Here is a 103,945-nt window from a genome sequence, read left to right as displayed (position 1 = left end):
GCTATTTTTAAAAAGGTGATGACAGGAGGCTGTTAATGAGTAAACACAAGGTTTAAATTGGACAGCATAAATAATTATTACCCCTAAGCAGTGATCTTTGAAATCTGGGGTTATACTGTAGAGTCATTGTTACACCACAGAATGTGTAGAGATTATATATTGATAACAGAGGTACTAGTAAAGGCAAATCATGGCAGAGCATGCATTAAAGTAAACCTGCCATGGGAGAAGTATGGAGGGCTCCAGGTTTTCCTTAATAAATGCCTAACACCTGCAACAGAGCTGTATCGTTCGTACAGTTTTTCCTTCATAATGACGATTAATGCACATAGTTCATGTAACTCTTTATTAGTGGACACAAATGATACTACATTTGTATCTAAGTACCCATAGGCTTAAAATGATCTTCACCCAAACCAAATTATTTTGGTAAATAATACTTTACGTCTAAAAGCTAGTCACTGAGGGTGATCATATTTGCAGATACGTCTTTTGTAACTGATAGCTGTTTTGTAAACGTGCATGCTTGGTTTACCTGGTTTTTTTTTTAAATATTCAAAGTTTTATCGAGATGTCAGAAACTACAAAAGCATATCATGAATATCAGACATGAGAAAACCCATTATGTGTGTTATAAAAATGTAAGCTATGCTTCACTCCTGGGTAAGTAGTAGTTATCTGGATTCTTACTTTGTGGGAGTGGTCTGGTCAGGTGTGAGCAAGAGGAGTTATCTTTCAAGTTTCTAAAAGAGACAGGTTATGGGTTGCCCTCCAAAAGCATAATGCATGAAGCAAGAAAATCGTGAGAGGGTTGGGATTGGGGTAGTGGAGGTATCCATGGGGAGGGCTCTCTTGGGCCTCCAGAGCCCCACTGCAGTGTGTTCAAGAATGGGCCATCCAAGAAGTTCTTTAACCTCCCTATCGGTATGATTATTTCAGTTTTTTGGTGCTGAAAGCGGTACCATTATTTTGCATGGAAGTTTTTGTATTGTAGGCTGTAATTTTTAGGAATAACTCACTGAAATCTGTCCGAACAAGAGTCTATTAAACATCCCGGGTATGATAAAATTTGAAACACGAAATCATAAATTATAATTTAATAAATAATCTTAAAAAATAATATAATAATAATACATTTAATTCAATAATATAATCAAACCCAAAACACTGAAATTTGAAATAGAGCGCCAAGTTCGCACATCGCTGAGCAAAGTCGCAAAATCGTTTTCAGTGTCTGATGACGAATTTCCCCACGAATCATCACTCAATTCTGCAAGTGGTTCTGATTTACTATCGCTGTTCTCTAGCTGGTCTAAAACCACTTTTGACCTAAAGGGACGCTTTTTGGACGCCATGGACTTTTCTCAGTTTCCAGGCAGAAAGAACAGACAAAATGCAGGCAGGGCACAGGACAAAGCACTAGGGACAAAATGTATGTGAAATGGGTTGAAACAGCAATGTTTTACTATGTAAAATTTGGAAAAAAATGAATTTTTTTTAAATTTTCAAATTTCCCGCCGCCGCCGGCGCCCGTACGTCCCGACATCACAGGGACCGGAACACAGAAGCCGGATGCCGACATCGGCCAGAGGAGATGGTCGGGGACGCTGCAGGGGACACATCGTGGGAGCGCAGGACAAGGTAAGCTCTGCAGGGAATCCCTATGCAGCGCCGCATGGTAAGCCCGAGTGTAGCTCGGGGTTACTGCTTTTGATACTGACATTTTACCCCGAGCTACACTCGGGAATACCGCTAGGGAGGTTAAGTAGCACAGAGCTTTTCATGAGTTCATATCTGTCACGAGATTTTTGTATTGGTCTGAGTAGTGAAAAAGCAGCCAAGGGTATCAGGGTGTGTTATTATTGTGAGGTGGGAAGGGGAGCCAGGCACCTCCAGTATTGGCTTATCAATGGGAAAACAGTAGCAACTGTTCCAACTACAGTTGTGGCCAAAATTATTCAACCCCCACTGAAATTGAGTGTTTTGGCCAGTTTGACATTGCTTTTGATCATTCAGTCATCTTGCTTACATTTACATTAAAGAGGCACTTGTAGGTCAGACAAATATAACATAACAGTTATAATGAAATAACCACAAATGTCTTTTCTGTGCTCACAGCATTATCAGTTTTATTCAACCCCCAAGTGACATTCAATCTTAGTACTTAGTACAGCATCCTTTTACAGTTATAACAGCTTTTAAACGTGAAGCATAGCTTGACACAAGTGTCTTGCAGCGATCTACGGGTATCTTCGCCCATTCTTCATGGGCAAAGGCCTCCAGTTCAGTCACATTCTTAGGCTTGCGCACTGCAACTGCTTTCTTTAAGTCCCACCAGAGGTTCTCAATCGGATTTAAGTCTGGTGACTGCGATGGCCACTCCAAAATGTTCCAGCCTTTCCTCTGCAACCATGCTCTAGTGGACTTGGAGGTATGCTTGGGATCATTGTCCTGTTGAAAGGTCCAACGTCTCCCAAGCCTCAGGTGTGTGACGGACTGCATCACGTTTCCATCCAATATCTCCTGGTACTGAAGAGAATTCATGGTACCTTGCACACGCTGAAGCTTCCCTGTACCTGCAGAAGCAAAACAGCCCCAAAGCATGATTGACCCTCCACCATGCTTCACAGTAGGCAAGGTGTTCTTTTCATCATAGGCCTTGTTCTTCCTCCTCCAAACATAGCGTTGATCCATGGGCCCAAACAGTTCTAATTTTGTTTCATCAGTCCACAGAACACTATCCCACAACTTTTGTGGTTTGTCCACATGGCTTTTGGCATACTGCAGTCGACTCTTCTTATTCTTTGGAGACAGCAAGGGGGTACGCCTGGGAGTTCTGGCACGGAGGCCTTCATTACGCAGTGTGCGTCTTATTGTCTGGGCTGAAACTTCTGTACCCACATCTGACAAATCTTTTCTCAGTTCCTCAGCAGTCACACGGGGACTTCTCTCCACTCTACGCTTCAGGTAGCGCACAGCAGTCGAAGTCAGCATCTTCTTTCTGCCACGACCAGGTAGCGTTTCAACAGTGCCCTTTGCCTTGAATTTGCGAATGATGCTTCCTAAGGTGTCTCTTGGTATGTTTAACATCTTTGCAATCTTCTTATAGCCATTGCCCTTCCTGTGAAGAGAAATCACCTCTTCTCTTGTCTTCCTGGACCATTCTCTTGCCTTCACCATGTTTGTAACCACACCAGTAAATGTCTAGAAGGAGCTGAGTATCACAGTCATTTTAAAGCTGCCTAATTGGTGCTTATTATGCTTGATTGCTGCTCGGTGACATCCACAGGTGTTTTCAATACCTGATGGAAAGCACCTGTATGAACCTCTGTTCTTCAGAGTGGTAGTCTTTAAGGGGTTGAATAATTGTGGCAATGAAGAAACCACATAAGAACCATTTACTACTGTATTACATAAACAATTGATGTCATTTTAGTTGCATTTGGGTAGTTACAACGTCCTTGTAGGATTTGATTCTGAATACAATTCCAAATGTACACTATAGTCCCTAAACCCCTTTACAGCATTGGGGGTTGAATAATTTTGGCCACAACTGTAAATTATGGCTATTTCCCCTGAGTTTTGCTGTTATGGTTGAATTATTTTAACCTTTAGACCACAGTTTCCTTACATTCCAACATTCGGCTGTCCTTAAGGCTTCATTCACACTGAGCTGAACGTTCTTCAGGTGTTTTTTCAAGCGTTTTTTTTTCCAGGTGTCTTTGAGCGTTTTTTTAAGCAGATATGCAAATATTATAGGCATTTTTTTTCAGGCGTTTTTCATTTAGCCGTTTTTGCTGTGGCCAATAGAAATAGCTGCTGTTTAAACTGAAAACGCCTGAAAAAACACTTGAAAAAAAGCTGATTCTCACTGTTCAGATGTCTTCCATTCAAGTCTATGGGGACAAAACGCCCAGATCTGCCTGAAAAGTAGCGCAAGTACTTTTTTGAGCAACAGGTGTTTTGCTATAGGTGACGAAGCGCTCATATGTGAACAAGGGCCATAGAAATTAATTGGATTTTGCTTTCTGCGCATTAGACATCGAGCAGAAAAATGCCCTAGTGTGAATGGAGCCTTAGTGTTTACAAATAACTTAATTGCTGCTATTTTGGAGTACAAGAAATGTACAGGTGACTGCACCAAACCTAACTATGGTCATATACAGCCATCTGTGGTCTAGAAATGATCTCATTCTCTTTTTGGTTGTATTCTGCATACATAAATCTGCACCATAAGAACCACAATGAGCTGCTGGGCTGGATTAATAGCAACAAGAGACAATAAGGATTCTGATAAAAATGTCCAGTATTATCAATAGCCTTTTCCTAGTCACCTTTCTGTTACTGAAAAATGGGCTGTATTGTCTGATTCTTGTCAAACCTTACCTGATGATGATTTATCATATCTACTGGTACCTTTGGGAAAACATGTCTGCCAAATCGAATAAATTGATAAACCAAACATCTGAAATTTACAATTAAACCAATTGCAGAGAAATTCTTTTTTAAAGTGCAAAACAAAATGCAAGCCTATGTCAATGTGTATTCTTATACATATTGCAGGCACATTCACCAACCTTACTACTTTGGGGAACTAGTCTTTAGGGTGAAAAATCCAACCTTGTAAATATGCTTTTCCTTGAGATCTATTGCCTGATGTCCATCAAGTATTGAGATCAAAGATGACCCATATAAATCACAGTCCAATCCTTTCAAAATCTAAGGCTACCTTTAAGTGGGCCACAGTTCTCCAAAATCAGGCAGCAGTGATACAGATGTGAATGAAGGTCTAATCATTCCTGACAATGGCCAGGAAGGAGGAGAGTAGCAACCAGGGCAAAGAGGAACATAAGTCCTCACCACAACCTTTTCCACCTCGGCTGCTCATTTCTTTTTCTTCATGATTGTTCAGCTTCATGAGAGGGCCCTCAGACATGATAATATTGCCTGATCTAATTTCGGAGGCTAGATTTCATGCTACATTTTGGTGCTAAAAGATTAAGATGGTCGGTATTAATAACCCAGTTTGGCAGCCACAATAAATCAGTTTTGTTAATATATATATTATCATTGTGAATCCTAACTATATGATGGGTTTTATATGTGTTTCGAAATTACAAGACTTCCCTGGCTCTTATGGCCATGACACTCACCGTAAAGTATAGAGAAAGCCACCTCATTACATCCTCATTTTGCTTTTTCTAAGGCGCCAATTGGTTAGTGTCAGTCTTTGCCGATATTACACCTACAGGTTCTTTTTGTGATCAGAACTACAGTATACAAAGCTCTTTCTAAGCAAAGCTTCCTTATTAAGCTATGCATGAAAGGTGCTGACATCAATCACACCAACAGGGCCTATAGTATATCTGCTGAACAGGTTATTATATTAGCACTGTTCCTCAAAGTCCTCTAACAGGGGCCATTATTCACTTTTCACATATTTGCAGGTGAGATAATGAGTATTATTTTATTGCTTTTGCTGCTAATGAACACACCAGCACCCTTACCTGTTCATGGGGAAGGTATTGACTACTATTGGACATTGTGACGAGTAGCTGAGCCCAGTTTTTTTTGTTTTTTGTTTTTGGAATGAGAACAGAACCAGAGGATTAAATAATAGTAGCCCCCTTCCTACTGTGAACCAATCTGGCCATTTGTGGCCATTCAATGTACGCACCCTCTTGTTCCTGTAAATTGTAAACATGTATCATATCTCTCATTGCATAAAAGTACAGACCTAGCATTGGCCAGGGTACACTGGCACTCTTAGTTCTCCGACAGCTGAAACACCACAGGTTGCTTAATCCTGGCCTAACTCGCCACTTGATTCAGAGTCGTGCATCTGCATCTGCTTTTGTTGTATTTGGCAAGTATACAGCACATGCTGCAAGCAACAACAATACATTAAAAACCTTTTTATATAGGAGGGCTGAAAACCGTGATAATTTTGTTACCAAACTTTGTTTATATACTGTTAGAAATTTAGCACTATGTTAGAATTATGTTTTGCCAATTAATTAGAATACCTGACTGCAGGAATTGGTGAGTAACTGGTTAATGGGATGTTTGGTTGCTGTTCTGGGTTTGGTTTTAATTTGGCTTTATGAAAAGCTGCCAATTGAAACTCCTTTGAATGGAGCAGCCACTCATGTGTTGGCAGCTCTGCATATTTGTCTCGGTGACTGTGTGGGCCTGTGTGTGTGACAAAGTGTGTTTTGACTACTAGTGATGCCACCAGCTTGGAAGAGAGCTGCTACAAAAAGTGCGTGGCTTTTTTCAGTATGTCAGTATTGCAGCTTGGTTTTGTTGTAAGACTGATTAATTAATTGTGGCTCCTTCATATAGAAAATAAAAGCCAAATACAAGTATTTCTTCTATTAGGTGCTATCTATTGTGACTGGAACTCTGTATCTCAGCACTCCATGTTACTGGCCTATCAATACCTCTTTCACCTTGTATTTATATGTAGATCAATGCAAAGAAAACATGATAGCTCAAATACTAGGGAGGATTCCTAAATGACAAACTCCAAGTCTATAGGAGAAACAGAGATTTCATATTTAAGTGATGCAATTGTGTTGATCTGCTAGAGCTGGCCAAAGACATAAGAAGAGGTTGAAGGTGCAGGCTCAAGAATTGGACCCCCAAGGCAATATCTAGACATTAAGGTGCTCTAGGCACATGTATAAAGACTGCTTTTGTACAGGCTATGTCCCTTATGAATGTGTTTAACAAATAAAAAAAAAAAGAGTGCACCATTTGAGCCAATATTTAGTCTACTATATATGCAAGTCTAATAGAAAAAAACAACAAAAGTGAGCGCTAATCCTGTAAGCGGCTAAGCACTCTAAGCAACCAATATATACTTAAATGAAATAACATAAAATTAGTGCAGCGCTAAAAGTAGTGATAATAAGACAGATATAAGTCCACTGAAAGTCTTGGTCATATGGACGTGTCCAGTGACAAATGAGGATTCAGAATTGGTGATCTGTGTGGAAGCGGCTGAAAAACGCACGCACCAGAAGTAAGACACATAAACGCAGTGTGCATCTAGAGCTCATGGATCCTCAATCCAGAGGGGGGTAAAGCTGGTCCGGTTACAGGAATGGTGGATCCCTCCTCTGTGGATGCAGCAACAGATCCTCCTTTTCCCGATTAGGTGTAGGATTCCAAGATCAAGATTCTGCAAGCAAAAGCTCCTCAGGGGAGTTTTAGGGAAGGACACCCATAGTGTAGTAGGTTATAAAAAGCAGCTTTATTAAAATAATAATATCCAATTCAAAGTAGGCAGGTATCATAAAGATGTGTCAGCAAGACAAACTAACCCTGACACTCTGAATAATGGCCGCCGGGCCTCCACGTGGCTCCGGCGGCGTAGCGTCTCGACGTCCAGGCTCCTCCTTACGCGTTACGTGCGCACGCACATCTTCAGAGGTATGGAACCATTCAATGTAAATACAGCCTATAAGTAATGTTGCTTCACATTGCAGGCATGCCCACAATGCCCTTATGGTAAATCCAGACTGGTTGACCCCTGGAATATAGTTTTTTTTAGGCCGTTAAGAAATCCAGTAAAGTAATTTGTCAAAAATCATTATGTTTTTTAAGAGCATCTAGTATGACTACATCAATTATTTCTTTATATTAGGGATCTGTAATCCACTGCGTGATAAAATTCGAATTGAGAAAGGAAGGACAGTCATTTTCAGGCATTCTGGTTCTATTGCATTGTACTCTGCTGGCATACTAAAGCTGGGTATACACTAGTATAATCTTGTTCAATATTTTTTGTTGTAAGAACGTTTGTTCATTTTTCTAATCAACAATGTGGTCAAATTGACATTCATTTTTTACCACATTGATGAGAAAATTTGAAAAAGCAAGATGGAAAATTTTTCTTGAATGTACAAATTTGTTTTGCATTCAGTAAACGCCATTCAATCCAAAATTGAATGTTAAATGTAAATCAAATCTTGAGCTACTTTCGAACAACATTCGAATGTACTGAGAATTTTCATACAAATTGTCCTAAGAATTTTTGTTTGAAATTCTACTAGTGTACTCCCAGCTTACAGAAGGTGGAAAAAACTTAATCAAAGTGATGCAGTGACTTTATTTTCTACAGCAGGTTGGTGGTGGGGAGGTATTTTAACAGAAAAATGCAGGTCACCCCAAGTACAGTATATTGTGCCCAGGGTATACGAATCACTAAAGTGGTAAAGTAAGGTCACAAATATTTTGTCAAGTAAATCTGTTGTGATGTATGCCGGGCTGTATTTAGTTACCATGTGAATGTGATACCCCTTGCAAAAACTCCACCCTCTGAGTCATGTTATTACTGCAGTAAAAACTAATTATACTGATGTTATGATTTTGGTTTGAAACTTTGGTGGAAGTCCTAAGCGTTTTCATTTTTAAATAGTAAGGAAAGGTTAAACCCCCTTATTGGTTATTTTTTTGCTACTTGTGTCCTGATAGGGGGTTTTCCCTTTCCTTCCTGTCTTAGAGTTGCAGTAGAAAAATCAGAGCAAAGCTTTCCAACATGAATGGAATTCCCATTTTATAAATTTGTAAAAGCAACTGGTGTCCCCTTGAAGAATTTTTCCCTCATGTCCTAAGCCTAGTACACACGATCAGTAAATTGTATGAAAAATACCGCTTTTGAAACAATCGTATGATAATCTGATCGTTAATACACAGCTTTCGGCCGAAATTATTTGAAGGGACAAGCATGAAAATTTTTCTTGTACAATACCAGATCGTTTGATTTTTGTTTATTAGCACAGTTTTTGTCCGAAAATAGCATACAAATGCATTACAGGATCTTAATTTCTGTTGTACAAACATTTTAGTAACCTCTTCACTTTCAATATGAGACATATCAGTATGAGGTGATATGTGCAGACACTGTGAGCAGGGTGAGCTCAGTACTCCAGAGAGATGTGAAGCAGTTTAGCAAACAGTTCCTTTTCAACCACAGAGATGAGACTTGTTAGAACTCTGATCAGGGGTCATGTCAGTGGATCGTACTAGAATTCCCTCAAAAAGTCAGTGTGTCTGAAATCCACATCCAGTTTTAAGGTGCCTTTTCCAGTAGAAACTGCATTTTAGAAGAGCCTACCACCCACAGAGCCATATAAGGAGGAGATGAGAGGTGCTGCATTCTACTGATGATCCAGAGGGGAGTCCATACCAAGGTGTAGATGTCCATAAGAGGATCCAGCTGACCTACTGAGAAATTGTGTTCTCAAATGCGTAATGTTATTGCGCATCTGGTGAGTGTGCAATTTTATTATTTATATATCACCAAAATATAGAAAAAGGATCACCTCTATCTGAGATCTCATATTGGAACTTCACGTTTGTTATCATTTATACATACGGACTGACTTTGTCACTTTATCATCACTTTAAAGAGGAATATTCACACTGGGTCACTTTATATATTTGTCAGTATTGATTTACCTGTCACTTCAATTAGCACTATCTTCACAAAAGTTGAAGAGTAACATTATTATTGTTTCTCGTTGGTTTTTTGGATGTATTGCACTTTATAGCATTATTGAGTTCATATTGATTTCAGCTCTGCACCTTTGTTCTGTTATATTTGTCCAATATTCTCATCATATATATGGAGCTATACTCTAGTGGCATCTCAACAGTTTTGAATTTCCCTCTACTTTCAGTCTCGGTGACAGTGATCAACAGGACTAATAGAGAGGTGAATCTCCTGAGTGGAGACATAGACAGCAAAAAGAGTTTGTGAAACAGTCTAACCATTCCCTACTCAAAATAAAATTGTCCACAAAAATTGCCTTTTCATAAATTTTCTTAAAAACAAATGTTGCACTTGTTACTTTCTGCTCTGATTTGCCATTAGTGTCAGGAGCATGCATACCAATAGCTGATTGATTCCTTTCTGTTTATATAGGGAAGTCAAGGAGCAGCCAGATGATGATCATGGTAGCTGTCTGCGGTGTAACTCTGCACGTCTTGAATGGCAGGGAGTGGGCTTCTGAACAGGGTGATGATCTGGTGTGAGATACAGGGAGCAATGAATCTAGGGTGGATCAAATCTCAACAGGGCTGGCGCAGAGTGCCAGGGCAGGCACATTCATATTTAAAGGGGGTAGCTTCTCTGGCTGTCAACTTAAAATCCTTGCCGCTACAGAAGCCTTCTGCTTTTAGTGGACAATGCAGGTCTTGGAGGATGAGAGCTGAAGTGCTTACCCATATCAGCCAATCACCACTTTTGCCATTATGGTGTTTAAAAAACAAGCAGGAAGCACAGGTAGTGCATAGGAGGGGAACACTATCTTGCTAGCTCTGGAGACCTAGGTATAAGGACCACAAGTTCCAGCTGGTCAACTACAAAATGACAGCACTAGAAGACAGCTCCTTGGAGATTTGAAGCAATCTCTGCAGTAACATACAAACACAAAAAAGGGCACCACTCTGGGTGCAGCATAAAACTAAACAAAGTATTTATTAGTGACAATTAGCAACTCGCATATAAGAGAAGAACAAGCACTTATCACACACAATGCCCATGTGCCTCTGCATCCATAAGATGTAACACATACATGGGATCCACTGCTCCAGCTCGGTGCAGGACCCCTGGAAGATGCTATGTTCCTGGTGACAGAGGGCCGATTCAGAGGGATGCAGAGGCTTATCAGCATTGTGTGTGATAAGCACTTGTTCTTATCTTATATGTGAGTTGCTAATTGTCACTAATAAATACCTGGTTTAGTTTTATGCTGCAACCAGAGTGGCACCCTTTTTGTGTTTGTATGCCATTATGATGTTTGCATATTTGCACATTTGCCATTTATTACCAGTCTCATGCCCTGGTACCATGAGTGAGATCAAGTCAGTGTTGTTTATTTAGAGCAGGGGTCTCCAAACTGCAGCCCACGGGCTGGATGTGGCCCTTTGCTTTTCCTTTATCTGGCCCTTGGGGCACTATTCCTTCCACTGACATCAAAGACAGAATACTATTCCTCCCATTAACATCAACAATGGGGTCTATTCCTTTCACTGATACCAATGATAGGGCACTCTTCCTCCCACTGACACCAATGATGGGACACTATTCCTTCCACTGACACCAGAGATGGGGAACTAGATTGTAAGCTTGAAAGAGCAGGGCCCTCAATCCCCTCATGTTTTGCATTGTATTGGTATTGTTCTGTCACATGTTCTGTCGTCCTTTGTAATGTACAGCGCTGAGCGAAGTATTGGCGCTTTATAAATACTGTATAACAATAATAATAATTCATCCCACTGATACCAATGATGGGGCACTATTCTTGCCACTGATACCAATGATGGGGCACTATTCCTCCCACTGATACCAATGATGGGGCACTATTCCTCCCACTGACACCAATGATGGGGCACTTTTCCTCCCATTGACACAAAGGATGGGACACTATTCCTCCCACTGATGGCAATGATGGGGAACTATTCATTCTACTGACACCAATAATGGGGTACTATTCATCCCACTGATACCAATGATGGGGCACTATTCCTCTCACTGACACCAATGATGGACCCTTTTCCTTCCACTGACACCAGAGATGTGGCACTATTTCTCCCACTGACACCAATGATGAGAAACTATTCCTCCCACTGACACCAATCATGTAAATGTTTTACTCCCACTGACCACCAAGTCTATGGTGTTTTCTCCCACTGGCCATAGTCCGGCCCCACTAAAGTTTGAAGAGCAGTAAACTGTCCCTTTGTTTAGGAAATTGAAGACCCCTGGTTTAGAGGACCATATTAGCATCATTTACCACTCTGCAGACCTGTCACTATTAAGCTACAATAGGGTTAGGCCCACAATTGAAAACCATGCAGTGCATGCATTGTTATTAAACAACTGTTTAGAGGTCTGCATGGCACATTCTGCACACTACTATTAGTCCTCACTACACCCATGTTTCAGGTCCCCCAACTTTGGAAAGTTCCCACGTATGTTCCTTCCACTCTGGATGTTGGGGAAACCAGGATGCTCCACAATGATATTTGCCCTGGCAAAGACTTGTCATGATAACATTACTTATGAATGCAGGTTTCCCCTAAATCACGTGATGCATGGATTACTGATTAGTACAGCTTTTTAAATATGTACTCATCTGTAGCATTTAAATGTGAATTTATTTCATTAGTGAATTGGCAAATAACTTTTTTTTTTATTTAGAATTTCTCTATTACTCCTTGACATAGTTACATCACTCTTATACAACGTATTTGTGTATTTATCTTTTGTTTAATACTTCCCCCCACCCTCCTCTTACAACATTCTAAAATCTTCAGAGCACCGAGTCCAAATATGTGTTTTGCGATGGCCGCCAAAATTCCTAAAACCAGCTCTGCTTATGGAAAAGCAATTCCTGATAATGTTGTCCATTGTTCTCTATGCGCTTCAAGTATGCAGGGATCCAGCTGCCACATTAGGAAGCTGTGTAAGGCTTTCACAATGTTTTGTTGTCTGACAAAAACATTTTAGATGTTAGAAGTACACTGGCTGTATTTCAGACACAGTGTAAATACCAAAATAAAAAAAAGAGGGGGATTAGGCTTGTTGGCACATATACTTAAGTTTCAATCAGGAAAAAAATGACCTTGAGTGAACCATGCCTACTCTAAAATTAATATCTCTGGATAATGAATTTGAAAGCAGAGCTGAACAGCTCCAATCTGATATCTCAAGACTGTAATACTTTTATCAGGGTGGTTTCCTATTTTATAAGTACAACTTACAATGTGATACAATTTCAGAGAATTCGCCTGGCTAGAATGATAAATGAATGCTACAAGTACCAATGACGGGCTGCAAAATATAAAGTTAACTTGCCAAAAGTCTTGAAGTTCAGCTACAGCCTCTGTCCATTTCAGATAAACTGCCAGCTTGCAGGGTCAGGCTGTAACAGCTCCTCCCCCTATCATCTGTGCTGACTTTGGCGTTTGATATTTCCTAAGTAACTAAAGCTACACTGAGCCCAGTGTTTTCAAGCCTGTGTCAGTTCGCCAAGCTATAATGTTTTATCTCCGAATTTGCAAGGAAATGTGCAAAAGCAGCTTTGGAGAAATAACATTTCACATGTTCTCTATTTGTCATGTTTACTATGGCTGGTTTCATGTTGTTGTATCATTTAGTTGGGAAATTCATATGGTTGACATATGCACCTGTCAAGCTATATATTACATAAATGAGTCCAGTAAAGAATTATCTATTAACTATGCCAGTTAAATACCATTTCTGAAAGAGTCATGCTAAGATATTTGCATGATGCTATATTCACCATTAATACTTACCTGTCATAGTCAGCTGGAAAAAAATGTGTGATAAAATACACAAATTAAAATTTACATTTTATTGTTAAGACTACTGCAGATAAAGTTTGGACAACTTGAAAAATGGCAAACAAAGAGAAAAAGAGCAGAAAGGGGTTGCCAAGAGATTCAACAAGACTTACAGCAGCTCAGGTGATTTTTCTCTTTCTTTGCAGGTACCACAATTTTAGATCATACAGCCTAATATAAAATGAAGAAAAATTGTTAGAAAGTTTGTTCTAAAATATGGAACTTTAGAGAATTAAATCCTGCTAGATCAGTTCATGCTGGACCCTTTTGTGGGTATAGATACTGTATGTAAAACATAAAAAATTAGTCCCTATACTGTTTAAAAAACAGTAATACACTGCTCTGCACATAAATTATAGAGACCGGTTACTCAGTATGGTTAGTGAAAGCACTCCATGTAGACAAGAGATAATGGTTGCTAGGTCAGGTGATTTTTAGTGGAAACAGTAGACTGGACAGGTTAGGAAATTTTATTGTTCTTCCTTGATAAACCTTTCTGCTCAGTCCAGCTCTCCTTTCATCTTCAATAATATATTGGAAGGTCAGCAACCTTTACAGTTATGTAGATTGTTGCTGCATTCCATAGATGGCAGACATGAATAACCCATCTTTCGAAGGCAGCCCATAGATCCTATGATGGCAATGGGACATTTATGCATGATAAAACTAGCACAAACAGAAAGATAGGCCTGGAATTTAATGAATAAGAAAGTTCTGCTTGGCAGATCATTTTTGGAATGTGAATGGAAAGGGAAAGAGAAGATCGCCAGTGGAGCTGAGAGATGTTTCTAGCACTGCATATCTCATGGGAGAATAATAGTAAATTATTACTATATTTTCTAACATGCTCTTTTGGTGTTTTCCTTTACAATTATCAGCTGGGAGCATCAGGGCTGAGCCAAAAATGGCAAAATCAGGCAACTTTAATCTCATCTGTACCTTAATTAGCACTTTTAGGCAGCCACATAGTACTCAAGATTTCATTTGTTGCATTCAACTAACAGAATTGAGTTGACATGGTCCTAACATTTTATGCAGATGACCAAATGAGAGATTTGCAAGAGCTGCTTGTTTAACAGCAAAGTGAAGATAGGGCAGACCTGAAATATCTTAAAGTTTATTTCTACAGGCTGTCCTTCTAGCCATTTAGAACTTCAACAGGGATTGCCCCAGTATGATTTCTACATGGATTATCTAGCTGAAAATAATGTCACTGCATCCAAAATGTACATGTCCAGGTGAAATCTAATCTAAAGTGAGGATTCGATCAATCTGGAGAATATGGTGCACACTGAATACATTTTCTTGAATAGGAGAAAATATTGTGTTATTAATAGGACCTTTTAGCAGTAGGATATTACATTGCAGTGTGTTGAAAAAAGGTCTTATGTACTGCCTTTTCGAGCACTGTCCTGCATTTTGTTATTCAATTCAAACTAAATTTTTCAAAAACAGTGCATTGTGTCTCAGACACATAGAAGTCAATGCAATGAATGGAAATGTATGCATTTTGGTGTAAATGTAACTTTAATCTTTAAATAAATAAACATTGACAGCCTCATGTGGTCAAATGCTTGCATGAAGACATCAAGGCTTTATGAAAAAGAGTTTCTGAAGGAAGAACATTTCTTGTTGTCCACTGAAAAAAAAATACTTATCTATAAAACAGTCTGTTATTATTGAAATAATAAAGTTGCCATTCTTGGTTGTTTTGGATGAACAAGTATATCAGGTGTCTCAGCACTACATTGGCTGCATGCTCGTTTTGGGTCAGTGACGAGGTAGTAAAGCAAGATTAAGGATAACAGTTCCAGAGTCTACACCTAAAAAATATGTCACCAGTGGGAGCTCTCATGTTTCTAACCTGACAAGTTTCCTTTAATGTCTTGAGTGTGGTAAAGGAGAATGAAAGAAAGAATCTGATTGATTGCTATGAGCAAGTGTCTTCCTTTAAACACTGCATGAATCCCTTTGTTGTCCTGTGATCAAATAAACAGGCCTACAACCAGAGCCATTGTTTCCCAAACCTGCTTTCAGATACCACTACCACAGTTAAAGTGTATGTAAACCCTAACAATGGACTTCACTTATTTGCTCCCATTTGGTCTGTTAAATGCCATTGAAGGTGTTTTGTTATATCTTGTGCACAAAAAACGGTTGATTCTGTTGGAAATCTTGTCTGCTGATACTTTCCTGTGCTCTCTGTCTATGCTGATTGTTATCTGTTCTGTAGTCCTAACTCATTTCCTGTACTAGGGTGACAACACTGTTTCTACATTGACACTGTATAGTGAGTGAACGTTGTCACCTGTGACAGTATGAGGCTCTGTCACTGTGGAAATGGGTTTGAGAAGGACACAGTACTCTCAAACAGTCAGTTTGAGAGGCTCCAGCAAATGTTTTGCAAGCAGAGAAAGCTATGTTTTAAGCTTTCTCTGGATTTGGTAAGTCTTGATCTTTGGCCTGTAAGCTTGAAAGCTCCAAAGAGTATTTGGTGGGACGGAGGCTTCAGTTTTGTGTCCAGGTTTTTCAGAAGTTCTGCAGGGTGTGTGTGTGTCCAGGTGCACACACTCGTTATAAGGCAGATCTGAGCATAGCTCAAAAGTGGTGGAGGTGGAATAACAGTTGCCATTGCTGCAAGTCTGAAGACAGAGCCCTGTCAGGAGAGCTGGAAGCTTCTGATGGAGACTACAACCCTTGTGAGGGGGATTCTGGGCCCAAGGACTGGGAAAGTCTGGCCAGCTACGAGAGTCTGGGAGACCAAGAGAGGGTCTGGGAGGCTGAGGAAGCTGCAGAGGCCAGTGAGTCCAAGGGACTAGAGGAAATCTGAGTCTCTGGAGGAAGCAAGCTGAGGTACAGGGAAAACTCTTTCAAGAGGCCACGTAGGGCCTGAACAGCAAGGAGCTGTCACCTAGGCTGAGTGAGCCTGAATTGTCAGTGGTCTGGTAGACCAAGCTAAGCAGAGGTACTGGTAACCAGAGAGCCTGGTGGCTTGGCATTTTCATTGTGTATTATTTTGAGTGAAGTTGAAACCCCCTGCATGGGAAACCTTGTGTTGAAAGGACTTTTCAGTTATTGTTTAATAAAAGTGGGCTAGCAGGTCCTTAAGTTTAGTTCCTGTCTGGTGTGAACTGTGAACTCACTAAAAAACGCATCTACCATTGAGCTAAGAATCCCCTATATCACACAACGTAATAGAGGAAGTGTGTTACTGGCAGGATAACTAGGTGAAAAAAGTAAAAATCCTGAAAAAAGAAAAGAACAAAAAAGCCCAAAAAAGGTAAACTAGTAAACTGCAATACAGTGATACCTTGGTTCACAAACCCTTCTGTTCACGAACAATTCGATTCGCGAACAGAAGAGTTCGCAAAACTTTGCTTTGGTTTGCAAATTCCATTTCAGTTGATGAACATGAGCCGTAGCCATCTTCCCTGCTCTGACATGTGCTTCTGACTTCCTGTAGGTGAGATCGCGATTACAGACAGACAATGAAAGTGTACTGTGAAGACACGTACAGTACTGAGAAGCTTTTTGGTATGCTTTTTAGCACATACTGAACAGTACTGTGCTGTACATCCCTGTGCACACTTACTGTAAAGCTTTTTTGTGTGCTTTTTAGCACATACTGTACCAGACATCCAGTATGGCTCTAAAGAAAATTCAGAGCAAGCATGGTGGTAAGAAGAAAGTGCGGAGCGGTCATGAAGGTGACAAGAATGTGCAGAGCAAGCATGTTGTTGAAAAAAAAGTGCAGAGTGGTAATGAAGATGACCAGAACGTGCAGAGCGGTAATGAAGGTGACAAGAATGTGCAGAGTAAGCATGTTGTTAAAAGGAAAGTGCAGAGTGGTAATGAAGGTGACCAGAAGCACCATCCCAACATAACTATAATGAACAGAGTGTTGAATCGGATGAACGATAGCGTGGTCTCTCTTTTCTGGAGGGTTATACAGAGCAGGAAAAGACAAGTGACATTGGACAGATTGTTCACCAAAAATGATCCTGCAGCTAAGAGACAAAGAAGAGAGGAAACCCCTAAAGGAGATCTCCCCAATTTCCTTATTAATGGGGACTCACCCTCCGAACAATAACCATTTTAGCAGAAAGACAAGTGGTCAAATTGAATGTAATGTGTTGCTTAATAATGAGATTAAACATGCTGAGCCACTGAAGCCACTGATCTTGGGATGAATATGGTCTCTTGTCTCTAGGCCTTATGCTCACATCTGGGGACACATTACAATGTTTTGACCTGCAAATACCATCCTATCATTCATCTGTTACATCTTGCTGTCTGCTAAAATCAAGCTACATTCAATAAAGACCTTCACAGATCAGAAGTTGATTTCTGGATCATTATACCTGAGTGCAGAGTATTCAGGAGAAGGAGTTATACCTCTATGCTACCCTAAGTGCCTCCATATTAGGAATCCATTATTATATGAAATTATTGCCAGCTATTTTGGGGAAAGGCGATTTTGGAGATTGGAGGAGAGGAAGCAGATTGATACTAATTGACTCTTTATCCCACCGAGAGATATCCATTGAGTGTTTTTTGCCAACCATGAGAGTGGGGGGCAACACCATTTGGTGAGTGTATACCTGAAAAGGGGGGGGGGGGCACTGGTTTCTTTCACACGTGGTGATTTATTTTGAAGAAATTGAAGAATTATTTGGTGGATAAAAATTGTCTTTGGACTTTCTTTTTCACTTATGCTGTTTTTTACGTCCACATTTTATTCACTTACAATTTTGCGCTACTGAATCACTTTGAGCGTTCATTTATGTGTAATAACTGCCTCCCACCCGCCTTCCTGTCCTCCACGCCAGAAGTTGTCTCAAGCAAGGTTAGTGTTCTCTCTCTTCATACTGTACTGTACTGTACTTTTTCATATTTTTGTGGTTCAAAAACAAAAAAAAGTTCAGAACGGATTAACCTTATTTACATTGAACCCTATGGGAAAATTTGCCTCGGTTCATGACCAATTCGGTTCGCGACCAGAGTCGTGGAACGAACTAAGTTCATGAATTAAGGTATTACTGTATATTACCTTTTTATTCTTGGGTTTAGATAGTCTTTAGTCTAGGTTTACATTTGTGGGGGTGCAAGAGCATGTGTAACGTGTAAATTGTACATGTTCCAGCACCCGCATGCAGCTGCACTAAAAATGTGCTGCTTTAGAGATACACATAGGCCCCTTTCATATGTCAGATTTTCAGGCGGACCTGATCGGATCGTCCATTCACCCCTATGGACTGCAGGTGTAAACGGACTCTTCTCTGACTTTGAAGTCAGGATCTTTCCCCAGCCTGGACCGCCTGAGTGACATCAGTCCACTGTCAGCTGAAAATGGGTCACAGAAGTGCAGAAAAAACTGCACTCCTGTGATCCACAGGAGAAGTACAGCCATAAAAAAGCTCTTCTCCTTTAAGCTTTTCTTCCTTTATGTTCCCCTTGTAATCCTGCCAGTAACATGCTTTCTGTTCCAGAATGACAACACTCAGTCATCGTACTGTATCTACGGAGAAGCAGTGTTGCCTCTGTAGGCCACTCTCCTTATTTAGACTACAAATACCTCTTCCTCCTCTCCATTACATGAGAAAACTGGGAATGTTGATAACTCTGTTAGAGAGTTCAAGTTCAGAATGCAGGAAGTTATAAGGACTCAAACTTTCTGGCAGGATTAACAAGTCATTTCCTGTAGTAACAAAAAATTTACTTAGCCTGAAGAAAAAAAAGAAAACTAATGCTGACACCACATCTAAGGAATAGTAAGCTGAAATATATTATATTTTTGTTCTAGCGCTAAGACATACTTTAAAGTGTAACTAAAGGCAACATTTTTTTTTGTGTGTGTGTTGGATAGAGTGGAGAAGGATTAGAACACCTGTCATATTTTTATTGCTGTCTGTGCCCCCATTAGGGAGACTCACCCTCTATGCTTGTCCTGTTTACCATTGTCATCAACAGTGAAAGTAAAAGGAAATCCCAAACTTTGGGTTGACACCTTAACAATAATGGTAAATTCTTCCAAAAGGGGACACTGGTTCTGATGACCCTGGTGACACCCTGGAATTTCTTCTCACTTCCTATTTTGGCAGTGGGACAGGAAGTGAAAGGAAATCCTATAGGTCACTAATGGCAAAAAAGGGGTTATAACCCTCCATAACTCTATCCAAAATGAAAAAAAAAAGTTTTGCCTTTGAGTTCCTCTTTAAGGCACTCATAAAAGAAAGCTCCTGCTCCTGATTCTTCTTGGAAGACCATGCTCAGTTGACATGCACATCTAGAACATGTCAGGTGGTTGCTCCATAGGTTGTAGTTTTTGGTTTAATTTTATCTCTACTCTTTTATCACAGAACAATAATAAACTGGTCAAAAAATGTCAACCCTAAAAGTTATGAAACTCAGATATCTGCTGATACTATCCTCATGTCAAATATGACCAAATTGTTACCAGGTCTGCATCAGTTATATTTTGTATCATAAGATAATTGAAGTCTTAGTATAGGTAACTTTAAGTTAACCTAAACAATGTCCTAGTATGATGCAGACGTCAATAATATAGGCTACACACCAACAATACATAATCTTTGTTTCTTTATTCCAGCTCACTGCAAAGCCGGTTCTTCCAACAGGATTGATAAAATAAAATAGCTGCCAATGACGCCGCCAACAAGATGCCAACAATAACCATCCTCCCGGTTATGTTGGGATTTAGAGACGGAAGCAGTTATGAATCCTGTGTTTTTGCTGGTAAGCATAAGTAAGAGGAATGTTTATTTTCAGTGTTGTTCTAATGATCATAACCTTTACTTAATGAATATTATTTGCGGAAAATTGTGTTGATCCGTACAAATTACGTGAAATAAAGAATTATGAATTGATGCTTAGTATAGAGGGTCAGAATGACATCCAAGACAACTAGGCTGCATATAGTGTGGCCAGTCATCTGAATATTAGGTTTAAGGGAGTCTGGCAGGATAGATATAAGGAAGTTGCTATTCCTGACTTGTTTTTGAAGATACAAGCTTCAAGGTTGTCATCCTGATCCCGGTCTCACAAGATAGTGTGTCTCTAACCTACAAGAAAAATGGAGCCAGCAAAGTATTGAGGACACTGCATGAACAAAGTTTACATGTTGAATCCCTGTGAATGGGTTTACTTCAGGTACTCCAGTTATCTCCAACACATGTCGGTAGGTTATTGGAATCCCGTCTAAATTGGCTTCCTAAGAGCAGGGACTGATGTGAATGTACAATATGTAAAGTGCTGCATAAATTGCTGGTGCTATATAAATACCTGTAATAAATAATATGTGATATGAAGCCAGGATCGGGATGACAGCCCCAAACATACACTTTAGGAAACCAGTCAACAATGGCAGTTTGACAGTTTTTTGTCCTGACAAACTACTTTAAAAGATAGTCAGACAAAACACATTTGTAATAAGACTTTTGACGGAAGTGTAATTGCAAGGTTCCTGGGCAGCTGGGCAAACATCACACGTCTGCTTCCTATCACTATGACCATGATTGGTGCCCTCTGAGAAAGGAATGACTTACAGGCAGCAGCTTTAGCAGAGTAGATCTTTACTGATTCAACATGCCCTTTAAGAGCAGAATCAATGACCGAGTGTTCACCTATACACAGCTTTCCAACAATGCCAATTCCAAGTTCGAAGTTCAGGAAGACTGTGTGGACTGCTCTAGTGTCTATCCCCAGTATAACAGTCCTTAAGCTATAGGGTATGTTTATCAGCAAAAGACAATTAGAAACAAATGCTTAGTACCCTGACTGGAAAATGAATGAATGTCACTGGAACACAGTTATATCACAACTCTTGGGGATTCTCTAGTCCAGGGGTCCCCAAATGGCCCTTTACCTGCTTTTATCTGTCCCTTGGTGCACTATTCCCTCCACTGATAAGAGGAAATATTCCTCCCACTGACACCAACAAAGGGGTAATATCCCTCCCACCTACACCAGAGATGGGGAACTAATTCTCCCACTGACACCATTGATGGGACACTATTTTTTGTCAAAAGAGCTCTTTATTAAAAGAGGTAGCCAAACATAATACACAGAGGAGCAATACAAATAACTTCATACCGTGACAAATTTCTAATGACAAAAGTATTTGTTTACATAGTTAGCAAAATCATGAAGCAATGCTATACATGAAAATAAACAGGAAGTATATCAATTATGCATCTTCAGATTCATCCATATTGCATGTGAAGGATTGCTCTAACCATCTATCCCAAATCGTATCGTATTTTGCATGACATCTTGACATGATTAATGGCGGCTATCCAATGCCGAATTGTCAGAGGCATGGCCTTAAGCCAAATCCTTGCTATCATCATTCTGGCAATGAAAACTATTTCTTGAAGAAAAACATGAAAATGTTTATTGCTGTCCCTATTGGACATTGTTTTGGGCATGGGGTTATTGGGGAGCCCATATGATCATATAGGAACTGGACCACCTGAGACCAATAACGTTGAATAATCGGGTAAGACCAAATTACGTGATAAAAAGAACCTCCAGGGTCACCACATCTAGGGCAGGAAGGGTCGTATTGAGGCCTATACTTGGTTAAATGAGTGGGAGTCAGGTAAGCTCTATGTAGAATATATAGGTATGTAAGGTGGTCAAAAAGTTTTGGGGAGACCAATTTATCAGACTCTAAGATTTCTTCCTAGTCGTCATCCTCCAGCTTCCATATATCAACCACCCATTTGGTTTTTAGATGAGAAGGTAGATCAACAGCAGTCGGCTGAAAAAAGGAATTATAAAAGGTGGATGTCAGCTTTTTGGGGTCATCACCTAGACATACATTTAATAAATGGAGAGCCTCAAGGGATGGAAGTGACCCCCCAAATTGGGTTTGTAATGAGTGAGGGAGCTGGAAATAACAAAAGAACATGGAGTTGGGCAGCAAAAAATCAGACTTGAGATCCTGGAATGATTTAAATCCACTAGATGTAATTATGTGGGATAGATATATAACACCCCTATCAATCCACAACTCATAATCCGGGATTGTGAGCAGTTCTGGAAAACTGACATTATCCCAAATAGGTGTGTGAGCATGTAGGGACAGAAATCTTATCTTACGATGAGCCAATTCCCATATTTTACAGTGATGATAAACCAGACCCTTGCGGCCACCAAAGAGGGTTGGAGCATGCGTAAGAGGATCTGATAGGGATGGATCACCACCCCAGTAGTGCATGAGCAGGCCAAGGAGATGTAACGTAACAATCTTTCTCCTCTTTGTGAAGATGGAAAAAGAGGAACAGTTGAGCAGCTAGGTAGTATAAATTGAGATCCGGTAAGACAGCACCACCACCCAGATCTGTGGGGTTCTTTAGGGTCCACATAGATAACTTGATGGGACACTATTACTCTCACCAACACCACTGATATAATTTTTTTTACTCCCACTGACCACCAAGCTTATGGCAGTTTACTCCCATCATTGCCAGGGCATTTTGTACTCCCACTGGCCACAGTCCAGCTCCCCTAAAGTTTTAAGGGCAGTAAATTGACACTTTGTTTTGAATGTCTGGAGACCCCTGTTCTAGCCAATCCAAACAGGCACACTACAGTACCACTAGTAATTTTTTTCTCTCTCTGACCACCACCACCTGTTCTTATTTTGAATACATTTATCCAGGCTGATGATAACTTTATTTTCAGGGTTCTTGGAGGCACAATCTAACCACCCCCAGACATGAGAAACTGACTTTCTGGGCCTACTGCTGGAAGTTCAACTGAGCTGAATGGCACTATGGAGAGAGGAGGGGGTGGCTCAGGCAGTAGGATCTGATGCTGGGTTGTTTTGCGTTCCCCAAGATACTATAGTCACTAGATCTGGCTGCAAATGCCTAAGGCATCATGCATCATCTCTACCTTTAGGCTTAAAATGTTTTTAATCAAGCCAAGTCAATCAAACTCAGTCAGTCATCTTTATAGAAGCTTCAAAGGTATAAGGGACCAACAAAACCTGCTTCATTCCATAAGAAATGCAAATTAGTTCTTTTAATTGTTGATGTCTATTCAAGTTGTTCCCAGCTCACATAGAGAAAAAAAACACCTTGATCAGTACATTCAGGTTACCAATTAGCATATACCAATGATCCACAAAGGCAGTCTATTAGAGATCAAATGTGTAGGACAAACAAAAGTCCTGTTGACTGTATGATAGTATGAGCTTGGAAGAGTATTGGGTTTCAACAATTTACATAAGTTTACAAGTCTAGCACCTGAATTCTAATGCACTCAACCAACACAATGGAACGACTGTGCAGCCTGGCAATGCAGTTCTGTCAAGTATTTTTTATTTTTAATGAATACTGTAGCAAGGCTTTCCATAGACAGACACATATTGTGGGAGGATACGTGAACTGGCCATGCTCAAAACAATAGCCAAGATGCTGCTGTAAAATTCATTGACGGTTCAAGCAACATTGCACTCAGTGTATCTGCAGCAAAATAATGGGTTCTTCTTATTATGGTAAGGTTTTGGCAGAACAACTGACTGTAGGGATTATCTTCCTGAATTGGTCTCCCAACTTCACCTATACTGCCCAATTATACAGTCAAATTTTTGCAATAGAAGTGAAATGCCAGTAGCAAAAAACATTGTGCATGGCCAGCATTGTTTGTTCTAATCCTTCTGAAGTATCTTTTTTTAGTAATACTGGATCCTGACTGGACTGGACAGCGCATACGTAAATTTATTGTTATAATTTATTTATAAAGCATCAACATGTTATTCTGCCCTAGACAAAAGAATATACTCTAGGCAAAACAACTACAAAGAAATGACACAGGAGAATGTATCATGCTTTAGTGCTTCCGTCTACCTGTCAAGTCTATACAGTTTTTTCTCTACTAATGCTATTACTTCATCTACTATGAATAATAAATGGTTTGCATTAAAGCCACATCACCCCCCCCCCCCTTCCCCAGCAGCACATGTTCACCTTCTCTTCATTCCCCTGCCACTCCAATAGGCTGCTGGGATCAAAGAGAAAAACACAATATGTCTCTGCATGGCGAGAATATGACTCATCCCATCCCTGTTCTTGTTCCTAAACATGGATAACAGTGAAAAACAACTGCACATATTTATATACAATCATTTGTAAAATGATAATTTGGTAGTTGGATCATGCACCTACATTCAACCAACATCAGTTGCCTATTACCAGCTTTAGAGGTCAACATCATTGGTGTGAGGAGCATGTGACTTACTCCTTTTCCTATGACAGTCACCATTGCAGTGAGTTCCAACAGACATTCCCATCCAATTTTTTTCAAGAAATAGTGTATATTCTCTGATTGTAATTGTAACTGTACTGTCTGCCCCCTCGTTGTAAAGCGTTCTGCAAACTGTTGGTGCTATGTATATTCTGTATAAGATTAAAAATAATACCCAAGATTTATTCTAAGTCTTGTGTTGGGTATGTCTGCATAAATATGCATACAGCTGGATAGCGTAGAAATACAACTAAAACAAATACAATTTGTAAAAATGGTAATTTGGTAGTAGGATCACACTCAACCAACATCTGTCACCTATGACCAGCTTTAGAGGTCAACATCATACAAATTAATGAAGTGGTTTTTGGTGGAAAAAGATGAGTGAGCACATCACTGTCCCATGTTGGGTTCTTAGATGTCCAATTTGAAATTTTTTATTTTTAAATGTCCTTGAAATTAATAGCAAGACTATATTCAGTAAATTATACGTTATAGTAAACTGTGACAGTTTTGTTTTTGTATTGGAGCAGTCATCTTTCTTACACCTTTACAGATGGTGACCCCCACTGATCAAGGTCATGGGTGTGTTAATTAGACAATGTCCTCTATCATCCACAGGAACTGTTGGTGTGCTGAGTTGTCCATTGCTTTTGTAACTGACCACACACAGTTAGGTAGGACTGTTTTCCGAACAGCCAGATTGGTTAATCAACTACAAAAATCAAATAGTTAAAACAGCTGCAACATTCTAATAGCATGATTCAAACTTTGCAACGATTTGACCCTATTTAAGGCTGGGATATGATTATTGGTTTTAAAATAACTATATGCTTGAAAATCTTGTATTCATTCAGTATGCACATCCGACAGTGCACGTCAAGTGATGAGCAAACTGATTTGCAATTAATGAAACTGAATATTTTGAATGGCCTACAGTACATGCATATTTGTAAGAATTAAACCAGACTATAATGAATTAATAAATCACAATTGGTTGCTTTCGAGAACGTCAAATTTCTTTGCAGACCAGGTAGCTACAGTTTATGTCCATAATTCTAGTCAAAACTTTTAAAATCTGTTATTTTCCTGATGTTAAAGTCAGCACATTACTGAGCTATGTGGAGAATTCCTAACCTGCATGTACTTAATAAAAAGACTGTTCTTGGGGTCTGCTCATTGAGTGTTGATTAAAAATGACCCTTTTTGTTTATCCAGCTTTACTACTGTTGGGACGCAGGAGTCCATCTTTATTGTAAAGTAGAGAAGTCCTTTAAAAATATAAAAATGGTTGGGTGACATTATACAGTGCCTTTCGAGAGTGAATTACCGTGCGTCCAAGCCTAACTGAGCAACCCTTTCAGTTTTCAGCACAAGACTGTGAGTTCAGCATTGCCAGATAAAAAAAAACGAAGTTAGAAGAGGAAGGTAGATTTTCCTATAATCCCCTTAGCAGTTTAAACTTTCCTTCTGGTTTAACCTCCCCTCCCCGCGCATATTTATCCCTTTCTCACTTCAAACAGCCCCTTCTGTCTCATTGTTTGCACCTTAGAGATTTTTCTTTTTTCCCTTCATATCACACTGTTTTTTGTTGACAAAGCTTTCCCCTCTCAGGGGGGATGGAAGAGGAAAGGCAATTGGTGAAAGAGATTTGGAAGGCTTCTCTTTTATCCTCTGAACACCTCCCTCCCCCATCTTCCCCCATTCCTGCATATGTATATCACCTCATCTCTTTGTCACTAATTTAAGGTCACATTACACCCTCACTGTATGAGCTATCAGCATGGAAGACTTGCAAGTGATACGTGACACTGTGTGCCACCCAAGGCTATCCCAGCAGTTGAATTCCACAATGAAAGACCCACTCAATCATGCACCTTTTAATCACAAAACCTTACATATCTGCCAGAGTAACAAAACTGTTTACAACTATTTACTCTACAACAGTAGAAAAAAAAAGCAGTAAATAAATAACCATTTGTACTTCGGAACTCAGTGTGAATCCTATTAGATTTTCCAAGGCAGAAATAGAGTCTGTATAGAGACCTACAGGGGAGGTCAGATGTCCACGCACAATGTGACCACTTTCACAACATCAGATGAGGTACACACTATGAGAAAATCAGACGGTTTTCATATAGTTTGTACACAAGTTTGAATTTAGATTTTCCAACCAAAAATTTCCAAAGGGACAAACTTCAAAATTTTTCTCATATGTTAACAGGACTAATGATTTTCGTTTAATGTGCACTGTTTTCGTACTAGAAAAATTGGAATACGACAGACTGCGCATGATTAGAAAGAATAAACAACAATAATCCACGTTACAATGTTTCTACGTCAAACAAAAAAAAAGCCTTTGGCGTTCGTGAAATTTTGTACAATTAGTACCATCCTCAGGTTCAATTTGCTGTGAAACATCGAGGAAAAGTGGACAATTGTTTGCCTGATTTTCTTAAAATATGAATTCGGCCTTGGGCTTTGTTTCCATGAACATGAACTTTTCACTCATTTTTGCATTTCTGTTTATGTCAGCGACATAGAGAGGAGATGAGTGGTGATGACAAATCATTTTATTGCTTATTTCTAAAAGGTATCAAACTGCCCAGTTATTTGTTCCCTTAGATTAGCCTTTCTCAACCATGTAATATAGAGGAGCCCTTGAAATAACATTCAATGTCATTACTATGATTGTCACTAGGAAGACTGCTCCTTACATTTTTTGTCATTTGGAAGAGCCCCCCCCCCCCTTACTGAGATGTAAAAAGATCCTTGTTTCAGTGTTACTTATCTAGGAGACAGACATTGCTCATTGTTCAATGAACCCCTAACAACCTCTGCAACCCTGGTTGAGAAAGCCTGCCCTAGACAGAGGTTAGCTGTCCTGGTCAGGGATCTCCCATGATAATAGTTGGATTTGGATGGACCATAAATGGGAAACTTTTTTACCAAGTGTGATGAAAGGTGATATAGCTGTCCATTCCTATTCAGCTTTACAATTTATTTATTTATTTATTACAGGTGCTTATATAGCACTGTCAATTTTACTCAGCATTAGTTTGCGATGTGATCTTTCCCACTCTTTTGTTGTATAACACACATAGATCAGGGCATGGTTACACAGAGTTTTTAAACTTGCTCAAGCAATTTTGTATGTGATGTGAGTGCTGCTGAAACTTAGAAGTGCTCATTACTGCCCTCTAGTGAAGTTTTGCACTGCACAATACTTGCTTGATGGTGATGCTCAAACTGTTATTGGCTATCCTAATGCTGATTATTTATAGTCCTGGTATTAACAAGAGACAATTGATTTGATTATTCTTTGAGACATTAAGACAATGTAGCAGTCGAAAGTGGTGCTTCTGTGGGTGAAAAGAATAACTCAGGATTATACTTTTAATGGCATTAACATATTTACTCATTCATGGCTTAAAGCCCCAATTCAACATGGGGGTTAAAACCACCTACAGACATGATAGAACAACTACTTGTGGCCATTATGAGCGATCTGTTACGTATGGTCTCTCACCATACTGCCAAACAACAGATCTTGGGATGACCAATTGATCAGACAGATTGGGAAACCTATTTTGAACTCTACTGTACCCCACCCAAGAGAGGTGCGTGCAGCAACATCAGCCAACATTTCTCAGTTCCTCCATCTGCACTCTTCATAAAAACAAAAAATGGCACTTAGCCAAGCCAGGCTGTCATGTCTGTGCATGCAGCAGGTAAGTGTGGCACCTAAAAGTAGTTTATTCATGTATGCCCACCTAAGCATCTTAGAACATCTATGGACGTCCTGAGTGATAATGAGCATCATCTTAAGAATTCAGAGTTGCTTGTCATCCCTCAAATATTTTCCAATTTTTTAGTGAATGTCTGTGATCATTTCCTTTTCTATATAGAAAATGCAATGGTCCCTAGGCTACACCTAATGTACACCACACTGCAGGTTGGCAAAATTGGTGTAAACACTCATAGCAGGTCTCAGGATTGCAGAAATGCAGTCTAATGAAGTCTGATTTCCAACCACTTATTTGCCTTGGTGAGATTGCCTCTGTTTTTATCAAAGCAAACCTTTCGATTTTGGTATTCCATGTAATAACTGGGACACAAAGGGATGCTCATGCAAATTCTTCTGAGTACATGCACAAGTGTTAAGAATTTGTATTATCATTAGCAGTGAATTTCCAATATCTTGGAAGATATCTGCAGCAGATAAGTTACCATTCAGTCTTTCATCTTCCATTGTTTTTGACAAGAGATCTGCTTAAATATGATGACTTTGAATGTGTTTGTTGATGTTAACATGATTCCCCCCCCCCTTGATTGTTATGTATTCTTACTATAATGGCTTTCTGATCGCATGCTGGTGGGATTGAGCTGCAGCCCCACTTCAAAGGCCTCTTTGTCTTAGAGGCGGACCTAGTGTTTCCGTTTTCATTCCAGTCATGTGTTCTTCTGCCAAGTTTTACAGAATACATCACAAAGAAATACTGCTGTAAGATACATTTCATTTAAAGCTATATTGTATTTCAAATGAGCACATATTTTAAGTTGTTATTGCAATATTTACTTAAAAATAATATACAGTTTTACATGGTTAGGCCACATCTGTATTCCTAATGCTGATGACAACTCTTACACCCCGGTCTCACTGGTTGCGACTTGGCATGCGATTTGCATGCCATGCGACTTGCAAATTGTTAGTCAAGTCACACCCTATTGTCCGCAATTACAATTGTCAAATCGGTACGGTTCCGACTTAGTCAGAGCTCCACCAATTTCTAAAATACTGCATGCACTATTTTTCGTGCAATTTGCATAGACATCTGTGCCAGATGTCTTGCAAATTGCACCTGTAATCAGCATGCCCCCCGACTTTGAAATCATGCAACTTCACTGTAAATCGCACAATTTCAAAGTCGGGCTTGATGTGACCGGGTTGTTAGGCAACAGGATTTCTTCAAAGGGCAAATAAATACTCACCTGCTACCAAACTGTTGCTCCTTAATTTCATTTCACTATTACTGGCAAGTGACATTCTGCAAGTTTTTTAAACTCATTTGGCCAGCTTGGGTAGAGGAAGGCATTTTCTCTACACCTTTAGTGATCCTGCTGCTGGCATGTTGTTGCAGTGAATGGCTGTGCAGGGAAGGGGGTGTATCAGCACAAATCAGATCATTTGAGGACAGGCAGGCTGTTCTCCCAGCACAGCCAGAAAACTGACCACACTGGGATGGATGTGCTTCTATGCCTAGCGTGGTCATTTGAAATAGGAAAGCACAGGGACTGGCAAGAACACCAGGCACACAGAGGAAGAAGTACAAAGAGATCAGAATACCTTTTAACACAAGTACATGGTACAACAAGCAATGTGAAATGTTGGGGTAACATATTCTTTAGGCTGGGTATGCATGGCTCAAATTTTGGTGGATTCTGTCTGAATGAGCCAAAGGCCAAGCTTTGAGCAGTGTTGTTAGCACACACCAGCTCCACAAAAGCCAACTGAAAAAATTAGTTGGGTGGGAAATTATCAGCTGAACAGTAACAGCATACAATCAGATGCACTCACTGTTCAGGTTACTTTAAGTGAGATAGTTCACCTTACAAATTCCAGAGTGTTATGGGCCACCCTACAGAATGGATTTGTTTGTTAATGATTCCCTAATCTATCCAAAATATTTTGGCTTTAGAAAGAGTGTAAATTAACCCTCTAATTAGGTTATGCTTGCATTGTGCTTGTGTTTCTTCTCTGGGCATACTTGCTATTAGAAGTAGGTAATCCCTATTTTTTGAAAGCAGGTGCGGTGAAAACATTTAACTTATCTCACATAGATAATGAGATGACATTTGGTGGCATGCAGATGTCAGGTTGGAAAGTATGTCCCTATTGTTATGTTTCTCCCCCAAGATAAGTATGCAGCAAGACTCACCTCCATCCCTCCATCCTCCTCCCATGAGTATTGAAATAAATGTTCTGGTTTAGCAGACCTGACTTGACAGTTTATAATGTTACAGTATGCATGAGGTGATTGTAGCCGTATTAGTGCATTTGCGGCAGAAACAATTGAGTACTGTCCGTGATCACGGACAGTACTCAATTGTTTATAGTGTTATGCAGAACTTGGGAGACCTGCAGAATTGACTACCCTCTAAATCTATGGAGAGCCTTAGACCTGAATTGTCACCAAATGCAGCCATTTTCATTGCGCACTGAGCATTCCTGATCTACACACATTACATTACATTAGGCACCATGCAGTCATGCATGCACAGCACAGCCACCAAGTGTTCTTTCTAGTCTTTGAATTAAGTGCTGAGAAGCATAAGCCTAAAAGCATAAGCATATGAAATACATGACCTTGCACAAAGATGATACAGAAACTGATTAAGTTGAAAAGGGCAAAGCCATATCGTTATTGAATATTTTCAACATAAGAACTTAACCAGTGCTAATCACAGTTATACTGTGAGCATGCATGAACAGTACCCTGACATAGTCTAAATGGCCTCTCCTTACCATCAGTGCCAGACAGATATTAGACGGACACAAATTCCACTTGAAGACATAGTCCATTAAAGCAACATTAATCAATTCCATGGTCAAACTGCCAATACACCTGGAACAAAGATCCTCAAAGTGTACATATGGGTGGGCAACTCTTCTGAAGGCTAAAGCTCTTCAGGTCAGTACACACAATGTGAAAATAGGACTACAAAAACTCATTTGGAGCGATTGTCTGATAATCTATTTGTTAGTACCCAGCACGAGATGATCATGACCGTTCATTCAAAAATATTCGAAGGGACAAGCACAAAAACTTTTCTTGTAAGATAACAGAGTGAATGATTTTTGTTTAATCTATACATTATTCATCCGTATAAAATTAAAAGACCAAGACTGCACATGATTGGAAACATGAAAACAACCCGGAAGGAATAATGGCAATGAAAATAGTGTCCGTATATTATTATTACAGATACTTATATAGCGCCATCAATTTACGCAGCGCTTTACATATATATTGTACATTCACATCAGTCCCTAAACCTCAAGGGGCGTACAATAAGGTAAATATGAACCAATATTGTTTTCAGGATAGAAATATCTATAATAGCAATCACTTCTGATTACACGCTGTCTCGTTGCTACACACACATGGGAAGTTGTACTGGATCATACAAGAATCTTCATTTGCTTAGTAGCACTCTCGTATTTAATATAAGAGTAGCATGCTAAAAACCACAAATGAACATTCGTCCAACTTTCTCATCGTATGTACTAGGCCTCAGCGTAGCCTTTACTGGAGTTCATGCCCTGCCTTGTCCCCCTTGTCTTGGTAGCCAATCACAGAGGGGTTACTCTAACCTTGCCATGCATTCACCAGTCAAGGCTTCCTTTCACTAGGAGCTCAAGAGACCTTCATTACATCAACCAAACTTGCACCTTGGTGCCTATGGAGGAGAGAAGAGGGAGATTGGGGAAAGGGAGGGGGTCATTGGCTGTCTCCAGAAAAACAATAGTGATTGCTTTGAAAAATCTGTCAAAGCCAATTACGTTCTTGTAAGCAGGTCTGACTAGGAAGCATTAGACAGAGTAATAGATGAGCCTGAAAACATTTAAATGTTCCCCAATCCGAACATAAACAGCCAGATCAGGCTAACATTCTCTAATGTCTGTAGGCACCTTAAGGCTCTAATACAATCAACTGAAAGTGCCAGATCCTCTTCTTAATATATGTTCTTGTTTTTCACTGTGCATAATATGACAGCTGGGTGCTATATTTGAAAAGGGAAGGAACACTTGAATGAATCCATGTAATGGCTATAATCTAAACACATTTTGTTGCAAGGATTACATACTTGCCAGGGAGGGGTGACCCAGTGATAAAGAAACTGCTTTGAAATGCGAGAATGTGAGTCAAGCTTTATATCTTCATAGCTTGGCTTCCCGTGCCTGAGGCACCAAACTGTATTGTAAAGATCTTCAGGTCAATGATTTATGCTGCCTAGACCACAGAGTGAATAAACAAATCAGTGGTTGTCTTTGTATATATCCAGAGGAACAAAAGAGACTGTACACTGTTGAATTATAGAATAGTGAAAAATAACTGACTATAAAGACTGTTCTTTCTATTAGAGTGCTACATTTAAAAAAAAAACAAAGATTTGTGTTTTGCCGAAAGGGAGCACCCAGAGAGTTCTTACAATGCACTTGTCAGCATTACAGGTACAGAAGTTGTGGTTAAGCAATATTGTTCAGTACACATGGCTCTTCTGCAAAGTTCTAACATCTAAAAACGTTTTTTCTGAGATTGTCCCTGGAGACCACAATATTCTCTCTCACTGGTAACAGATCATATATTTAGGATAGTGTATATATGCACTTCAAGAGTACTAACACCATACAACTTTCTTTATTGCTTAAAAAAACTGTAGGTTTAAAACCGCTTGTGTACGATTCGACAAGCGACCATTTCTTGTGCAATGCACATGCTTTTTTCAGGCATCGAGACCAAATGCCTTGAGAAAGCATGTGCCTTAAATGAGAAACAGTCATTGGCTGGATATTTTTTTCTTACCTTGCTATTTTATTGATAACAAAAAAGACAGTTTTATGCTGTGAGTGCCCTTCAACTGTATGGAATGTACCTATCTACACAAGGTTTGCTTTGTGCTTTACCTGTTCCAAATCAATGGGGACTGAGCTTTGAAGCAGTAGCTATAACAAAACCTAACAAAATAATTATGTTTTACATAAAAGGGCCATTTATGTGCATGTAAACCCATGAATCAAAATCTCACATAAACCTTAAGTTCAACCTGGTGATAATTTTCAAAACCGGTGATCTAATCATGATGGTCCTTTTTCATGCACTTCCCGTTATCCATTAAAGTTTTCCCGGTCTTTGTGCCTCCAATGGGGATTGACTTTTATTTCCTGTTGCAAGGGAAATTTCTATAACAGGACATGGACAGAAAAAAAAGGCTGGTGTTTTCATTGTGTCATCTTCTACCCAAAGCTAAAAAAATTGTGTTACTGACACGATCACCAGGTGTAAAATAAAGGGGTGAAAAGTCTGAAAAAAGAAAACTAATACAGTCAGCCACAACATCTAAAGACTTACAAGCTACAGTATATATTTTATGTACATATACATATATACATTATTATTACAGGTATTATACATACTATATATACTTAGTTAGGTTGATACGTTTTAATCTGGAATCTGATCAAGCTTTGGTATACAAATAGGGAACAGATCCTGAATTTCAGCTTTCCAAAGGGAAAATAAAACTCTATTGGTTTGATCAACTTGACCAGAATGACTTCCAGATCAAGAAGATGATGTGTTTCCTGACAGCACAATGGCTCTCCAACAGGACAGCTCTTATTTCCACAACCTACTGTAATTTGCACAGTAATCACTAGGCCAGACATGACTATTACAAGGAATAATCATGCAGCAAGCCCTATTTACAGAAGCACACAGAAAAATGTATCTGTATTAAAATGAAAGATGAGATACTCATTTAACAAAACAGGTAATCATCTGAATGTTCAGATGGGGTAACTGTAACTTGCAGTTTACTAAACAGGTGCAAAGTTAGAAGCAATAATGCAAAACAGATTCAGGATAGCAAAGCATCCAGAATCCATGCAGAAGAATGAAAAACAGGTTGATGATGGCAAAAAAAATACTGTACTTACATTGCAGAATCTGATTACGAAAGCAGCACAAACATGGACTCTGCACAGCAATGTCTTTTGGCTCAATAAGGGTAACATGTGGCTACATTGCACAGGCTCTACAAGACTCTATAACAAAGGTCTCCAGACTTTCTAAACTAAGGGCCAGACTTTGGGGGGGGAGTCGGACTGTGGCCAGTGGGAGCAGAAAATGCCCCAGCATCAGTGGAAGTAAAGAATGTGCCATCATTGGTTTTACTGGGAGCAATAGTGCCCCATTGTTGGCATCTGTGGAAGGAATAGTGTCCTATTGTTGGTATCAGTGGGAATAATAATGCCCCATTGTTGATATCAGTGGGAGGAATAGCACCCCATCATTGGTGTCTGCAGGAGGAATAGTGTCCCACCACTGGTATCAGTGGGATGAATGGTGCCCCATCATTATTGTCAGCTGTGGGTGGAATAGTACCTCAAGTGCCAGATAGAGGCAAGCAAAGGGCCACATCCATCCTCAGGACTGAAGGTTGGAGACCACTGCTCTATAACAACAGAGAATCAATCTCAGAATTACTACTTCAGTAAATCAGTTCATAACACAGCTACTTGCTTTTATCATTAACAGCATATATCCCAGTGGAGCTCAGGGTAGCTCTGTTAACACAGGTGTACAGATGGAGTGATCCAGGGACAAAGGGTCACCTCACTGGAACTAGAGTACTCTGGTAACACAGGTAAACAGCTGGGGGGATCCCAGGCTTGAAGGAATGCTGGGCACCCCGCTGGAACTGCAGTATTCTGGTAACAGGAATGTGTTGCCCACAGTAGCTGGGTCTACCTGAGAAGCTGTGTGCTAATACATTTCATCTGCTTGCATGCTAATTCTGATAGTGGAGGTCCTCTTAACTGCAGATCACTTGCCAAGCTTCCTCATCAGGTGTGGCCTCTCTACCTACTAAGGAAGGGAAGCTGAGGAATTTATGCTCACTGGGCATATCCAGGAATCCTATGAGTTGTGGGAAATTAATTAGATGGCCAAATAGGGTCTTTACTACACAAGAACAGTCCTCCCTATGGCAGGCTTTGGTACCTAGACAAAAACGAATTCTCCTGCGCTCTGGGACTCAGACAGGTGGCGAACAGATGGAACCAGGCCTGGAGGGATCGTCCACCAATGCATAAAGGGCTGTGCGGCTCCAAAACAAGGCTGGGGAAGCCCAATCAACACTGCAGAATGAAATGAAAACGAGAAGCGCACCAACCTTGCGCATTACCTCAGTAACCAAAATTTATTAATTGTAAAAAATATACTCACAAACAGCGAATAAAATCAGGCATGTAAGTCCTCACAGGGACTTGAAGATAACATGAGTCCCATCAGGGGAGTGGGTGTTCAGTACAGCTGACGCGTTTCGAAGGGGGTCCCTTCTTCCTCAGAGCTCTGAGGAAGAAGGGACCCCCTTCGAAACGCGTCAGCTGTACTGAACACCCACTCCCCTGATGGGACTCATGTTATCTTCTAGTCCCTGTGAGGACTTACATGCCTGATTTTATTCGCTGTTTGTGAGTATATTTTTTACAATTAATAAATTTTGGTTACTTTGGTACCTAGACCCCTTTTACAGTCTTTAATCTTTATTCATCTGTTCTTTATCAACATATGTGAATAGATTGCTATATGAAAAAAATTGTTTGCATCATTGAAAACAGTGTTGCAGATTATTTGTGCATAATATAAGGAGGAATTGCCTCTTGATCAGGGGCGGACTGACCATTTTGAAACTCGGGCACTGCCCGAGGGCCCGGGGTCAGTAGGGGGCCCCATGAGATGCCCCTGCTACCTTTTTCATAGGCTTTTTTGAGTTTGGGCAAGGACACAGGGCCCCATGATCCCCTATTGCCCGGGGGCCCCATGAGTTGTCAGTCCGCCCCTGCTCTTGATTGTTCAGTTGCCCAGTAATCTCATGCAAGTTTTGGACACCTCTACAAGTAGTGGGATCAGAAGCATACATGTAATTTACAGATACAACACTACTCCATGGAAATATTTAAATGTGTTCCCTATTTAAAAAACATATGCATTTGAATTAATCGTCAATCACCACCTTTTCTCATAAAAGGAATATGTAAAGACTTTTCAATGATGCAAACTTACTTTGAAAATAAAAAATAGGCAGTACCAGCTGGATGAGTATGCTGTAATTACACAAGCATCAGTCATAATGAGTATAAACCTTGATGTAGTGCGAAAACACACCCTACACCCACTATATTAACATTCTATCAATTATATTTAAATGAATTAGGAATTACTCTAATTAAATCCAGGAAGATGAAGAAACTGGTTAAGCAGTAAAGTGATTCATGAAAAGAGGGATAGGTGGAAAGATATAAAAATATGTTTGCACTGTACTGAATCCAGCAGATCAAACTAACTGGCCTTGGAAAAGGATATCAAAGCTCCGTTCTGAGGGAATTAAAAAAAATCATATTATATATGTCAGTAGAGGAAAATGGCAACAGGCTAGCAGTGGTTGCAGATGCTGATAATGAGGATAGTCCAAGTGAGATGGCAGAAGCTGGTTATTGTTGCAGTCCAGGCTGGTAATGTTGGCAGGCCAGCAGGGGTGGCAGGAACTGGTAATGGTGGTGGTCCAGTAGAGGAGGCAGAAACTGATAATGCTGGCAAGCCAGCAGGGGTGGAAGGAACTGGCAATGCTGGCAGTGGCAGGTCAGAATAGGTTGCAGAATTTAGTAATGGTGGCAAGTCAGCAGAAATGGCAGATGCTTATAATGGTGGCAGTCCAGGAGAAGTGTCAGGAACTGATAATGGTGGCCTTGGCAGGCCAGGAGAGGTGGCAGGGGCTAATGATTAAGGCGGACTAGCAGAATTGGTGGGAGCTGAAAATGGTGACAGGACAGGAGAGGTGGCAGTTGCTGGAAATGGTAGCAGGCCAACAGAGATGGCAGGAGCTATATAATGATAACAGTCCAAAGGAGGTGGCAGGAGCTAGTAATGGAGGCAGGCCAGCAGACGCTGTGGGGGCTTGTTATGGTGACAGGCCAGCAGAGTTGGCACAAAATGGTGATGGTGCCATGCAGGGGGGAGTTGGCAGGATCTGGCATCCCAGCAAAGATGGCAGGAGATAGTAAAAGTGGCAATGGCAGGCCAGGAAAAGTGGCAGGAGCTGGAAACGGTTGCAGGCTAGAAGATGTGGCAGTATCTGGTAATGGTAGCAGTCCAGGAGAAGTGTCAGGAGCTGGTAATAGTGTCAATCCAGGAGAGGTGGCAAAATCTAGTAATGGTGGCAGTCCAGGAGAGGTGGCAAAATATGGTAATTGTGATTGGCTAGAAGAGTTGTGAGGAGCTGGTAGTGGTGTTGGCGGCAGGCCAAGAGAGGTGGCAGAAGCTGGTACTGGGGACAGGTCAGCAGAGGTCAGCAAAAGTGACAGGAGGTGGAAATGGTGGTCATCACAGGTCAGGAGAGGTGGCACTGGCAGGAGCTTGTGATAGAGGCAGGCCAGCAGAGTAGGCTCTGGTAATTGTTTCCTATGTATATATATTCTGGTGGCTTATTTATTGTACCATTTGTGTTTTTTTTTTAATTTTTGGTCCATGTAGCATAGGTATTTTTCCCTGTACAGTGTATACAGCGTACGTATGCTTTTTGGACCACATGCTTTAATATGTTCTATAGGGGTAGAGGTTGCTGTAGAATTATGCAGTAATTTGCTACTGTAGGGAATTGTCCAATTGATGAGACAGAGGGTAGCTTTAACTTTAACTTTACTAAATGGTTGCACAGTAAGATCACCAATGTAAAACAGGGTAAAATGGCAAAAGAGTGTGCATATAGTACGGAATATTGTTAAACCAGCAAAGAAGGTGTACAAACAAGTACTCCTAAGAGGAATCTTTCTGTGACTCAACAATGACAGTAGGTGGTAGCACAGCACATTCTCTATAAGGCTCCATAACTGCAGATACTACAGAATGATCTTTATTTCAGTAACCATTATAGTACAAAAACTGCTAATTGAATTTACCCTCTGCGACATTGTCACTCACAGTGTAATCCAGGCAAACAGCTGAAGGGATATCTGGCCTGGCACCTCAGGTAAAAGGCTGGAGGCAGGGGTGGACTGACAACACATGGGGCCCCCGGGCAATAGGGGATCATGGGGCCCCTGTGTCCTTGCCCAAACTCAAAAAAGCCTATCAAAAAGGTACCAGGGGCATCTCATGGGGCCCCCTACTGACCCCGGGCCCTCAGGCAGTGTCCGAGTTTCCGAATGGTCAGTCCGCCCCTGGCTGGAATACTCCCGGGGTAGGTACTAAAGATGAAGAGCTGAAAATGCACTTGAAGCACAGTACTCTAGTTATAATTGTAACAGTGCTCCTTGCAGTGAATGTGTATTTTAGAGCAGGAGTAGGCAACCTTTAAGAGATGGAGATCTACTTGAACAACCTGAGAGAAGTGAAAGATCATCAGGCACAGTGTCACCCAGTGTCACCTCCTCACACCTAATTTAAACCTCTAATTGCCGTACTACCATGCTACAATGGTATGCACTTTGCAGAGAAGCAGCAGTGCCTGCTGCACTTGTGAATGAGCCCTTAGTTGCATCCGGCAGTGGTAATCTTAGGGCTTGTTCACATGTAAAATGGGGGGGATAAAACCCTGTAGTTGAGTCAAAGTTTTACCGCCCCCAATCTCTGCCCCCTTTAGGTGCTGAGATAGCAGTCAGAAATGTACACATGCTGCAGCAGGTGCTACACCCACCAACCATGACAGGGCGTAGGAGCCAGCACTACAGAGGAGACGTCGGCTTGCGCGGCTCTTGCTCCCTACCAAAGTTTCAACTTTACAAGTAGTCCCTCTTCATTGCAGTCTATTTGATGCTCTGGGGTGGTGGGTCAGGAAGCCCAGACTGTGATCTGCCAGTCACCTGGCCAAGATCTACTGGTAGATTATGATCTACTGGTTGCTGACTCCTGTTTTAGAGAAACTCTGTGCCACTGGGAAGCTGCCTGGCTGCCAAGACTAAAAGAGGACATACACCTGCCTGCAGATCACATAACCACCCACCTTTTCTTCATGAAGTGTGCTGTATGTACTAAAGGGGGCAGGGAACAGGGAAATTGTAGGAACCCAAGGTATTGTGGGCAGAGGCATTAAAAGGAGCCTGTGCCTGAATATGAGCATGGTGAGTCAAGGGGCAATCTACACTACTTGTGCTGTCTAGTACACTATATTGCCAAAAGTATTAGGACACCCCTCCAAATCATTGAATTTAAGTGCTTCAATCACCTCCATGGCCACAGGTGTATAAAATAAAGCACCTAGGCATGCAGACTGCATCTACAAATATTTGTGAAAGAATGGGTCTCTCTCAGAAGCTCAGTGAATTCAAGCGTGGTACCGTGATAGGTTGCCACCTGTTCAATAAATCCATGTGTGAAATTTACTTGTTACTAAATATTCCACGGTCAACTGTTAGTGGTGTTATAACAAAGTGGAAGCAACTGGGAACAACAGTAATCCAGCCATGAAGTGGTAGGCCACGTAAAATGACAGAGGGGGGTCAGCGCATGCTGAAGCGCATAGTGCGCAGAAGTCGCCAACTGTCTACAGAGTCAATAGCTAAAGACCTCCAAACTTCATGTGGCCTTCAGGTTAGCACAACAAAAGTGCATATAGAGCTTCATGGAATGGGTTTGCAAAGCATCAGATGCAGTGGTGTAAAGTACAACACTCTAGAACAGTGGTGATGTGTTTTCTGGAATGACGAATCATGCTTCTCTGTCTTGTAATCCGATTAATGTGTCTGGGTTTGGCGGTTGCCAGGAGAACGGTACTTGCCTGACTGCATTGTGCCAAGTGTAAAGTTTGGTGGAGGGGGGATTATGGTGTGGGGTTGTTTTTCAGGGGTTGGGCTTGGCCTCTTAGTTCCAGTGAAGGTAACTCTTAAGGCGTCAGCATACTAAGACTTTTGGACAATTTTATGCTCCCAAATTTATAGGAACAGTTTGGGGATGGCCCCTTCCTGTTCCAACGTGACTGTGCACAAGTGCACAAAGCAAGGTCAATAAAAACATGGAGTTTGGGGTGGAGGAACTTAACTGGCCTGCACAGAATCCTGACCACAACCCGATAGAAAACCTTTGGAATGTAATAGAACAGAGACTGCAAGCCAGGCCTTCTTGTCCGACATCAGTGCCTGACCTCACAAATGCACTTCTGGAAGAATTGTGAAACATTCCCATAGACACACTCCTATACCTTGTGGACAAACTTCCCAGAAAATCTGAAGCTGTTATACCTGCAAAGGGTGGGCCAATTCAATGTTGAACCCTACAGACCAAGACTAGGATTCCATTAAAGTTAATGTGTGTGTAGAGGCAGACATCCCAATACTTTTGGCAATATAGTGTATGTGTGCATGCAGGGAGATCTGTAACTGCAAATTGGAATTTAGTTTAAATTAAGTTGAAGTGTGGGCTCCAACAATCTTTGTGAATTTCTCAGATAGGATATTAAGACAATGTTCTGGATAGAACAGTCCCAGGGGCACGGAGGTGACATCTCTGCTTTTCTCATATGGTGTTGTAAACTCCAGTTCACTATTTATTAGCTCCCTGCTGATTTTCAAGCCACTGCAAAGAAGATGAACAACTCTAGAATCACAGTACTCAGAAGTCATAGCATGCTTTATTCAGTTTCATCTGGAAATACAGCTATAAATGTATCCCATTCCTTTGGCATGACTAAAAGCCAAGGCTAGGGCCCCATTCACATGAGATCATACTGTAATTCAAAGCTACAAATACTCAACATTAAAAACCCATTGGCTTCAATGATGCATGTTCACACATGAGTGCTTAGGCATCTACTGTTAGATTCCTGTCACCCAAAAAAAGACATGAGCTTCTTTTCAGGCAGTTTTGGGTGTTTTTAGCCCCATAGACCCCTATGGGAGCACCTGAAAAAACTAGCAAAAGCACGTTGCATGTGTTTTCCAAGCACTCCTATAATAAAAGTACTGTACATAAGGCAAAAAATGCACTATCCTGCCCCCCAAAAAGCTCCTGTACAGCACAGAAAAATTAGCAAAAAAGCATAAAAACTAATTTTAAAATCATCTAAATAACTCGTATGCTATCCTCAAGTGTGCATGCAGCCTAACAGGAATCCTGAAAGAGCACGTTCATAGATGTATAGGTGCAAGTCCCTGATGAACTCATGGGACAGTGACGTAACGCGTGGGTCTGTTAGCGGAGCGTGGTGATGGTTGCTGCCATTTTGGTACACCCTGGAAGTATAAACCCATATCAATACATGTGTTTGAGGCCTGATTTCAACTGATGTGATGTAAGTGTCCATTTGACATTTCTCCATTAAAGTTTCTGCTTTAAAATTACTACACTATGGGAGTGCTCTCTCTTTTTCCTCTGGGGTGCGTATGAGCTGGCTGATGTTCCTGTGAAGAAGATTACCAGTTTCAACACTACTGAAATCATTACGGTTATATGTGATCGGTGTGATTCAGTCATCTTGTATATCTATTAAGGGCCCTGGGAGTGTGAGGCCTGAAAGCTGTGTGGCCCCTTGGGGTCTTGGCGTGGAGGTGAGGAGGCATTTTAGCCGGTGACGGATTTATCCTTTATTTCACCCAGTTGCTTTGTTCGTTTGGAGTTGGCGGTCTATTTACATGGAGTTTATGCTGATTTGATGATCACTTATGTTTATTTTGATGGTCACTCATTATCTGTTATATGTCATGTTGCTTTAATTATTTTTGTGCTTATTGATGCACGTTTATTTCCACTGTGCGTTTTTCACTGGCATCAATCCTGATTATAAGGTGCATTTTTAGTTTCATGCACCTTGTATGATTAGTTTTGCACATATATTTCTTTGCTTTTTGATTGTCACAGTTTTCTTTGCACAGAGCTTTTTGTGCCCTTTTATTTAGGACGTGTTAGTCCTATTATGTTGAATATCATTTATGTTTACTTGTTGATTATTGTGCACTGTTGTTTTAATCACTATACATATTGCACTTAGTTTGGTCTGGTTTCAGGCCTTTACATTTTTATGTATTATTTATGATGCATTTATAGTTTCATGCACCTTGTATGATTAGTTTTGCACATATTTTTGATTTTGGCACAGTTTTCTTTGCATGGTGTTTTTTGTGCACTTTTATTTAGGACATGTTAGTCCTATTATGTTGAATACATTATTTATGCTCACTTGTTGATTATTGTTCACGTTGTATTTCATCACATTCTATATTGCACTTAGTTTGGTCTGGGCTCAGGCCTTTACATTTTTATGTATTATTTATGTTCACTTGCTGATTACTCACGTTGTCTTTGTCACAGTTCATATTGCACCTAATTAGGTCTGGATTTAGGCTTTTATACTTATCACCTCTGTTTTGGGGTTATTTTTTCTGTCTCCCCACTCTTCGAATTATTGTGTCCTTCGTACTATTGATATTAGCGCAACACCATTTTATTTGTTTTGTTTCCTTGTGCAAGTGGTGTCTAGGTCTTTGCAGCTTTTTCAATAGTCCTATCTATACCTATAGCAGCACAGGTTTTTTTCTATTATTTTCATAGGTGCAAGTGCCACAAATAAAGCTTCTCTGCCAGAGTGTTGAATTACCATTCATGATAGGAGACCAGGGCCAGACTGACCATTTGGAAACTCGGGCACTGCCTTAGGGCCCGGGGTCAGTAGGGGGCCCCATGAGATTCCCTGGTACCTTTTTCATAGGCTTTTTTGAGTTTGGACAAGGACACAGGGGCTCTATGATCCCCTATTGCCCGGGGTCCCATGAGTTGTCAGTCTGCCCCTGTAGGAGACAGTTAAAATTGTTTGAGTCTCCAATATTAATATACAATGGGAGGCTTCCCCAGAAGCTGAACGACTCTTGTCCAAATGGTAGAGTCCTATGACTCACTGTTGGAATATGGATAAGAAATAACTATCCCAAATATATAGTAAAATAGATCAGTCTCTTCAATAAACACATTTCACAGCTAGACAGGAGTCTTGGATAAGCTGTGAAACGTGACATAAAATAGTGAGAAGCTGTATTTGATAGTTCCAGAAATATATTACATATTTAAGCAGCCTTACAGAATTATCATCAAGGTGAAATAGTCTAATAAAGGAAAACTGTACCGAGCATGGGCGGACTGACCATTTGAAAACTCGGGCACTGCCCGAGGGCCCGTGGTCAGCAGGGGGCCCCATGCGATGCCCCCTGGTACCTTTTTCATAGGCTTTTTTGAGTTTGGGCAAGGACACAGAGGCCCCATGATCCCCTATTGCCCGGGGGCCCCATGAGTTGTCAGTCCGCCCCTGGTACTGAGATAAATTATATAGGCTGACATTCCTAAGCGCTATTTGATTTGAAAATGCTTTCCCTTCTTTGTCTCTAAAAAGGTATCTAGATCCCGATTTTTCAGTTTTGACTACAGTGGTGAGAGCCAAGGACCCCTGTCAGGTTTCTATTGCTGTGTGAGGTGTTTCTACAGAGATGCCCTCTCCATATTTGATGGCTGACAATTGTCAATAGGATTGAAAGTAAAGCAAAGTAATTTTAAATTGTAACCAAACAGGTACAGTATAGAGGAGAAATCTGCCAGTGGGGACATTTGTTCCATAAACACCTCTGTAAGAACGAATCGCTCTCACTTAAACAAGCCATTCAATTTTGATCCTATCAGGTAGATCCTTGAACTACATTATTGTTATAAATCTAAAGTAAAGTGTACAATTAGATTCTGATGTATGTGACATGTTTTAAAATTTGCTTAGGTCCAATAAAAAAATATACTAATTTGTTCCATCAATGTTTAATACAGCCTCCTCTAAATTGTATCTTATGCCATCCTTTAGGCTGCATTTACACCTGAGCTTTTTGTGTCTCAAAGCTATAAACCCTATCTTGAAGCTTGAAGCTCAAAGACGCTCAACCAGCAAAATCCCATTTATTTCAATGGCCCCTGTTCTTGTTCAGATGTGAACAGGAGCCATTGAAATGAATGGTACTTTGCTTGTTGAGTGTCTTCAATCATCGAGCTTTGAGATACAAAACGCTCAGTGAAAAGGCAGGCTTCATAAAATTCAATCTAAACTAATCCGATTGTACAATCAATACATGTGTTGCTAGCTTTATCCTCAATTTTTTGGGCCCTAACTACTATTGCTAATTTCAGACCATGAGAAGCAAATACATTTTCATGTTCTCTATCTGTTCTCTAATTTTGTTGCCCAACGAATAAAATTCAAAACATTAACAATAACATATAAAGCCATTTATAACTCTGCCCCTAATCACATCACCAATCTTGTCTCCAAATATCACCCAATCCGTCCTCTCTGCTCCTCCCACGACCTCCTGCTCTCTAGCTCCCTTATCTCCTCCTCCCATGCTCATCTCCAGGATTTCTCCAGAGCCTCCCCATCCTCTGGAACTCTTTACCCCAATCTATCCGACAGTTGCCTACTCTGCCCACTTTTAGGTGATCTCTTCATGGAAGTCTATCCCGCTTTCAGCTAATAACAGAATCTTCTATTCCTCCTACCAGCTCATCCCCCACAGTTATTACCTTTTGTACCACCAGCCCCTCCCGCTTAAATTGTAAGCTCCAAAGAGCAGGGCCCTCCTATCCCTCTTGTATTGAACTTTATCGTTGCTGTATTGTCTCCCTTTATATTGCAAAACGCTGAGCAAACAGTTGGTGCTATATAAATCCTGTATAATAATAATTATAATTTGTTGTCTGTCTAAAATGTATAGAATGGTCCTCTCTGTATGTATTACCACACCCTGCTTCATGGTTTGTTTTCCACACATCACCCTCTTGGTGAATTGGTCACATACATTGCAGACCTGTCATAAGCAATAAAATAGCTGAGAGCAGCTTCAGAATCCAAAGATTTACACAGGATGGATTAGCAGGCTGGCACAAATATCACAAAATTAAGCCTATATTCCCACAAGTCATCCTTCAAGATTTTGATAATACCTGTCCCAATCTATCATTCAGGGCAAAAAGTGGGATAGCAACACACAAGACAGAAGAAACCACACTTTCACCCCTAGAGGTACCCTCACATATTTACATGAGCTTTCATTGCCAAATCTACGATCATATGTGGGGCTGTTCTGAATATTAAGCAAATCTTTAGAGCTTTTGAGTGAGTTTGTTGTACAGTACTATTGGCCATTGAGGCAGCCCATCATAATGATGGTTCATATGTGGGTAGCCTCAGTGTTTCTCAGAGTGTTGTCCAATCAGAACAGCCTAATATTTGAGCATAAGGGGGCAAAGAAAGCTACTGCAGGTATGAGTAGGTATCTCTAGGTGTCTGAACTTTATACCTTCTGAACCCAATTTTGATCCAGCTATGGCCAGCTTTAGCAACAAGACTACTTGAAAGTGTTAAAATAAACACAGGACCCTGCATTCACTATATCCAGTCTCCCACAGTACATAAAACATGGAAATGTAATTATTTTAGTAACTATAAACTGCTAAATACCTTCTCTCATTAGCAGTTAGAGCAGTCTTGTATCAGTGTCCACCAGAGCATTGGTAAACGCTTGTAGGAGTTGTTTTCATTCTCCCCTGACTGTCCTATGAGGCTGCATAATCCTAACCCTCTGTTTGGACTGTGCTGATCATATGCATTCTCCCAAGAAAAAAAAACTCCCTAGCAATACGCACCAAACTGAGCATGTGCAGCTTGTTCCCAGATTTACTAAAAATGGAGAGTGCAAAATCTGGTGCAGCTCTGCATAGAAACCAATCAGCTTCCAGTTTTTATTGTCAAAGCCTAATTGAACAAGCTGAATTTAGAAGCTGATTGGCTACCATGCACAGCTGCACCAGATTCTGAGTGCCCTAGGTTTAGTAAATCCCCCCTATTGTGTATTCACTGTAGCTATTGCCCATTATGACCATAATAATATCTTAAACAAAACTTATTTACTTTTGGCTTTCAATAGAGTGTGGAAAGGACAGAATGTCTGTCTGACCACTATTGCTTTCTGTGACCGTGTTGGGGACATCCCTGGGACAATAGACGACAATGCACTCACCTGTGTTTTTTTGTTGTCACCCTGTTATATGAACATCTGATGGTAACTGCAAAAAGGCATCTCAATAAATAAAACATTAACCCCTAACCCCAACACCTAATCCCTAACACTTACTCCCAGCCCTAACACCTAACCCTAAATTTAACCCCTACCCTAATCCTAACCCTAACACTTAACCCCTTCAAAATCTAACTCTATCTCCAAACCCTAGCCCCTAACCCTAACACCTAGACTTAACACTAACCTACCCTAACAAAAAAAGTAATAATAAATGAATAATAATACAAAACTAAATAAAAGCTGATGGAAAAGCTAAAAAGCTGAAAAGCCTAGCAACAAATAACGAAACAGATGATATTTTGCACTATTGGCTATTAAAAATATGCCAAAGCTCAAAAACACTTTAAAAACACTGTAGAAAAACAAGCAAAATGCTTGACAAATGCCCCAAAAAATGCTAAAACCGCTCAAAAACACCACGTTCAGGTGTGAATGTAGCTTAATACACATTGTGCAGGCATGGTCCACTGTTGTTACCATCAGGAAACCCTCCCTAACAAATACCATGTCATCATCCCTAGATTGTATGCATATAGACAAGAAGTGACTTCACAGACTGAAGGACATCAACAGCATTTAAAAAAAAAAATCAAAAAACAAACACATCATACTTACTTGCTCTGTGTAATGGTTTTGCACAGAGCAGCCCTGATCTTCCTCTTCTCGGGTCCCCTGCCAGAGCTCCTGGACCCTCCCTCCTGTTGGGTGCCCCCACAGCAAGCACCCTGCTATGGGATGGGGGCACCCGCTGCTCCGTGTGTCCATTCACACATGGTGCCGCGGCTTGGACCCACCCCCCCTCTTCTCATTGGCTGTGATTGACAGCAGCGGGAGCCAATGGCTCCCACTGTTGTCCCATCCAATGAGGAGACAGAGTCTCTGGATAAAAAAGACTCCAGTGCACATCGCTGGATCGAGAGGGGGGCTTAGGTGAGTATTAAAGGGGGCTGGGGGGCTGCTGCAAAGCCAAGGTTTTTTACCTTCATGCATAGAATGCATGAAGGTAAAAAACCTTCAGCCTTTACAACCACTTTAATTGCTTTGAGTTATTCCACGTTTTATATAAGCCTGTTGGTCTAATAATAATTTATTCAAGATGGCTAAAATGTTGATTACAATATTCTAAAATACTGAAACTACACAGAGCTCCAAAGCTGACTCTATAAAAACATAAAAGAAAGATCATACTTTAATGACATAGCATGGCCATATTTCTGTCTGAAGAAAATACTTGCTGACTGCTATTAACCTTTGAACGCAAGTACGTCACTGAAAATCTAACAAGCCATATAAAAAAAGATCACAAAGCTACTGATATCGCTCCACTAATATAAAGTTTATCAAAAATTGGGAACAAGATCTGGATTAGATTAGTATAAGAGAGACAAGGAACCAGAATTATATATTAGCACATCAATCATCCATTATTACATGCCATAAAGAAATTAATTATGAAATATTAATAAGATTATATTTCAGGATGAACTTGTGCACCGGAATATCCAGACAATTTATATTGATTGCCCTTTATAAAGTAATTTATGTAAGGCTGTAGTAAGAAGGAACCAAAAAAATGAAATGATTTTAAAGAGTAAACAATAATGGTTTGGTGTCAAAATTTTGTTTAACGTTTACACAACTTTACACAGTTTTTTAAAAAATGTTTGTTAACTGATGACGTATACCTTTTTTTTTTTTACTATATGTATAGAGTTCTTCTTTTACAAATAAACCTTTAATACATGACAAATAATTGTTTCCGAGGAGTTATTGGTTTTCTTAATAGAAAACACAACCCTTAGACTTGCTGTGTCTGTGGAGTTCCAGTCATTTTTAGGAATTACCCTCATTGTAATGTACACCACTAGTGAATCAAGATATGGATACTGAAATGTAGAAATTTCCTGCAGAAAGTACCTTTTTTAGTAATGTTTCCCGCGACTTTCGGTTGGGGCCGCCTAGGTGATTTCGTCATCAGCCTTTCCCGTTGAATCCTGGGATATCTATGTCATCGATCCCAGGAGTCTTTGTGCATTTAATGCAGGTACACAAAGTGCGCCTCGCAGTGTCATTACTGTTCATGCGCGAGATCCTGGGGTGCATGCTGGGTAGCCAGCTGCCCAAATCCTGCATGGCCGCAGCCAGACTTGAGGGGGACAAAAGAAAAATAAGCAGTTTGTAAGTAGTTACAATGTGTACACGGGCAACATTATCCATTTTGCTTATGAGGAATTACAATGATCCCTGCAATGCTATTAATGCAGTGTTGGCTAGGAGACTGGAACTCAACTTTAAGGGCCCACTCACACTATACACTGTGTTAAGGCATGTATGTTAATGTATGTGTTTTCAAGCAATGAAGATTTCTGCATAATTGCTGCACCATTTTTAATCCAGTACATCACACTGCATAGAAGGTTCACACTTGATTGTTGCAGTGAACCTCAATGCAGGTGCATGTAGCTGTACTGTATATGTGCATTGAGATGTCATTTACTCTCAAAGGATTGGCGGAGAGGGTTGCTGTACTGTATATGTGCATTGAGATGTCATTTATTCTGAAAGGATTGGCAGAGAGGGTTGCTGTACTGTATATGAGCATTGAGATGTCATTTGCTCTCAAAGGATTGGCGGAGAGGGTTGCTGTACTGTATATGTGCATTGAGATGTCATTTATTCTGAAAGGATTGGCAGAGAGGGTTGCTGTACTGTATATGAGCATTGAGATGTCATTTATTCTGAAAGGATTGGCGGAGAGGGTTGCTGTACTGTATATGTGCATTGAGATGTCATTTACTCTCAAAGGATTGGCGGAGAGGGTTGCTGTACTGTATATGTGCATTGAGATGTCATTTATTCTGAAAGGATTGGCAGAGAGGGTTGCTGTACTGTATATGAGCATTGAGATGTCATTTGCTCTCAAAGGATTGGCGGAGAGGGTTGCTGTACTGTATATGTGCATTGAGATGTCATTTATTCTGAAAGGATTGGCAGAGAGGGTTGCTGTACTGTATATGAGCATTGAGATGTCATTTATTCTGAAAGGATTGGCGGAGAGGGTTGCTGTACTGTATATGTGCATTGAGATTAGAGATGAGCGAATCGAAGTATCCGAAGTGGAATTCGAGTCGAATATCGGAAAAATTTCGATTCGTGCCGAATCCGAAAAACAGCCTAATTCGGACGCGCGAATCGAAATTTTTCCGAAAATGGCGGCTGACATGTGCGGCGACGGAGCGGGGATGTCGGGGAAGGCGCGCAGACAAGGCGCGCTGCCCCATAATGCATTCCTCAACGACATGTGATCGCATCAGCCAATCAGCAGCCAGCCAGCCAGCACTGTGTAATGGTCGAGGTATATATAGCGGCCATTTTGGAAATCTTCATTTGCCTGCAGTCATTGAACAGAGGCAGACCGCTCTGTACTAGGGACAGGGACAGAGTTAGGGCCACAGAAACGAGAATTGGGGACAGAGAGAAGTTACTTAGGGACAGAGAACCATTACTCAGGGACACAGACTTGTTAATGAGGGCCACAGAATCGTTATTTAGGGACAAAGAAACGCTAGTTAGGGCCACAGAATTCATACTCAGGGACAGACAGAATTGTTACTCAGTGCCAGAGAATTGTTACTTAGGGCCACAGAAACGTTATTAGGGCCACAGAATTTTTACTCAGGGACAGACAGAATTGTTACTGAGTGCCAGAGAATTGTTACTCAGGGACAGACAGAATTGTTACTGAGTGCCAGAGAATTCTTACTCAGGGCCACAGAATTCATTCTCAGGGACAGACAGAATTGTTACTCAGGGACAGACAGAATTGTTACTGAGTGCCAGAGAATTGTTACTCAGGGACAGACAGAATTGTTACTGAGTGCCAGAGAATTGTTACTCAGGGACAGACAGAATTGTTACTGAGTGCCAGAGAATTGTTACTCAGGGACAGACAGAATTGTTACTGAGTGCCAGAGAATTGTTACTCTCACAGACACAAAATTGTTACTTGCACAGACACAGAATTGTTACTTGCACAGACACACAATTGTTACTCAGGGCCACAGAATTCATACTCAGGGACAGACAGAATTGTTACTGAGTGCCAGAGAATTCTTACTCAGGGCCACAGAATTCATACTCAGGGACAGACAGAATTGTTACTCAGGGACAGACAGAATTGTTACTGAGTGCCAGAGAATTGTTACTCAGGGACAGACAGAATTGTTACTGAGTGCCAGAGAATTCTTACTCAGGGACAGACAGAATTGTTACTGAGTGCCAGAGAATTGTTACTCTCACAGACACAAAATTGTTACTTGCACAGACACAGAATTGTTACTCGCACAGAGACAGAATTGTTACTCAGGGCCACAGAATTCATACTCAGGGACAGACAGAATTGTTACTGAGTGCCAGAGAATTGTTACTCAGGGACAGACAGAATTGTTACTGAGTGCCAGAGAATTGTTACTCTCACAGACACAAAATTGTTACTTGCACAGACACAGAATTGTTACTTGCACAGACACACAATTGTTACTCAGGGCCACAGAATTCATACTCAGGGACAGACAGAATTGTTACTGAGTGCCAGAGAATTCTTACTCAGGGCCACAGAATTCATACTCAGGGACAGACAGAATTGTTACTCAGGGACAGACAGAATTGTTACTGAGTGCCAGAGAATTGTTACTCAGGGACAGACAGAATTGTTACTGAGTGCCAGAGAATTGTTACTCTCACAGACACAAAATTGTTACTTGCACAGACACAGAATTGTTACTTGCACAGACACACAATTGTTACTCAGGGCCACAGAATTCATACTCAGGGACAGACAGAATTGTTACTGAGTGCCAGAGAATTGTTACTCAGGGACAGACAGAATTGTTACTGAGTGCCAGAGAATTCTTACTCAGGGCCACAGAATTCATTCTCAGGGACAGACAGAATTGTTACTCAGGGACAGACAGAATTGTTACTGAGTGCCAGAGAATTGTTACTCAGGGACAGACAGAATTGTTACTGAGTGCCAGAGAATTGTTACTCAGGGACAGACAGAATTGTTACTGAGTGCCAGAGAATTGTTACTCAGGGACAGACAGAATTGTTACTGAGTGCCAGAGAATTGTTACTCTCACAGACACAAAATTGTTACTTGCACAGACACAGAATTGTTACTTGCACAGACACACAATTGTTACTCAGGGCCACAGAATTCATACTCAGGGACAGACAGAATTGTTACTGAGTGCCAGAGAATTCTTACTCAGGGCCACAGAATTCATACTCAGGGACAGACAGAATTGTTACTCAGGGACAGACAGAATTGTTACTGAGTGCCAGAGAATTGTTACTCAGGGACAGACAGAATTGTTACTGAGTGCCAGAGAATTCTTACTCAGGGACAGACAGAATTGTTACTGAGTGCCAGAGAATTGTTACTCTCACAGACACAAAATTGTTACTTGCACAGACACAGAATTGTTACTCGCACAGAGACAGAATTGTTACTCGCACAGAGACAGAATTGTTACTCAGGGCCACAGAATTCATACTCAGGGACAGACAGAATTGTTACTGAGTGCCAGAGAATTGTTACTCAGGGACAGACAGAATTGTTACTGAGTGCCAGAGAATTGTTACTCTCACAGACACAAAATTGTTACTTGCACAGACACAGAATTGTTACTTGCACAGACACACAATTGTTACTCAGGGCCACAGAATTCATACTCAGGGACAGACAGAATTGTTACTGAGTGCCAGAGAATTCTTACTCAGGGCCACAGAATTCATACTCAGGGACAGACAGAATTGTTACTCAGGGACAGACAGAATTGTTACTGAGTGCCAGAGAATTGTTACTCAGGGACAGACAGAATTGTTACTGAGTGCCAGAGAATTGTTACTCTCACAGACACAAAATTGTTACTTGCACAGACACAGAATTGTTACTTGCACAGACACACAATTGTTACTCAGGGCCACAGAATTCATACTCAGGGACAGACAGAATTGTTACTGAGTGCCAGAGAATTGTTACTCAGGGACAGACAGAATTGTTACTGAGTGCCAGAGAATTGTTACTCTCACAGACACAAAATTGTTACTTGCACAGACACAGAATTGTTACTCGCACAGAGACAGAATTGTTACTCAGGGCCACAGAATTCATACTCAGGGACAGACAGAATTGTTACTGAGTGCCAGAGAATTGTTACTCAGGGAAGACAGAATTGTTACTGAGTGCCAGAGAATTGTTACTCAGGGACAGACAGAATTGTTACTGAGTGCCAGGGAATTGTTACTCTCACAGACACAAAATTGTTACTTGCACAGACACAGAATTGTTACTCGCACAGAGACAGAATTGTTACTCAGGGCCACAGAATTCATACTCAGGGACAGACAGAATTGTTACTGAGTGCCAGAGAATTGTTACTCAGGGACAGACAGAATTGTTACTGAGTGCCAGAGAATTGTTACTCTCACAGACACAAAATTGTTACTTGCACAGACACAGAATTGTTACTTGCACAGACACACAATTGTTACTGAGTGCCAGAGAATTGTTACTCAGGGACAGACAGAATTGTTACTGAGTGCCAGAGAATTGTTACTCAGGGACAGACAGAATTGTTACTGAGTGCCAGAGAATTGTTACTCAGGGACAGACAGAATTGTTACTGAGTGCCAGAGAATTGTTACTCGCACAGACACAAAATTGTTACTTGCACAGACACAGAATTGTTACTCGCACAGACACAGAATTGTTACTCGCACAGACACAGAATTGTTACTCAGGGCCACAGAATTCATACTCAGGGACAGACAGAATTGTTACTGAGTGCCAGAGAATTGTTACTCAGGGACACCTAATCGTTGAATTAAATAGTATGTCAGACAACATGCAGAGGAGTGGCAGAGGAGGCAATGTTTTAGGAGCGAGCAGACGTGGCAGCAGAGGAAGGGGTCGAGGCAGCAGTATTCGCAGCCAGAGGCCAGTGCTCCCGGTGTCATCCAGCGGTCGTGTCTCCACCGACAACCCTGCCGTCATTGATTGGTTGGCTCGGTCGTCTTCCTCTTCCCAGGTCACCTCTGACACCTACAGCCAACGGTCGGTGGGTACGTCAGACACAACCGTTAGTTGGCATGGCCCGGGACCAAGCCCACTGAAATCACGTGTCCTCTACCTGCCCCTGTCCTTTGCTGTTCCCTCACCAAGCGAAGTATCGCATGCTGTGGGCTCAGCCCCACTGTACAGTGAGGAAGAGCTAACAGAGGGCGGTCAGGAACGGGGGGAGACATCGGCCTTTTCAGCAGCCAAGCGAACAAGTACTGGCGAGGAGAGTGGCTCGGTAGCCGGTCTAGAGACAGGTCTGTCTCCTGACCCAGACGCAGCCGAGGGGGCTAGTAGTGAGGCGGAGACCCTACTTGATGATGAGGAGGTTGATCGCACTTGGCAGCCTCGTCGTCATCAGGCAATTTCTTCCGCATCATCAGGAGAAGAGGGTGGCAGCTTGGCAGCGAGCAAAACAGTCGGTGGGTTGCCCAGGAGACAGCAGCAGGGTCGCATCAGTGTCAGTGGAGCCAAACGTCCACGGAGTAGAGCACCAGCTCCACTGCAGCCTACCACCACGGCCAGTAGTGGTGCCGGTGCGCACGGAGGAAGTAGCAGTCAGCCAGTGAAGAGTAGCGGGGGCAAAGTTTCCTACTCGGTGGTGTGGCAATTTTTCCTCAAGCCGCCCGAGGAAGTAAACGTAGCCGTATGTCGACTATGTGGCCAGAAATGCAAGCGTGGCCAGGGGGCCCATGTTGGGACTACAGCGTTGCGTCAGCATATGCAGCGTCACCATTCGGTGGCCTGGGAAAACCGTGATAAACATACGGCGGTTCTGCCTGCCCCAGCCCCCGCTCCATCACCCGCTCCGTTACTTGCTCCGTCACCCGACGTCGTCAATCGCCCTCTATCAGCCAGTCAAGGCTCCAACACCTCTGCTGAGGGGAGTTGTCGCTCGTTGGCATCTTCCGCTCGTTCAGATGCTCCTTCTCCTGCTACTCCTCTTCTCGGATTCCGTCAACAGTCTTTCTTGGAATCCGTATCCAAGAGACAACAGTTTGCGAGCACGCACCCGACGGTGCAAAAGCTGAACGTCCTCCTGTCCAAGTTGCTGGTGCTGCAGTCCCTCCCTTTCCAACTGGTGGACTCAGCACCTTTCCGAGAAATGATGGCTTGTGCCGCGCCGCGGTGGAGAGTGCCAAGCCGTCATTTCTTTGCCCAAAAGGCAGTGCCAGCCCTGCATTCACATGTAGAAGAGATGGTGGGCCAGTCTTTGAGCATGTCGGTCTCTGCCAAAGTGCACGGCAGCGCCGACGTGTGGAGCTGTAACTACGGTCAGGGACAGTACATGTCATTTACGGCCCACTGGGTGAACGTGGTGCCGGCACAGCCGCACCAGCAACTTGGACAGGTCACGACGCTTTTGCCTCCACGTTTGCACGTCCTTGGTCCAGCAAGCATGTCCGCCTCTACCACCTCTTTTTCCGCCGTGTCCTCAGCCGCCACCCCCGTGCCAAGTCCCATTACCCGACCGGCATATCACATGTGCAGGGCGCAACGGTGTCACGCTGTGCTGCACCTGGTATGCCTTGGCGAACGTAGTCACACAGGGGAGGAACTGCTGAGTGTAATGAACAGAGAAATCGACAGATGGCTGTCTCCGCGCAAACTAAAAATCGGAACCATGTTGACTGACAACGGAAAGAACATGGTGTCTGCTCTGCGTCAAGGAAGGTTGTGCCATGCGCCATGCATGGCTCACGTGTTCAATCTGGTTGTCAAGCGGTTCCTAAAATCCACCATCCCACTGCAAGACATCCTTAAAATGTCACGTAAACTGTGCATGCATTTCAGCCATTCCTACACCGCAAAGAACACCCTCATTGAGCTGCAGCGGCAGAACGGAATTCCACAGCATCGCCTGATCTGCGACGTTGCAACAAGGTGGAATTCAACCCTACACATGTTAGACCGCCTTTACGAGCAGCGAAAGGCCATCACCGATTTCCTGATGTTACAAGCGGATAAAGGTACTCCCCTGTGTAACTTAGATGTCAGCCATTGGCAGCTCATGCGTGACACCTGCCGCTTGCTCAGGCCCTTTGAGGAGGCCACGCTATTCGTGAGTCGGCAGGACTATGGGATGAACGACGTCATTCCTCTGTTGCACGTCCTGGAACAAATGCTGTTAACAATGGCTGGTCAGGGTGCGGTAGACGTGGCGCACAGATCTCAACGCCACATGACCCCTGTGGGGGCAGGACAGGAAGAAGAGGAGGAGGTAGAGGAGGACATTTGTGCTCAGGAATTATTGAGTGAAATGGGTGGTTTTTCCACTCAGCGGACAGGAGTGGAGGAGCAGGAGCATCTGGTAGAGGAGGAGGAGGAGGAGACAGAGGACCCAGACGCACCGTGGCAGTATGCTGTGGAGATGGAGGCAGGGAGTCCCTCGCATTCCTTGGCACAAATGGCCCATAGCATGCTCGGTTGCTTGCGTAGCGACAGCCGAATAATAACCATCAGACAGAGGGATGACTTTTGGCTGTCCACCTTGTTGGACCCTCGCTACCGGTCCAAAATGGTGGCCTTTTTCACACCTGCTGAGAGGGAGGCCAAAATTACGTACTATAAAAACCACCTATGTAGTCAGTTGGTCTCTGCCTTTGTGCGCCATCGTCCATCCTCAGACACTGTGGGCCCTGTGCGCTCGCGTTCCGCTGGCATGGCAGCAGGGGAGGGGTGGGGTGGTAGGAGCAGCGGCAGCTCCACCAGCAGCGGCTGCCTCAGTCTGCAGTCGATGATGAGTAGCTTTCTTCACCAGCGCAGTGAGGAAACTACTAACCAGCCGCAGCAGCAGCAGCAGCATCAGGTGGACCTGGAGCAGGAGCTCAAACAACAGGCTTGGGCCTACTTGGACAGCACCCTGCCAACCGAGGTAGACAATCCCCTTGACTACTGGGCAACGAAACTTGACCTTTGGCCCCAACTAGCTGAATTTGCCCTTGAAAGGCTGTCATGCCCGGCCAGTAGCGTGGCATCGGAGCGCGTGTTTAGTGCGGCAGGAGGTATTGTAACTCCGCGGAGGACACGACTGTCCACCCAAAGTGTGGAGAGACTCACGTTTGTGAAAATGAATCAGGCGTGGATTAGTCTGGATTTCAAACCACCAGTTCCTGACACAACTGACTAAATCCGCCATGAATCATGCCTCAAACATGTGCCACTTTCAGGTCTCCTCACACTGCTGGTGTGTTGAATTTTTTGACATAGGGTGCTGGCAGATTACGGGCCTCCTATAGCTGCTGCCAGGCCCCTAATCTGCCATAGGCCCCTATATACCACCTCCTCCTGCTGCTGCCAGGTCCAGAGTCTCTCATGGGTCCCTGTACGGCCTCCCATTGCTGCTGTCTCCATCGCCACACTCTGCTGCCATGTGCCACTTTCAGGTCTCTTCACACTGCTGGTGTGTTAAATTTTTTGACATAGGGTGCAGGCAGATTACGGGCCTCACATAGCTGCTGCCAGGCCCCTAATCTGCCATGGGCCCCTATATACCACCTCCTCCTGCTGCTGCCAGGTCCAGAGTCTCTCATGGGTCCCTGTACGGCCTCCCATTGCTGCTGTCTCCATCGCCACACTCTGCTGCCATGTGCCACTTTCAGGTCTCTTCACACTGCTGGTGTGTTAAATTTTTTGACATAGGGTGCAGGCAGATTACGGGCCTCACATAGCTGCTGCCAGGCCCCTAATCTGCCATAGGCCCCTATATACCGCCTCCTCATGCTGCTGCCAAGTCCAGAGTCTCTCATGGGTCCCTGTACGGCCTCCCATTGCTGCTGTCTCCATCGCCACACTCTGCTGCCATGTGCCACTTTCAGGTCTCTTCACACTGCTGGTGTGTTAAATTTTTTGACATAGGGTGCAGGCAGATTACGGGCCTCACATAGCTGCTGCCAGGCCCCTAATCTGCCATGGGCCCCTATATACCGCCTCCTCATGCTGCTGCCAAGTCCAGAGTCTCTCATGGGTCCCTGTACGGCCTCCCATTGCTGCTGTCTCCATCGCCACACTCTGCTGCCATGTGCCACTTTCAGGTCTCTTCACACTGCTGGTGTGTTAAATTTTTTGACATAGGGTGCAGGCAGATTACGGGCCTCACATAGCTGCTGCCAGGCCCCTAATCTGCCATGGGCCCCTATATACCGCCTCCTCATGCTGCTGCCAAGTCTAGAGTCTCTCATGGGTCCCTGTACGGCCTCCCATTGCTGCTGTCTCCATCGCCACACTCTGCTGCCATGTGCCACTTTCAGGTCTCTTCACACTGCTGGTGTGTTAAATTTTTTGACATAGGGTGCAGGCAGATTACGGGCCTCACATAGCTGCTGCCAGGCCCCTAATCTGCCATGGGCCCCTATAAACCGCCTCCTCATGCTGCTGCCAAGTCTAGAGTCTCTCATGGGTCCCTGTACGGCCTCCCATTGCTGCTGTCTCCATCGCCACACTCTGCTGCCATGTGCCACTTTCAGGTCTCTTCACACTGCTGGTGTGTTTAATTTTTTGACATAGGGTGCTGCAAGATAACGGGCCTCACATAGCTGCTGCCAGGCCCCTAATCTGCCATGGGCCCCTATATACCGCCTCCTCATGCTGCTGCCAAGTCCAGAGTCTCTCATGGGTCCCTGTACGGCCTCCCATTGCTGCTGTCTCCATCGCCACACTCTGCTGCCATGTGCCACTTTCAGGTCTCTTCACACTGCTGGTGTGTTTAATTTTTTGACATAGGGTGCTGCAAGATAACGGGCCTCACATAGCTGCTGCCAGGCCCCTAATCTGCCATGGGCCCCTATATACCGCCTCCTCATGCTGCTGCCAAGTCCATAGTCTGTCATGGTCCCTGTACGGCCTCCCATTGCTGCTGTCTCCATCGCCACACTCTGCTGCCATGTGCCACTTTCAGGTCTCTTCACACTGCTGGTGTGTTAAATTTTTTGACATAGGGTGCAGGCAGATTACGGGCCTCACATAGCTGCTGCCAGGCCCCTAATCTGCCATGGGCCCCTATATACCGCCTCCTCATGCTGCTGCCAAGTCCAGAGTCTGTCATGGTCCCTGTACGGCCTCCCATTGCTGCTGTCTCCATCGCCACACTCTGCTGCCATGTGCCACTTTCAGGTCTCTTCACACTGCTGGTGTGTTAAATTTTTTGACATAGGGTGCAGGCAGATTACGGGCCTCACATAGCTGCTGCCAGGCCCCTAATCTGCCATGGGCCCCTATATACCACCTCCTCCTGCTGCTGCCAGGTCCAGAGTCTCTCATGGGTCCCTGTACGGCCTCCCATTGCTGCTGTCTCCATCGCCACACTCTGCTGCCATGTGCCACTTTCAGGTCTCTTCACACTGCTGGTGTGTTAAATTTTTTGACATAGGGTGCTGCAAGATAACGGGCCTCACATAGCTGCTGCCAGGCCCCTAATCTGCCATGGGCCCCTATATACCGCCTCCTCATGCTGCTGCCAAGTCCATAGTCTGTCATGGTCCCTGTACGGCCTCCCATTGCTGCTGTCTCCATCGCCACACTCTGCTGCCATGTGCCACTTTCAGGTCTCTTCACACTGCTGGTGTGTTAAATTTTTTGACATAGGGTGCAGGCAGATTACGGGCCTCACATAGCTGCTGCCAGGCCCCTAATCTGCCATGGGCCCCTATATACCGCCTCCTCATGCTGCTGCCAAGTCCAGAGTCTGTCATGGTCCCTGTACGGCCTCCCATTGCTGCTGTCTCCATCGCCACACTCTGCTGCCATGTGCCACTTTCAGGTCTCTTCACACTGCTGGTGTGTTAAATTTTTTGACATAGGGTGCAGGCAGATTACGGGCCTCACATAGCTGCTGCCAGGCCCCTAATCTGCCATGGGCCCCTATATACCACCTCCTCCTGCTGCTGCCAGGTCCAGAGTCTCTCATGGGTCCCTGTACGGCCTCCCATTGCTGCTGTCTCCATCGCCACACTCTGCTGCCATGTGCCACTTTCAGGTCTCTTCACACTGCTGGTGTGTTAAATTTTTTGACATAGGGTGCAGGCAGATTACGGGCCTCACATAGCTGCTGCCAGGCCCCTAATCTGCCATAGGCCCCTATATACCGCCTCCTCATGCTGCTGCCAAGTCCAGAGTCTCTCATGGGTCCCTGTACGGCCTCCCATTGCTGCTGTCTCCATCGCCACACTCTGCTGCCATGTGCCACTTTCAGGTCTCTTCACACTGCTGGTGTGTTAAATTTTTTGACATAGGGTGCAGGCAGATTACGGGCCTCACATAGCTGCTGCCAGGCCCCTAATCTGCCATGGGCCCCTATATACCGCCTCCTCATGCTGCTGCCAAGTCCAGAGTCTCTCATGGGTCCCTGTACGGCCTCCCATTGCTGCTGTCTCCATCGCCACACTCTGCTGCCATGTGCCACTTTCAGGTCTCTTCACACTGCTGGTGTGTTAAATTTTTTGACATAGGGTGCAGGCAGATTACGGGCCTCACATAGCTGCTGCCAGGCCCCTAATCTGCCATGGGCCCCTATATACCGCCTCCTCATGCTGCTGCCAAGTCTAGAGTCTCTCATGGGTCCCTGTACGGCCTCCCATTGCTGCTGTCTCCATCGCCACACTCTGCTGCCATGTGCCACTTTCAGGTCTCTTCACACTGCTGGTGTGTTAAATTTTTTGACATAGGGTGCAGGCAGATTACGGGCCTCACATAGCTGCTGCCAGGCCCCTAATCTGCCATGGGCCCCTATAAACCGCCTCCTCATGCTGCTGCCAAGTCTAGAGTCTCTCATGGGTCCCTGTACGGCCTCCCATTGCTGCTGTCTCCATCGCCACACTCTGCTGCCATGTGCCACTTTCAGGTCTCTTCACACTGCTGGTGTGTTTAATTTTTTGACATAGGGTGCTGCAAGATAACGGGCCTCACATAGCTGCTGCCAGGCCCCTAATCTGCCATGGGCCCCTATATACCGCCTCCTCATGCTGCTGCCAAGTCCAGAGTCTCTCATGGGTCCCTGTACGGCCTCCCATTGCTGCTGTCTCCATCGCCACACTCTGCTGCCATGTGCCACTTTCAGGTCTCTTCACACTGCTGGTGTGTTTAATTTTTTGACATAGGGTGCTGCAAGATAACGGGCCTCACATAGCTGCTGCCAGGCCCCTAATCTGCCATGGGCCCCTATATACCGCCTCCTCATGCTGCTGCCAAGTCCATAGTCTGTCATGGTCCCTGTACGGCCTCCCATTGCTGCTGTCTCCATCGCCACACTCTGCTGCCATGTGCCACTTTCAGGTCTCTTCACACTGCTGGTGTGTTAAATTTTTTGACATAGGGTGCAGGCAGATTACGGGCCTCACATAGCTGCTGCCAGGCCCCTAATCTGCCATGGGCCCCTATATACCGCCTCCTCATGCTGCTGCCAAGTCCAGAGTCTGTCATGGTCCCTGTACGGCCTCCCATTGCTGCTGTCTCCATCGCCACACTCTGCTGCCATGTGCCACTTTCAGGTCTCTTCACACTGCTGGTGTGTTAAATTTTTTGACATAGGGTGCAGGCAGATTACGGGCCTCACATAGCTGCTGCCAGGCCCCTAATCTGCCATGGGCCCCTATATACCACCTCCTCCTGCTGCTGCCAGGTCCAGAGTCTCTCATGGGTCCCTGTACGGCCTCCCATTGCTGCTGTCTCCATCGCCACACTCTGCTGCCATGTGCCACTTTCAGGTCTCTTCACACTGCTGGTGTGTTAAATTTTTTGACATAGGGTGCTGCAAGATAACGGGCCTCACATAGCTGCTGCCAGGCCCCTAATCTGCCATGGGCCCCTATATACCGCCTCCTCCTGCTGCTGCCAGGTCCAGAGTCTCTCATGGGTCCCTGTACGGCCTCCCATTGCTGCTGTCTCCATCGCCACACTCTGCTGCCATGTGCCACTTTCAGGTCTCTTCACACTGCTGGTGTGTTAAATTTTTTGACATAGGGTGCAGGCAGATTACGGGCCTCACATAGCTGCTGCCAGGCCCCTAATCTGCCATGGGCCCCTATATACCGCCTCCTCATGCTGCTGCCAAGTCCAGAGTCTGTCATGGTCCCTGTACGGCCTCCCATTGCTGCTGTCTCCATCGCCACACTCTGCTGCCATGTGCCACTTTCAGGTCTCTTCACACTGCTGGTGTGTTAAATTTTTTGACATAGGGTGCAGGCAGATTACGGGCCTCACATAGCTGCTGCCAGGCCCCTAATCTGCCATAGGCCCCTATATACCGCCTCCTCATGCTGCTGCCAAGTCCAGAGTCTGTCATGGTCCCTGTACGGCCTCCCATTGCTGCTGTCTCCATCGCCACACTCTGCTGCCATGTGCCACTTTCAGGTCTCTTCACACTGCTGGTGTGTTAAATTTTTTGACATAGGGTGCAGGCAGATTACGGGCCTCACATAGCTGCTGCCAGGCCCCTAATCTGCCATGGGCCCCTATATACCACCTCCTCCTGCTGCTGCCAGGTCCAGAGTCTCTCATGGGTCCCTGTACGGCCTCCCATTGCTGCTGTCTCCATCGCCACACTCTGCTGCCATGTGCCACTTTCAGGTATCTTCACACTGCTGGTGTGTTAAATTTTTTGACATAGGGTGCTGCAAGATAACGGGCCTCACATAGCTGCTGCCAGGCCCCTAATCAGCCATGGGCCCCTATACCGCCTCCTCCTGCTGCTGCCAGGTCCAGAGTCTCTCATGCCATGTGCCACTTTCAGGTCTCTTCACACTGCTGGTGTGTTAAATTTTTTGACATAGGGTGCAGGCAGATTACGGGCCTCACATAGCTGCTGCCAGGCCCCTAATCTGCCATGGGCCCCTATATACCGCCTCCTCATGCTGCTGCCAAGTCCAGAGTCTGTCATGGTCCCTGTACGGCCTCCCATTGCTGCTGTCTCCATCGCCACACTCTGCTGCCATGTGCCACTTTCAGGTCTCTTCACACTGCTGGTGTGTTAAATTTTTTGACATAGGGTGCAGGCAGATTACGGGCCTCACATAGCTGCTGCCAGGCCCCTAATCTGCCATGGGCCCCTATATACCGCCTCCTCATGCTGCTGCCAAGTCCAGAGTCTGTCATGGTCCCTGTACGGCCTCCCATTGCTGCTGTCTCCATCGCCACACTCTGCTGCCATGTGCCACTTTCAGGTCTCTTCACACTGCTGGTGTGTTAAATTTTTTGACATAGGGTGCAGGCAGATTACGGGCCTCACATAGCTGCTGCCAGGCCCCTAATCTGCCATGGGCCCCTATATACCGCCTCCTCATGCTGCTGCCAAGTCCAGAGTCTGTCATGGTCCCTGTACGGCCTCCCATTGCTGCTGTCTCCATCGCCACACTCTGCTGCCATGTGCCACTTTCAGGTCTCTTCACACTGCTGGTGTGTTAAATTTTTTGACATAGGGTGCAGGCAGATTACGGGCCTCACATAGCTGCTGCCAGGCCCCTAATCTGCCATAGGCCCCTATATACCGCCTCCTCATGCTGCTGCCAAGTCCAGAGTCTGTCATGGTCCCTGTACGGCCTCCCATTGCTGCTGTCTCCATCGCCACACTCTGCTGCCATGTGCCACTTTCAGGTCTCTTCACACTGCTGGTGTGTTAAATTTTTTGACATAGGGTGCAGGCAGATTACGGGCCTCACATAGCTGCTGCCAGGCCCCTAATCTGCCATGGGCCCCTATATACCACCTCCTCCTGCTGCTGCCAGGTCCAGAGTCTCTCATGGGTCCCTGTACGGCCTCCCATTGCTGCTGTCTCCATCGCCACACTCTGCTGCCATGTGCCACTTTCAGGTATCTTCACACTGCTGGTGTGTTAAATTTTTTGACATAGGGTGCTGCAAGATAACGGGCCTCACATAGCTGCTGCCAGGCCCCTAATCAGCCATGGGCCCCTATACCGCCTCCTCCTGCTGCTGCCAGGTCCAGAGTCTCTCATGCCATGTGCCACTTTCAGGTCTCTTCACACTGCTGGTGTGTTTAATTTTTTGACATAGGGTGCAGGCAGATTACGGGCCTCACATAGCTGCTGCCAGGCCCCTAATCTGCCATGGGCCCCTATATACCGCCTCCTCATGCTGCTGCCAGGTCCAGAGTCTCTCATGGGTCCCTGTACGGCCTCCCATTGCTGCTTTCTCCATCGCCACACTCTGCCATGTGCCACTTTCAGGTCTCCTCACACACTGCTGGTGTGTTGAATTTTTTGACATAGGGTGCTGGCAGATTACGGGCCTCCCATAGCTGCTGCCAGGCCCCTAATCTGCCATGGGCCCCTATATACCGCCTCCTCATGCTGCTGCCAAGTCCAGAGTCTGTCATGGGTCCCTGTACGGCCTCCCATTGCTGCTGTCTCCATCGCCACACTCTGCCATGTGCCACTTTCAGGTCTCCTCACACACTGCTGGTGTGTAGAATTTTTTGACATAGGGTGCTGGCAGATTACGGGCCTCCCATAGCTGCTGCCAGGCCCCTAATCTGCCATGGGCCCCTATATACCGCCTCCTCATGCTGCTGCCAAGTCCAGAGTCTGTCATGGGTCCCTGTACGGCCTCCCATTGCTGCTGTCTCCATCGCCACACTCTGCCATGTGCCACTTTCAGGTCTCCTCACACTGCTGGTGTGTTGAATTTTTTGACATAGGGTGCTGGCAGATTACGGGCCTCCTATAGCTGCTGCCAGGCCCCTAATCTGCCATGGGCCCCTATATACCGCCTCCTCATGCTGCTGCCAAGTTCAGAGTCTGTCATGGGTCCCTGTACGGCCTCCCATTGCTGCTGTCTCCATCGCCACACTCTGCCATGTGCCACTTTCAGGTCTCCTCACACTGCTGGTGTGTTGAATTTTTTGACATAGGGTGCTGGCAGATTACGGGCCTCCTATAGCTGCTGCCAGGCCCCTAATCTGCCATAAGCCCCTATATACCGCCTCCTCATGCTGCTGCCAAGTCCAGAGTCTGTCATGGGTCCCTGTACGGCCTCCCATTGCTGCTGTCTCCATCGCCACACTCTGCCATGTGCCACTTTCAGGTCTCCTCACACACTGCTGGTGTGTTGAATTTTTTGACATAGGGTGCTGGCAGATTACGGGCCTCCTATAGCTGCTGCCAGGCCCCTAATCTGCCGTAGGCCCCTATATACCGCCTCCTCATGCTGCTGCCAGGTCCAGAGTCTCTCATGGGTCCCTGTACGGCCTCCCATTGCTGCTGTCTCCATCGCCACACTCTGCCATGTGCCACTTTCAGGTCTCCTCACACTGCTGGTGTGTTCCATTTTTTGTCATAGGGTGCTGGCAGATTATGGGCCTCCCATAACTGCTGCCAGGCCCCTAATCTGCCATGGGCCCCTATACCGACTCCTCATGCTGTGACGTTGCAACAAGGTGGAATTCAACCCTACATATGTTAGACCGCCTTTACGAACAGCAAAAGGCCATCACAGATTTCCTGATGTTAAAAGCAGATAAAGGTACTCCCTGTGTAACTTAGATGTCAGCCATTGGCAGCTCATGCGTGACACCTGCGCTTGCTCAGGCCCTTTGAGGAGGCCACGCTATTCGTGAGTCGGCAGGACTATGGGATGAACGACGTCATTCCTCTGTTGCACGTCCTGGAACAAATGCTGTTAACAATGGCTGGTCAGGGTGCGGTAGACGTGGCGCACAGATCTCAACGCCACATGGCCCCTGTGGGGGCAGGACTGGAAGAAGAGGAGGAGGTAGAGGAGGACATTGGTGCTCAGGAATTATTGAGTGAAATGGGTGGTTTTTCCACTCAGCGGACAGGAGTGGAGGAGCAGGAGCATCTGGTAGAGGAGGAGGAAGAGGAGACAGAGGACCTAGACGCACCGTGGCAGTATGCTGTGGAGATGGAGGCAGGGAGTCCCTCGCATTCCTTGGCACAAATGGCCCATAGCATGCTCGGTTGCTTGCGTAGCGACAGCCGAATAATAACCATCAGACAGAGGGATGACTTTTGGCTGTCCACCTTGTTGGACCCTCGCTACCGTTCAAAAATGGTGGCCTTTTTCACACCTGCTGAGAGGGAGGCCAAAATAACGTACTATAAAAAACACCTATGTAGTCAGCTGGTCTCTGCCTGTCTGCGCCAACGTCCATCCTCAGACACTGTGGGCCCTGTGCGCTCGTGTTCCGCTGCCATGGCAGCAGGGGAGGGGTGGGGTGGTAGGAGCAGTGGCAGCTCCACCAGCAGCGGCTGCCTCAGTCTGCAGTCGATGATGAGTAGCTTTCTTCACCAGCGCAGTGAGGAAACTACTAACCAGCCGCAGCAGCAGCAGCAGCATCAGGTGGACCTGGAGCAGGACCTCAAACAACAGGCTTAGGCCTACTTGGACAGCACCCTGCCAACCGAGGTAGACAATCCCCTTGACTACTGGGCAACGAAACTTGACCTTTGGCCCCAACTAGCTGAATTTGCCCTTGAAAGGCTGTCATGCCCGGCCAGTAGCGTGGCATCGGAGCGCGTGTTTAGTGCGGCAGGAGGTATTGCAACTCCGCGGAGGACACGACTGTCCACCCAAAGTGTGGAGAGACTCACGTTTGTGAAAATGAATCAGGCGTGGATTAGTCTGGATTTCAAACCACCAGTTCCTGACACAACTGACTAAATCCGCCATGAATCATGCCCCAAACATGTGCCACTTTCAGGTCTCCTCACACTGCTGGTGTGTTCCATTTTTTGTCATAGGGTGCTGGCAGATTACGGGCCTCCCATAGCTGCTGCCAGGCCCCTAATCTGCCATGGGCCCCTATACCGCCTCCTCATGCTGCTGCCAAGTCCAGAGTCTCTCATGGGTCCCTGTACGGCCTCCCATTGCTGCTGCCTCCATCGCCACACTCTGCCATGTGCCACTTTCAGGTCTCCTCACACTGCTGGTGTGTTCCATTTTTTGTCATAGGGTGCTGGCAGATTACGGGCCTCCCATAGCTGCTGCCAGGCCCCTAATCTGCCATGGGCCCCTATACCGCCTCCTCATGCTGCTGCCAGGTCCAGAGTCTCTCATGGGTCCCTGTACGGCCTCCCATTGCTGCTGTCTCCATCGCCACACTCTGCCATGTGCCACTTTCAGGTCTCCTCACACTGCTGGTGGGTTCCATTTTTTGTCATAGGGTGCTGGCAGATTACGGGCCTCCCATAGCTGCTGCCAGGCCCGTAATCTGCCATGGGCCCCCGTACCGACTCCTCATGCTGCTGCCAGGCCCGTAATCTGTCATGGGCCACTGTTGTCGCTTGTTGGCATATTCCGCTCGTTCAGATGCTCCTTCTCCTGCTACTCCTCTTCACGGATTCCGTCAGCAGTCTTTCTTGGAATCCGTTTCCAAGAGACAACAGTTTGCGAGCACGCACCCGACGGTGCAGAAGCTGAACGTCCTCCTGTCCAAGTTGCTGCTGCCAGGCTCGTAATCTGTCATGCGCCCCTGTACCGCCTCCTCATGCTGCTGCCAGGTCCAGAGTGTGTCATGGGCCCCCGTACCGACTCCTCATGCTGCTGCCAGGCCCGTAATCTGTCATGGGCCCCTGTACCGCCTCCCCATGCTGCTGCCAGGTCCAGAGTGTGTCATGGGTCCCTGTACGGCCTCCCATTGCTGCTGCCAGGCCCGTAATCTGCCATGGGCCCCTGTACCGACTCCTCATGCTGCTGCCAGGCCCGTAATCTGTCATGGGCCCCTGTACCGCCTCCTCATGCTGCTGCCAGGTCCAGAGTGTGTCATGGGTCCCTGTACGGCCTCCCATTGCTGCTGTCTCTATCGCCACACTCTGCCATGTGCCACTTTCAGGTCTCCTCACACTGCTGGTGGTTTCCATTTTTGTCATAGGGTGCTGTATGGCCTCCCATTGCTGCTGCCTCCACCGCCACACTGTGGCTCCACACTCTGGTTTTGGCCCCGTGACTGCCCAAATGAGTGAAGTGTGCGGTGATTCTAAGATCGACGGCACTCATCTGCATGTCATACTGACTGACAGTATTATTTCTCTTCCCCAGCAGACTCCAAGGGCATTTAAATTAAAGGTACAGTGTTCTGCACTAATATTAAGTCTCTCTGAAGCCTAGAAACACCCTTTTTTAAGTTAAATTCACAGCGAATTTATTCGACTCGAATCGAATATTGTCCACGAATTCGCCGAATCAGTCGAATCGAATTTTTCATTTCTTCGCTCATCTCTAATTGAGATGTCATTTGCTCTCAAAGGATTGGCGGAGAGGGTTGCTGTACTACATATGTGCATTGAGATGTCATTTACTCTGAAAGGATTGGCGGAGAGGGTTGCTGTACTGTATATGTGCATTGAGATGTCATTTATTCTGAAAGGATTGGCAGAGAGGGTTGCTGTACTGTATATGTGCATTGAGATGTCATTTATTCTGAAAGGATTGGCAGAGAGGGTTGCTGTACTGTATATGTGCATTGAGATGTCATTTACTCTGAAAGGTAATGAAGCAAAACACACATATACAACTAATGTGTGCATTAAAGTGGTAGTAAAGGCCACTTTGATTACTTGTACCTGCAGGTAAGTCTATGATAAGGCTTACCTGTAGGTCAGTAAATATCTCCTAAACATGCATAGTTTAGGAGATATTTACATTAGTGGCAGCTGGTGATGTCACCGGCGCATTTGCCCTGCGCTCTCAATGGACAGTGTGCCCTCCATTCAGAGAGCTGTGCCGTGGCTGTGACTCCTCTGTCATCGTGGCTCGGCCATTCAAGCAGCCGAAGCCCATAAACCCAGAAGGAAGATAAGGTAAAGATGCAAGTGCCTACAGCAGTGGGAGCGACACTAGAAGGCTTAGTTACAAGGTACGTTTTTTATAGTGTGCTAGTATGCGATGCATACTAACACATTATGCTATTATCCAGCAAGGGACCATTTTTTAGGAGTTTTTTTTGCAGTTTACTACCGCTTTAAAGCACGCTACCACAATGCACTTGGTCTTAGGGGTCCTAAAGGGAAGTTGTGGTTTGCCCATACAGGGCAAAGCAACAGGTTCAAATTAAAGGTGAACTCTGCGTAAAGAAAAAAAAATTTGAATTCACTTTCTTGGCAGCGGGCACTCTCTTCTTATCTCTGAATCTCTCTGTTGCAGGCGGTCCCTAGGCATCCTTGCATACAATGCAGGGCTTTGTACTTGATGATGTGACAGTGCCTGCAACCAATGGAGCGCCTTAGAAAAGAACATTGGTTTTATAGAGTAGAGGAGCGTCTGAGAGCAAGGGGTTAGATAAATAAAAGTCCTTTTCACTTGTACCCTGTGTATGAAATAGCATTTAATCTTCGCAGCTTCACTGCAAGGGTATTTTTTTGTTTTTGCAGTAAGTTCAGTCTAAAGTTGGGTATACATGTTGAGTTTTTTCATTCAACCAGTGGGTTGAACAAAAAAAAACAAAACATAATAATCCCCTCATCAACAAAATGTTGATGCAGGGATCTCTCTCACTTTGTCTTTGTATTCTGACAGTGGGGACTCTCCCCAGTCATTAGAATGGCTTCTGTTGAACAGACAGCAGCTCACATGAACAAAAAATTTGGCCCGGTTCTGGCTGAACTGGGCAAATTTCAGCACAAGTATACCCTAAAACATAAAAATTCCCTTATCAACAAAATGTTGATGCGGGGATCTCTCTCGATTTTTCTTTGTATTCTGACAGTGGGGACTCTGCCCAGTCATTAGAATGGCTTCTGTTGAACAGACAGCAGCTCACATGGACAAAAAATTCAGCCTGGTCCCTGCTGAACTGATTAAATTTCAGCACAAGTATACAATGCTTAAATGGTATCCTTATCAGTATCTTATACCACCCTTTACTTCCCCATCACTCATTTTCACCAATAAGAGTGAAAGTAGTAAAGTTGGCCATACACTGTTAGGTTTAGGTTTAGGTTACACAGATACACCATTTACACTAACTGTGAATGTGTGGGCTCACTGCAAACCCATGCTTGACCCAACCTCAAAAGTTTAGGAACAGTCTATAATAAATATTGCAAACAAGGGCATTTTTGGGTACAAACCCCAAACCTATAATGGCAGACTGATCATTAAATACTACAACTTTGGCAAGACAGATTTTTAAAGAGGCTTCTTCTTCTCATAATATGGAGGAATACATTCTCACCTATTAAATGCTCATATATGTATTGAGGATAGGTATAAAATTAACCTTAAATAGTTAGGCTCAATAAAGCTGCTCATAAATGGATTATTATTTTTCATTCAGCCGTTATTATTATTATTATACAGTATTTATAAAGCACCAACAGTTCGCTCAGTGCTGTACATTACAAAGGGAGACAGAACATGCGACAGTACGAAAACAATACAATGTGATACACGAGGGGTTCGAGGGCCCTGTTCTTTCGAGCTTACAATCTAGGAGGGAGGGGATAGTGGTACAGGAGGAGATAGCTGTGGGGAATGGAGTGGTAGGAAGAGTGGAGGAGGTCGGCAATTAGCAGGGGGTGGGTAGGCTTCCCTGAAGAGGTGGGTTTTCAGGGTGCGCCTAAATGAGAGAAGAGTAGGTGATAGTCTGATGTATTGGGGTAGGGAGTTCCAGAGGATGGGTGACACCCTGGAGAAATCCTGGATGCGGGCATGGGAGGAGGAGACTAGGGAACTAGAGAGAAGGAGGTCTTAAGAGGAGCGGAGAGTGCATGTAGGGTGGTACTTGGATATTAGGTCGGTGATGTAATTTGGGGCAGTATGGTGGACAGCTTTGTACGTCAGTGTTAGGATTGTGAATTTGATCCGTTGTGCAATCGGAAGCCAGTGGAGGGATTGGCAGAGGGGGGTGGCGGAAACGGAGAGGTTGGTGAGGTGAATGAGTCTGGCTGCCGTGTTCAGGATCGACTGAAGCGGGGATAGCCTGTGGTGAGGCAGGCCAGTGAGGAGGGAGTCGCAGTAGTCAAGTCGTGATATGATGAGGGAGTGGATGAGCTGTTTAGTGGTTTGTGGGGTTAGGAACGTGCGGATTTTGGCGATGTTGCGGAGGTGGAGTCTGCATGAGTTTTTTAGTGATTGGACTTGGGGCTGGAAGGATAGGTTGGAGTCCAGAATGACACCAAGTACTCTGGTCTGCGGGGCAGGCCTGATAGTGGCATTGTTGGACGTGATGGAGAAGTCAGTGGGGGGTGGTGTGCGAGCTGGGGGAAGACTAGGAGCTCGGTTTTGGAGAGGTTCAGTTTAAGGAAGTGGAGCGACATCCAGTCTAAACTATGTCGTTTAGTAGGTTTGTGATTCGGGCGAAGACTGAGGGGGTGAGGCGAGGGGTAGAGAGATACTGTAGATTTGTGGGTCATCGGCATAGAGGTGGTAGTTGAAACCATGAGAGTGTATGAGTTGGCCAAGGGAGGAGGTGTAGATGGAGAAGAGAAGGGGCCCAAGGACGGAGCCTTAAGAGACCCCAACAGAGAGGGGGAGCGAAGAGGAGGTGGTAGCGTTATAGGTAACGCTGAAGGAGCGTTGTGATAGGTAGGAAGAGAGCCAGGAGAGAGCAGAATCTCTGAGGCCGAGGGAGTGTAGTTTTTTGAGGAGGAGGGTGTGTCGAAGACAGCGGAGAGGTCGAGGAGTAGGAGCACTGAATAGTGACCATTAGCTTTGGCGGTTAGCAGGTCGTTGGAGAGTTTGAGTAGGGCGGTTTCGGTGGAGTGTAGGGGACGGAAGCCAAACTGTAGGGGATCGAGGAGGTTGTTGTCATTGAGGTTAGAGCTTAGGCGATTGTAGACTAAGCGCTCAAGGAGTTTGGATGAGAATGGGAGCAGGGAGATCTAAGGTTGTTCGGGTCGTTGGGGTCCAGGGAGGGCTTTTTAAGTATGGGAGTGATGTGCGCATGCTTCAGAGGGGAGGGGAATGCGCCGGAAGAGAGGGAGAGATTAAAGATGTGAGTGAGGGAGCATAGGATGGAGGGGGAGGGAGGTCGTAGGAGTTGTGAAGGGATAGGGTCGAGGGGGCAGGTGGTAAGGCGGGCATCAGAAAAGACCTTGGTGACCTCCTCAATGGTAGTAAGGTCGAAGGTGTGGAGTGTGGAGGGGGCTTCAGCGTGAGGAATGTTAGGTGGGGTGGAGGTCAGAGTAGTGGTGAGGGAGAGGGGTGATGAGGGGGTAGCTGTGTGAGAGGGGACGGGTTTGGAGGGAGTTTGAGGAGCGGCGATGTTGGGCTAAATGAAAAAAAAATCAGATTCCTCCATCCACACAAATAAGGTGGATAGAGGAATCCCACCTGCTGGGACATTGTATTCTGATGGTGACTCCTACTGCTTTCAGAATACACTGATCGGCAGCTGCAGTCACTGAGCGATAAAAGCATGTCTCTACCAAAATCCAGTCAAACAACCAACTTCTGCCAAGTAGGGACAGCCACACACTGATCAAAATTCAGCTGGTCTCTACTGAACAGGACGAATTTCAGTCCTTGCAAGGCCAGCTTTAGTCCTGTGTAAGCCCTAAATCGTGAAATTGCTGAATACTCTCTGTCCTTTACGATAGTAATTATTATCTGACTCTTCAGTTGATTTTGGCGGAGTCTGGTTAGCCATAGAAAAAGGGACTAGGTAGAGTTAAGACCCATACACTCGGGCTGAATATCGGCCGGTTCATTAGAAACCAGCTGGCATTAAGCCCATGTGTACACCCGCCTATCCAACAGAAGCCGACTTCTAATGAACAGACATTCTGGAAACAGCATAAATTCGGCATCTGATCACTGTTGGCAGCCAATGGCTGCCAGCACTGGTCGGTGTGTTCTGGCAGTGGGGCAGTCCCCCTGTCAGAACACAATAGTTCAGCAGGGAGATCGCTGTACTAACATCGGATATTTAGTACAGCGAGCCCCTTTCGAGCTCTTCATTAGCTCTTCACTAGGTTGAATTAAAAAACACTGACATTGTATACCCTGCATTATGCAGGCCATAGATGGGTCGAAAATCGGCTGATTTTTCAGCCGAAACAAAAATCGGCCGATTTTTGCACTGTTAATGGGTTAATTGGCCGGCCGTTTTTCTGGATCTTGGCACATTTTTTTAGTCGGTAAAGTTGGAAAAAAATCGGCCGATTTTGCCGATTGGCCAATTTTCGCGGCAATGATGGGCAAATCGGCCGATCTTTTTACTGATAAAAAATCTGCACATGAGCCGTGACCTGCAAAAAGAAGAAGAAAAAGTAGAAGAAGAAGAGGAAGGAGAAAAATAAGAAGAAGAAAAAGAAGAGGAAAAGGAAGAAGAAGAAGTAGAAGAAAAAGAAGAAGAAAAAGAAGAATTCCAGTCCGCTATTATATTTGACATGAAAAAGTATTGCGGTTGCAACAATGTATCTATTTGTATCCGAATAAAACCATCTGTATCCGAAATGGATACAAATACAATGTTGCAACCGCTATACTTTTTAATGTCAAATATAATAGCGGAGCTCTCTGCAGGGACAGAGTAATTAAATGCCGGCTGTAGACAGGACGAAAATCGGCCGTTTTTTTTTACCGTTGGTAGTAACGTCAGCCTATTGAACTACCGATTTTTCGTTTTTTCATTTTCGGCCCGTCTATGGCCTGCATAAGTCTGAAACAATCAAACACATTTTCTAACCAACCATTAATGATATACTGTACAATCCATCTGCATTCAACTCTGAGGAGGGCAGCACTTTGTTGGATGTGTCATCATGCTCTCTTCTCACTTCATTATCACGGTTAGCTATTAGTGTTATCATGCAGGTGTCAAGGTTGCTCAAATAATGTAAACACCATATTTAGTAAGCATCACTTCAGGTCAGTTTACTGTTGGGCTGACCTTCAGGCTTTCTCTGAGCACTATAGTGTCCTCCCACAGTCCAAACTTTTTCTGGTTTTCTACCGAAACTGTCACTACGGTCTGTGTAATTGCCTTTGCAGCCATGACCTTACCTTGTAAAGCTGCCCATACCCATGCAGATGAATCTACCCAACTTATTCTCAGGTGTGAGAAACTAATTTGCTTTGTGATTCTGTGTGTAATTAAGATATGGATTAAAAGCATATAAAACTTGTAAGCTCCCATTTGTGTGCATGAGAAACCTTAGCTAAGTGTAATGGGGTGAATATGGGGTGATTACTGAGCCACAAGGCTTAGTAACTATTTCGAACCAACAGCACAGTTCTTGTTTTTACCAAACAAGAATTACTGGGGCCACCCATAGTACCTCCCATAGGGTCCCTGTAAGTCTTGGATAGGGATGAGTGGAGGGGTTTTGGTAACACTGATCTCACCACAAAAATGCTGATTTTGCCATAGGCAAAAAATTTACTGAAGCAGAAACACACAATTTCCCTCATTGGGCTTCATATGCAAAATTTTCTTGAAAAAACGAATCTGCTCATTTTTCTTCTTTATGAGAGTGTATGCTTTGCATGTGTGTTCAGGGTGGTTTATTTTATTTAATTGAATATTTTTTGTATTTGTTGTCCCTTTTTCCTTTTAAATGTTTTTGTTTTTTCCATCTTATTAAGAAAAGAAGTAAAGGGCATTTTTTGGCAGAGGGATAGTTCAAAAACTGTTAAAAGAAACTTCTATTACCCATTGCATATAAAGCCCATTGCACTCTAAAAAAATACAAATATTCTACTTTCAGCTTAACCACATTACTGCTACAGGGCAGACTCCCTGCGCAAAATCATGTATAAATGCGCGATCCACGCTCCCACTGTGCACGCGGGTAGGGGGCGTGCGTGCACATGCCCGCCGACCCAGCGGTGCTGTAATTCAGTACAGCACCAATCAGTCAGCAGATTCAGGCTAGTGATGTTCGGCCTGGATCTGTTGATTGATCACTGCCCTATCACAGATCTTCCTGTGCCTGTGTTTACATTACACAGGCACAGGAAATGACGGAATTCTTCTCTCTCTGGGGCACATTCCGTTCCAGAGAGAGAAGAAAGCAGATCCAAAGAGTCAAAAACACTGCGCCTTACAGTAAAAGCACTGATAGGTCACATTTAACCCCCTGATCACCCCCCAGTTAACCCCTTCACTGCCGTGTCACCAGTGTCCCTAGTGTTGTTAATACAGTGTGCAGATTTTTTTACTGATCACCGTATTTGTATTCGTTTCACAGATGACTTCAGCTAGCTTTAGTGTCACTTAGCACCCCTCCCAGATAGTGTCGGATTGCCCACCCCTACATCAGTCATCACATTTAACTCTCTGATTGCCAGGAACACGCTCACATACACACTAAACCTCCATTGCTAGTACAGTTGCAAGAAAAAGTATGTGAACCCCTTGGGATTACGTGGAGTTTTGCATGAATTGGGCATAAAATGTGCTCTGAACGTCATCTAAGTCACAACAATAGAAGAACACAGTCTGCTGAACATAATACTACACAAACATTAGATGTTGCCATGGTTTAATTGCACAGAACATGTAAACATTCACAGTGCAGGGAGGAAAAAGTATGTGAACCTTTGGCCTTAATAACTGGTTGACCCTCCTTTGGCAGCAATAACCTCAACCAAACGTTTTCTGTAGTTGCAGATCAGACCTGCACAACGATCTGGAGTAATTTTGGACCACTCCTCTTCACAAAACTGTTTCAGTTTAGCAAAATTCTTGGGATGTCTGGTGTGAATCGCTCTCTTAAGGTCATGCCACAGCATTTCAATCGGTTGAGGTCAGGACTCTGACTGGGCCACTCCAGAAGGCATATTCTGTGCTGTTGTAGCCATTGTTTTGTTAAATTACTTGTATGCTTTGGGTCATTGTCCTGTTGCATCACCCATCCTCTGCAGAGCTTCAGTTGGCGGACAGATGGTCGTACGTTTTCTTGCAAAATGTCTTGATAAACTCTGGAATTCATTTTCCCATCAATGACAACAATCCGTCCAGGCCCTGAGGCAGCAAAGCAGCCCCAAACCACGATGCTCCCTCCGCCATGTTTTACAGTGGGGATGAGGTTTTGATGTTGGTTGCTGTGCCTTTTTTTCTCCACACATAGTGTTGTGTGTTCTTCCCAAACAACTCAATCTTGGTTTCATCTGTCCACAGTATATTTTGCCAGTAGTGCTGTGGAACATCCAGGTGCTCTTTTGCAAACTTCAAACGTGCTGCAATATTCTTTTTGGACAGCAATGGCTTCCTCCGTGGTGTCCTCCCATGTACTCCATTCTTGTTTAATGTTTTCCTTATTGTAGATCTGTCAACAAAAATGTTAGCATGTGCCAGAGATTTCTGTAGGTCTTTAGCTGACACTCTGGGATTCTTCTTTACCTCATGCAGCATTTTGCGCTGTGCTCTTGCAGTCATTTTTACAGGACGACCACGCCTAGGGAGAGTAACAACAGTGATAAACTTTCTTCATTTGTAGACAGTCTGTCTTACCGTGGACACATGAACATCAAGGCTTTTGGAGATACTTTTGTAACCCTTTCCAGCTTCATCCAAGTCAACAATTCTTGATCGTAGGTCTTCTGAGAGCTCTTTTCTGCGAGGCATGGTTCACATCAGACAGTGCTTCTTGAAACCAGTAAACCCAAAACAGGTGTGTGTTTTTTAAGGGCAGGACAGCTGTCAGCAACACATCCAATATCATCACACTGATTGGAGTCAAGGTTGGCTCACTCCTGGCTCCAATTAGCTCTGGGAGAAGTCATTAAGCTAGGGCCTCACATACTTTTTCCTCCCTGCACAGTGAATGTTTATATGTTCTGTGCAATTAAACCATGGCAACATCTAATGTTTGTGTAGTATTATGTTCAGCAGACTGTGTTCTTCTATTGTTGTGACTTAGATGACGTTCAGAGCACATTTTATGCCCAATTCATGCAAAACTCCACGTAATCCCAAGGGGTTTACATACTTTTTCTTGCAACTGTTTTCCAATTTTGGCAAGACAGATTTTGAAAGAGATTTTCTCTTATAAAATTGAGGAATACATTCTCACCTTTTTTTAAGCCAATAAGGTAGCAATAGATAGTTAATTTTTTTCATTGAGACGGCAGACTGAACAAATTGGATGAAGGAATTCCCCCCAACAATACCAGACTGAATACACGTGGACAGGAAGTGGCTGAACAGGATTGGAAGAGATCAGCAGTTTCTGCCTGCCCTCGGATCTCATTACCTTTTCTTGTTTTAAAAGCATCCTGATAATTGCAAGTGATGCTCAGAGTTGTGAACATAGTTTGATTTTATTTAGCTGCCTATAGCCAACGTTGTTTTATTGGTGCTGAAAATCAGGGATAATTTCTGGGACAAATCATCAAAACCTGACATTCAGGGACATTTGACAACAGTGCTAAATATGTCTAAAATCATACAATGCTGTATTAAATACTACCATATGTGTGTACAGATAACGCTTATTTCCATGTGTTAAAGAATATCCCTTACAAACTATTTAAGCAAATAAATTCAAAGGCTATTTTTCCTTTGTCAGGGTTTATCTCCCTTCAAGCTACTCTTCAAAGATAAATCAATACATAAATAATTAATTTGATGAACAAAAACAAAGTGAGTAAGTAACCATGTTGAGGGGAGGGTGTTAAATTTTACGCATTGACGATGAAAGCGGAGACCCTGCTGCCTGAACAACAAAAGATTGTAAGAACTCCGAGCACTGATCAAGCAGGCCTGCTTTCTTCTGGCACAGCTTTATTTGATTTCAGAACAAAGCAAGATTTTTGATGAGTTTGAGGGAAAAACACAGAGTCTATTCCACAGCAGTTTCACTTAGACATTTAGAAACAAGATGATCTATATAAAATGCAATAAGCGCTACATAAAGCAAAGGAACAAACTGAGACCTTTGAAAGTGGGAAAAAAAAGTGAGAAATAACTTTAAAGGGAATATGTATAGTAGCTGTGTATGGATGTTCCTTCTATATTATTGAAAAGACTAAAAGAAAACAAGTTTAAGGGCCCATTTACACTTGTGTATGCATTTTTGTGCGTGTTAGTGCATTTCAACATGCTTTGCATTGAGCATGTCCATTTGTTTACAATAGGCCCTAAGTGCATGTTGACAGCCCAATAAACACACCATCTTCTCACAATACAATACAATAGTCTATGAGTTTGACATTGAAATCATTACTAAAATCATGTGCTCATTGAAAATAAACATATTTTTCCCTTTTGAAGTTGACCTATCATTAACTATGTGAGTGACATAGTCCCCTGGAGAAGTGATTCAGCTGGATACGCTGGATTCAGGTGATCCTGGCAGCAGTCATACAGAGTCTTTTTAAGTCTGCACTCGGGTTTTGGTGCACTTTGTGTGAGTTGCTAGTGTAGGGACAGGATACCCAGCTGTCAGGGACAGCACTATTGGTTGGGAAAGATCCTGAGGAGTAGGAAAAAAGTAGGGCCTACGTCTTCTTCTGTAGAAAGCTTCCCTTTGGGTTAGGCTGCCAGGCAGCCCTCTGCTCCCCTTGTCAGGCGCTTTCCATAGCTCGGGCCTACTCACTGCTGTTTCTTCCCTAAACTGTCATAAGTGTCCCGGAAGGGTGGGCCTCCCTGAAAATTTCAAACACTGTTCAGCATCCTGACACCCAGTAGCCACATCTTATGGATTTTCTATATAAATATGAGTAGAATCTGCAATAAAATAATGTATTTTTGGATTACTAGTAGATTTGATTCAAAATGAGCCAGCAACCTGTCCAATGATCAGGTACTTGCAATCAGAAACTCTTGTTTATGGGTACCTTAAAGAGTCAGTTCACACAAAACTGATTGTCCAGTTATTATTATTATTATTATTATACAGTATTTATAAAGCGCCAATAGTTCGCTCAGCACTGTACATTACAAAGGGGGACAGAACATGTGACAGAACAATACCAATACAATGCAAAACATGAGGGGATCGAGAGCCCTGCTCTTTCAAGCTTACAATCTAGGAAGTTTATTTTGGAATATTATTTAAGGAAAACCCCTACTGGTTTTTATATTGCTCAGATACTTCGTAGATGAGACCTTCTCACCAGAATTCCAGACTCAGCCCCATCTGCCATGGAGTTTGATAGCTCCTGCTGCTGCAGGGGAGTTTCAGTTACGATGCTACATTCTCCATAGTACAAAATATATGAAGAGTCCAACAGAAAAAGAGAGGCTGTCATATCAAGACTTTGGCAAGTGGATTGACCTGCGTACTCAAGTTCAGAACTTGTTGCTGGTATCTTGAATTAGAAGTCAGTGGGGAATTTATCCTATCACCACTTATCTAAAAGAGAAATATGGGTAGATTGAGCCTTTAAGATGCCCGTATCTGGAGGGGTCTGATAATCTGATAATCTGAACCAATCAGGCCCTCAGATAAACCTTCTTGATCACATACACATCCATTAATAAACATACTTTTAAGTTATTCCTTACTACACCTATGCAGTGCCAGTTTATTTTCATTCAGCTTTATCTTCAGAGCTAAACAAAACCTCATAGGGAAAATTCCAACTTTTCAATCTCTAGCAACGCTTGTCTCCCACAGTTCATTGGTACAATAGCTTACGCTTCATACTCAGTACATGATTTCACAGAAAAAATTCTCATCATGTGATGATCTTAGTTTGGGTATGGCAATCTCAAGACACAAAGGATCCTTGGTTGTGAATAGTTTAAAGGTTATAATTATCATAATTCACAAAGCCTTCAAATCAGATCTGTTTGGAGTAAATGAAAAGAATTCCATGCAATTGTTTAGCAGACACTGCAGGATGTGCTGTGAGACACATAGAACCCACCCTTCCCTGAACAAGAAAGTATGAAGGGGCCTCTTTGAGGAGACTAAAGTAGATTAAACATGACAAGTAATGACATCATGCAAAATGAGGTGGGTATCAGTCATTGCTAGTTCCAGCTTACAAATTAATACTGCAAACAATACTAGTATACCAATAGGTGTTATATTTAAGTATCCATTAAGAAAATGAATCTAATTGTATTTTTAGGAATGGTAGCGTATCATAAACATTTGTGTCATACCTGGAAAGGGCTTAGAAGCACACGTCTTGTTGGGATCCACCTTTATTCCACAATTGACATAATTTCCTTGGGGCAGGGTGTGTTTTCTTATATAGTGCCAGCAATGTTCTTAGCATGCTGCTTTTGCAGATAATTCAAAGAAAAGAAAAGAGGAAATCCTTTCTCATTGGGGGTCTAAGGAATGAATTAAAAACTTATCATGCAACACTGAAAGGTTTTCAAAGAGAAAGTGCAAGGATGGTCATAAAAAGGATAAAAGCAGTTAATGATCATGAATTTGAGGATTGCTCGAAATTGTTGGGCTAATCTACTCCCAATTCTCAACACTGCTTAACCTAACAAAACATTTATGCTTTTTTCCCTTTATTTTCACCTTTAATCCTGACAGTAAGTGTGTTGTTTTTCAACTCATTTTAACAGACCTACCTGTCCAGGCAAAGTAGCAGTTAGAGGACTTTTGACAAACCATTTAACCCTGACAGGGGTACTTGCAATGGTCTGTTTTTATTCATTTAGTTAACACCTACACCATATTGCCAAAAGTATTGGGACACCTGCCTTTACACACACATGAATTGTAATGGTATCCCAGTCTTAGTCCATAGGGTTCAATATTGAGTTGGCCCACCCTTTGCAGCTGTAACAGCTTCAACTCTTCTGGGAAGGCTGTCCACAAGGTTTAGGAGTGTGTCTATGGGAATGTGTGACCATTCTTTCAGAAGCGCATTTGTGAGGTCAGGCACTGATGTCAGACGAGAAGGCCTGGCATGCAGTCTCCCCTCTAATTCATCCCAAAAGTTTTCTATCAGGTTGAGGTCAGGACTGTGTAGGCCAGTTAAGTTCCTCCACCCCAAACTCACTCATCCATGTCTTTATAAACCTTGCTTTGTGCACTGGTTTGCAGTCATGTTGTAACAGGAAGGGGCCATCCCAGAAAGTTGGGAGCATGAAATTGTCCAAAATGTCTTGTTATGCTGACACCTTAAGAGTTCCCTTCACTGGAACTAAGGGGCCAAGCCCAGCTCCTGAAAAACAATCTCACAACATAATCCCCCCTCCACCAAAATTTACACTTGGCACAATGCAGTAAGGCAAGTACCGTTCTCCTGGCAACCTCCAAACCCAGACAAATCCAATCGAATTGCCAGACAGAGAAGCATGATTCATCACTCCAGAGAACACGTCTCCACTGACCAGTCCAGTAGCAGCGTGCTTTACACCACTGCATCCGATGCTTTTATTGCACTCGGTGATGTAAAGCTTGGATGGAGCTGCTCAGCCATGGAAACCCATTCCATGAAGCTTTCTAAGCACTGTTGTGCTAATCTTAAGACCACACAAAGTTTGGAGGTCTTTCGCTATTGACTCTGCAGATAGTTGGAGACTTCTGCGCACTGTGAGCTTCAGCATGCGCTGACCCCGCTCTGTCATTTTACGTGACCTACCACTTTGGGTCTGAGTTGCTGTTTTTCCCAGTTACTTCCACTTTCTTATAATACCACTAACAGGTGACTGTGGAACATTTAGTAGCAAGGAAATTTCATGGATGGACTTATTGCACAGGTGGCAACCTATCATGGTACCACGCTTGAATTAACTGAGCTCCTGAGAGTGACCCATTCTTTCACAAATGTTTGTAGAAGCAGTCTGCATGCCTAGGTGCTTGATTTTATACACCTGTGGCCATGGAGGTGAATGGAGTACCTGAATCCAATGATTTGGAGGGGTGTCCCAATACTTTTGGCAATATAAAGTATATCCCAAATGGAAAAAAACAGTTTCTGAAACTGCTTAGTGTCAGCTGAACTTAGGCTTTAAATTTTAGACAGTTATGTAACATCCCTTTAAAGCTGGCAATAGCTGGATCGAAAGTTCAGTAGGGGCTGGCTGAATTTCAATCAGTATGAGGCCATCCCTGTCATTAGATTGTTTGTTGATTAACTAGATCAATCAGTATGTTGTGACAGTGCCAGATCCAGCTGTCAGAATATAATATCTGGGCAAGGGGGATTCCTCTATCCACCTTTTTTCTGTGGATAGAGAAACAAGTTTCTTTAATTTTTTGTTCAGCCAGTGGCTGAACAAAAAAAAAGCCTGCTTAACTACCTGCCGACCGCAGATAGCCGAATGACGGCTTCACTGCGGCCGGCCAGTTCTGAGTGGACGTCATATGACGTCCCCCCAGAACGCGCTCTCCTGCGCGCCCCAGGGGGCGCGCACCCGGCGATCTCCGTGATCGCTGTGTCCTACGGACACAGCTGATCACGTGATGTGGTAAAAGGCCAATCACAGCGGCCTTTTACCACCTGATCAGCGGTGTCCAATGACACGCTGATCAGAGGGAAATGCAAGTGCCGGTTCTCGGCTGCACTTTCCTCACGCTGTCAGATCGTGAGGAAAGTACTGCCGAGAACCGGCAGTTGTCAGAGCGGGGATCGGCACTGATCATCAGGGCACTGGTGATCAGTGCCCTTATGATCGGTGCCCAGCAGTGCCACCCGCAAGTTCCGCCCACCTGTGCCCAGCAGTGCGCCCACTAGCTCCGCCCACCTGTGCCCAGCAGATCACCCACCTGTGCCCAGCAGTGCACCCACCTGTGCCCAGAAGTGCACCCACCTGTGCCACTCTGCAGTGCCACCTACCTGTGCCCAGAAGTGCCACCTACATGTGCCCAGCAGTGCCACCCACCTGTGCCCACCAGTGCCACCCACCTGTGCCACCCACCTGTGCCCACCCACCAGTGCTGCCCACCAGTGCCACCCACCAGTGCAGCCCAGCAGTGCTGCCAGTCAGTGCCACCAGTCAGTGCCCAGGGGTTGTGCCAGTCAGTGCTGCCAGTCAGTGCCCAGCAGTGATGCCAGTCAGTGCCGTCTATCAGTACCCATCATCAGTGTCACCTATCAGTGCCGCCTATCAGTGCTGCATATTAGTGCCGCCTATCCGTGACACCTCATTAGTGCTGTCTATCAGTGCCGCCTATCCGTGCCACCTCATTAGTACTGCCTATCAGTGCCCTTTAGTGCTGCCCATCAGTGCCGCCTATCAGTGCCCATCAGTGCTGCCTCATCAACGCACATCAGTGAAGGAGAAAAAATGCCTGTTTGAAAAATTTTATAATAGAAACAAAGAAACTTTTTTTTTTTTTCAAATTTTTTGCACTTTTTTATTTATAGCGCAAAAAGTAAAGCGCCCAGTGGCGATTAAATACCACCAAAAGAAAGCTCTATTTGTGAGAAAAAAATGATCAAAATTTCATATGGGTACAATGTTGCATGACCGTGCAATTGTCAATCAAAGTGCGGCAGCGCTGAAAGCTGAAAATTGGCCTGGTAAATAAGGGGGTATAAGTGCCTGGTAGGCAAGTGGTTAAAGTGATATTAAAGGAAAGTCTTTCCTTCCAAGTTTTTCCAAAGATTCTCCCTCCAATGAGGAGAAAGAGTCCCCAGAGAGCCAAAGCTCTCGTTCACATCGATGGATCGCAGTGGAGCTCAGGTAAGTATTAGGAGGGGCGGGGGGGCTTCTGCTGCTTGATGCCTAATGAGTCAGGCCTCTTGTTTTTTGTATTATTATTATTATTATTATAAGCGTTTATTACTTCTTCCACAGAGTTGTACAGTACATACAGTAACACTTTACAAAAGTAAAGTGACAAACAAGAGAATGCATAGCATAAATGTATAACATTGCGACAGTCGTGGCAAAAATATTATTAAAAAATCACCTAATAATGAGAAAGGAAAATGTCATGTCACTGGGACATAGACCTCTTGTTATTATTGTAAGACTATGTATGGCAAAGCTATGCTGGAAAAGAGAGGTGCTAAACAATCTTTTGTTTTACAGGAAACTGATTGGTGTTTCCACTAAAGCTGGGTATACACAAGTGGATTTTCAAATGAACGTTTGCATGTACAGTATATTGTCTACTGACAATGTTTAAAAACCTTTACAGCTCATGGGCTAACCACTCGAATTGGCACTCGAATTATTCTAGTTTATGTACACCTGCATTGTAGATGCATGTATTTTTATTTATGTTCATAAAAATGAAGGGGTCTTTAAATTTTACTTTACTTTTAGCATTTATTTTATTCAATTTTATTATTGTTTAAATGTCACATTATTATTATTACAGTGAGGCTGATATGTAACCATAAAGCCTGTCACATGAAATTTATACCTAGAAAAAGACCAGGATCTCTGAAAACTGGGGTTCTCATTTATGCTCATAGCAATTCCAGCTCAAAAGCAGCACTTCCTGCCCCCCTCCACATCATTAAAATATATTTTTTTAACTTATAAAACAATAGCATTATGTTCAAAATAAGCCATTTATAAGTACCGTTCTAATATTGTACAACATGAGTATTTATAAATTGTATACACTTTAAAATGACATGGCTGTACATATTAGAACCTGTGTGCCAGTGCCATCACTAAGCCTCACAATTTACACACTGTTATAACATTTGCCCTATTTTGTGTTACCCTTTGGTCCACCCATGGACATTTGTGGATAAATTTGGCAAGAAAATACAGGGAGGTACTGAAGTTGAGTAGAGTAAGAAGACTCCTGGAAGCCTGAAGCAATCCCTACATTCTACTTAGTGGTCTTAAGCTGGCCATACACCTATAGATTTTTTTTTATTCAGCCTGCAGACTAAACCAAAAAAATCTAATAGGGCAGACAATACATTATGCAATTTTCTTTCATTCAACCATAGGTGGCTAAAATCTATGTAAACCCAAAAGCTATTTTTCAGTATCTTTAGCAACATGTCTTACTGTACTTCGTTTTCTTAATCAAATCAATTTTTTGCACTCCCTGTTGCAGACTGACATTGATAAGCCATGGCCTTGCAATTAGTAGTGGGCTGGTCAGCCTGCTGTGCACACTCCTTCAAGCCAACCATAGACAGATTAAAATCTTTCAAGTTCAGCATGAAGCAGCCGAGTTTCAATCCATCTATGCACAAGCTGGTTCTACTGAAGTTGATCTATCAATTGACTTCAGTACATCTAGCCAGTTGGGTTTGTTTTCATACAATCACTACCGCCAGCTATAGCTAGCAACTGTGAAGAATTTTTCCATCCACATTGAATGTGTTGATAGGGTATTCAAGCATGATTGAAAGAAAATTGCATAATGTATGGCCAGCCTTAGTTGGCCATTGAGCTACCTATCAGATCTGTACATGCCCCCTAAAGACTTGATAGACAGCCCAACTGCCAGCTCAAGGAGTGTGCATAGCAGATTGACAAAACCAATTCTAATAGTGAGGCAGGGGTTTACTATTGTCAGCTTGTAATAGCAAGTATTTTTCTCTCAGGATCCCTGAGTAATACACTTTGCAACTGATTCACAAATAAAAATATTTACCTAAAGGATTAGTTCACTTTTTTTTGCACTTTTTCCAAAAATCATTCATGCTTTATATTACCCCCAGCACATTGCAAAGCACTATTCAGATTTTAATAAGCTGTCCCTTTCCCATGGTATACCTCTTTGTCCTGCTCAGCCTGTCCACAAAAAGCTCTAGGTGGTCGACCCCCCTCTGTCTTGGCTATGTGATCATCCAGGATGAAAATTGGGTTTGGGGGTTTACCTACACTTTAGAGAACTCTTGCATTTATCATTTTGCTTCATTCTTCTATTTCAATTTCCCCAGAATACTCCTCAAATAATTTAAAATATTATAACTGATCAGGTTTTGGAGCGTGATGGATTACTTAAAAAAAGAAATTCACCTTTGATTGGGAACACAGCAGGATTTTATATACTCCATAAATTCCATATAACCATAACTGTTACCTAAGGCAGATAAAAAGGTTCGACCTCTGCAATAAAGCTTTGAAGTCCAGCCAGCACTAAGCAGTTTCAAAGGACAGCCAGAGATCAAATAAAAAGTCACACTGGGCTGTCACAGGTGTCTGGGGAAGTTTAACTATCTTCCCTAATCTTGTTAAAGACAAAAACCATTGTTTGCACAGCGGAGTTCATACACTGCTAGAAAGTGTATCTCTTTGTACTTTCTCCTGCAAAGATCCATACCTCCTTGTGAAAGTAAAAAAAGATACCTTTTTGTTGGACTATGAACATCTTCAAATTACAGAATACAGTATAGAATGGATGAGACAATAATATGAGCAAAAAAAAGCTTAGGGAATATTTCAGAATGAAGTTAATTACTGCCGTGATTTTCTTTATTCTCCTCCCCTTATATGCACTAAAGTGGTTCTAAAGCCTACACAATTTTTTACCTTAATGCATTCCTTGCATTAAAGTGCATGTTTCCCTAATTTGTGTGTTCACATATGTGCATTTTATAAATCATAGTCTCTATCGTTTTCATGTACTTCTTCCGTCTGAAGTATTTGGTTGCTTCTACCAGTCACCTTTCTATCTTGTTGTAAACTGACCACACAAAGCACAGAAGCTGATCCGTTCTTGCATGGTCATTTTTCATCCTTTGGATGGCCATTTAGAGATACAGGACCCTGTGCAAACACACAGCATGCCTGTATTGGGTATTATCATTATTATACAGTATTTATATAGCGCCAACAGTTCGCTCAGCGCTGTACATTACAATGGGGGACAATACATGAGACAGTACAATGACAATACAGTTCGATACACGAGGGGTTCGAGGGCCCTGCTCCTTGGAGGGTAGTTTATCTTTTCTTACATATACATGTAAAATACATCAGCTTTATGTATATAATCCTATAGGCTGGCAATACTAGGATCAATGGTTCAAATACCAACCACCTGCCTGAAGTTTGCTTGTTCTCCCTGTGCCTGTGTGGGTTTCCTCCCACATTCCAAAGACATGCTGGTAGGTTAATTGGATCCTGTCTAAATTGGCCCTAGTATGTGTATGTATGGATGTAAGTTAGAGACCTTAGATTCTACATCCCTTGAGGGTCAGGGACTGATGTGAATGCACAATATATATATGTAAAGTGCTGTGTAAATTGATAGCACTATATAAGTACCTGTAATAAATAAAATAAGCATGTTTTTATTTTTAAAAACATTATTATTCATATGTATAGATAATAATCGTAGATGTACATGGGTGCAGTCATACCTGGTCTTCAAATGCTGAGACTCTGCTTTCTTCTTTGCTGTGCTACACAATGAATATGCTTCACTTCTTTGTACATTGCAAGTCTGGTAGTCAACCAATTCATTGAAAATTATGTACTTCATGTTTTACTCACATCTTATTTCAACAAACATTAAGGAGACCTTGTTATCGACCTACAAAATCGCAGGAAAAAGCCCAGAATAATTAAGTAAATGTTTACTCATAGCATTTCCCTTTTCTATGAATAATTTTTATTGACTTGCAATGTGCCTCTGAACGTTCTAAAAATCTGACTGCTTCAGAAGAGTCAATTCTCTAGCACAGCCCTCTTTCCCCTTGCAGGTCATAACCCTCTCTTTTTGGGAGTGTCTAATTACTGTCTAAGCTGATCAAGCGCCTCTGCTCCACCCCTATCTAAAACAGGGTGCCATTGCTAGGGGTTTCTTAAAGCATATCCATGGTCAAAATGTAAAATCTATTTCCATTTCTACATTGTATTTCAATTATTTCTAGCGTATTCCCAGGGGCGGACTGGCCATTTGGAAACACGGGTCAGTAGGGGGCCCCATGAGATGCCCCTGGTACATTTTTCATAGGCTTTTTTGAGTTTGGGCAAGGACACAGGGACCTCATGATCCCCTATTGCCCAGGGGCCCCATGAGTTGTCAGTCCTCCCCTGCCTATTCCTATTATTTTAAATAGTGCTGCAGGTTTGAACGTTGTAAACTTACATTGTAAACTTACTTACCTGTTCATTTTTGATATGCAACTAGCTTGCAAAAAAAAAAAAGGACAAACATTCATCCAATATTCTCATCATGTGTACTGATGGCATCAGTGATTGGCATCTCAAGTCTATAGATGGCTGTAAAGGAATTGACTCAATGAAATGTCTCCCCATCTATGAACACCACCAGTCAGTAACAGATGACACTCTTGGTGAAAACTGAACTATCATGTTGGATATTTTTGCTAGTTGTTTTTTCTTTTTAATGAAGATCCAGTTATGCAGATGCTTAGGTGCCCCACCAGCACACAAACATGCTGCCACACAATCATAAACATATATACTCATAAGATGTCATTGTGCCATTTACAGTTGTGTTCAAAATAATAGCAGTGTGTTGAACAAAGTGAATAAAGCTCAAAATCCTTCTAATAGCTTTTATTTCCATACACACAAATGCACTGGGAACACTACACATTCTATTCCAAATCAAAACATGAAGAAAAATATACCAAATTTGTGTTGTTCCTCTAAAAAAATTGAAGAAAAGTGAATATTAGACTGTTCAAAAAAAATAGCAGTGTTTGTATTCTTCTTTACAAACTCAAACATTCACTATATAAACTGAAAAATGTTTGAAGATTTTGCTTTCCTTTGAATCACTTAATGAATATTTAGTTGTATAAGCACTGTTTCTGAGAACTGCTATACATCTGTGTTGCATGGAGTCAACCAACTTCTGGCACCTGTGAACAGGTATTCCAGCCCAGGATGATTCGACTACATTCCACAGTTCTCTATTTCTTGGTTTTGCCTCAGAAATTGCATTTTTGATGTCACCCCACAAGGTTTCTATTAGATTAAGATCCGGGGATTGGGCTGGCCACTCCATAATGTCAATCTTGTTGGTCTGGAAAAAAGATGTTGCACATTTACTGGTGTGTTTGGGGTCGTTGTCTTGTTGGAACACCCATTTCAAGGGCATTTCCTCTTCAGCATAAGGCAGCATGACCTCCTCAAGTATTCTGATGTATTCAAACTGATCCATGATCCCTGGTATGCGATAAATAGGCCCAACACCGTAGTATGAGAAACATCCCCATATCATGATGCTTGCGCAACCATGCTTCACTGTCTTCACAGTGTACTGTGGCTTGAATTCAGTGTTTGGGGGTCGTCTGACAAACTGTTTCCGGCCACTAGACCCAAAAAGAACAATCTTACTTTCATCAGCCCACAAAATGTTGCGCCATTTCTCTTTAGGCCAGTCAATGTGCTCTTTGGTAAATTGTAACCTCTTCAGCACATGTCTTTTTTTCAACAGTGGGACTTTGTGGGGGCTTCTTGCAGATAGCTTGGCTTCACATAGGCGTCTTCTAATTGTAATAGTACTCACAGGTAACTTTACACCTTCTTTGATCTTCCTGGAGCTGATTGTTGGCTGAGTCCTTGCCATTTTGGCTATTTTTATATCCATTCGAATGGTAGTTTTTCGCTTTCTTCCACGTCTTTCAGGTTTTGGTTGCCATTTTAAAGCATTTGAGATCATTTTAGCTGAGCAGCCTATCATTTTCTGCACTTCTTTATATGTTTTCCCCTCTCCAATCAACTTTTTAATCAAGGTATGCTGTTCTTCAGAACAATGTCTGGAACGACCCATTTTCCTCAGAATTTCAGAGAGAAATGCACTGTAACCAGCATGTATAACATTTGCTGCCTTCCTTCCTTAAATAAGGGCAATAATTGCCACGTGTTTTTCAAAGAATGAATGACCTCACTAATAGAACTCCACACTGCTATTATTTTGAACATGCCCCTTTCAATTAGTGATTCAATTACACAGAATCAGCAGCATTCATGTCATGACTGTTGGGTCTGTTGGATTTCTATTACTCTACTACACCTGCTAGTAAATTATTTGCCATGTAGAAATATCATTTCTACCAAAAACAGTGATTGATCAGGTTAGTGATGTCTGACTGCTATTATTTTGAACACAATGGTATGTGCCTCTGGAAGATCACATCAGCGTGCATAGACAGATTCCAGCACAAGCACCTTCACGTGCATTTGTGTGTGTGATTTGAGATGTGTATGTGGGTATGCACGCATGCTCATTGATCACAGTGGTGTCAAGTGGGCAAATGTAAAGCTGAGTCCTGCTAGGCCTGAAAAGTCTTCAACCTGTGAACTGTGATCCTGCTACCTCACTATGTTACTGTTATCGACCAAGCTTATTCCTTGAATCCATCTGCAACTCCTTGTTTGCTCACCTGCTCCTGTATCCACCCTGGTTGACTATTACAATTTCTGCCTGATGCTCTATTACTTTAATTACCGCCTGCAAGTTACTTACTCTGTCTCTGCTGATTTGGAATCTGCCTGCTTATTGTTTACCATGGCTTGTTGTTGACACCTTCTCAGTGACCTACATCTACTTGTTTCATCAAAACAGTTGATAACAGTGATGCCAACATCACCAACCAACACCTGTGCCACTCCTTTATTCCTTATATACTGTCTCTTCTTGAGCCCCGTACACACGATGAGAATATTGGACAAATGATCATCCATTTTTTTTTTGCATGCTAGTCTCATATCGAAAGTGAGAAGGTTATGAAAATTCTTGTACAACACAAAGAAAATACAGAAGTGATGTAATGTATTTGTATTGTATTTTCAGATGAAGACTGCATTGATTAAACGAAAATCATATGATTTGGTATTGTACGAGAAAAATTTTCGTGCTTGTCCATTCAAATAATTTCGGACGAAAGCTGTGTACTAACAATCAGATTATCGTACAATTGCTTCAAAAGTGGTATTTTTCGTACGATTTTCTGATCATGTGTACTAGACTTTACCCAGGGCTGTTTGGACAGGAGCATTAAAAGACAATACACTCATCATCTCAGGCTCCTTATCCAGGTATATGACAATATGACCCATTTAACCATATTCTAATGCCTATGACCATTTTTTGAAATTGTTCAAGACCAACCGATAACATACGTAGTCTGATGCACTGTAACTGCTAACCAATTCTGTTTTATAGTAGGAACCTTGCTGTGTTACAACACCCCTAACATCAAGACTTCTTCCAAGTACAGAGGTTGGAATTATACATTATTATACTTATACATTTGATTTATTTAAAGGATGTTAGAAGTTTTTTTTTAAGTATTTTATAAGTGTACACCAGAAATGATTGTGTCAGTGTGGATTGTATTGCATCAAGGATAGCATCTGTTGACTGCAGATAAGCACACCAAAATGACAGCATGTAGGACTGTTTTTCAAACCAACTGGAATGCAGCGCACTGGAGTGAATGGTCTTATTGAAAACATTTTCCATAAACCCATACATTCTGCTGTATAACAATGCAGCTCATTTCATAGCATTTCTAAATTAACAAGCCCCACAATGTTCGGTTCACTTATACTGTAACTGTTTATTAACAAAAATCTAGCTAAAAATATTTGGAAGTTTGAATATATATATATATATATATATATACATATATACAATATTTATTAGAATCATTTGGTCCACCCAATCATAGCATCAAGTGGTCCATGAACCTTCTTTTGTGTACTGACATCCACAGATACCGGATGACCATTTCACTATATGGTCACAATTGGCAGAATCAGATAAAGGCTCAATAGTTGGTCAACATATCTAAATATCTAGCTATCTTCTTCTGTCTTTAGGTAGATCTGTGTTTATCCTAGGCATACTCCATTACTGTTGATCTTCGAACACTGATGATCACAGTCACGTTGTAATAAACACATATGCAAATGAAAAGATTCATAGTACTTTTATGTTTGTTTCTTAGCACAGCTGGGGTCCTAGTCTCATTTCTATCATGATAGTAATATCTTTTGAAAGTATATTCTCTTTAGGCCCCTTGCACTTGGATGTAATATTTTATTGATCTTTATAAGCAGGATCTTGCTGGCAGAGGCTGACAGAGAAATTCTATGTAAAAAATGGAAGTTTTGTACTGGTAATATCTTGCATATATAGCACAAGAATGAATATGCATACACATATATTCATGTAAAATTCCTTTTCATCCTCTTCTAGTTTTTCAACTTACACATATACACTCAAATGCACTTGTGTATACATGCACTCAAACATAACATTTTCTCTCTCTCTTTTTTTTACAACTCTGAACACATCTCTGCATTATGGCCTTTATGCAGCTGTGTACATTGCCCCATAGACAACAATGAATCTGTGTTTAGAGCTGTGAAAAATGCTGCATGGCTACAAATGCAGCGTTTCTTTCTCACATGTGCAGGAGGCCTAATTGGTTTCTTTCAGACATTCTGATTTTTGCTGAAAAAAAAAAACATGGGAGATTAACTTAACCCCTTCCCGCCAACGCCTCCGAGCCCTATAAGACAGTCTAGACACCAGGAGGTGGGGGGGCAGACTTTCTGATCATGTGATCACCGTGATTGGCTGTTACAGCAGTCATATGATTGTAAAGCTCCTGATCACAAGCTCTGGCAACTATGCTTGGAACATGCAGGATGCGCATTCTCAGCACAGAATTGTTTACATTTTGGTACGCATATATGTGGTCTCTTAGTGTCAAGGCCCACCACCAAGAGGCCACACATATGCGTTTAGCTGGTGGGAAGAGGTTAACTGTCCCACAAGAGTGCATGTGCCCATATGTATGCGATTAGGGCACTACACGGTAAGTTTCTTTGGTGAAGGGGCAGGTGTGAATGGCTGTCTGTACTGTAAGGTGTAGACATCTGTGATTCGATTCATTGCCATTTGTTTTTTGGACAAAAATTTCATTTTCGGAGATTCAGATGCATCCGAATTTCTGAATGAACATAGAAATGAATGGCAACAAATCCACATAAAGCTATAATGAAAAAAATGATGAATGCATTTCTTAATTTGTTTAATTTGGATGACATCACAGTTTCAAATATGTTCGATTACATTCAAATTAATTGTGACTGCAGCTGGTTGTTGAGGAGCCGGCGGCCGCCGCATCCTTAACAAGAATGACTCATCTGCTGTCAGCAAGATTCAGAAGAAAGTGCCAGTTAAAAAAAGTTTAAAAAAAAACAGCATGCCCCCCCCCAATCCATGCAAGGCCCTTTGGGTTTGGTATAGATTTTGAGAGGAATTTCCTGCCAAAATGTTTTTTTAAAATGGCATGAGTCCCCCCCAAAATCCAAACCAGAGCCTTATCCAAGCAGGCCAGGAAAGGAGAGGGATGAATGAGCCCCCTGAACCATACCAGGCGCACATGCCCTCAACATGGGGGGTGCTTTGGGGGAGGGAGGCTACCCCCCAAAGCACCTTGTCCCCATGTTGTTGAGGACAAGGGCCTCTTCCCCACAACTCTGAGCGGTGGTTGAGGGGGTCTGCCGGCAGAGGGCTTATCGGAATATGGAAGCCCCCAGATTCCATCCCTCCCATTGTGAATGAGTATGGGGTACATAATGGCGTATCATCCATGGGTACAGGGTATTTACTGCACATGAGCCCCGAGGGGGGAGGGGGGGGCACTGTGCTGTGAACACCTTGCACCCATGGAAGAGATGTATCAGGAGCAAAGTCGGAGATTATCGGTGCAGCAGTGGTGACAGTTACAAGCAGTGATCTCCTTGAATGGCTTTTAAAGAAGCAGCTGGAAGTAGCTTCTCCTCCTCTCCCTCCTGCAGCTTTCAGTTGCTTCATTGAAAGTCATACGAGGAGATCGCTGCTTGTAACTGTGTCCATCGCTGCACCGATCATCCCCTGCCGTTCATCAGGTTTCTCTTTGTGTGCCCCCCTGTGTGCCCCTCAGTGCCCAGTCCCTCCCCCCAATCCTCCGCACCAATAGGAGAGAGAGGCTCTATCTGCTCTGCCTCCTCCTGTCCCCACCCACATTCCAGTCCATGCTATGCAGAAGGGGGCCAGCCATGTAAGTCCGACCTTCCTTCCTTCCTTCCTTCCTTCCTTCCTTCCTTCCTTCCTTCCTGCCTGCCTTCCTTCCTTCCTTCCTTCCTTCCTTCCTCTCCTTCCTTCCCTCTCTCCTTTGCCTCCCTTCCTCTATTCCTTCCTTTACTTTCTTTCATTCCTTCCTTCCCCTAAATCTCTCTCCCTCCTCTCCTCCTCTTTCCTATTTTGTTCTAGCGATCATGAGTGCAGCCAAAGAAGTTTAGTTTTGTGTCATCAGCCTATGGTAGTAGTTGGTTCCATGTTCGGACTTCTGATGTAAGGGGGACTGTGATAGATTGTGTGATATAAGGGGGTACAGGTTCTGATTATTCATCCCAATCTGATGACACCCCACTAATGCTCCCTATTCATTCCCTACTGACAAATCATTGCAAAAAAAAATACAAAAATATATTGTAAAAAATTCAATAATGAAAATAAAAAAATTCTGACAACCACTCCATTGCTCTGCTGACACAATCCACTGGCCACCCAAAAGCATTTTGAAAACACGATAAAAATAATAAAAAATTAAATTGTAAAAAAAATAAAAATTGTAAAAAATAATAATAATAAAAATACAGAACTACTGTCACCATCCACTGCTCTACTGCACATACTTCCCACCACCATGCAATCCAAAGTCCTCTTCCTGTACATACTATCCACTGTCATACACTCCACACTGTACATTCCCTATTTAACATTACCACATTGCACATTGCACTGTACATGTAAATCACCTCAAACACTATTTAACCACACCCCTTTTTAATCCACGCCCATATTTAAGCACCATTTGAATCACTTCCACTTTGTGCCATGGCACGCTTCACACCCTGCATTTTTTCTTTATTACTGCTTGGGCCCACTTTTGATCTTGCACATGGGCCCACTGATTTCATGATACACCCCTGCCCTTACTCATTCATCAAAAAAAATGTGCACAGAAAAATACACAGAGACACACGTCTTGACCACAGCACTTTCTCCCTATCCTTCTCTGAATCATGTACAGTCAGGTCCATAAATATTGGGACATCTACACAATTCTAACATTTTTGGCTCTATACACCACCACAATGGATTTGAAATGAAACAAACAAGATGTGCTTTAACTGCAGACTGTCAGCTTTAATTTGAGGGTATCTACATCCAAATCAGGTGAACGGTGTAGGAATTACAACAGTTTGCATATGTGCCTCCCACTTGTTAAGGGACCAAAAGTAATGGGACAGAATAATAATCATAAATCAAACTTTCACTTTTTAATACTTGGTTGCAAATCCTTTGCAGTCAATTACAGCCTGAAGTGTGGAACGCATAGACATCACCAGACGCTGGGTTTCATCCCTGGTGATGCTCTGCCAGGCCTCTACTGCAACTGTCTTCAGTCCCTGCTTGTTCTTGGGGCATTTTCCCTTCAGTTTTGTCTTCAGCAAGTGAAATGCATGCTCAATCGGATTCAGGTCAGGTGATTGACTTGGCCATTGCATAACATTCCACTTCTTTCCCTTATAAAACTCTTTGGTTGCTTTTGCAGTCTGCTTTGGGTCATTGTCCATCTGCACTGTGAAGCGGCGTCCAATGAGTTGTGAAGCATTTGGCCGAATATGAGCAGATAATATTCCCGAAACACTTCACAATTCATCCTGCTGCTTTTGTCAGCAGTCACATCATCAATAAATACAAGAGAACCAGTTCCATTGGCAGCCATACATGCCCACGCCATGACACTACCACCACCATGCTTCACTGATGAGGTGGTATGCTTAGGATCATGAGCGGTTCCTTTCCTTCTCCATACTCTTCTCTTCCCATCAGCCTGGTACAAGTTGATCTTGGTCTCATCTGTCCATAGGATGTTGTTCCAGAACTCTAAAGGCTTTTTTAGATGTCGTTTGGCAAACTCCAATCTGGCCTTCCTGTTTTTGAGGCTCACCAATGGTTTCCATCTTGTGGTGAACCCTCTGTATTCACTCTGGTGAAGTCTTCTCTTGATTGTTGACTTTGACACACATACACCTACCTCCTGGAGAGTGTTTTTGATCTGGCCAACTGTTGTGAAGGGTGTTTTCTTCACCAGGGAAAGAATTCTTCGGTCATCCACCACAGTTGTTTTCCATGATCTTCCGGGTCTTTTGGTGTTGCTGAGCTCACCGGTGTGTTCCTTCTTTTTAAGAATGTTCCAAACAGTTGTTTTGGCCACGCCTAATGTTTTTGTTATCTCTCTGATGGGTTTGTTTTGTTTTTTCAGCCTAATGATGGCTTGCTTCACTGATAGTGACAGCTCTTTGGATCTCATCTTGAGAGTTGACAGCAACAGATTCCAAATGCAAATAGCACACTTGAAATGAACTCTGGACCTTTTATCTGCTCACTGTAATTGGGATAAAGAGGGAATAACACACACCTGGCCATGGAACAGCTGAGAAGCCAATTGTCCCATTACTTTTGGTCCCTTAACAAGTGGGAGGCACATATGCAAACTGTTGTAATTCCTACACCGTTCACCTGATTTGGATGCAAATACCCTCAAATTAAAGCTGACAGTCTGCAGTTAAAGCACATCTTGTTTGTTTCATTTCAAATCAATTGTGGTGGTGTATAGAGCCAAAAATGTTAGAATTGTGTCGATGTTCCAATATTTATGGACCTGACTGTAGATGTTCATTGGCAAACTTCAAACGGGCCTGTACATGTGCCTTCTTGAGAAGGGGGATCTTGCAGGTGCTGCAGGAATTCAATTCATGGCGGTGTATTGTGTTACCAATGGTTTGTTTGGTAACTGTGCTCCCAACTGCCTTGAGATCATTCACATGTTCCTCACGTGTAGTTCTGGGCAGATCCCTCACTTTTCTCATGATCATCTTTATTGCATGAGGCGAAATCTTGCATGGAGCTCCAGACCAAGGGCGATTGATGAGTTTTTTTGTATTTCTTCCATTTGCAAATAATCGCTCCAACAGTTGTCTCCTTCTCACCAAGCTTCTTGCTGATGGTCTTATAGCCCTTTCAAGCCTTGTGTAGGTATACAATCTTGTCTCTGACATCCTTTGCAGCTCTTTGGTCATTTGCCCATGGTGGTGAGGTTTGAATCGAAGAAAGAGATTCTGTGGACAGGTGTCTTTTATACACATGAGTTGTCGTTGGGAGCGCCTTCTTAAATTGACAGGACTAATCTGTGTACCATATGAGCACATAGCCAGTCTGTGAGAGCCAGAATTATTATTATTGTTGGTTGGTAGGGGATCAAATATTTATTTTACTCACTGAACTGCAACTCAATTTATAACATTTGTATCATGTGTCTTTTCTGGATTTTGGTTGATATTCTGTCTCTATCATTTAAAATACACCTATGATAAAATAATTATTTTCCCCACTGTATGTAAACAGTATTGAAGTACATTTCTTAAGCTGTACTTAACTGATGAGAATAAATAAATGAAATAAAAAAGGATAGATGGATAGATAGATAGATAGATAGATAGATAGATAGATAATTTATTGGAGTGATTTCCTTGGGCTGCATTTTTTAAATAGTATAACTATATCAAAGAAAAAAAGGTAGATAGATAGATAGATAGATTTTTTTTCTTGATGGACAAATTCAATACAATACACCATCTGCTCCATCTACATGTTGACTTCACAGATGAATTTGTGTAGTGACAACATAAGCAAAAATGTTGGCGAAGACAGCTCATACAAATCCTAATCACAGTCACGGTCAAAGTCTATAAATCCCATCTGCACACCAGCCTCATGGGAACACATCACAGGCATTATTTAAGTGAGCTATTTATCTTCATTTCAGCTGGGACTAACACTGTAGATAATCCCGTTTAACCACTGATGATATTTTGGTTTCTATCTTAAATTGTGGTATGCCTGCAGTTTTTTACAAAAAAAAAATAACTTTGCCACAGGTTTGTATTTGCTGTATGGCTACCATGTCAGCAGTGTGGTTAGTTGTTCTGTCTTGTAGTGCTAGGGTCTGAGTCTGACATTGTTTCAGAGCAGTGTATATTTATAAAAGTTGAATGAGCCCAGGCTCACTTACCTGCCTTCATTTGCCAAATGTTATATAGCTGGCCTATAAAGGTTGCAGAGGGCAAGTGCAAATGAAGATACAAGGTGATTTTTTTTTTTTTCATTCTTTTTATTAGAAAATTTCAAAGTAAATATACAAAGTAATCACAGTTATTTTTGCCATGTTACAGGTTACATCACGCAAAATCACAGGCAAAGAAAAAACAACAAAGAAAAAAACAAGAAATCTCTTCAAAATTCCAAAGAAAATACAAAAGTATAATCAAACTTTATACATGAAATAAAAAACAATAAAACAAAAATACACCAAATAATAAAAAGGTACAACAAAATTTTGTCAGATGTGTCTGTTTCTTTTTTTTCCAGCTCACACCAGAATACACATTTTACAAGCCGCAAAGGCCAAATTACATGCTTAGCATATGAAAAACATACATGCAAATATATGCAAAAGCAGAAATAACTTCAATTTCCAACAATATGTGATGCCGCAAAGTTCCAAGGTGTACGTCCCATAAAGGTTCTGTCCCTTCACAACTGACCCTCAAAACTAGACAGAGACCATCTAGCCATCCCTCAAACGGTACTGTCCCTCCATCGAGCATGTCACCTAGGACAAAAAGGAGAAAAGTAAGTTTCATCTTCATTTAACATGTAAAGATGCACAGACAAAAGCCATCCAGTTTTTAATATCTTCAAAAAGGTAAAAGAAAAAAACAAGCCACAAGGCTCACAGATTCCTGCGAATTCCAGACTTCTGAAAGACCATCAGGCACCTTCAGACTACCTTCAGACTGAAAAAGAGGGAGAAAACGTCAAGCTTCCTGCAACTCATGGAGAAAGAAAGTTCCCATCAGACCACGAACCATCTCTTCCATGACGCAAACTTCCAAATCTCGTTTGCACTAGCAGCACCCAGCTTCTTGCAGTCAAGGTACCCATAATTATATACCCGTCCAGGGACCATGGCCACACAATCACGCACACTCACCACCTCTTTCTTAAATAACAAAATATTCCGTACATCCCACAAACATTCCTTCACACAATTCACCAAAATCCATAAAACTCTCCCATCATTCTTTCCCAACTGCCATAAACCAAACATCACCATCTCATACGTCACCCCTCCTTGTATAAATGAAGATACAAGGTGATAGTGCAGCAACTGTAATCCCAGGCATAGAGGACGGAGTAGGTATCCAAAGCATTTTTCACTTTATACAGGGATCGTTACATAAAGCAGAGAAAGACAAGAACAAATCCAAATGAAGGCAATCTCTTTCACCAGGATAAATGTGTTAGTAAATTACAGTGAATACTTTATAAATCAAGTGAAGGGTTCTTTGGCTCAATTGATTGTTCTTCCCCTTGACAGTGGCCGTTTGGCAGATTTGAGAAGCCAACCACAGACATAACATTGGTGCCAATGTCATCTGGCATCCCTGTCATGCAATGGCTTATTGAAGAATTGGAGCGGTGTAATGCTGGACCCTGATGTTTCACCTGATCTGATTCCAACTCTTCCCTGATGTGACAGCTCTTTTGAGGCAGATCCTGAGTGCAAGACAGCACCTAAAATGGACCTTAAAGAAGGGACTTCAAGGATTTGGGGAGGACAAGGGGTGGGGTGTTCCCAAAAGTGTAGCTGAGCTATAATTAATGGTAAAGGGTGAAAATCTTGCACATTACCAGGACCACCAGCCTAATGAATAATACAAGCAATTGTATATTTAAATGAGTCCTTATAAGTCTAAATTGTTTTTACAAAGTGCTTATAAGTCCTCATGGTTCTAAAAATTCCAAATGTTCTTAATCAGCACAGGCAGCAGCCACCCGCAGAGTGTGACCAGCTCTGTAGGGGAGCATGAAAAGAAGAGAGTTAGGTGCCAGCTAAGTGCAGTATGTAGGTAGGAAGGTTTACTAAAATCAGTTTAAAACACTTATAGGATAGCTAAGTTACAAGGCTTTCAAAGTATGGATACACCGCTCACTCCTTTCTGCAGGGTCTACTGGTATAAGCCAGGCTGGGGGATAGAGAAAGATGAAGCCTCAACCTGCCTGTAGAAGGTGCAAGTTGCTCCAAGCACGTAGCCTGATACTGGTCCTGATCTTGGGCTCCTTCCGATGAGATCACTTCACACTGGTTCCGGTGCCCTTCCTGATGTACACAGGGCATCCTGGCTTCATCTTTCTCCATCTCCCAGCCTGGCTTATACCGGCGGACCCTGCTGAAAGGAATGAGCGGTGTGCCCATACTTTGAAAGCCTTGTAACTCAGCTATCCTGCGAGTGTTTTTAACTGATTTTATTAAACCTTCCTACCTACATACAGCACTTAGCTGGTGTCTCCCTCTCTGCTTTTCATGAGCTATAATTAATCCAGCCTGATTTGTTCCCCCAATCTACCTAAAGCTACCTACAATATCAGATTGTGACTGACAAATGATTTTCATACAATAAACATAAATATGATCAGTTCAACATGCAAGAGGAGTTGTCAGGGCATTTCTAGTGGAATTGGAGAGTATGTAAAGACACATGAGAAATGCCTGATCCAACCGTTAATGTACCTAAACAAGTTTATTTTAGTAATAATGTTGTCAGTAGAGATCACCATAGACTAGACTGAGTGAAGATGAACAAACAAACTCTCTCAGGTAGTCCACTGAACGGCTGATTCGATGACCATGCTCTCATCTGATCTTTGCATGCACCCTCACAGTCATGTCATCATTTACAACATAATTGCCCATATCAGAATGTCTCCTGTGTTATGTAGCATCCATAGAATGGGATTGTTGAAGCAATCAGTTACAGTGGTTATTTTCTTCCTTTTAGCCAAAGTGGCCATAAAGGATTTTGTCTTAAGGAATTGCATTTATATATAGTACTTCCACTTTAGTGACCACCATCAGATATATGGACATGGAAGCCATAAAGGATCCAGATGTCTTTTGATAATTAAAAGAGTTCCACCCAGGCCAGGTGCACACTTTCACATTTAATTATCTGAGACCAAATTTGAGGGAAGATTTGTGACTTTGCTGTTCGGGAGGCCCTGACTGAGTAAACCACTATTGAAGATCCTGAGAAATGTTAAGAAGCACAATAAACTTTAGGCCCATACTGTGTTGTTTTAGGAAAAATAGACATTTTTTTTCTTCATACATTTATGTACATGAGGTCCAAAATTCCAGAAAAGACATTTCTACTTTATTCATACCAAAGCATGATGTGCTGAGGCAACATTTTTTTCTGGTACATATTGGTAGTCACTGTGAGTGAGTAAAGTGATTTTAGTGAAATTGATTTCCCAGCAAAATTACAGATTTCAGCTCCAGTGAAATTTCTCGAAAGTAGAAGCTTGCTCATTGAACTGCTTATTTAATTTTTATTCGTTTTTGTGAACGTAGGTGTACATACAAATTATTGCATACACAGTTCCGCACACATCTTATCATAGGCGTGTGGTAAGTGATTTTTTTTATAGTATTCTACTCCTGTTTTTCTTTTAGAGAGAGTGTTTTTAGTTTATATTTAGGATCTTGTATTAAGTTAATCATTTTATTTTACTTTTTTTCCTTTTGATGTTTATTTGTATATTGTCCCTTTAATGTTTCTTTTACTTTTTGACTATCTGTATTTCTTTGTGTAAAAAAAAATAAAGTAAAATAATGAGGCTAATGAGGGTCTCTTTTGTGGCACAGAATTCAGGGTCTTGGATAGTTCAAAGGAGCTTCTGTACTGCTTAGGAGCCAATTAACCCTTTCACTGCTGTTGCATTAATTACATAAACAGGCAGTTTTATAGCCATCCAGATCACTTCCATTTAAAGTCCATTTCACTATTAGAAGATCCCAAAATTACCTCAATTTTATTTGTCCCATTGACTCTAATGCATTTCACCAAAATGGCAAAATTTTGATTTTCTCTGAAATTTTAGGGAAGTAAAAATGTTTAATTCTACTCATTTCTAATCTATATGAGCCCTTCAATGCTTAAGCACTGTAGACTGACATAGATCTGATTCTTAAATGACAAAGGGAATAGGAACTGTAGACGTATGAAAAGTTAGTGATTTTTTATGTGTAAATTGCAGAATGAAACAATGGAGACAATTTGCAATCAAATAAAATGTTTACAGGAGCTTTCTTTCCAACCTTAACTTGCTCCATAAAGAGCCCCTGTGGAGTCCCATTATTGCTGTAACAAAATTTCAATGTGCCTAGCAACCACAGCTAGGCCAACGAGGACAGATAAAAAATCTCAGAAAAGAGCTAAAAATGTAACACGTGTTGAGCCATACAGCTCAATGCAATCATTCTACAAGTATGTGATTTAATAGAATTTCTGTAAATGATAAATATTCCTTTTGTTGTGAGGCTGTCTGTCTTATCCTATGGCTTCATTACTTTCTGAGTATCTGACCCAGAACAAGTATGCAGGTCAGGAAAGCCAGAATGAAGTTAAAACTTTTGATATGTATACCTGTTATGGCTCAGAAAAATCCAAAATATTGAAACCATTTTTTGAATTACACCCAAGCAATAAAAAATTTCCTAAGAGGTCAGCCTGTCCAGCTGGAAAACTGCATTTATACTGTATATCTGAGGCCAATTTTAGCTTTTTTATATATATATATGTATGCAGACTGCTTCTACAAACATTTGTGAAAGAATGGGTTGCTCTCAGGAGCTCAGTGAATTCAAGCGTGGTACTGTGATAAGTTGCCACCTGTGCAATAAGTCCATCCGTGAAATTTCCTTGCAACTAAATATTCCATGGTCAACTGTTATTTGTACTATAACAAAGTGGAAGCAACTGGGAACAACAGCAACTCAGCCATGAAGTGGTAGGCCACGTAAAATGACAGAGTGAGGTCAGCGCATGCTGAAGCGCACAGTGCGCAGGAGTTGCCAACTGTCTGCAGGGTCAACAGCTAAAGACCTCCAAACCTCGTGTGGCCTGCAGATTAGCACAACAACAGTGCATAGAGAACTTCATGGTATGGGTCTCCATGGCCGAGCTGCTGCATCCAAGTTTTACACCACCAAGTGCAATGCAAAGCATTGGATGCAGTGGTGTAAAGCATGCCACCACTGGACTCTAGAACAATGGAGACGTGTTCTATGGAGTGAAGAATCACGCTTCTCTGTCTAGCAATCCGATGGACGTGTCTGGGTTTGGCGGTTGCCAGGAGATTGGTACTTGCATGACTGCATTGTGCCAAGTGTAAAGTTTGGTGGAGGGGGGGTTTTGGTGTGGGGTTGTTTTCCAGGGGTTGGGCTTGGCCCCTTAGTTCCAGTGAAGGGAACTCTTAAGGCGTCAGCATACCAAGACATTTTGAACAATTTCATGCTTCCAACTTTGTGGGAACAGTTTGGAGATGGCCCCTTCCTGTTCCAACATGACTGTGCACCAGTGCAAAAAGCAAGGTCCATAAAAACAGGGATGAGCAACTTTGGGGTGGAGGAACTAGACTGGCCTGCACAGAGTCCTGACCTCAACTCAATAGAACACCTTTGGGATAAATTAGAGTGGAGACTACGAGCCAAGCCTTCTCGTCCAACATCAGTACCTGACCTGACAAATGCACTTCTGGAAGAATGGTCAAACATTCCCATAGACACACTCCTAAACCTTGTGGACAGCCTTCCCAGAAGAGTTGAAGTTGCTATAGCTGCAAAGGGTGGGTCAACTCAGTATTGAACCCTACGTACTAGGACTGGGATGACATTAAAGTTCATGTGCGTGTAAAGGCAGGCGTCCCAATACTTTTGGCAATATAGTGTATTTCAACAGTACAATACTCTTTTGTAAAACCTCTATATTAGTCTTGTTCAAAAGCGTAATCCACAAGAATAATGGGTTTAGGATATACAAGCAAAGATAACGCATAGAAACAGAACATTGGTAAATAGGAATAATCAGTTAGCAACGTTTTACAAATTATACAGTCATGTCAAGCTTCTACTATTAAACATTTGCCGCATGCCCTATGGCCGAATGGTGGTCGGCAAATGTCATCAGCGTTTCGGGTGGACGCCATATGGTGTCCTCCCGCACTTGCGCAGATTGTGCTCCTGTAGAGCCGCGCAGCGGCGCGATCTGTCACTGGCCGTGTACCTCGGACACGGCCGATGACAGATCTGAGTATCGGCCCCCGTTACCAGTACCATGTGACCTGCTGTGACCAATCACAGCAGGTCACATGACAGTTGTATACAATGGATGGCTTCATTCATGTCATCCATTGTATACTAGTGTCTAGCTGTGAATGGTCACAGCTAATCACATGCACATATCATGTGATTAGCTGTGGCCAAATCACAGCTAAGCACAAAAAAAAAAAAAAAAAAAAAAACCTGAATGAATCGATGTCATTCTGGTAAATGCTTGCTTATAGCAAACTGTGTAAAAAAAAAAAAAATACTGATCACTTCCCCAAAGTAGTACAATGTTACTATGGTAAC

The 103,945-nt window shown here is 42.9% G+C and overlaps 1 long non-coding RNA gene across 1 annotated transcript; it reads left to right on the top strand.

Annotated features, from left to right (window-relative positions):
- Positions 1 to 20,007: 20,007 nt before the first annotated feature.
- On the top strand, positions 20,008 to 97,805 carry LOC149451128 (uncharacterized). Its single transcript, XR_016315135.1, has 3 exons — positions 20,008 to 20,136; positions 90,505 to 90,561; positions 97,641 to 97,805. It is a non-coding gene; the product is annotated as an uncharacterized LOC149451128 (long non-coding RNA).
- The last annotated feature ends 6,140 nt before the right edge of the window (positions 97,806 to 103,945 follow it).

Source organism: Staurois parvus, unplaced genomic scaffold (assembly GCF_062004578.1).
Source record: "Staurois parvus isolate SC_StPar_1 unplaced genomic scaffold, SC_StPar_1.0 ptg000548l, whole genome shotgun sequence".
Classification (NCBI taxonomy): domain Eukaryota; kingdom Metazoa; phylum Chordata; class Amphibia; order Anura; family Ranidae; genus Staurois; species Staurois parvus.
The sequence above is the reverse complement of the archived record's forward strand: the minus strand, read 5'-3'. Positions and strand labels throughout refer to the sequence as shown.